Source organism: Tubulanus polymorphus, chromosome 5 (assembly GCF_964204645.1).
Source record: "Tubulanus polymorphus chromosome 5, tnTubPoly1.2, whole genome shotgun sequence".
NCBI lineage: Eukaryota > Metazoa > Nemertea > Palaeonemertea > Tubulaniformes > Tubulanidae > Tubulanus > Tubulanus polymorphus.
The window spans coordinates 8,860,303-9,004,481 of NC_134029.1; the positions used below are offsets into that span (position 1 = coordinate 8,860,303).

Below are 144,179 nucleotides of genomic sequence, written 5' to 3' on the forward strand. Positions count from 1 at the left end.
ATTAGGACCAGTAGGATTTAGAATGCCGACGAATCATCGGCACATTAATGCATGAACAGTCGTCTCAAAATCTAAAATTCTAGCTCGAATTCTCGAATATATACGTGATAATATCGGGGGATCGGTTCTAGCTCAGATGTCATGTAATAACTACAACTATAACAGCACGATACGTCTTTTTTCGATGAATGCCTACATGTGAGAGTGAGAAAATGAGTACAGGCTAGGCACTGATAAAGACACGGTCAGTCCGGCACTGATAAAGGTCAAGTACCTTTTACAGACTGTCCAGTGTACTTAAATATGAAATTAATCAACCTAGAATGAATATGAATATTGTTAATTATAAAGTTACTTAGTGATTAATTCTATATATATTGAAGTTATTAAAATCAATTACTATTTATTTCATTTATGTGTATCATAATTTATTAACGACCTCAGAATTATAAAGTAACTAAGTTATTCTAAATATGTTAAAGTTATTAAATCAATTACGATCTATTTCATTCCTGTGTTTCATAAGTTATTAACCGCCTGAGAATGTTAAATGAGATTATGTTAGCATTTACACGTATTGAACGGATTTGATAATGTGATAGGTCAAAATGAATCGCCATCAAAATCTGTACCATGAATTGTGGCGGGGTATCGTACAGACGACGGTTTCCGCTGTGGTCATTCGTGCTGATGGAGACATTTTGGCTAATCTTTCGTTGTGGAACGGGGCAGGGGGTGATTTGCGCAGACCATTCTAGTGATTTATAACGCGTCTCAATCACTGCGAATACGGCGAACTAAGATAATCACGTCTTAGCGCCAAAACCCATAATATGTACGTATAGAACGGCCAGAGTGTAGAACGGTGGCGTGATGTGATTTAACAAATAACCAACACAGATCAACAGGCGACGAAAACGAAAAGAAAAACGCTTTTTCTGTTCTTGAAGTGTATTAGGATTGATGTCCATGATTTGTGATTATTCGGAACATTGAGTGGTACCGACAAGAAGTCAACCAGCGAATGGGGTACCCGTACCGTTATTGTGGCTATCGAGGATTCCGAACGTGCGGAAGCCGAGGACCCACCAGGTGTCGCTAGTAGTTACTCGGTCTTTCGCATCCGATGTCCTCTACATTTCAATAATAACTGGATGAATTTTTTTCTTAAATCAGTTATTAATGAAAACTATACCGATATCTGAGTATGAAAATGAATTTATTGTATACTTGGTGGGTGATGTGATAATATATGGATTCGGGAGTCTAAAAATCCAGTTTAAAGTTCATTGCAAATGAATTAATTTTGACAACATAATTTACCTTCATTGACTTTAACACTCAATACTTCGATAATGTTTTTGGTATGAAAATGCGCGCGCAGGACTAGATCCCATGAGCAAATGGCCCTGAACACGACTCCATAGGATTAAATTGGATGATTGATATAAACCCTTTCACGAATAGACAGTTGGGGACATTTCCCAACAACTTGTGTGCGTATTATACATATTTTATGATATCTACTCCTTGTTCGTATTTTTTTCATGTTGTTAGTACATTCGGGGCTCGAGAACTTATGTGGCTGTTGTATATGGTATATTAATTATGAAAAGAAGAAAAAAAAATAAATACGAAAAGACGATTAGGTGTATTGGCCCATTTAGTACTTCTTTTAGAAATTAGATTAATTTTGATTTTAGTTAAATAATTCTTACGCGCGTCAATTAAAGGATGAATTAGGGGATAAGGTAGAGATATTCTAATTTTTCTAACTATCTTTCGAAACACGCTTGTCTTTTGGCATGTCCTCCTTTTTTGGTGGAAAGTATATTAGAGGCGCGCTATCATACAGGACGCATCTTGCGAAAATGTTCAGACATGACTACAGTTTATCAGAATGCAGCCGTTTTTTACTGGCAAACCAAAAATATATTTCGGAAAGTCAATGTCTCAAGATTGTCTACGTATATCTGTACGTATGTTTGTTTCGCTTATTCTATAGATTAAATGTCAATATTTTTGATACATGATGCAGACACCATGATGCGCGAGGGAACGGCTAAGTGAATATGCAGTTTAAAAACATCTTCCCCTAAGTCTGCTTCTTAGGGTTAATATTGCATTACGTATATATGATAGGATTTGCCTCATCAAAGACGTCTTGAGTACGAAATACTCAAATCCTGGAAAATCCTGGAAAACATTATTAATTTCATGTGATGAAATGTCCGTCATTGGTTGTTTCCCAGTCCTATTTCCAGTTCAAGGACAGCTAAAATCTTTCCGACTAACTGCAGTAGGCATTTTTTTGAGAAAACCAAAAGCTTCGAATTCTCGCGCGAGAAAACCAAAAAACTGGCCAAAGTGAAAATTTTTTTATCGTTGCTCCAGCCATACAGAAAATTTTTTTAGTATGGCCCGAATCAGCCACCATACATTTTAACTCGCCCACCTTCATTGAAGTAGCGTTGGTTGCTGAAAACTATCTTTTGAAATTCACTCGCCGTCGTAGGCCTGTACTAGACAGAGTGGAATGTTATCTTACAGGAAAATGGCTATTCATTATTTTAAAAGGATTTGTATTACGCGTGGGAAATGACGACTTAATTATTAACTGAGAAATCTCGGTAAAATGCCACATGCCGACGCGTGTCGTAGGATTCGTCGTCGTGTTTCATACGACTGTCGCGTATAAAATGTTATCATCCATACGCATAAAACCTACCACGGTTTCAGGATTCGTTATGGTATAGTTCGTTTTTTTGAACAGTCCATTAAGCTACTTCAGAATGTATTTTTTTCGAATCGTATTAGCTTCCTCGCCGTCGTGTATATCAACTTGAATCACGTATTGGGTAATTCAGTTTATCATGCTATGCGACACTCATCAGTTATGCAATCAGTGGCGAATAAAAACCGATGTAAATTGCGTATATGTCAAAAGTTGGAATGATAATTTACTACTGTAATGACTTATGGTATCGCGACTTCCTCGGGAGCAGGCGCAGGGTAACCCTGTTAGCGCTAACCATGGTTAGTAAACTGTGGTTAGGCGCAGGCTTGGGCGTAGGAATATGCTGTCATAGCTAACCACAGTTTGTGTGGCCTCTCATCTTGAGCTGGTTAGCCTAAGTGTAATGTTACACTTCCCTGGCCTAACCGTGGATAAGCCACTAACATTTTAGGTTTTAACTTATTAGGCTAAAGTTTAAACTAAATTAGGCTTTTAATAAATAGGCTTGGTCTAATTATAAATCTTCTAACTAATTACGTTTTGCTGATTGTTAATAGGCTATATATATACTTTAGAATAGTGAAGTTTCCAGTTTCTAGGTGCCATTTTGTGGCGGTCCCTCGAGGGCCCATCTTTTTGAGACAAAAGTTTCGATTGAATAATGACAATATGACGTTAAGAAACTCGATTCGCGATAACATATACGGTACACATTTTTGAATGATCAGTAATTGAATGTAGGGCTCGAATCCCAATTAGGTGTCGTCAACCGATTATATTGACAATGAAGGAGTTATGTACTATCGACCTTGTTATTCTATTTGGAGATTTGTCAGCAATACTTGCGAATCAAAACTAACTGTCACAACTTACAGATAGCGAAGACGTTTTGCAGATGAGGTGATCAGACTGGCTTGTTGTGCGTGGGACGGTGTGTCGGCGGCGGTATTGAGCACGAACCGAGTCAATCGCAATCGGGGATTATTCGAAACGAAGATAACGCGAATATTTCCTCCAGCGCATCACGCGAAACAACTCTTAACAAGCAGGGACTGTATTGGTCGGGATGGTTGTTCAGGAAATCGAAGCTGTCTCGGCAAAATCAGCGAATATCGAAATTTAGAAAAAATAGTTTTGCTTTTTGCCGAAGCCCGACTGAACGTTGCAGACAACATTATCGCATCCACTGAGTATGCGAAGTATTCGCACTTCGTTTCCGACCTCCGGCGGTGCATTTGTGAAATTTGCTCGATTACAAAAATGCGTAAAGCATTTCATTAATCGGTAATGGTCGACTGGCTGATTGTGCGCGGCGCGATGAAATGAAGATAGATCCATGTGAAATAAAAGAAAAGGAGCCGCTAATGTGGTATCGATGGTTGTTAATACAAGGGGATGTGCGAAGAGGACATCGAGCGGTACCAATGAGCCATTGTAAGTTCTGAAAGAACCACTTGCTACTGTTAATCACCGGGATCGTTTACAGCTCTTCTCCGTTCCGAGCGCAACGTGCGAAAAACGACAGTTTTCGCGCGCATTCCTTTTGTAGACTGAAACACTTGTATGCGCAGAACAACGGCGAGATGAACGTCGGTATTTATCATTAAAGGGGTCGGTACACCGACAAAACAGATAGCTTTAAGGTTGTCGAACACGCACAAACTCCAATCAGCTTAGGTTTTTCGGGTTCTGTTTTCAAGCGATCGATGCAACTGCATCCGAACGATCGACGGAGATTAAGGGTGACGAAATGTGTGTGACGTTGGTTCGTTTGAAAATGCGAGCGACGGGCGGAGGAGAGATACGTTTTAAGTGAGTGGGAACCGAGCATGTGCCGGCGCTCATTTCCGCGGTAAAACACTTACGTTTAAGAGACATTCGTCAATACTAATACGGTAAAGTTTATCAATCGGTTTACGTTATATGTGTGCCAATCCGTTTATACTATACCTTCCGTTCGCAGCCGCTGGCAATTAACCTCCCGTTAAACATTTATTCTGAACGCATGTGAAGAACGCGTCTAGGCGTTGCGGTTGTTGCGAATTTCTCCAAATTTACCCGCTACGATACGTCTGTGTAATTGTACACGCTCGATTATGTAAACCCGCAAATACCAATCACTTTGATACATACAAAGTATTTATATGTACGGATATCACGTGCATTGCCTCGCAACTTTCGCAAATGTACGTTTCAAAGCATTGTTTAATGTTTAGGCTTATTCCTGGTTACGAAGACACAAATATGTAAATACCCGAGTTATATAGAATGCTCTGCATAACAGAATTAGGATTAGTTTATTTGCTCAACAAAATATATTTGCTTAGGAAGTACAGAAAACAATGTATGGATAAATATTGAATGTGTGTAGCATGCCGTATAAATTGTAATATAAGTCAGGCGCGATTTAACTAAAACAATAGTTCGATTAAATTTTTTATAAAACAGGCCAGTTCTTTTTTGGGTTTTTTCATTACAATTAACGAGGATATACCCAATTTACTAATCGCAGGCGAGATGCATAAAAATAGATTCCTGTATATACGCGCCTTGGCTTTTCCAAATATGGGCATACAAGTATATATATAAAGTGTATATCTCATCTCCGATTACGTTATGATTGCGTTTAATACGTCTCAGTCGTTGATCTTCAGGGTCCAGTTCCACAGTTCCGAGTTAAGATTTAACTCCGAGTTAACTCATTGAAAATGAACTAGCTTTAACTCAGAGTTAACTCTAACTCACAACTGTGGAACTGGGTCCTGGTGTATGGAGGTATCTCCTTGATTCCGCTGGCAATAATTTCATTGTTACAGCAACACTATCTGCTCATTAGATCCATGGGTAACCGCTGAAGATAATTTTCAAATTCAAATTGGATACACATGTATATAAGTAGATGCTGCACATAAGAACGCAGGGCTGACATCCGATTTTGTACTGATCTCGCATTTGATACTTTAGAGCCCGGGCGAAGGCTGGGTTTTCAAATATGCGATTATACCACTAATGCCCAAAACAGTTTGTTTCGAATAAGGTTTAAACAAAATCATTTATGACACACGAAAACCGCTTGCACGATACCTACTCTCAATTTATATGAATTTGTGTAGCCAATTTATTATAATTCAACGATATTATTGGCCAGTAACCAACCATACTTGAGGCTACCGTGATATAAAGAGGACACCTGCCTGTTACTCCGTGGGCGAAAGAATTAGCAGCGTGTAAGTTAGGTGGTATATCATTGGTGTATATAATACGGTCGTGTTTCTTTATCTATGCTATATTAAGAATAAACTTCTGTGTCGGAATTGATTTTTCATCAATTCTTTATTTGAATTTCGTCAGATCGATATCGGTTGATGGGCATAGATAATGCACCATCTTGTTCGCTGTAGTGACTTTGAAATGAAAGGAAAATGCAGCATACATTTCACCTTTGAAATCCGGTTTCAGATATGCAATGTCACAATATAGCAAAAACGGACTAGGCGAATACATGTATGACGATTCAGGGAAATTCATTTGTCTGAAAAAGAAAAAAACTTCGACCAAAATATCACGCGTATCACAAAACAATTACTGAGCTTCAGCCATCCAGCCAATCGCATATATTGCACTCAAATCACGTTACACGGATAGCATGAAAAAAGAAATGGCCGAACAGTCCATTTCTCGATATGACGAGGAGAAGCCAACAATAAGCCGAAAATCAAATAAACCGCACCGCTAACGTCATATCTTCGCCAATTCTGATGAATGAGTTACTGAATTACTTGTAAATCGAGTTTGGCCGGTTCGTATATTCCACTTCCGTTGCCGCAACGTGGGAAATCGGATTTTTCGCATTTTTATTTTCGTCTGTTGCCACAGGTCTCAGAATGTCAGAATGATGCCAGTAATTTTCGACTCGTATTCCACCGACGCTATTCTATACGCATACGGGGCGCTTCGTGGGCTAATGCGTAACTTTTCTCGTAAAAGCTGATCTATATGACAGTAACCGAGACGCTAACCGATATCCAGCCGCCACTCCTAGGCGACTCGTTCTCTGGCTGGCAACTGTTAGTCTCTCGACGGAATGTAAAGCTCGGAGATTCGTTAAAAATCAGCACGAAGACGTTCACGCGCAATAATCGGAATAACACCTGACCGATGATCTCTAGTGAGAGTTTTCAACGCCGTGTATTTTCATTTAGATTCTTGATGAATAAAATTCGATAATCTTTTATAAGATTCTGTATGAAGTGGGGTTTAAAGTTATTATCTGGTCTCCACGTCAGAGTGTGGCTATTCTACCGTCAATAAGAGAATTTATAGATTATTGTTTGTCCTAGCTATGCGTGGTTGTTTGAATACTGCGACACTACGCCCATCACGAGGCAAAAGTCATAATTATCAAACAATCAGACTACAAATATAACATGGAATTCAAATTAACGACATTAATCACCGTCACGTCTGGTAACAACGGTAGTATCGCCAGTTACGACATATTTTAGCGTAATTGTCGCTTACAATTTGCGTAAACGTAAATTACAGAGCACTTACGTGCTGTTGAAGTGTCTCGTGTTTTTTAAGTTTGGCAAATAACCAGTTACGTTAATGGAAAGAGGTTGTCATAATCGGCATAGATTTGAGAAAAAGGTTCTATACACATTCTTCGAATGACACGCGAATTCAAGCTTAGATTGTATTACGGACGTCAACGACAGATTGAAACATTGTACATTAGATTAGAGGCGATTTCAGGAAAATTAGAAGACCGGGGTCCAGAAATAAAGGAAAGGCATTAATCGGATAAAGCAGCCATGTCCAAGGCCACAAGCTCGGGCCCCCCTCGATGTTTAGATGTCTTTGAAGAAATAAGTACATCTTAAAAGATGAAAATTCCTAGGATGAGTAACAAGTTTGCAGGTTTTAACTATTCTGCCTTGACGAATAAGGCAACCTCAATGGGAAGGTAGGAGTTCAGACCCCGTTTCCATCGGCTGATCATCGGAACGTTTTTTAGATTTTCTGCGCAAAAATCTGTTTGTAATTTTTATCAAATAGCATTTAGATTTTCTGGCAAAGGTTTTTTATCTCGAAATTACATATCGATAACATTGACACCATCTCGCAAGTCGTTCCATAGCACAATACGCTGGCTATATTTCTAACGAACATAAATCTCTGTATCTCAATGAGCTTCGAATTGTTTCCCGAATAAGTCGCCTTTTAACAAAACATATGATTTTCAGTATAGATAAAGAAAAAACAGCATTCATTTCTTATTTGGTGTTTTATGCCAGTTTAAGCAAACGCACGCGGACGCGTGGCGCAGAGACTGATACGATTAGTTTTAAACGATCGCTTATCGCGCGGAGACTAATAGGCCATAAATTGGTTCTTAAACACCCAGCGCAGCTTGATTGATTTTATGTGTAATACATGATCTAACAGAGTTGCGCATTTTGTAATTTCCATATGATTTACTTCTTTGCAATGTACGCATGTCGTCTGCCTATTAAATCGGCTAACAATTTCAAGCGCGTGGGCCCGTTTCACAGAAATATCTAAAGCCTGGCTAACCATATCGACCTGCGACGCGACGCCTACCGACGCAACCTGAGAGCAACTGCGATCGCAGCCCAGCTCATGTCGACTGCGCTCCGATGTCCAGCAACTGCACCCAACTAGCGTGATGAGATTGTAATTGATATTTTGGAACGCCAATATTGATGACGTAGCACACACCCTTAACGCTTCCTAGTTATCAACGTATGTAAACAATACGGTAACGGTCAATACGGCGTCAAAAAACGTTTACTATTCTCGCGAGTTTAAACAATTTTTAAAAGGTTTTTTCTTTCTCGCGCGAGAATTCAGAAAGTTCTGATTTCTCACGCGAGAAAACAAAAAATTTGACCCTATACAAAAAGTTTTCATATTGCGTCTAGTCGAACAGAAAATCTTTCAGTATGGCCCGAATCGACCACCTTGTTTCTCAAATAATTCCATCTCTTGAAATCATTGGCGATTTTTCGTTTGTTAAGTAAAGTTTGAGTTGCGTACGCCTGACCGTTTGTCTATGCGGACGCGTCAAGAGACCGTTTTGATAAAATCACTTAATTAATCGATAACTCGGTATTACACGCGCGCGCGCTGTCCATCACCTACGTTACTTGACCTAATATATCAAACGACCAGGATAACGACTAAATGTAATATTTGCGTAAATTTGTGCCGGTCAATCGAGTACTTAGAGCGTATAATAGATCGGGAATATATGGAACGGAGTGTAATAGAATATCCGATCCGTTGAATCACTTGCAGCTGTGACTGCCCGATCCTGAATCGGCGCGATTAATTCAACCTTGTCTAATCTTCGGGCATCGATTCGCGTCTTCACGGCTTGTTGTATGAATAACGGTATAGTCGGGATCCAGGCGTTTACTGAGGTGGAATGAGAATTCGGATTAACAACTACCGCGACATGAGCATTTAGCAAATACGCGTGTTTAAAATGTATGATATGTGTGTGTATTTAACTGCTCGACGCAAACACATCGAAGGACAGATATCGTCACCTGTCGCGCCGATAGTTTATCCGTTGCTTCTTGAATATCATTCGAATCTGAACAGTTTAAGTGTCATTTGGGAAGTTAGAGAAATGGGAAATATTCGTATATTCATTCCCGTCCGTTAAAACATAACATTTTATGTAAAGATATGTGTCCGATTTTAAGGAAAATGTCCGATACAGATAGAACATGTTCGAGGCGATCTAAACCATCGTATGCAATCGGGGTTCGAACCCCTACCGCGGGAGAGGATGTAGCTAGAATATATGTAGTGTTTAGTCACCGGAGACAAAATTCAGACAGTAGCGCCGCAGGCACGTGTTACCGTCGCGAAAATCTTGTGCCCTTTTTTCAGGCACACTTTTACAAGACGATGTAGATGATTTTAAACAAAGAGTACACAATTATTCAAGATTTCGTCTATATTGGTTGGAAATTAGACATCAATGCAGTTAATTGGGTAGAGAGCACGTTGCGCCAGGACTTTAATTCCTTGGAAATTGCAAAAAGCAGATTTTCAAAATTTCAGAATGCCTTTTTATTTCAAAATGCCCATTTTATATGTTGCGCTACCCTCGACAGTGTCCCTGGATCCTCCCCTGAGAGAAGCTGGTGAACAGCCACGTGGATCTAGAAACAACTAGGATCTGTCACGAAAATCATTCTTGTGTTTGTTGAAGAGTAGGGATTAGAGACATAGCTTTTCCATGGACCGGTCCCCCAGATTGAAGTTGCCCATCGCATACCTGCGAGAACGCCTCAAAATGGCGCCTGCTAACTGGAAACTTCCATATACACAAGATTCCTACGTACTATTTCTTCAATAATTGACCGAATGACCGCTTATTTGATTTCTCACTGGTCCAGACAGTGACGTCCATTCGAATCCCCGATGCGTTATGTTGCTGTCTTCGCGAACTAGTAGACACACAAACACTGATTAGTCGGAGCAATTGATTCAATCGCAATTAGTTCCAATTAAGATGCGAACGTGATATCATCCATATCGATCATTTAACCGAAGGCCAATAATCGCATCTCGTATGACTCTGCGTTCCCTTATGTCATGTTGAATATGAAGTGTGTCATTTACCGTACGTTAATTACATATATGGAGACGTGCCTTTTTTGAGTCGAGAGGAAAACACACTATCCGTGTGAGATGAAGCCTGATGATGGCTAATAGTCTTTAGCCGAAACGTTGCGCAAATATGTACTCTTCTATTCAGGTTTCTCGTTTTGGCTGTATTTATTGTGGGATTTCTCGCGTGCCTTTCTTTCGTAAACGATATTCGAACCGAATAGGTAACAGAAGGCTCGATTCGTGATCGTTATTTCTATTTCTCATTAACCTCAGGGCTGTAGCAAAATGATTAGAACACTAAACAATTTGGATTCCTTGGTGGTCAAATGTAAACTATTGTATATATTATGTAACAGTATCTGAAATTAAGGATGAACGTAGCCTATACGGTCTATTTGGGATCCGAAGAAATAAACTGAACTACATGTTCATACATTTCGCGATTTTACTATTCACTTATAGAATATCCCAGTTGCACTGAGGAATTTCACTATGTAGTGTCTATTACTCCTCAGTCAGATGCATCTTGAAACCTTTTTTGGCGAAGTTTCTTTGTGGTGCTGCCGTCGTTTGAGAGAGCGAATTCTCGGTGTGTCGTTTGTTTGTTGCATCGGTCAACCCAGCTATGGCCGAGCGACCGGCTCTGTGGCGCAGTTCGTGCGGCCAATGGGAGCTACCAGGGCGACTGTGGCAATCGAAGATTCCACTTATGGCAAGTGGCGATTCGCCAGGTTCGCTAGTAGTTACTCGATCTTCTGCGTTCAATTCTTTCTACATTTCAGTTGAAATTGAAGGATTTTTTTCCTCTTAAGTCAATAAATCATTAATGACAACCACACCAATCGCAGAAAAGAAAAAAGAATTAAATTTGGTGGGTCCTGTGATAATAAAGAAGTTTCCAGTTTCTAGGCGCCATTTTGTGGCGGTCCCTCGAGGTCCCCATTGTTGCGATAATTTGCGCTCATTTTTAAAACATAAGTTTAGATTGAATATCATATAGTTCTGCAGTCCCTTGCTCGACGAAATTAATTTATACACCATTTGAAAGGAAATGAAATGCAGATATTTTCTTTATTGATTCGGAAGCCTGGAAATTCAGTTCAGAAAGTTGATAGAAAACTAATTTTGATGAGGTAAGAATGAATGCTCGTCCTGCCATTTGGCGGGATATATATATAAACTGGTGTCGCAGCCCCTAATTCAATATCAACCAGTATGCTACCATCCATAACTTGAGAAAACTAATAATAGTAGGGAGTATTCCGTACGTGGGAGTCATACTGGGTGCAGCCATATCGATTTTGACGGGACTTTTTTCGATTGTGATGACGGACTATTGTCAGCCCAGGAAAAATCGGGCCAACCACGAATGCGCGGTACATATTTTATTCTTTTTTTGCGATGGCGCAAGGTGTGAACCAGTAATAACATCGCACCGCCTGTGCTGGCGCTCACAGCGGTCAACTCGTAGAATCGCCGATTTATTGTCTCGTTAATCTAGACCCGTAAGCACCAACTACAACGAAGATTAATCCACCAGGAGTAATCTATACTCGCAGTTAATTCCACTGCTCGCGCATCAACGACGCTATAACAGGACCGCGGTTTAATTCGACCAATCAATGAGACGGATTATGTCCTTGTGATCGTCGAGAACAATATGGCCGATAAACGTATCGTTACCGTATCGATGCAACGACTCTCTACTGTCTCACCCATAAAACTGTCGTATCTCAGAGAAGGAAAGTATATTGTCGTCATCGGGTCTAAAGTTTAATCGCTTCATCACCATAAACGAGTAACTTGATTGTTGTCTATATTTCCGGGTTTACAAGAAAAGATTGGTTTAGATTAAGGAACATTTTCATTGAGAATTCTAATGAATTCGCCGAGTTCAATTCTCACAATACAGCTCACGCGATACTATTTCTGGGAACATTTTCGGATATTGTTCGGTTCATTGGGAATGTATCTAATCAGATTGACATTCTACGGCATTGTCTGACTGTATAAACGTATTGTTACAGAGAACTACGTCTGGGGATTCGTAGTGAAGTCGTATCGGTAATGTGTCAGCGCTTCTCGAAAAGACGGGAGTTCTCGAATGCAAATTCAGAAATAAATATATAAAAAAGACGCATTCTAAAAAATGTCATATTTTGAATCGATTATTATTATTATCATCATTACTATCAGTATTATTCTTTATTTGCGAATTAAATTACATTAGAAAATAACAGATGATTATATGGTAATGCAATATAAGATTATTGGAATTAAAATTGAGATGTGGTCACCGTAGTATCAAGACAGGTAATCCGATATCGAATTTCATGTATCTACACAACTGCATTTAAAAAAGGCCAGTTTGAAATACCATCAGACATAAACCTGATTGCTATTCTGTCGAGCTACTACAATATTTGCATTTCGTTCACGTTTTTCAATAAGAATATAATATGTATGAATTCATTTTGTAAATAGAATTTACAATCGAGTGACAGGGACGTTAGACACAAATTATGTATCATGTATTACTTTGTATTTTCATACATATCCATATACAGATTTGAGCATATGAGAATCATATACTTGAGCATTTGAGAATCAATCTCAAGCCAAAGTGTGCAGTATTTCCTATGAATCGTGTGAAATATCTGTGTCTCGAGTTGTTCGGATAATGATAAGGAATCTCTTATAGCGTTTGTTCTTTGAAAAGCATTCCGATTCTCATCTTTATCAATAGAAAATGTGATGATCAAACAAACAACGTTGGCCAACAACGATATGAAACAATTTGACGGATAGAAATATCTAAAATCTATCGCTCAATATATTTGATGATTATTCAATCTTCATCTACACGGAAGGCAATGCTTTGTTTATATCATTACGGCTAATGTTAAAAAAATTACTTAATGAAACCTAATTTTTACGCCATCTTTCTACGATTTTATCAATACTATCGACTAGAGATCAATCCGTCGTTTTAGAACACGCTGCCATTATTACGGAGACCATCAAACAAAGTCTCTCTATGTGATTTAACTCATCTTAAACAGCCTTAACAAAAAAAAAGAATAAGCAACAAGTTAGAACAGAAAGATTACACTAAGAAATTTTATCACTAACTACAATATGAAAGTGACAGTTGGCCTAAGATATGACCTTGGCTTTAAAATATGACCGAGGATTAAAAGGCGTAACGCGATGGTAGATTACAACGAAGAAAAACATCGAAAAACATTCACCCCTCGAGATCCCGAACATCATTCAAACTTCACAGTTTCCATGCATATTTAAACTTTCCACGCAGCCACAACCTTTAAGCATCGACTCGAGGAGCAACCGCTATTGAATTATTGAGAGCTTTCCTGTAAACATTGTAAACGAGTTTCGTTGAAAGGACGCATTACGAGAATCCATTCATCTTGTCATTGAGTAAATCACTTCCCATCTTCTCTCAAAGATTTGACATTTGTCAATCTGTGGTTGTAAGTCCTCATTTCGGGCATATTTCTTCATAGGTGTCGCGCGAAATACATTATCAGCTATTATGGGTAAAACATATTGGCTGGACAGAGGTATATAAAAACATAACCACCCGGGGTAACTTACCAATGAGAGCCTCAATGGGGTACCGGTACCGCTACTGTGGCAATCGAGGGTTTCTCTCATGGCAGGCGATCGGTTCACGGTTAGGCCTACTCGGTTATCGCAGTTCAATTTTTTCTACATTTCAATTATATTCGAATCTACTTTTCTAATCGGCAAATCTTTTTTTCGTAAAACTATACCATATGCCCATCAGGGACGCTAAGCTTATATATATATATTTGATGACTTGTTTGACAAAATTTCCTTTTGGGAGCCTTAAAATCCAGTTCGAAGTTCTTTGAAAACTAACTTTCACTATCTGTAACCGAGTGCGTTGTTGCGCCATCTGGTATGTGTCGGTACCCCATTAGAGTTATGCACTTATTGCTTAAACCATGGACTTTTCCTTTTAGACTCCGGGTTCGAACCCATCATCTTGGTCATACGGCATTGACTTACTCCCCGCCCGACTAGATCTCGTCATATTGCTATAGTAGTAACTCGTGCGGTACGATATCCTAAAGAATTCATTTAACTGCTCACATCCAATATGACGCGCTGTATATACGACACATACCGTATTATCTATTAACTCAGTTGTCAAAGTATTCTCAATGCTTACTATGAATATTGTGTTACATAACGTTATTACATTACGGTTGCCGGTGAGTGTGAAAAAAGAAAATACACTTTCGCATAAATCAAACGTAACTTCGAGCCCAGAACTAATTTGAATTCTCGCTGATATCTAGGAGACTGGTTTAGTTTAATTATGACGTATTGGAATGTTGCTGCCTCGGCTACGGCTTTGAGCCGGCATGAATACCGCGCAAATTAACGGTGGCTTACACGCAATAGGAAAAGCATCGGGAGATCAAAAAATGAGAAAAAATCTCTCGTTGCAGTCAGTGTTATAGTCGCCTGTTTCTGGTTGATGTCACCCGTCGACGCACAACAATGAAACGCACTGAAAAGGAATGAAAATTATGTAAGCGCCTTGGGGACAATTTTTGTGGAAAATGATCGAGGTTTTTTTCGAGTTACTGACCCGGAATGAACTAATTTTCTCAGTTAAAAATAATTTTCGAGGTTGATTTCGGGTTTGCTTCGCCAAAATATAGATTAGTTTCTCAGTTAAGAGTGATTTTGTATGTATGTTCTGAGTTAGCTAAATTTGGAATAAACATATCAAACATATTATATTCGGTAAAATTACTTTTCACTAAGAAAACTACGTAGTTTATTCATAGTTGCTAACTCGGAATTAAGCCCGGAAACTACTTTTAATTGAGAAAACTAGTTTATTCCGAGTTAGTCAATCGGCACAGATCTAAAAAACAGATCTGGATTTCATTTCCTTTAAAATGATGTATAAATTATCAAGTTAGGGACAGCAGAGCTTATTGATATTCTATCAGAACTTAAATTTCAAAAAACGAGCGGAAATTATCGCAACAATGGGGACCTCGAGGGAGCGCCACATAATGACGCCTAGAAACTGGAAACTCCTTTGTTCTACTAATACGATGGTGACAAATATATTTTTCTGAGAGCGTGTTAGCGGAAAACTTCTCAAACAAGAGCACTAGTACCAATGCAAGCATATAAATGAATCTGAAGAGAAATGTTGTTGTGTTATTTTTATACGTGGTCCGTGCAGTCCTATCGATTTGTATCGATCCGTTTGATGGAAAATATAATAAATACACTATAACAATAACGGTTATAGCTGCTAATTGCGTAGCGCTTGTTATTCGACAGGTGTTCGCTTCTCAGGATGCCGCAATGTAACCGCGCGCTTAAAAACACCTGTCACCGTCTTAACGCATAAAAAAGAAATCGAAAATAAGAGAACAATAGGAAACCGGCAACGCCGTAGCGATGTTAGATCGAGTTCGTGTTGAGTCAGTCTTTCGTGCGTAGTTTCTTCGCACAAATTTCAATCTAAAATCTTTTTCCTGACAATCAACGCGTAATTACGTAGTTCGATTTTGTTTGGATTTTCACCCGCCCAATGTCTTTGAGATTCTTCGGCAGACACAACTTACACGAGAGTTCCTCCTGTGCCGAATGGTCACTCGTGTATTATTTCCCGTTGTTCGTATCATCCCCCCACATCAGGGATTCAAACCTGGTGGCACCTGGACTCGCCCCATTAGCCCGAGTACGCGGCTACATGCGCAGCTTAGATGATGTGATTATCAACCAATCAGATATCCCGTTTTATTCTAGCCCGGGTTTTTTCCATTTATAGTTTTGCGTGAAATTTGCCTTATACAATGGGCAATCTGTTTGGTGTCGCAAGTATTCGCGCGGCAAACCTGCGCACCAGGTCTAGTGTAGCAGGGTTTCGTGCCGTGGCTGAGTCTAGCGATGCCATCAGGTTCGAATCCCTGTCGCGGAAGGATATAGATTTAACAGTATGATACTGAAAGAACAACTATTAGATTATGCGATATTATCAAATCTAGTTAACCGGGCAAAAACTGACGCAGTTTCTGAGTTAACCTGTCGACTGAATTAAGAATCCAATTAGGCCTACACATCCTTTGAGACAAGCATAGATAGTGCTGTCATTGCGTGAAAAATAAGCACGGATTAACGATCATCTCCTGACAATCTTACATCACTAAGATCTTGTAAATACATGGTCAATCGTATAGATGATTATCCTCGAATGAAAAAATCGCATTGCATACTGATTACGAGCCCCGGAGGTGACATGGTGAAGAAATTTTTTCGTGGGAACTAGGTAATCTTTTCGTTCGAACGAAATAATTTTTCCGTGGTCACGAAAATGCGTTACATGGAGACATGGTGAAAAGTATTGTTTTTTCTTTAATTCACTGTGGGTCAGGGTTAAATTAGATTATTTCGTTCCTGCGAAAAAGGTTTCGTTCCTACGAAAAAGGTTTCGTTCACATGAAATGATTATCTCCTTCCCACGAAAGGAAAGAAACATTTTTCACCTATTCACCTCTGGGCGTTGTACCGAGTGGCCTTTTTCTATGCTAGTAACACGAAGCTATGCTACCTTAATTTCGATTGTAACCGATACCACAACGGTCGTTAGCACTGTGTTTTACGTTTAATTAAGACCGGCGGCTGAAGTTCATCAGCCATTTATTGAGTTTTAATGAAAGACTGTTACAAAACCCTGTTTTACGAATTGAAGTCGCATTTAAACGAAAGCGTGTTTACTAAAACTCCCTCGCACAGGGGTCAAGGTTTTCAACACGGATACAGGACAGGAAGAATATGTTTATACCAATTCTATAACGTCACTGCAGGAATTAAATAATAGCTGATAGATTTATATTGTGGGCTTTTTGCAACCAATACCAATTATATATTTTAATTCGTTTTGGCACGGATTTTAAACGTTTTAAGGTCCACGAGTTTGATACACCCACCAATAAATCTCATTTGATTTAAATTTCGCCCTTACGTACTTACCGAAAATTCACTATACGATAGTTTCCGTTTTCAAACACATCCAGCGCATTTAGTCAAATATAAGACTTCTAAACGGGCTTATAATGATATGTGCTTGTGTTCTCTTTTTGCAGACACCCGAAACAGAACAAGAACCGCCCAATAAACGCCACTCAACAACTGATTATCAAAAACGTATCGAACATATTAACTAGTCTAATGAAAGGATACCAGAAAACACTAAGACCAGGATACGGAGGTACTGTTGTTATCAATTTCATTATCATTTCTTTTTTGAAATAGTTGGCAGACACGTTCCGAAGTTTTGAATTCAAATTTATCTTTACGGTCAAAATGATCAGAAATGAGCTTTGATCCCAGGGTGAAATCAACCCACGCAATACAGTTGTAAGAATAGGTTCCGTGCACGTTAGGGGTGTAGCATTTTATCACGTACTTTTGTCCAAAAGCACTTATCTAAAAAGCTCTAATCACAAGATACAAAATTGAGGTTTTCCAATATGACAGCCAATAAATATCACGATCTGTCAGAGGAAAATACGGCAGTTGTATTATTGGTTTGCGATTTTTTCCCTGTCAATACCGCGCAGACGGCTAAGCCACTGTCCTCGTGACACACTTCGTTTTTCGTCTCGCACCGTGTACACCACGCCGAGATTGTCCATTCATTCCGTATTTTCTGGTTAAGTGGTAGTCGGTGTTCGTCGGCTTGTCGTGTGTTGAAACAGAATCTCGACGGCGCGCGTCTGCTCCCCCTAATCCTGTTTCCTGCGAACATCAACGGTTTTTACATAAATCCGACGACAGATATAACGTTAATATTCTGCACATGCCGTTCACAATTCCTCCGCGTATCCGACACGGAATCGTAAGATAGGAAGTGGCGTAAGTGGGCTGGTCCTGGAACCAAGGCTTGATAGGATTGTTATCAAATCCCTCAAAGTTGCCGATCTTTAAGTTTTATCTCTTCAATACTATGGAACTTTCTTCCAAAAATATATTTGGGAGAGTGGGTACTTCCAAAATATATTCGGGAGAGTGGGTCAGTTCAAATATTGAAGAAAACAAGGAGTCATCGTGAGATTTAGGAATGAATTTAAGTATTTTTATTACTACGAAATATTTTTGATGGGTATGATTTTTTCTCACTCGCAGTGCAGTGAATACAACAGTAATACAACTGCCGATATTTTTACCGCATCTGTGCCCCCATCATCCGCACCCGGGACCGTATTCACTAAGCACGCCTTAGCCCACGTGTCACGTATGTGCGCCCGTGTTAGTTCCCAAGTCACGTAGAAGAGTCTCAATCACGAGGAACCAGTAACTTACGGCGTTTCACGAAGGTAACGGGCGCTTTAGTTTTATCTCTTCAATACTATGGAACTTTCTTCCAAAAATATATTTGGGAGAGTGGGTACTTCCAAAATATATTCGGGAGAGTGGGTCAGTTCAAATATTGAAGAAAACAAGGAGTCATCGTGAGATTTAGGAATGAATTTAAGTATTTTTATTACTACGAAATATTTTTGATGGGTATGATTTTTTCTCACTCGCAGTGCAGTGAATACAACAGTAATACAACTGCCGATATTTTTACCGCATCTGTGCCCCCATCATCCGCACCCGGGACCGTATTCACTAAGCACGCCTTAGCCCACGTGTCACGTATGTGCGCCCGTGTTAGTTCCCAAGTCACGTAGAAGAGTCTCAATCACGAGGAACCAGTAACTTACGGCGTTTCACGAAGGTAACGGGCGCTTCGTGAATACAGTTCGCGCCCCGCGCCAGCGACCCTGCGCCTGCGCCCGCCTGGTGGAAAACCAGCCTGAACCTCGGTTTCAGCCGTAGGGAAATTACACTACAATCTCTAGGCTCTGCCATCCTTTTTAAGATAGTAATTTATATATAATAAAAGTTCTTGTTACCATACTTCGCGTGCCCACCTTGCCGACTGTTAGGATTTGACACCCTTTTTCTTAAGTCCACGTTTCTTCGCTAAAATATATTGAAATGGCGATTTCAAGGCAAGTGAACAAAAGTTTCAAAGATGAGAGATGATGTACGGTTAATTCAAAACTCTGTCGCGTCGTGAATCTAAGGAAGTATCCTGGAAACAAAAGATATATCAAAATAACTTCTAGGCTTCGTTGTATTGTTTACTTGACAATGCACAATTCTGTGCGTTCTAAACCAATAAACCATTGACGCGGTAGACGTTCAAGGTTCCCGATAGCGGAAACCATTACATCGGTTAATACCGTAAAATAGACCGGGACGTATGTAAACGAGATTAACCGCGTTTACAGTAAATCCGGTTCTCTAGTACGAATGTATAAATCCCGATAAATCGTGATATAGTCTAATCCCCAACTGGCTTAGTAAATCATTTATATCCATTTAACGGTAATCCTCGCACGGGACCGCTGGGCTTCGTGTTAACGTATCAGTTAAATATTGGCATATCGCAGACTATCATTCTAATGGTATTATTCAACGGGTGTCGAACGCAACGAGCAGAGGTGAAATGTTGCTACGAAGGTCGAGAGCAAAAAAAAACGACAACACAGGAACACAATTGATAAAACACTATATCCGTGTTGTTGCGATAATGTAGCGAGGATCACACAATAACAACAAATACATTCCGAAAATATTACTGGAACTAGCAGTTTATTCGACGTTTCGACGATATTCTAATACGTAGTCACATTCGACTATATTCTAATAGTTACTACGGAATTTATTTCTGGATTAGATTTCATAATTTCTGTTGTAATTCAGTTTTCCTGAAGATGACTATTAGACGAAGCGTTGAGTAAACTCCTATAGCTCCAGTAAGATCTTCGGACTGTTTTTCGTTATTACTATGGGATTCTCTCTACAATAACAGAGGATGTCTTATTCATGTCGGTTTCGCAGTCGTCGGAGAGGGAATTTTGGCCTATGACTACCTCGGTGTTTCACTCTTAAAGTTTGAGTTGCGGTGTTTGAAATTACTGTCTACATGTATTTGACGTAACACGATGGTTAAGCAACAAATCGAACTTAACTAACACCTTTGAGTGAAAGATGAATTACTCCAAGTGAAAACATAAACATTGATTAGACTCCGCTCAATCCGATTAATTAAAGTTTATTAAAAATTATAATCCAGCCAAATCGTACTCTCTTAACTCGTCTTCAAATATATCTAATGAATCTTTTATCGACACCTTATTAAATGGAACCTCATTAGTATGATATTCGGTCGGAAAAACCATCGTACTAACCAAATTTCGAAGTAACCATTTGCATAATTACCTCAACGGACACACCATATAGAGAGGTATTTTATTGTATTGTGGTCATACAGCGCCACCACACGAGATTTGTTTAAGGATATATACTTAAGCCTAAAGACATAATTAAGAGAGATCGTATTCATTAAAACATCATTCTAATTTTGCCCTTTCGCAATTTAACAATCTATTCAAACGTCATAATGCAAGTTCCATGATGGGTTTTTAAATGTCATTATTGGCCGTCGTACTTAGCGTGTTTATTTACTAAAGAAATAGGAGATCGTTGAATTTTACGTCATATCTAACGGTAATTTCGTGATCGTACCAAGCAAACACTTTTGTGCTCAGGAAAATGCTATAAGTAAAGCCGGGAGTATTCAAATTTATCGTATTACTGAGGTTTTGTAAGCCGAATCGTACTAACGAGGTTCGAATGACGTATCTCGGTACATGGACTAAAACCATCGCTATAGAAATAAGTTACGTCGGTTGATAGCTATACGTACGCTCGACTGGCTGTGAGTGGGTGTACGGGGCCGGAACCTTGTCGGCAATGATGAACGAGAACACCAATCGCTGACCAGCGCAGATGGTGTGCTTTAGTGTTATTACATTATCAACTGTCTCTACTTTGTCAAGGTTTTATTGCTTGTTTACCCGAGCTGGTTAGTTCGTCGTGCGCGCTTCATTCTGTAACCGCCGGCAATGAGATGTTATATTGCCCGACACGCTGGCTTGATGTTCGCCGCGGCGGCTGAGATTAAAAAATGTGCCCGGTTTGCCTTGGCTTCCCTCTCTCCTCGCACCGTGTATATACGTATATACGAACTGATGCTTTTTTAACCTCCGATGGGATACCGGTATCACCGGATGGCGCGACAAAACACTGGGTTATTCGTAGTGGAAATCAGTTCATTTTCAATGAAATGTGAAATTGGCTATTAGGCTGTCAAATACGAAAATTGTCAAACAAGTCGTTGCATAGATATAAAATACACTTTCTCACTCAGTTTTCAAAGAAAATTGATTTTCTAATGAGAAAAATAGATGAGAATGTAATGTAGAAGGACATTGAAGCTCCGTTTTACGAATTATGAATTTCGAATTATGAATTTATTCACACTCAAACCATTTCCATGATATATGGAGGAAAAGAGCATTTACATGATTACAAAAAAGAAAATTATAGAAGCTCAGTGCAACTAGCGATCCTGGCGGGTTATCGCTGAATCCTCGCTTCCCTCAGTAGCGTTGCCAGTATCCCATCGGAAAATAAATATTTCAAAGCACATAATTGTGATGATGTCTATTCACAAAACAAAACATGATCAGTTTGTGCGAATAGGTTCAGACGGAAAAGCGAAAGATATATTTCTATTCTTCTGAGTGAATATCATCAAAGGATGGTTCGATTAGTCTTTCGCCCCTATACTTAAGTTCGACGACCGATTTTCATGTCAGAATCGCTACGAACCTCCACCAGAGTTTTCTCTTGCTTCGTCTGGTTCGAATGTACTCGTCCTGTTTGCATTAACCCCAGACGTTCATTCATTCATTTGTTTTTTTTTTCAAATTGCTAACTGTCCTGTAGAAGAATGTGCACCTATCCATTTCAGGGCCACCAGTGATAATCAAATCCGACATTAACATCAGAAGCATGGGTCCCATTTCCGAGGCAGATATGGTGAGTATCACTTCGTCACTCGGGGACGGAAAATAGAATTTCAGTCGATGTCAAAGTGTCAGCCAGCGTGTTTCACCGTTTGTGGTTCACGTCTAGTAGAATTCAATCGGTAAACGGTAAACTCAAGTGAAAAAAGGGAAAAAAACATTAGCCTGTCAAACACGCGTCTAGCTCACGGGTGTAATGAAAAACTTAGTGAATTCCCACAAGATCGTCTTCTAAAGAGTCAATAATCTAGGTTTTTAAACTGAATAACCTCTGAGGAGTTCGGCGCGTCTAATCGCTACGATGGCGGTGACACTCAGGAAAAAGCGCGACTCTACCAGTATAACCGCTCTGCGGTAACAACATTCGTATACATGAAACACGTCACGTGAAACGAAATGTATGCGACAAAAACACGATATATATCGCCATATTAAAGTGTGATGGATTCTCTCAATGGTCCCATGTAAATTTTCCAGGCGTTGACTTGAAATATTTTCCACGTCTGGGGAGTAAGTGCTGTTCGCAGATAAGCACGGAGCGGAATCAATTGTAAAGCCATTTCCAGTCCCCGGTGACGCACGCCAGTAGCGATTTACTCCCCTTTAAAGGCTATCATTGCGATATAGTGTAGTTTTACAATGACGTATAAATTACCGGCTTCATAATAAGTGTGTTCCACCAAATGAGTTATCCGTCTTGCCTTGTCCGTCGAAACTGAATTCGCCATAAATAAAGAGTCAAAAAGGGAGCATGAAAAATTTTGAATCTACCAGCGCTGACTCATTCGAAAATTTATACCAGTGAAACCCAATTCCTAAAGGTACATTCACAACCGACGATCAATAAGATTAGTAGTATAAATAATCATATTCACATCAGAATACACAGTGACGAACACCATCCAACTTTTCGGTAAGCTTACTCGATGTAAAACTCCATCACAGTTTCGAGTTAGATTCTAGAGCCGCGATCACACGATTTGGCTCGGGCCAAATCGGCATGGATCAGGCCCGAGTCAAATTCAGCCCGTGCCTAATTAGAGAGCGCGTTCACACGTAAACCACTCATTCGATGCTCAACAATGCTTAAACGAATTGAACTACTTCCGAAACCAGTTGCAATTCACACGCAATTATTTGACCCCTGCTAAAATTCAGCCACGATCACACGAGCACACGAGCGTTTTTCGCTCGACCAAAAATTTCGGACCAGGCTTGAGCCAAATTTTATCACGGGACAAAATTTGGCAAAACTGGTTCCGGACATGACTCACTTCGCTTTGTTTAAGTATTGGTTAGACAAGTATCGAGTGTGTGCTTTACATGTGAGCCCGCTCTCTAATTAGACACGGGCTAAATTTTGCAAGGGCCTGATCCGTGCCAGTTTGGCCCGAGCCAAAACGTCTCCGCGCGATCGTGACTTATGGCTCGGGCCTGGTACGACGTTTATAGTGGGGCCAAATAGGTACGGGCCAGTGAGAACAGTGGCACCAGTGAGAACAGTGTTCCGGTCAAAAAATGCTTGACGTGTGGTCGCGACTTAGAAGCCTAGAATCAATCATTTTGGACTCTCTATATAACTATGAAACTGATAACTATTTGAATCTTATCACCTGCTACCATTGTATATTGATAATTAAAATGGATTCAAGGCATAGATTATTATTGACGAAAATCCCGTTTGCAGGCTTATTCGATGGACTGTTATTTCCGACAAACGTGGGAGGACGATCGGCTGCGATTCCGAGGACCGATGCCGATGTTGTCAGTGCACAACGTTATTTTAGAGAAAATCTGGAAACCCGACACATATTTCACGAACGGGCGAGGGGCGTACGTACACACGATAACAACTCCTAACAAACTACTGCGAATCTATCAAAATGGTACTGTACTTTACTCGATGAGGTAAGCTTGCACGAGATAAAAACCGCCCGTAGTCACTCCTCTCCCATCCTCCCTCTGCAGGGACTCGAACCTGATGGCATCGCTACACTCAGCCACGGCACGAACCCCTGCATCAGTAGACCGGTTGCGCAGGTACATGCGCAGCTTTCCGAACGAAAACTGGCGGCACCAATCAGATTGCTCGTTGTATAATCGTTGAGGCAAATTTCAAGGAAGAACTAAAAATGGGAAAACCCGGGCTAAAATAAAACGGGATTTCTGATTGGCTAAAAATTACATCATCTGAACTGCGCATGTATCTGCGCACACGGTCGATTATGGCAGGGTTTCGTGCCGTGGCAATCTCGATGCCATCAGGTTCGAATCCCTGCCGGGGGAGGATGCTCCTCTCCGTGTTGTTGGGTCTTTATACGTGTATAATAAATAATTGAAGACGACACTGCCCCGCCTTATCACGCGAAAATGATCCCCGTCGAAGTGATTACGATACGCGATATACGTACTGAAGTTCAAAAGATATCAGGATGATGAAAGGCCAAGGAAACGGCTATAATTTGACGTATGGGATACTGTAGAAACAGTAACAACTGAACAATTCGCTAGTAATCTGAGCATGATATTGTCCCTCTAATTATGCACGCGGCATTTCCCTCTGGGTATATATGAATTCAAGGAAATATCCATGATATCAGTATACAGGTATCCATGATCTTTTTCAGGTTAACGATAAAAGCTAGCTGTCCGATGTATTTACAATTTTTCCCTATAGACGAACAACTATGTCCTCTAGTATTCAGAAGCTGTAAGTATATATAACAGAGAGAAATTGACAGACGGTATACGTACTCTAAATCGTCATTTCTACGGGGTTCGCACAGTCGTCGAATCACCTTCGGTCTTATTCGGTTACAATAAAAGTCTCCCAAGCACCATCACGAAAACCTTTCATCTTTCACGATGAGTGAAAATTATCAAAGTCGAATAATTTCAAAAATGAATATCGATGCAATTGACATTGAATCGACCTCTTTGAAGCATAAATCTCGGGTAAACAATATAGCCTGTTTTAAGTCAGTATCATAAGGTAACGCACAGTACATTATTAAAATTCATTTTCAAATAGGCCTATACGTTATCTCTCAAAAATTTCAACTTGACACTCTATGGAAGTTAGTTCTGATTTCACCTTTAAATGTATTGTTTCCATACTCCCACAACCGTTGAGTATCGGATTTTCCGGATTTTGTAACCCGGGGGAGGAGTGATTGTCTGTGATACGCTGTTTATGTTTTTCTAAGATTACAAAAGCGAATATGGTTTTGTGAAGGTCATTGGGTTATCACCAGTCATTTACAAAAGTATATTTAACAAATCCTAATCAGTCATTTAATTTTTTCCACTATAAATTTAGATCTAGAAAAATATAAAATCAAAAGTTACGCGATAGTGACAATTTCAACTTAGCGAGTAATTTCAAAATCTTCCTTTCCAAACGCCTTTTCGGAAAAAATGAATGACTATTTATGAATAACTATAGATACCATAATAGTTATGATCGGATTAGTTATGAACGACATTCCCGGGTCACGTTCTTCGCTAACTGTCAAAGACATGATAATCGTATTCGCTATACCCCAAAATACGATTACCGCATTCTTTCACCCGAGATTGTCCTGGGCGAATTGTCGAAAATCGCTGTCCTCGATCTAGCCCGGATCACTCCATCGTGAGCTAAGCAGGTGGGTTAAGTGGATTATTCACCGAACAATATGAAGTATAAAACACCCGATATGCGGAGATTCCCTGGTCGGGGTCAAGAAGTGCAACAGCGAATCGAGGCGACTGAGGCAATGCTAGGGCAAAATAACATAACAACGCTAGATTGATTGATAAATTGATTCGGCAAGACTGAATGAAGATCTTGGATTCAGTTTTACGATCGTCTGCGATCGTTTGTGTAGTAATCATGTGGCGTTTACGCTCGTATCGCCGGAGGGAATTGATGAAGAGTTTTTGCAAAATATCGAATATTGAGAAATGAATATTCGGTTTGTCTTCGGGTTGAATAGAAAATCTGACATTCTGGACATTTCAGCCTCTGGTTCATCGCCCAATAATGTACTCAATTCGTTTTTTAAAGCTTTTAGTGGAACAAATATCGAGCTTGGAGCCGGTTCACAGAAGACTTACTATATCATATTCCATTGACATGTCATGAATATTGTGTTATTATGAATGAATGAGTCATTCGGTAAAACAGCATCGTTTTAAACCTGTAGCCATCTTACTGGTGCGATTTCGGCGATCCTCTTTCAGGTAGTCAGGAGTGGATCCACAGGGACCACTGTTGAGGGTAGCACAAGGGCACGATCCAGGAAAACGAGGGGGAAATTCTGAAGAATTTGAAGATGCTTTTTGGTGCAATTTCCAAGCAATGAATGAAGACCTGGTGCAAAGCGCTTCTTAGAAAATTTACTGCATTGAGATGTAGTTTCCAGGCAATTGAGACAAAATCCTGAAGAGATGAATTCCTTTATGTTGAAAATTCCCTGCCTCGTCTTATAAAATGTACTTTTAAAATTCATAGGGACAACATGGCATCGCGTTTTTACATCCAGTTCCAAACTGTTCTTGTCCACTGCGCACTGCAAATCCCGGTAGGATTCGAACCAAAAGTCCGATCTACTTTCAAATATATCTACCCCTAGACTTTTTACCTATTTAGATTTGTTGAGTTCTAAAACTCGTCTTCATTACTGTTAATTCCGACTTCCATCATCGGAAGCATTTATTCGAAAAAGTGAACGTATTCTACTCAGATCTATTCTGTATTCACGTCTCACATTTTTATGATATTAGTTCATTTCGCAATTCGCTTGAAAATACTTTTAACTGCGCTGCAATTCTTCATTACAATCACATAATCTCCTACATAACATACGCTTGGAGGTCATCATCGGGATTGTCACATATGACGTGTATAAGTACACTTGGGTGAACTGTTGGTTCGAATCGGTGGTGCAGTGTGACACAGTTAAAAAAAGTTTTCGACGCTCTGCTGCATCGATTGGCCTACAAAAACTCGTAGCAATCCAATAAATCCTAAAAAATCCTATCTGCTGTAAAAGCAGCCTTCTCGCTCTAAAGCCGGACAAGACATACTTTAGTGGTCAGAGTACTGTGAGAGTTGAAAGCCTAGCCGGAGATTTACTCCAAACGTTTCAGATATAAGTCTAAAATCTGTGAATTTAGAAATAAACGATTTCCAAGAAAACTCGTGGCAGTAGGGCAAACCCTACCCCCCTTGCTTTTTAAATTTAATTTTGTGTCCTTTACGACAAATCAATATCAATTTTGGATATATTTCCACATTGACATGGTTTTTGGGGATGGGTCAAATTTGACCCCAGGCTGCTTCACTATTAGTTAAGATTACCTAAATATACATTTACAGCGAAACTTCATAATCTGAAAAAGTGCATCCTTAATGCCCAGTATTCTATATATGACCCTAGGTTGTTGAAAACGTACACGCTACGTTCTGGCCATGGGTCATAAATTATATGACCCCTTGGGTCGAAGAAGTAAATTTCAATTTCATGTAAAGCCACCTGGTGGTTTTTCTACTAGCCAACAAGGGTTATATGTGGAACTTGGGCTTTTACGGTTGCACAGTCTTTCTCCCACCATCAACAGTTCTTAAATCTATCAGTGCAGGAGGAGTAAATAATTGACCCGGTTCTCTGGGGCAATTAGAAGTCACGCTGACGTCTTGTCTGTTTGTTTGTTTGTTTCATTCAGCTGTTTATAATCAAACACTTACCTTAGTTCAATTGATTGAAAAATTTCGCAACTCAGACGTGCAAGTGCTGGCTCTTACAAGTCATGACGGTGTTCAACAATATTGGTTATTCAATTTCGTGAAATTGCAAAATGTATCACAAGCACTGTATTTCCATTCGCCGCATTCACTTTTTTAACGGCCGTGGTATTAGTTGTGTCTTCATAAAAAAAACAATGCACAAATGGTTTCATCAAGAAGTCCCTAGAATACTCTTTTCAAAGGTGTCTAAAGCTAAACGAAGTATTTTGTTTAACTTACATTTCTAATCTTCTTTCAGATGCATATACTAAAGAGGATATAGCGTATTTATGGAAATACGGACCAAATAAGTCAGTGAAAATATCTGACGACATGCGACTATCGCAGTTTGACTTAAGTGGATTTCCTCAGGATAATTTCACTGAACTCAGAATGACAGGTAAAAGAATCTTAGGGTTTTTCCATTAGTCTTTGGAACTAAACGTGCATCGCTATTGAGAGTGTGAAGGACTATTGGCCACATGCTGCTTTAAGTGACAACTTTCATCGTGGAGTCTTTTGGAATTGAAAAATTTGAAAATGGTTTAATAACAGCCAGAGTGGGCCAGAGCCATCACCCAGAATTAGGTCGGTTGCTTGCTACATCGCAGATTTCGATTTTAATGCCAATTTGAAATGTTTCCATTATTTTTTAGTAAGATTGTTGCATTCCGTGAGATGTGTTTGCCTGATCTGCTAGTCACGTCTGTCAGTTCAACTTCAACGATTTATTAAAATTATTACGAAATTAAATTTGAAGTTTTGGAAAAATAGGCTCTCCCCTTAGGGAAATATTTCCGTGCGAATACAAATTAGTTTACCTGTCCAATTAAGTTCGAGACACGTGATCGGCATTCTTCATCGCGTGGTTTATTTAAAAAACCAAAAAATACTATAATTACATCTTTAATTCTATATACTTTCAAGAGATGCCCTTTTTCGAATGCACCACATTAGGCCTACGTGATTAACAATCGATTAGCGTTTTTGCGACCTACCTATTTGCTTATCGATCGGATCAATCAATGCATTTTTATGAAGTCACGGTGATATTCTAGGCTAGTGACATCTCTCCTGGAAGGTTCGCTATAAAGCTAGGGTAAATACAAAACTAAATTCAACTTATACGTGGCTCGATTAACTGAGAACCGGCTCTGTTCCTGACAGGTTTTAGTCGGTTGTATTATTTTCATCAGCGCTGCTGCTAGGATCGTTCGCGTTCTTGCTGATAATTGCGGAAAATCCTGCCGACGGTGTCGGGTATATGCAGCACCGCGGCGAATGATTCATTTCAAAAGGACGAGTCGGGAATTGTTTGCATTCGCTAGCTGTGCAAATTAAACTCATTCGTCCCGAGACTTGAATTCATATCGAACGATCATATGACTCCTGTCCGGGGAAATAAGACAGAACCTGCTCGACAGACTTATCTATCATCTATACGCATGGCATTTGACAACCTATGATGCTGCGGTCACCGCTTGTTTAATGACCGACCACAAGACCTAAACCAATAGAATCACCGTAGCGAGTAAATTAGTGTGCACAGTCTGTGCGTGGAGTCACTTCGTCTTTGATAAATCAGCACGATATCAACGTAAACTCAAACATATGTAAATACTTAACAAGTCCCAGCCGTGCATACAACGAGTAACGAACGAGAAAACTAACTTGAAGTTTATTGACGCCTTGAAAATAACACATCGTTTGATATTGTCGACAATTAATACCGGTAATATGAATACGGGATATCGACAAATTCATATTCTTGAATTACTCGTTTGATGGCGCTAGTCAGAACCGGAAATTTGAACCTAAAACCGCCATGTTCTAGTTCATTTGCAATAAAAATCTCTCGCTTCAAGTTTTTAGTTAGCGATATTTTACTTACTATACAACGGCACGCATAATCCTTTGAGTATGATATCCTGACAATGTGTTGAATTCGATAAAACACCACTTCAAACGCTAAAGATTACTAGAAATGTAAAAAAACTACCAAATTTAGCGATGACGCTCGAAGCAGCTAACGGAAGTAATGACTGGTGCCGGGTGTCATCACTTTGTTGTTGAGTTCAAGACTCTTAACATAAATTTATTGCAGGCTACACTGATAAATATAAAATAATATTATGAAATAAAATTGATTTTAGAAGGACTAAACTCGTAGATTCATAATAAAAATATGAAAAGTACCAGGACTCGAACCAACAATCAAAACTGGGCCGTCAAGTGCTGCCACCATGTGACACCTGGCAACCAGTCTTTGCATCGTCAGCAGTTGCAAAATATTTTTTGATAATTTTTAATTTTAGGACATTTATAGTGATTTCTAGCCTTTGCAGTGAGGTTTCATCATATCCAACGTAGCGATAGGATATTTAAAGGATTATGCGTGACGATATATAGTAAGTCAAATATCGCTCATTGAAAACTTAGAGCGAGAGATTTTCATTGCAAATGAACTAGAGCATGGCGGATTTAGGTTCCAATTTCCGGTTCTGACTAGCGCCATCCAACGAGTAATTCAAGAACTTGAATTTGTCGATATCCCGTATTATATTATGTTACGGATCAATAGAATCATTTTCGATTTGAATATATCAATAATCGATCGGCAACCAGTCTAGCCCCGGTATGGTGGTGACGTAGTGCACATCCTTTTAAAATGATTATCGAACTATTGACGTGAGCCAAATGTATTTCATGACAAAATAAATGCCAAAATTCTCAAATTGTTATTTTGAATGCCAATATTGATGACGTAGTGCACGTCGACTCACAAAGACCCCAGTATCAATGTATATAAACATTATTGTAACGGTTTTCACGACGTCAAAAAACTGCACGCATAAACTAGTAAAAAGCATAACATTTCACCATCACCTCGGAGCTGAAGACCAAGCGCGTCTAATGGATACTACTCATTAACGGAGCAATAAATGGGTTCTTTCGCGAGTAGTTAAACGCTTGTGCTCAAGTCTCCACGACCTTGATTCGCCTCTCAATATTGACTGATTAGATGGATAGAGCGTTGACAGAGTGAATAAGGCAGACGGAACCCGAGGAAATGAGGAAAATTAATTATATGGCTGGTGATCTCCGACGAAGAACAAAGTGATTTTATTCAAGCTGTCCTTTTTGCGTGTTCTCTTCATGAACAGCTCCTCGAAAAAGTTTGTCTTGTAATAAAAGTGCTCGATATTGTATGCGATATCATCCATAATGCGATTGTCAAACGATCGTTGTAAGCATTCGAATCGGAATTCTGAAATGTTTCTAGGAAATCAAATCAAATCAACCAGCGTAAACTACTTTCCACCATTCCGACTTAGGATACATCTTTCGACGCTCAATGTTCGACTGCGGACTAGCTTCGAATCTCCGCGTCTCAGCAAATTCATTGGAATGACGTAAATTCTTTCTCGTATAGAACCCTTCTGCAAAGAGCAATAACCGCTTGTGCGACAGCGATGAAGTATCGACCTTTATTGACCGTAAGGCACCATTGCCGATATAAAATTGCATAAAAGGATTTGCAAAGTTGATACGAGTAATGTTGTTTGCAGATTAACACCATCTGTTGTCGGCCATTTTGTTCTCATATCTGTCGCGAAACAATATGTGCAATCTGGTCATTGCGCCGACATAACGACCCGTTAATGGCTATTAGGCTCGTGTTTTGGGATTATCGGTAATCGTTGCCCGATAGAACGGAATGCGCTGTTGCAAAAGGAAGTCGGAGTAGGTTTATGGACAGTAAAGGCACCTCGTTTCACGGGGACGTGACCGCTAAAAATCGCTAGGCCACCGCCGTAGTTAGTCGGCTTAGCAAATTCACCGTTATCGATCGGACAAGTACTAAATTTGGCATAAAGGTTTCCTGATTTTCCATCTTCCAAGATTACGGCAAAATTCACGATGGCCGCCTGGAATATAAGGTTGCACATGGAATATATAGGTTGTGGAATAATTTCTGTTTTATTGGTTGCCATCTTTGAAATGAAGGTGACATGTCAAGTATCTGTACCAGCAAAACAAGAAACCTCTGAATCTTATTTTGTTCATTTCCTATTTTCACAGCCAGACGAAATTCTCGAATTGTAATGGCATCCATTTTGAAATTTGGCCACCATCTTGGAAATGGTTGACCTTAGCAAAATTTCATGATAGCAGCAACTGCCCCAGTGCCCCTGGACATCCCCGAATCGATGCCTTGTTTGTTAATTTTGTTCACAACCAGATATTTGAACTTCTTTTTTCAGACGGATTCTAGCCGCCATCTTGGAAATTTGAATCCGATCAAAGATTGACTTCAAAGATGAGGATAAATATCTTATGACCTTTTTTCCCGACTTTTCACGCGACGGATTATCCATATTCAGTTCTATTAAAATGCCAATCAATGGGATACCCACGTCGGGTTTTTAAATTGGTACTGCAATCATCTCAGTCCGGCGTTACGGGTTTCATGCGTTCATGGGAATCCGGCTGCGGGATTTCTTCGTCAAAGGCAGGGGCTAAGCCAAGATTTTCTGAATTTTCGAAGGTTCATTTCGGGGGAAATGAAAACTGGAATAGGGGTAATCGAAATATTTTTTTTTCTGGGCGAAAGTTCGCGTCTGGAAGGACCTACGTACCTCGACGTCTCCCTCGCTCGTGGCACTCGGCAACTTTTGGGGATTAAAAAGAAAAAAGACAGAAAGAAAGTAAGAGACCTGACTTGATGCGTCTGATTTAGATTCGTTCTGACGAAAAATTCGTGAGCGTACTGGCTGATATTTAATATCCGTAATGTGTTTTGCAGACACCTCGTGTAGATCCAGTCAGTATGTTCTTGTTTGCACTTTCCTTTCGATAAACCGAAGGCCATTATGAAATGTATCTGATCGCATCGCGCATTAAATCAACAACCGGCGGTCAATGTTACTCGGCAGAAGCTACTGTCGTATATTAGCCGAGATTTACTTGACTTGCGACACACGACTTTCGACACTCTCCTCACTCGATTCGGCCGGGTGATTATTTGCATTCGGTCTCGCAATCTCGTCACTGAAGTTTATTGCTCTCCCACGATATGAATCTTCAAAGCATCTTCTCGATAAATGTTATGAATTGTCACCTTTCCGATCGTTTACCGGCTGCTCCTGGTAACAGGATCACAACTCGCCGACCGGGTCACGATCTAAGTACATCGTGTCTTTAATTGATCAGTTTTCCCGTATTTAATTTGAGGGATTGTCGGTACGGTGAATTTCAAAGGGTATTTGACAATGAAGAAGACAAAAAGTTTCCAGTTTTTGGGCCTAGCCATGCTGTGGTGGTCCCTCGAAAAGCATCACAGCAATAGGGACATCGAGGGACTGCCACAACACAGTGCCCACTGGAAACATCTTTATTTTGTCTAAGTCTTTCATAGCAGTCATTCTTAGAAATTCATTTTTTGCATAAAACAGAATTGCACAGAAAATGATTTTCATTCATGTTTCTATCATTTTTGTCGACGGCGGTCATTTTTCTGCGTTAATAAATCACTCATGAAAATAATCGATTTTTTTTCATATTTCGTTATTTTTTTCTTAAGGTTGAGGTTGATCCTCAATATCAGAATTTACATTATCGCTGCATCATCGTCATCGTTTGTCTTTTTTTCTTTATTATAGGTGAATATTCGTCGCTCAGAGTTCAGTTTCAACTGCAACGACATATGGGATATTTTCTCATTCAAGTGTATGTGCCTTGTACGTTAATAGTGGTGCTTTCCTGGGTTTCTTTTTGGCTCAATCGGGAGGCGACTGCTGATCGAATAGGATTAGGTAAGGGTTGATGATAATACGACCACACAACCGTAAAAAAGATGTATTCAATTTTGTCGAACCTTCACAGCTTATACACGATGCTGAGGATAGCGGCGAGACGCTGCAAAGTACGAAAAACCTATATGAAAGGACCCGTACTAGGGCAACGTTTCGAATTCCCGCGCGTACAATGTTGAACTATCTATGGTAATGTCATTGTCTATGTATAAACTTCTAAATTGAATCGGTTAGCCCTAAGAATATTTCGATCGCACGATCAAACATTTCGTTCCTACGAAAAGATTTTCGTTCGAACGAAAATATTAATTCGTTTGAATGAAAAGATTATTTCTTTAGATTAGAATAGATTATTTCGTTCCCACGTAAAACTTTTACGAAAAACATTTCGTTCTAACGAAAATAAATTATTTTTCACCATGTCACCGCCGGGGCTCTGTACTAGCTTGTAGTATTGTTAATGATAATCATACATGCTAGAGTAATACTAATGGTGGAAACCACGCGTGATTCTTTTAGCTTAGAACTCGATTTATTGGCTATGGAATTTAGTCAGACCATTAAAAAATTATGCATGTCCATACCTGTGGAGACCATGTGAACTTTGATAACCCGTACCCGTGGAGACCGGGAACCATCGGAGGTTAACAATGTATGTAGCAACGCGTGACTCGAACTTCTGCTCTACTAAGTGATAACATGTACGGTACTTTATTGTAAAATTGTTTTGATACAGTTATAGTAAATAATTAGAATTCTTATTAATTGGCCGAAATTTTCTATTTGCCTCCGTTTAGCCTCCCCTACGAGTATTTTCACACCCGTTCATAGCCGTTGCATTAGTTCACATACCATGATTGACTACCACGCGAAATTTGAAGTCCAATTCTTCTCCGCGGCGACAGTATTTGGTACAAAGTGTCGTATCAATAAATTGATTGAAAACCAGGGAAAAAATAAAAAATGTCATTTTCCCCAGTGGAACACTGGGCTTTTTCAATGTGTAGATTGCGATTACAGTCACTCGGGATGTCAGTAGTGTGCTAAATGTATTTCGTAAAAGAGGATCGTGTCGTAATTAGTGAATTTCCGCGTAGTGACCTTCTATTTTGTTCGAGATGTCAAGTCGGGTCTCGTCGGACTGGCGAAAGAGAGTAATTGCACGCGAACGTCGCTGAAACTTTAGCAATTCGTCATCAGGCTCTGTGACGTTTCTCATCATATGCAATGTATACGTTTGAAACCCGCAAAGTGTTCCCACAATGCCGCCACTGGTATTCGCATTAGTTCGATGATAGCTAATTTAAAAACCGATGTAAATCGCATTTACATTCGTCTAGATAACAGGGGATTTTTACGTTGTTGGGATCTTGCTCGATCGCACGCGAATTCCGCTTCATCGCACGAATTCTATTCGGATGTCATTTATCTTCTTTAAATCATCCAACAACTGATAATGCATTTATCAGCCAAACATGCCTACTATCTAAAGTATAGAAAATGCGGCTGATATTTGCCCGGATTACTTAAAACAATTCGAAAATTTAAGCTCCAAATAACGCTTAAATGACGCAGTTTCCTACGCAGTTGCCCTCTATATAGCAGGATACAGATTTTCTGAGAAAAAAGTTCTTCAATCTTCGGTATTCCAGCATTGTCGAAAGCCCAACGTAATACGCATGCACATACCGGTATGCTTCTTGATGCGGGAGTTTCTATAACAAAAAAATCACAATTTTTATGGTGGTTGATCCGGTCAGAAATAAATTTCTTTTGTTTTCTCGTGGTGAGAAAGCAGAAACAGAGTATCTTCTTTCGCGAGAAAAGTAAATTTCTTTCAAAAAACTACCAGCCCGTTAGGCCAGTAGTTTTTAACCAATTGTTTTCGCTGCCTGAACTTTTTTGGCTCAAGAGTTTTGTTTGCTTGTATTCGATTTATTCTCCTATTCGCGTTCGACCTCAATTCGTTTCTGCATCGTTTCAGGAATAACGACTGTGCTAACGTTGACAACGTTGTCGATGGATAGCCGCGAAAATCTGCCCAAAGTGAAATACGCCACTGCGCTGGACTGGTTCATAATCATGTGCTTTTCGTACATAATCGCCACAATGCTCGAATTCGCTGCTGTCCACTATTTCACGAAGATCGGCTACGGCGAGGTACAACACGAGTCGGACAGCTCCGACGACAGCTCCGACGACGAGACGGACGATGACGACGAAGTCACAAGAGCCGACGTGGTATGCAATAATGACGTAATATCGGTATGTTTGTCTTCCCTCCCGCTTTTTGTGTCTGAGAAACCGCTCGTGAAAATGCGCGCTGTAAAAACCGCAGAAGATCGGGAAACTTAGGCTTTACAACATTGTATTCATTTTCACAGAACTGTGGTCACTTGAGGTGGATCTAGGGGGTGAACTCGGGGCGGAGCGCGTCCGGACCACTGAGGTTGTCCTCTTCATCAATACGCAGATACTTAAAACTTGCACATTTGACACACTCGTTCTCTCGAAGTTTGCATCTATAAGGATATCTATAAAAATATATCTACACCGAGGTTTGGCCCCCGCTAGTGGGCTTTTGTGTGTAAAAAAATTCATACTAGCAACAAAAATTCATACTGGCTTCCTGAGCTGAGAAATTCCTTTTTGTTTCAAGCCGAAATGAAAATTTGTGTCATTTTGAGTTTTCCTAACGAAATTGAGCAGTATTGTCTAAGTGACTGACGCTTAATTTATCCGACACTGATGTTTCACGCAACTTAACCGTAAACTTAGCATTTCCCTCGTGTCGACGTATGCCACACGACCCAGTTTCTTATATTAGCTAACATATCTTCTTATCAATCTTTAGGATTTAGCCCTCGTTCAATCTCCAATTTTGTACTTTTATGACATAACATTAAATGGCCGTAAAACATGTTAATGTAACAACTGTCAATGAACCGTCCCGAGTATTATTTCGCCTTTACGGTGTTCTTTACAAAAACAGCTTTCCACGGGTTTTCGCCAATTTCGGGAAAACGCTTTAAATAGTCGCGTTCGCTTGTTGTGACGACATAATTATCATCCCATGATGTGCTTTCCTTTCGCTTTTGTTATACAACTTAGTCGTTGGGAAACGGCCTCGCGGCTATGATGTATATATGCGGGTTACCTGGAAAAGAACATGCGATTTTGCTTTCCACTTGATTATACAGTCGTGTCACTTGTTTCTAATCCGATGACCGTTTGTCGATATCGTCCATGTCCTTGTTGATTCTGTTAGCGATCGACCTTTACATGTATATGTATGTATATGTATATCCCCGCGCTTCTTACGTGTGAATACATGTATATCAATATGAACGCACAAAACTATGACTTTAAGAGATGTTGTAAGTGCAATTTGTGTATAACATCACTTTTGATAAAGGAAAAACCAAACTCATTGGAATCTAATCAAATATATGCGTATCGAAGTGACAAGAAAATAATTAACAAGATATTCCTTGATAGATTATTCCGTAAAGGATAAGGCATCGACATCTTCTGGTTGATATACGTATGTGTTCCAAAACTTGTGTCAAAAGTTGTCAGTTAACTGTTAACTCTCTGAGTCAAAATCAATTTATTTTCAATGAGTTAACTCAGAGTCAAATTAAACTCAGAACTGTAGAACCGGATCCAGGATGAAAAGTTACAGAAACAATCTGCTAAGCTGGATCTTTGGTCTGTAAAATACAAACTGTATATAAGCCTTTGTGTAAAAAATGAAAAGTTTGCGAAATGGAATGAAATGTTCTACATCACGATTGATAAGACAAATCGTGTTGCGACGAAAGCATTCAGAGAATCCCACAAATAATGATGAAAAATAAAGTCCGAAAATGTTTCTCTGAGCTGGTAGTTTATTCAACGTTTCGACTTTATTCTAATAGCGCACACCAGGAATAGTGAAGGAAACGTTTTCGGACTTAATTTGTCTTCGTTATTGTGGTATTCTTGTTATACTAATATTCTACGTGCTATTTATGTTATATGAAAGCACCGCCGATAAAGAAATCTGGTCCTGGATCAAGTTCCGCAGTCGTGAGTTAGTGTTAACTCGGAGTTAGGATTGGTTCATTTCCGATGAGTTAATTCCGAGTCAAATTTTAATTCACAACTGTGGAACTGGGTCCAGAGCGTTATTTTTGCGTCTTTTACGATTATTGAGGTTTCTATACCGAACTAAACGCGTTGTCTTTCTTCTCTTCATTGCAGCGTAATTTGGTGTATAACTACACGACGCCTCGCGCCAACCACCAGTCATCGAACAATATAGTGCGCGGATACGGAACGAATAATTCGGCGGCCGTCATACACGCGGTCGATACGGAAGAACGGAAATTCTCTAAACGCTCGTTGTGGTGCGACATTCTCCACTGCCTGAAAGGAAGCGCCCGTTATAAGAACCTGATCGTCAAGCAGCGCACTCGCCAGGGGGCGGTGAACAGCGTCAGCACCGTGGATAAAGTCGCTCGAATTCTATTTCCGTTGTCTTTCGCCGCGTTGAACATCGCCTACTGGATAGCGTACACGAAATCAGATGCCATGACGTTACAGCGGAAATTAGACAAATACGTCAGATAGTTCGTTCGTGATTATTCTACACCCGAAATTGTTTCTTACCAGTACTAGTTCGTTTTTCTACACAGATGGCGCTGTTATTCTCTTGCGACAGAAGCGCTATCTTTATACATAGTTCAGTGGAATGATTAAAACCGATGTATGTCTAACCGAGTTTGAAAAAACGGGGTCGCTATATGTCAATCGCTGTTTAATCTGGATCAGTTTAATTCTCAATTAGATCTGACCCATATATTATTTAAACACGTAATGCATTCAAACTTTAATCGGATAGTTTTTCTTATCTGGATACCGGTATTTCATAAACTCGATCAATACATCCAGAATAAGATGGTTTTTTAATAGAAATTATCCATTTTATCTAATTCGTGTTGATTTAGCTGCAGCGCAGGCTGCACAGAACTGGTAAAGAAGTTAACGTTATTCTATCACAAAACGAATTGCAGCGAAGCCCAAACTAAAAGAATTGATATCTATTTTGATCGACTGGACATATAAAACCCGAATGGGGCGATGCCCCGGCGGGTTTATGCGTTCACTTTTCGTCAGCGGTCCGTCCGTTTGTCGACAGGATCTAGATATTCTCGGGATTTTCAACCCACTTAGTACGGCCTTCATATTTGGATTAGCTTTGTATTTCTCTTCTTTAGACGCATCTGCCATCTAAGCATGGCTCGATTAGAATCAGGATGGCCGATTTGTGGCCTTTGTTGGACTGCGAAATCAGCACTTTCGCACATAAAATGTATCGATGTTTTCATGGGAAATTAGAAGTCGCTTTATAGATTGTCTTGAAGTTTGGATTGTGTATGCACATATCTCCGTACGCCCTATCCTCGGAGATGCTATGGCCGTTTTGTGCTTTGTCATACTAGATCGAAACTTGAGAGGGGTATACTTTTGGGAAGGAAAGACTTGAACAGACTGGTTTTTTGGATCAGTCAATTCAAATGCAGTCAGTGGCTATCTTAGTTTCACCAGTTCTCGGTCATATCTGGGTTTTCGAAGAAATTATCAACAGCTTTTAACTTATAGCCTTGATATCTGATAACTGTTTGTACTGGCAGAACACCAAGGGAGTTGAATATTGAAATATGTTAAATATTTCCATCTATGTAAGTATGCATATTTTGTTATCAAAATCAATAGCAAAGTTTTAATGTTCTATAATTGTAGTGATTTTCAAGGTCGTTAATTTTTGTATATGTCCACCAGGGAGCATTGGAATTTGTAATTACATCATATTTCCATTCATATTGGGGTCTGTGCATGTTTTGTTACCAGGTTCAATTGTCAAGTTGTAGCTTACGATATGTTCTACGATTGTGACGAGTTATGAGATCATTGGTTTCTGTATATGTTCGCCAGGGGGCATTGAATATTGAAATTGTCGCAGTGAGCATTTCAGACCACTTAGCAAGTGGGTATGGTGTCTCTGGATCCCTAAATGATTGATAGACTTATTATAAGCAGCCATCTTATACACGTTTGCTTATATCATAATATCATCGATATCATCTAATTCATTATGACTGCAGTTTTGTTGTGCGCGGAAAGATACGTAACAACGCTGCTAGGAGACTCACATTACGTCCTTATTTTCTTCAATCAAATTAACCTTTTGAAATGTGCAAACTTTGCGGAATTTTGTAAGAATAACTGTGAAAGCAATGGAATTCTGGAGTCACATATAATTGAAGTCCAAACCCGGCATGCGTCATTTTTAGGCGCAGTGCTAATGTTACCAAGACGTGATATTTTGTGTCTAGCCCTGATTGTCTTCTTAACCGATATAATTTTTATCTATGGTGCATGCAAATGAATGTCATCTATAAAATCTGGTTCTTCTGAAAAGGTTACGGGTGCTTTGAACGATATTAAGCCGAATGTTGTTATACAAATGGATATATATATATATATATACATACACATCTATAATTTATTGTCGAATGATTTTCTTAGAATTGTAAATCAGAGTTACCTGTTTGATTAAATGATTTTTGAATGAATAAAAATCGTCGTTTGTTTTTTGTTAGTAAGAGACATTCCAACCCAGAAAGATAAAAACGTAGACGCGATTGTCACCTTTCCTGCTTACCCAATGCCAAAATGTTAGCCATGAATTTCAACCTCTCGGTTGTCGATAATTGTTTACTCTTTCACGCGAGGAATCATTAAGTTTTGAATGACATTTACTCAAATCATTTACACAGCAATAGGGGACAAGATTTTTTTTTCATTCCTGATTAAATGAATTGAAAAAAATTATGAATAGGCTTTTACCGAATGTGAGAAGTCCGGATAGCGTACACAAAAAGAGCAAGCGAATTTCTGAATCTAGATTTTAAGCATTCGACATACGTAGATCATGTCAGTTTCGTCTTCAATTCGTCATTTTAATCGATTTTGAGGAATTAAGAATAGGTATTAACTGAATCTAAGAATTCCGGACGGTGTACACGACGATAGGACAAGTGACAATCACGCGTCTAGACAAACTGTCACACTCGTCTTAAATTTGTTATTAAATGAATTTAGAATTATATCAGGAATAGGTTTTAATCGAATCTTAGAAGGTGCGGCATAGTTTTTTTTTGCGTACAGTCGTCACTTGGTGGACGCTCGCTTGCCAGAAGTGAATCCTCGATAGCCACAGCACGCCTCGGACTGTGTTCTTCGGAGGCTCTATAGACCAAGTGTGCAAGGCGGCATTTTGGTCTTCGTCCACGTTTTCCTCATTTTATCTGAGGGATGTTTCAGGACAGTTGGGTAGCATCTCTTTCCTGGGCCTGGTGGTTTGAGCTCAAGGGCTGAGATATCCCCCGAAACGGTTGGATTATGCGGTTCCCAGGGATCCTTTTTTGCCGGGTGCTGGGAAGTGAAACACAGTCGTGGTCTTGTTTCCCCGAGACGTATTGCGAGACTAGTTTTATTTCGTGAAAATAATATGGAACCAAATTTGAAAAAAAGAAAAGATCGAATAAACTAGTGACCCTTTAGTCACACCCTCATTTGCCATTGTAGGGTCCTACTACTTCTTCTAATATAGGAAAGGAAATCACAATATTCTATACGATTGTAGATAATACATAAGTTACTTTTTTGATAGCGCTCGCTATTCCGACAAATTCGACTTTCAAACTCGATATTTCACGTCGTATTGCTAAGACTAAGATCCTGTTTTATTCAAACAATCGAGGCTAAAAATCATTTCCGAAACGCCCTATCCACTTATCGCCGCATGACAAGTAAATATAGTCACATGAAATGATCAGGACAAGTTGATCATAAGGCTGGATTACGTGAATAATAGAGACATCATGAAACCAAATTATGTCTGTCAAATATATTTAGTTAGGAAGAAATGAGAGCACATAAGACAAATTCTACGTGACGTTTAGGTTTGTACGTAGGTATACATTTGGGCAGTATTTCTAACACATTTCACAATTGAATCAATTTCCACATGCACTATATCATATAAAGTAATCTTTATTGATTATCGATATGGGCATGCACGACACACTTCATTTTAATCTCCCTATTTCTCCAAGGCGTCGATGAACATTCAAGTTTGTTTTTTTTTCATAAGTTTGAGGCGACATATTTTAGTAAATGACTTTAGGGAATATAGAGCCTAACCCCATTCGAAGCCCGGCACCGCGCAAATACCTGATAATGAATAAAAGGCAAATCAGTCGAAACGTTGCAGTTTATAGATAATTCAAAATCTTATTTCGTAAATTTCCACTATGAGATTTTCTATCTTACTGCCAGTACGATCAGTGACATCACGAAACTAATCATTATGCACCAATCATCTGCAAAGTTTTTTAAAGAAATGATTAATTCATGTTCGTTAAATAGAGACATTTTTAAAAATGTTTGCTATATATATATCGGCGATTATCTAGCGAACGTCGCTATGAATTTCATACCGACCTAGTAACCGTGGAGACGGAGCGAATAAACAGACGGCGGGAAAATTTATAACGTTAACCGCTCATACAGTGCGGCAGTCACTCCGTCCTCGCAGCATACGACAATCGCCGCAAGACAATCCGTGGGATTCCGCATTATAATCCACAAAAAAAGGAACCAAAACACCGATTCAAAAGATTCATAGAAAATACATGTACAAGCATATAAATAACGCAGACGGTATTTTATCGAACCAGGATTTTAACGGTTTTCGAATGAATAACGAAATGACAATTCGTGAGAGAAGGACGTCGTCGACACTTTTACTCGTTTTTCGTTTGCTTTTCGCTTTATCGAGCGAACAAACCTTCCTATCATTTTAGACAGCCGACCGGGCATTCAGACCGTGCGCGTACGGTCACAATCGCGCGGAGACCTGCAGGCGGTGAATGTGCATAACGAGAGGAGTTTTTACTGAAACGTATATTCGCAAAACAAACGGTAAGCTTAATAGCGGGGTGCCTTTGAATTTCTTAGATTAAGTTTTCATCACTTTTAGAGTATAAACCCAACTTTATTTTCAAATCGGGGAAGAGTTTTCAATAGGTTTATCGCTCAACCGCTTTATCGCTTTTATTCAATTGAGTTGAGAAACAAAAACCGGATCATTCTATGAATCTTTGGAGTAATCATTTGAGTAATCATCTGAGTCATCAAACGATTATACGGAGATGAAATTGAAATCGAAGTATTACTGAATGATCCACAATCAACTGATTAATTTTGCGTCAGTAGTTTATAATACATAATTCGTATATCATGATGGTTAATTTTACAATATGCGCGGTAAACTAGACAACGATATTTGCGTTCGTTCGGAAAGAACATCTGGGCATAAAGTCTATCGCTGCCGTTTCCAGGCGGCAGTAAACAAAGCTTTTGTTTGCTCGGTTTATATAATGTATCGCGCAGGGATCTGACTACTACTAGGGTAACTACCGGAAAAATGCGCTATCACATTAGCGAGAATAACCGTGTATCATAGAAACAGTGCCATATTTACTATAATCTACCGTGTCCGATAATCGGAGATCCTGCATGAATACACAAATTAATAGTTGATGGGATATCGACGAAATCTGATATTTCTATCCGCGTTATCGATAACCTTATTTCCCAGCGCTATAGGATCGTGAGGGCTTGGTATTCGGATATGTTGTTTTTTGACGTACTGAAAAGTGGCCTACGAAATGATCAATCATTTTGGAATGTCAACACAAACGTTAACTTTATATACGCGACGCTATCGATATAAAATCGCATTAATTGATAACAAATATTTGTATTTCAGATAACCTCACTACTACTTCACAGATCGAGTGAAATAGAAAAATCAGTCGGCTACCGTTGCCTTATTTGATCGCCGTGTGTCGGCGGCGGCGAGCTCGCTTTCTGTGTTTCTATTTCGCTTTACCGCGATTGAGGAAGGAAGTCGTTTAAAATAAAGCGAAACGTACATAATGGATGACATGTCACAATTGGCATGGCGACAGTAAAAACTAACTCGATGCGGCTTATACGGCAGATGAAACGACGTGCTACCTGTGATATCTAGGATACCGAAGCTAATCTAGTGCGTATCTAGGCGGAGTATAGCCAAATCTGCATAGATTTTAGATGATTAGGACGCAGTTAATGTCCGGGTGATAAGACGAAAGGCTATACAGGTATATTAATACAGGTATCGATTTTGCTCACTTAAAAACGACGGGTATCGGGTTGTCAAAATGAAACGCCAACCGTTGCAAAAACTCCCCGTTTTGCGGAACGGAAATGACGTCATCACGCCGCCCGTCAATACCCCGACGAGCGACCGTGAATTCGTGTATCCGCCTAGTAGCCAATCACGACGCCTCCGCTCTGACTCTCGCTCCAGCATGGGGACATCGGCGTCGTTCCGCAGCGGTCGAAGCTCCGTATGCGACGATTCGAGCGATCAAGAATCACGCCGACAACCGTCCCGATCGGACTCGAGGGCCAGTCTCGCGACTCGTAAAATATCGATGATCGAAACTTCGCGCTCCCAAGCAACCGTCAAAGCGAAAACGAGCGTTCCGAATTTCGCGTCATTCTCCAAAAAAGTGATGCACATGATGAGCTTCAAACGCCAGCTCGGATTCGGGAAAAGGGATCCGTATGAAAACGACCCGTTCGGTCCCATTCGAGAATTGCCCCGAATGCCGCGATTTAGCGCTACTTTGTCCGCCGAAGCACAGTACGCCATGATGAAAGGCTACGAAGACCTATTGGTCGGTTATTTGAAACAATACTACCCCGAAAACGCGCTCTTTCTCCCGCGCACGAAAACTCCTCCGACCAAAAACATGAAAGTAGTTACCGTAGATATTCTGGACAACGAAAGCGTCCGCGAAATCGAGAAAGAGTCCGAAATTACCGAAACTGGTCGCACCGGGCAGATCGTACCTCACATGGTCCAGAGAGCGAACACCGAACCGGCTCGAAAGCAACTCGTAGTAACCTACCGCTTCCAGAATGCCATGGACATACTGGATGCCGTGAAAAAAGAGAAGGGCTACCATGTCACGTCTCCGAGGCCCTTGAAAAGAGACATCACCCCGGTTATGTATTATAAATCGTGGGCGAATCACTGGGGAGATGAATTTAAATTCATGAGGAATAAATAAAATGGCGACGAAAAACGACCAACGGGCAGCATGTTTGTTCGAATGATCTGCGATACTGTATTAGAAAGCAATTGACGGATCACTTTTACATATGATAAAATTTCCAATCGACTTGGCCAAAATACGATGCGTTGCAAGAAAAGTAATCGTGCTCTGAACGAAAGAACATCGATCAGTTCAGTAATCTTATAACAAAGGGTTTGTGGCATACTGCGTTTTTCTTGGAATTTCAACTGTAATTAGCGTTAACCGAAAAAACTCTAGGAGCTCACGCTGGGGACACTTTCCCCGAACCGCAAATAACTAAAATACCATAAAATTACCTCGCTAGCCGGGTGAAGTGAACGACTTCATTTTAATGTTAAACTGCATGACGTATTGGTTTTCGAGTAAGAAATTTTCTTTTTTTCATTCAGACGATTATACTTTAAAAAAAATCAAACTGCGTCGAGATTTATTTTTGTAGTATTTATTCAGATGGTTCATTTTCCAAACAGGAAACAACACAAGAATACTCATTGACGATGATGAAGGGGGGGGGGTGGTCGATGAATGATGAGCGTATGTATAATTGAATGGTATTTTACGTCTCTTATAAAGCGAATGTATAAAATTGGGAAAACTTTGTTACGGAGCGATACTACATGTTTCAACTACATTTATTCAACAAAAAATGATGTCAAATAATGATTCAAAGTTCTGGAGTATATAATGACTAATTCTACATAATAACTAAGCAATTTTTGCATAATAATACCTTATGTTGCTATCGTATTATGTATATATCATGTTTGCCTCGCTATTTTTCCATTTTAACCAATGGCTCAGTCGTAAGTATATGGAGCGTATATATATGTATGTGACGTTTAATTCATATGTTAGACTTCTATTTTCGACGTACTCGAATCTATATATTTAATAAACAAATTATTCGACAAAAGCATTTCATTTCGCGTAGAAAGTGGAATTTTCTTGCTCGGCGTGTGTGGACGGTATTCAAAGCGTGAAGTGGCCGGGATTTTGCGCTTAAGTGGTCTATAATTAGCGATGAATCGAACGCAATGACAGTCGCTTTCTCGACGATAAGCTCGACAAACAAAATTCATATTTGCCCGGTAAATAAGCGCACAAAACACGCTCAAATTAGCCCGTTTTATAGATTCAAACACTCCAATTTACTACGAATCACATATGGTCAACAGTGCTCTTTTGTCGGTTCGTGGTTGAGTCACAGTGATGAGAAAAACCTCGAAAATATGTGACCGGAATATAAGACATATTCGATGTTCCCGACATCGGTAGCACGTGTCCGCGTAATATGCAAATTCCAGAAAACCTACAATTAGAAAGTAAATCTCTGCGAGTAACGACGTTTCGACTTGATATTATATTTCATTTCCGAAAACGGCTTTTGAAAATGACTCGTATAATTGAGTCGAAATGTCACTACTAAAAAACCTCACGTCATATGCATTAAAAATAATTTTCCTATGGCACGCTGATAAAATTCTATATTCGATATCATAATTTGAATTATATATCATGTTTTGCCAGCAGGGGTTTACGCAGGCGTTCTGGGATATGAGACAAAAATATTTCGGAATTAAGTCTGACATAATCATATTTCGGAACAGGATCGTCAACTTTTTCAATTTGATCGAATTTCATTCGAATTTCTTTTTCCGCGATAATACGCTAGAATCAATTCCTATTTATTTCTAATCGACGGAAATTCCCACTACCTGCTGTCCTTCCTGGGGACATTTCCATTCGAAGTTAAACGTTCACTCAACGCATTCACTCCGAGATAATAACTCGCTATAGAATATTTTACATCGAATAAAAAGATTTTCCGAATTTATTCTGGGACTGATATTGCCCATATATTTCAAGCGGTGTGAAATGGCTTTCATTGGCCGTGTGAATATTTCGTCTCAAGTATGTCGTCCGTCGAAATAGTTCCCACGAAGTGCTGTTATACATTACAACATATTAAGTACATGGAAATATTCTACCCGTCGCGTGCGTGTGGATGGCCATAAAAAGCCACGAGCTAATTAATCTTATATGCCCGACTCACGGGGAACATTAGACCGTTTTCATGTACGTTTTGTTATCAAAATAAAAGGCAACTCGCACATTTTATAGACCGCCATCGCTTTGCCAGGGTTTGATTGCCTCCCGCCGAAGCTCACGCCAAAACAAACCCTGATAGCAAACCTTTCATTGGAAGGTCTGTAGCTCAAGATTTCTCGGGCAGATGTTGCCGCTAAGCGGCCACAATGTATTAAGCCAATCTGATTCATTGTTTTTCACTTGGCAAGACATTTAGACAGGCTCAGCGGCAATCGTCCACCCAAGAAATCTTTGGCAATGTAGCAGACCAATAATGAGTTTGTGGGTTTTGTGTTGGCTGGAGGCAATCACACCCTGAGAAGCTAGGATGATTATAGACGTATAAGTCCTTACATGTACATATGGAAGGACTTATACGTATACGTACATATATGGATTATCTTCCTCGTGATTTTGGTTTAAGTTATATTCGCTACAGAGATTATAGGGTTAGTTTTATTTTTCAAAACTTAAACAGATTTAATTTGAACCCGCCTCTGGCAACGTATTTTCATATCGTAATTGGTCATCGCACAACGGCCATTAAAGTATGCATCAACGAACATCGCTAGCTGAACGCCAATCGCTATATCAAACATTATAAACGATTAGGTCTATTGATAATTGATGCAGAAGGATTTTACTGTACAAAAGTATTTGATAATGTACAATCAGCAATTTCTGCTCAGCTAGTGGTGTTCTAATATTCATCATCAATACAGATCCATATGCTGAAACAGAGAAAGTACTTGAGAGTAACAGAGATACAATTACGATGCTTAATATAACATGTTATCTAAACCGCCACTTGTCACCTAATTACTGGGTCCGCACAGCTTTACGAACTCTTTGTCCGTAAGGGGGCGCCAGTTTTCACCAAAAATCTTCGATACCTCCTCTTGCATGCGTTCGTACGATCGCGAATTCGTTTTCAACCAGTTGTAAAATTCCGGCGACCAGTTCGGCTCTCTCGGCCAGTCCATGCGTTTGATGACGGCGTTCAAACGCACGTAGAACGTCTGCAGTTGCCGGCATTCCCTGGCGATGAGCAGCACCGTGGCCGTCGAGACGCGATCTCTTACGACGAGCGTTTGCAATTTCGAACAGCTTCTGACGAGTAACAGTAACGACGAGTCGGCTCGTTCGTTAAACGAGCGGCCGTTATGAGTTCTGGGCAGACATTTATGGCCGTAGAACTGCAGAGTGTCGCCGTACAAATCAGCGGTGGTTATTACCGACGACGCAGAAATAAGAGTATACGGGGTTTCATAGACGACGGCGTTGACCGGGGCTCCGATTTGGTGCAATATGTCTTCGCGTGACTGTCCGATTACCTGTAGTTTGACTCGCATACGGGAGCAGATCTTTCGAGCTTCGTACCAAGCCTCTGGACTGACGGGAATAAGGGTTTTCGGGGTGTATTGGTCCTGCGTGATGACTAACTCGGGCAGGCCGTTTTGAGATAGCATGATGATTATTTCATCGTTCAAATTGTGCGGGCTTATGGTCAACGTTTGTAACACGTGAAACATGGGTACGTGAAATTGAGGACAGTTATCCTGCGAAGAATTTAGCATTTCCAACGTGACCACAGTATCGGCGCAATTCCTCGTCAAGTCTGCTAATAACACCTGCGCATCGGCGTTGCCTAACAACAACTGGTTCAGTTTGAGGTACTTAATGCCGCGTAGGTTCGCGAGAAACTTCCTAAACTCGGCGAAAATCTGACCACCGGTTCCGTAGACGAACGTGCCCGATTGGCCGCGACTTTCGCACGAGAACGTGAAGTGAAACGCGTCCAGCAAAGGCATCGGGTATTCGTCGAAAAACTCCTGAAACGCGACTAGAACGTGTAGTATTTCGTACAGATTGTAAAAATCTGAAATCGGTGTGAAAACGATACTGCTGAACAAATGTCCAACTCTTCCGAGACATCGTTGTATTCGTTTGTGTTCGAGCTCTCGTGAATAGCCCTTGTACATGGTAAACTTGCGTCGGGTAAAAGACCGATCGGTGATGATCATAGTGCGCCAGACACTTCGCGAGAACACGCTCTCCTGCCACGATTTGCATACCAGTGAACAACTGTATCTATCTTTCATCGGCAACAGAGAAAAAATCTCTTCGAGCAATAGCGATGGCAGGTACTCCCAATCCATTCCTCTTCAATTGCCTACAAGAAGATTATAGTGACAATGCCGAATCGATGTTTCATATTTTTCCGATATATGCTGATGCCATTATTGAATGTAAACGTTCGGGTTATTCTATACAACGGAACATCAATATCGCATGCATCTTGTAGGGCCGGTCCTTACAAAGTCGACCTTGTATAGCCGTCTGAATGTCTTCCACCGAAAGATTAAATTGTTTCGACTTACTTCTCAAAGTTACGTATACATCACTAGGTTCTGGTGGTAAAACCTCCCATTCTGTTGCTGTACGTAGAACATACGCACTTCTTATTGCATATACTTTTCATAGTAACCCATCGCGTTCTGAGGTACTGCATACGGCCCCTATTTATAGTTCCCTGTTTAATCTTGCAGTCTACAGTTGCTGGGAATAGATATCAGTGTAACTGCTTTATTCCGCCAGAGAGCACATAGAGACGACAGTGAAAGGCAAAATGGTTCGACGCGGAAGTTTCATATAGAACTGTTGTTTCTACGATTCGTCCGTATGAAGGACAAAAAGATACAACCGGCCAAAATAGCTTAAACTTTTTCATGAAACTGGACCCTGGGGCCATTCGCATATGGTTTAGATTTATGACCCAGTCTTTGACCAACTTTATTTCTGTAGCCAATCCTACAACTTGAGACCAATCTAAAGATTAAATACCACTTTTTGGCTGTGCAACTAAAAAAATTGGCAATTTGTGGCAACAATGCAGGTTTGATCTTCACTTTTTTCATTCACAGGTTAATTTTGACAAACTTTTGAGCAACTATAGCTAGGTTCGTTAGTAGTTTTGTCACGCTGCGTTTCTAAAAAAAATTAAGTGATAAGATTGAAGGAACATTTTCTCCTGTAAAAGTTCTCATACTTTTTCTTAAGTAAATCAATGATCAATGATATCAATATCAAACACCAGGGTCCTTATTCACTAACGTTACGCAAGTTTGCGTTGCGGCACCATTTGCGACGAAAATCAGTTTGCGTTGCGTGGTATTCACTAAACTCCTCGCAAAAAGTGATTCGCAATTTAACAAGCAAAGGGAACCAGTCTAATTGTAGAACCTCATTGCAGATTGATATATTGCGTCAATATCTTCTTTTACCGCCTCCATAGCTTCTTGCGGTGACCTCATTGAAAACAATTTTTTTTATTTGATTTGATTTAACACCAAAGGAACAATCATCATATCTGAATTAACATAACATTTCAAATATTCATCATCCATAATGGGGAATGGACGTACCTTTCTTGATCGATTTTATGATTTTGGTATTTGAGAATACATAAATATTTAATTCATTCTTAAAGGTCTTTTCTTGATAAGATAATTTTGTATAAGTGATATAACGATGAGGTTTGCCCACACCATAGGGCAAATATATTGGTGAATAGAGTCTTAACTAACAATCAATCCCATGTTGGGCCCTGGAAAAAGTTAGTTGGGTACCGGTCTATAAAACCGTACCTTGAAAAATATCAATCATTTACGTAATCTGACTTTGAAATGCCACGAAAGTATCGTTTAAGTGGAAAATGAGAGTTAAGGGGTGCCCCTTAGTTCAAGCAGATTTGTGGGAAAAATTGATGAATTTGCGAGGAAAATATTTGCGTGGATTTTAGTGAATACGGAGATATTCGCAAATTTGGAGTTACAGGAGGATTTGCGATGAGAAATGGGTTGCGTGGCGTTTGTGAATAAGGTCCCAGCTTGGAGTAATCATTTGTCAAAAGATTACTCTTAGGTCCCAGGTACGTAAGAAGAAGGTCAAGTCCATATGGATTTTTGGTGGCTCAAGTTCAAACCTGATTGAAATATCACGCCTTTCGACTGCGTAAAATGAGGGAAATAGTCGATCGGACGGTGTCGCAATTGTATTTGCGTGACGAGGGACTGAGGACCGTACGCTGGCGCCATCTATCCCTAAGACTTAACGTGGTCATCGTGGATGTTCCGTAGCCGAATTTGTCCGATCATCGCATATAGGCCTATCTGCCTTTGCCCCAGTCCCTGGTTACGTAAATGGCTGTTTTATACCTAGAAATGCTTTCTGGTGGTTAGCGGGCGGTACCTCATTCCAGATGCTCAAGTCTTAGCCAATTTATTTTTTTTCTTATTTTTAAAAGAAATTATGTATGACTAATTATGTAAGTTTTCCATACTATGATCGTCATTCGAAACAAAAACAACCCAAATTTATCAAATTTGAGCTGCTGAAGCTTAAAGTGGTTAAGTTTGAATCATTGGTCTCATTGAAAACACGAAGTTACCTACAGCAGATTTAAAACCAAAAATCGTAGTTAAACCTTCTTGTAGACTTATCAATCACCATAAAAGCGCTATCCTCGAATGCCACAGTAGCGTTTGGTCGTTTGGTAATGTCACTAAGGGAAACAACAATCCTGATCGTTCACGTGGAGAAACGGGATGAAATACGATATGGCATTATTCATGAAGTTTGCTGACGCAGTTTATGATTTAAATAATTATACTGTAAGTGATGGGCATACGAACAAAACCGTTGAATTTGTGACACCTGCAGTTGGCATCGCAATTGCTGTTTTCATCATCTCGATCACGGTTTTCTGTTTTGTCGTTGCAATTTGCATATGCATCAACATGGCCGATTAGAAAGCATATGACAACCCTTAAATTCTGACTCAATTTATAAATGATGAAGGTAATATGGAACAGTTGCTGGGCTGAAGGGCTTATATTTAGTCTGGTAGCGATCGCCTGGTTTGTATCTGGAACCACGGACATGAATAGCAGGGAACTGCAAATGGTATCCGATCATTTGTCGCCAAAAGAATGTCGAAAATTGGCAGAAGCACTGCGCGTTAAATCATGGAGAATAACGAAAAATCTAACCGGGCACTCCATTCATGATGTCCCGTGCTTCGATTTGCTCAAACAATGGGACGAAGGAATTGCGAAAAACGAAACATTCCACGTACTCGCGCAGCGATTACAACAATTAGGTCACACTGAACTCGCGTCAAAACTCTCCAAAACGGTTTATCACGAAAAAGCTTCGACTCTTAAGCGATTATTTAAGAAATTGGAGAACGATGTCCGCGAAGACTCCAATGGGAGTCCTCTTATGGGCGCAGCTCGACCGGATATTAAGGAAACGCCGTCAGATGACGTCAGAGATGAAGCCGACGAGTTCAAGCCAGGTTGGTCGGCGTTAGAGGTCGCTAGTATCGCTCTCTCGTCGGTGTCAATTACGCTGCTTTCGTGTTTAGTTTTATGCGTATGTTGTCAAAGAGACGGACCGAACTGCGGCCGCCGGATTCCTGGATACGAACGTTTACGTCGTAGTTTTTATCAACAGATTATCGGTAAACCGGAACCGCCAGACGAAAACCTGTTTCTGCTATTGTAGGCACAACTGCGCACTTTCTACGTAAAGATATGCTGAGTACAGTAGTGTGCTTGTTCATTATTTGTAAAAAGAGTATGGTCAGTTTGTCCAGTGGGTCGAGGGTCCATGGAGTAGGGAAATTCCGTTTTAAGCTCTGAACTTTGAAACTGTGGTTACAGAAGTATTGGAAGAACAATTTACATTACATCTATTTAGTCTAATCGTATTTAAAGCAATCTTCGCTGTCTCTATTGCATAACAAATTGAACCTGGCTTTTCACGGTTATACAGACTAATCATTTCATGACCGATGGGGTTCATTCGTGACCTCTACACGCAGTTGATACTAAAATCCAAACAAACGACTAAATGAAACACTTAATCGACAACCAGCGTCGATTTTTTGTTTATCAAGATTTATTTTTCATAATATATTTATAATGATTGGTAAAATCTTTTTACACGTCTTTTCATAGGTCATCATATAAAACGTATGCATGTACGTTACACGGGATTCCGTGTCTCATTTTCTATTGTTAATCATATTGAATTATACACGTAATAAACTATACATTTCGAATAGCTCGATTTTTGTCTAAACTCTTCACCCGATCAAACAATAACAGACTATAATATTCCCGTAAGGTATATTTCCTAGATTATCAGTCTATGTACACCCGTTCGACTTATCACTGGTTACGAAGACGAATTTGTCAAGGCACTGGTTCCAGAGACGGTTACTACTCAATGTGATTGTGCTAATAAAGTACTCGGGACTCGTTGACAGAAAATTGACTATGGAGGCAAACTCACAACTGCGGAATTGAATCCCGAAGCCGGTGCCACAGTCGTAAAGTCGACTTAAGAATTGAAATGTTTTCATTTCAAATCTCTCTTGCCCAGAGTCGAAATTTCACCGAACAAACCTAGAGAAAATGAGTCCGGTAGTTTTATATTACAATCACTTGATAGCGCATTCAGATTAGAAACATATTTCATTTTCGATCTCTCCTTAACAAACCGCCGGCATAAAAAAAAAGAAGAAATCACATGTCATATTAATTTTCTCGTTCATTTAAGGCAACACAAAACAACGGATAAAGTAATACAAAACCAACCAACTAGACGGGCACCAAGAACTAACTTTTTTGGCACTTCCGTTCAATACAGATACCGTATGGACAAAATGTGAAAGTTTTGAACCTTGGCTTCACGAAATCGATATTCGTTTCCATGGAAATTGTTCCACCAGGTTCCACGAAAGCGGATATCGATTCCCTGAAGCCAAGATACAAAGCTTTCGAATGGTACCACTTGGTTATATGGTATCTCTGTTGAACGGAAGTTAATTTCTAGACTACTTTTTGTACTTTGGTGCCCGTCTATATCACAGAGATGGTCTCACTGTTTGATTGATTTGAATACGACCATAAAGTATTTCCCGGATCAAAAAACGAATCGTCATATGCCTTAAAACTGAAGGTATAGGAATTACCAACCTTCAATTAAGTACTAAGAATGCGTACAATTATAGAACACCGGTAAACAAGAGCAGTCCTCAGTTGTGTCAGAGAAAGAATTTTAACCCACACTGTCGAACTGGTTATTCAGATAACATAACGGACATTACAGGCATTTTGAAGATACCTCGAAGTTTTTCTACGGGTTGGATATCACCCATCTACTCCGACCGAGCAGTCGAATGGTTCAGTATAGTATGATTGAAATTTGATTCCACAAATCAAGTTTACTTTTCAATCATGGAAGATACAGATGTGAAGATAAAAAGGGCGACTGATATAGGCAAAGTATGGCGGATTTCTTTCTGCGTTAGATATAACACGGACCAAGCCATATTAGGAGTTTCGAGAGTTCGTTTCAGACATTTCATGGACTGGGGACTGGGCCAAAATATCTTTCTTTCCAGATTCTAACAATTATAGTGCATGTGAAACAGGTTACAGTCGATGCCATATTCAAATGATACATAAGAAGTCTTTGAGTCTGCAGTCAGATTAGATTGAAAATGATTCCCTTCATCGGAGCTGTTCCCTACATTAACTAAAGCATTCAAATTCAAAAAACTCTACTACGATTTGGAAGGCAGATTCTGTCACATGCGAGGCACAATCACCGTAATTGTATCAAATTTAGATGCTATTTTTGATAGAATAGATTTCAACTTTGCCGATTCAGCAACATCATTTTGATGATCCTGGGTTTGGGATCATTTAGGCCAGCCATTACAGGTTATTCATATCGCCGATGACCTATAGCCGTGGCTGCTTCAGATGTCATAGAGAAACCACTTAAGTTATAACCTAATAATAATGAAAGACAGTCAATCAACAAAACAAGACACGTTGTTTCAATGCTAATGATAATTCCAAAGAACGATACAGATTAGGATTAGCATTAGGATCATGTTAGGGTCCCAGTTGCACAGTCGTGACCTAAGTCAAAAAGTCTCGACTCTGTGCAACTGGCCCCGGTATTGGTATGCTAGTCCCCCGACCTACGAGGGCCTACGTCCAATGCATTATGACCGCTAATGTTATGCACGATGGGCCTAAACACACCGTTTTAATTGTTTACAGCAAAACATTTCCAACTGACTACTTATATATACATCGGCCGAATCTACCTCGGGCAAGATTCTGGCAACGAGATTTTTTTTCGAAATTTATTAGAAAAACTAAAATCACCACAGCATCATGTGTTACAGAACCAAAAATAGATAATCATATACACTCGATCGACTAGCACAGGGTTGGAAGAAGATGAATGCAACATTTTCAAATTTTCGAAAAAATATCGATAAAAATAAAAACGATAAAATCATCGAAAATGACAACACAATATTGATATGAAGAAAATCCTGTATCAGTCGTATGGTGCATACGTTTACATCTAACATTTACAAATCAAATCACTGTCGCAGAAAAAAAAAACTATACCGCAAACACCACCAAAGCCCGGAAATAAATCATACATAAGTACCGCTTAAATGATCATAATATCTTCAGGTAGAGAACCCAATAGAACAGATTGAATAGAAAAAATGCTAACGGGAACATGAGTCTGGCTAGTTTGTCTATTTTGCTGACGCTGTTGACACCTTTTTTACTATTGCGCATTTTCATGTCCCTGTATTTTGCACTGCCGGTCAGACAGTTGAAAAACCGGGTAAAACAGTTCTCGTTGAAGTTGTAGTCGGTCGTATCGTAGGCAATGGCTACAGGTGCGTCGCCGTTCAGCTTCTGTCCGTTTCCACTAGTCTCGCCGTCTCGCGTGTGGTATTGATTGTAGTAACTAATTGGCTCGTCCTGCAATTCGTAAAGAAAAAACCATGTAATTATTTTCCGAGTGGGAAAAAACTGGCAACAATGCGCCAGAGGCCAGTTTAACAACCCCTAACGAACTAATGGGGAGCGTGTGCGTCTCATCCACAATCACTTCAAATCAACAATTCGAGAACTTATTTTCCAGAAACCGTGTCTGACATTTATACGCGGTTGGCATTTTGCTTGGATCATTAAGGAGAGTGGAGCGCGTGTCGTGTTTTCGGAAATGTGTATTTACTCAACGAAACGTGAGGGCTGATTGGTAGTAACGAAATTACGATGTTTACACACCTCTTCTTCGTCTTCGGGGTCCAGCAACATCAAATGCAGCTCACCGCTGCCGTGTTTAGTGAAATAATGCACTCCAGCGAATTGTATAATTGTGGCTAAAACAAATGCGAAGCACGTCGCTAAATACCAGTCCAGCGCTGTGGAATAAGACACCTTGGGCAGACTTGTCCGGTTGTCGATTCCAAGAAAAGCCATTGTCAGTACAGTCATCACACCTTTAGAAAAAAAGACATTCTTAAATTTGTAAAGTTTACGGTTAGAGGCAATTTACGTCATCTTTTGTTGGCAACGCATTGATATCTATAATTCTAAATTACTAGCAATGCATATTTTCGGAAATAAAGCGTTTTCGATATTCACGTGTGTAGAAGTCGAAAACAGAAAGCTTGAACATATTATTAAAAGTGGAACGTCAGTGGCGAGGAAACATTCTCTTGGTAGACCACGACCTCTTTTAAGTTAACGTGACATCACTGCACAGAGGTATAGGGGAGTAGTTACTTGGAACTGCAGACTCCTTTACCCCCAGTTGATCAGACCTACGAGCAATCATCTCAAGTTGAGATGATTTCCCGTAGATCAGACATAACAATGCGTCCTCTGACCACCAAGCACAAGCAGCTACTCAATGATGGAAGCAATCATAGTTCACTGTCATTTTCACAGTCAATGATGACACCGGTGAAAAATAGCTCGATAGTTTATCAACAAATCTAAGAGTGACCTGAGTAAACCACTGAACTGAAGATCAATATGTGTTTAGAGGCCTATTACCTAAGGCAATTCTATCCGCGGTCGCCTCTCGGTTTATCCAAAAAGCCACCCATGAAAGCACCACCAGTAGACTACACGGGAAGTAGACCTGTATGAGGAAGAATCCCATGTGGCGTTGTAACGTGAACGTTATATGCAGGGACGAGTATGTTGCCTGGAACGTACCTAGCAAAACACGAAAAGAAAGAATTATCAGTGACTGAAAGTTTTCGAAATTTTGGCAGTTTGTAGATTATTCGCAGTATTTTCTCGCTATAACCCGGCTACTAAAAGAATGTTAATCGATTATAATTTTCTGTTTAACATCGTTTCATTAATAGAAACAGTTTCTAAATACTCTGAGCGCAATAGAGACCAGTGGAAAGAGTAATGTATATGCATATCTATAGCGTTTTACCAGATTTCAAAGTAAAGGTTTCGTTGCCAGCCGGGTGACCTATGAGATCAAACTGTGATAATTTCATGTCCGGGCTGATTTTGATCGATTCTTCCGGACCGAATACCCATCTATAAGAAACGTCTCGAGTACTGTATCCATCTTTAAAAAAAGAAAAGAAATAATTAATTCCAACATTCACGATCCCCGAGCTAACAAAGCGAGTTAGTCGGTGGTTAATCAGTCCCCAGCTTTTTTCCTATTTCGATCGAAATCGAAGTAACATTCTCTTGAACAAATCCACGACGAAAGAATACCAAACTGTGGAAGTCAATATTATATCTTTGTAATTGCTCGTTCGATCACGAGGCATGTAATGTCAAATTGGTGTCGAACGCTTTCCATTGCATATTTCGATTGGAGCATTTTGTTGAAATAAACTGATTTTGGCTGCCAAACTGACTCGTTAATCATGCCATCTGATTGACTAGCTGTTTCTCATTCTACATGACACCTTTCGATTCGAACTAAGTGTCATCTGATTCGTTTGGTAAATAACCACAAAACAACAAAAACGTTAAGAAATTCAAAATCATTGACCGAGTCAAACAGCCTAGAATTAGGAAAATCACAGGCCAAATCACGTGATTCGAATATAACATGTCGACTAGTGTCCAAAAAATAAATCTTATGTCTTCGATAAACTTACGTACATCAACTGCACTTCAACTTACGCCCGCAGGAACTATCATGTGATATTGTAGTATTATATATTTTCCAGGTTTTGACAAGAGATATTAGACAATGCCTTTGCCAAATTTTGGCATTTCTCTCGCGTGAAACGTACTCAGACGGTTTCTGGAAATATCTATTTCCACGGTTTCCGTTTCGTATTCCAGTTTTCACATTCCTCGCGTTTTTATGCAGTGCCTTTTTACCCCTATTTTCATGCATCCGGCCCACGCAGCACCTATATATAAGTGTGTCATCTGGGAAAATTGCCTAATCACGCTCTCTAGGTTCCCTCTGCGGAATAATGACCGGCTGACGAAGAACGTCTCATTTTCTCTTTTTTATGTCTAAATGACCGCTAGCATTTGGTATAATCATGATATATCGAGTGTCGGATGCCGCCTGCCAGATATATGTGATTATCTCATAATATACGTACAAAGTATTTACGGACTGTTATGTATTAAATGGTTTCTCCCCCCGAAGAGCTTTCGCCGTAGATAAAATCACAGCGTTGCCGTCCCCAATCGTGCGATCGACGAACTTGATCATTTACCGTAAAGTGCACCGCTCGTTCAAATCATTAGGATTTAATTCGGCTGTGACATGTCGAGAAATCCGTCATAATATCGCCGATGGGTGCAATGCTCGCATACGTATTCGCAGACGATGATGGCGCATTTTCATAATTAATACCCTTTTATTCCACGTGCAATTCAGAGAACGATGTCGATGACCAGTCGGTGGTTGGTTTGTGCTATCGAATCGGTGTCAGGATTTTAGTGTATTTTTTCATGAGCGTCGGTAACAGGCACGGTGCGTAGTCGAAATCGATAGGACATTTTTTTCAAAACATAACATAAATCCAAAAAATTTATAGTCACAAGGATAAAAATTGGGTTTTCTGCCAAACGGACAAAACCCTAATAAACTATGGAACTGGTGCATCGGGTTTTAATCATTGTGATTCTCCTAGTCTCCCCACAAACATATACTTACAACTGCCAATTTGGAAGGGACAATTTTGCATATCCATTGGAAATTTTTCTAAGTGCATAGGACAGGTAGCTTTGATTGTCAATCTGAAAGCAGATAAAAGTTAATTTCGTATTACTGGACCTGAGTACCGCTGGCTGTATAAAACTGAATACAGTTGTTTCCTCCATCATTCGGAACGACGTTTAACATTTTCAAAATTTCCTCTTCAGAACTCGTATATAGAAATCAATTTCAATGGCTCCATTTATTAGGCAATAAACCGATTATTATCTGCTAAATCGTCGACGCACACAGAAGCGTCGTTTATCTTGTTGACAATCGAGGAGGATGGCGAAATGATAAAAGATGTAACAATCTACTAAATGGAGCTCAATATTGCAATTTGCTAAAGAGTTTATCGACGAACTGACGTATTAATACTACGTAAAAGCGACGACACGACGGAAATAATGGAGAGAATTCCGTTTTAAAAATGACGATCGACAAAAGTGAACTGACACGAGAAAAGCTGATATCGCTAAGCACTCGGGACGAAGTATCGACCAGGGAAAAAAGGGTTCTTCAGGAATACCGTGCCTAGGAGGACTAAATGCATGGTACGTCAGAGATGTCCTATTTTATTGAGTACCGTAGTATAGTGTCCCCTTATCTGATGGGTGTATCTATATAAGTTGAGATAAGATTGTTAATGTAGCAATTAGTCTTGTCAATCATTTTTGGGAAATAGCACGAATAGTGTTAACGATGGTCAGTGTTTATGGTTTATGACGGCCCAAAACTGCTGCTAAATTGCTGAAATGCATATGATGAGGATTTTAAGACATCAAACGCCAAAGCGATGAAAAAAGCCGAATTTTTTCATCAATCCATGTTTTGGCACGGTTGGCCAAAATGAAAATTGATTTAGTCATGGTTTGTCAGCTATTTCAAGATTGTACCTAACGAATATTACGCGGTCAGCCCCGTTTGAAATACAATCGTTGGTTATTTGCAAATTCAATTGTAAATCGTATTTGTAAATGCATATGTACACAATCCATGATTATGCCGCACTGACCTCATTGAGTATAAAATGTCTCCATCTCTGGTGAGTCTAAGAAGTATATTAGGCCCTGTGATCCTGTGTAGGTACGAGCCCTTGCCGTTCAGTATATATGTATCCGGCTTCCAGATTTTCTCGAGCATTTTCACGTTCAGTTGCAGCTTAGGAAGCGGTCCTTCGAACTTAAGTCTGGTATCCGTCCACATTTGACGGAAATAACAATCCATTGAATACATCTGCAAGTAAAAACAAATCGTCGGTCGTAGAAAAAAGGCTTCGATTCAGTGTTAAACGAAGGCCCCTGTAGTCGATGTTCTAACAATTGCAGTAAGCGTAAATAGTACATTATTCTAGAGAAAATCCCCTATAATGGAATACTCTCCCAGAAACAATTGGATTATTGCAGCAAAGCGAAACTGCCTTCAGGCGTATTTACATTGAATCATTAAACAATTTTGTAGATTTATTCTATATAGACCTATGCTAATGTATAATGATAAAATGTGTAAGATGTAAACATTTTCTATTTCCATTCGTCAAATGTGTGCAAGATGTGTGAGTGGTGATGAATGTGGTGCGGATGCTTCAGGGTGATAGGGCTAAGATAGACTGTTTAAGTCTCTCCGTGTAGCCCCATGATTTTGTTACATTTTCTTCCGTACCTATTTTGTTATGACGTCCAATAATGTACGATTTCAATGAAAATTAGATTTTTAATTTTAAATGAATCCCCTCTGTTTCGTTCTTCATATACTCTTATGATTCCCGATTAGCATTTTAGTCGAACGCCATTCGCACTCAGCGGGCACTCATTTACCCGTCAATTTTCCGGATGAAAATTCGAATGACTGGAAACCGAACTGCCGCCTTTGAAAAACTGGAGGAACAAATTATCCTTGAACCAACACCATAAAGACGATTTAGGGTTATGACAGGTGCATTAAAGTGTTTGATTTTGATACCCGTGTTTCATTTCCGGTGACAGTTTTTATTCCCAGTTGTCTTAACACCGGGGTATGTCATACATTCAGCAACAGTCTTGACACGTAATATATGAAATTGTGACAACGGGATTTCTGACAAGAAAAATCCTCTGGGTGGCATACTGTTTCCATGTTTGGTCGTTCACACGGCGGAGTAGTGCTTTTTTGAATAAAAAATGAAGAGGTTTCACGGTAACTCTCGGTTACCGATGTCAACAGGTGCAGTCATCACTTCAGGCCCGTGGTGATACCCGCGGTGTGGCCAGCAAACCTTTTCGAACGAATCATTCTCACATTATGACATCACTTATAAATTCAAAAGAATTACCTTTTAAATTCAAAAGAATGACGTTATTATTCAGAGTTGTCGTTCAAGGAAATTGCCTTGAAACAAACAGGCCTGTGCCGAGTGGGAGTTCGGATTTTTTTCGTAAAATGAAAAGGAATCCATTTTTTGAAATGATTTGTTCAGGTGCCGGGGCACTTCATATTTTTAGATGTGCCCTTTTTCAATAGGGAAGTGGCCCTTTTCACGGAAAAAGTGCCCCCTTTCTCGAAACAGAACTGCCCCTCAAAAAAGCTCGACACGGGCCTGTCAGAGTAATGTAATGTACTGATTCATGGCCTTCTTACTAGTCTCGGGTGTCTCAACAAGTTGTCTTAACAAGTGACCAGCTCAATATTCTGGCTATATTTCCACTTACCATATTTCGTTCAGAGACTGGCCCCATACTTCTGATATTCATTGACACGTTAACAACCGTGGCATTTCCTGAAAAGGGAATTCAAAAGTGACTTTGATCCTAACATCTCTGTTCTGGTGATTAAAAGGCCTTAGGTATGTTCTTCCAAAATCAACGTCCGTGAAACAAGTTGAAACAGACATTAGGTATCATATATAGGATGGAACACCGCGAGTGCATTTGATACGAATAGAGTTTACAGGTCATTTCTTGAAAAAAAGTAGGGGACTCTACATCTAAGGCAATGAAGACCCACAATCAAGATTAAGTAAGTATTAATAGGCTTCTAACAACACACACCCAACCCTATTCAGGGAACTGCAATCAGGATCGAAGTAAAAGTACACTCTGCTGACTATTTAGCAAAACTACTGAAAATGTATGATTTCTGCTGTATCTCTTTGTTCAATTGCTACTTTCAATATAGTAGATAAGTAGCAAAGCTTCGTCCCTCGTTGCGCGTAGGAAAACGCATCGCCCTAGGTATTATCACCGTTAACGTAGTCACCGTGAGAAAATACGGGCTGTCATGCTGGAGATCATTTCCGGAATGGATTTATCGTACGGTTCATATTCCCCTTATTATACCGGCGGTACTTAACAGGCCAAAATACACTCACAAAAATAGCAAATAACAGCGAAAAGAGATGAACGTAGTCTAATGGTGGATGTCTGTACGCGCAGGGGTATGTTTCACAAACTGCCTTATAAAGTTATGAAACACAATACTAATGGAACTTTATGGAAGCCCGTGGAACTTGTCTCCTAAGGAATGACGCATTGTAACTGCAGATTCCGATACATTCTTATTCCCCCGTGGGTGTGTTACAGCCGACATGCCCTACGTATATCTGATGTATATAAGATGTGTAAGCAAATAAATGCAGCGTAAAATGATCTCCACTTCACGTTAAAATCAGTACTTTGAAAGCGTAGACACAAAATAAGACTCAATTTTGATTCTTGATTTCTATTTTCCTTTTGTCGGATACCGAGAATTTTTTCATACGTATGATGTTTTTCAATAAACCTGGGCGAAATAATTAAAAAGGGAAAAACTATTCCAAACTTAGCCTGTTTTTTGTATATTTTTCTTGGCGGCAATGGCGTGACTGAGGATTCAGCGATAATTCGCCAGGATCACTAGTGGCACTTGATTACCGCGCATCAATTTCTTCTAGATTTCAAATGAAATTCGAATCAATTGTTTTTATTAATAAATCAATTGTCAGCGATTCTATACAATGCACTGATATGAGTGAGAAATGTAACTATTCGATGATTCGTTTTTAATTTTCGAATTTGGAAGCGTTCAAGTCAAGTTCAAATTTCATAGAAAATGAACTGGTTTTCACTACGAATGACCCAGTGTTTTGTTGCGCCATCTGGTGGTGCCAGTATCCCACTATCCTAAAAACTGTTCAAATGAAAATTCACGAAGTTACGAATCGATGTTAGTCCGACGGGTTTTTCTGCCATACGTATATCGGTACGTCGAATGTATGACTTTACATCAATCACGAGGTTGGTCCGGTGTCAGTTGGCTCAGAGTATTTTTTACGTCGCACAATATACAAAATGGACTCTTGTTATATCAGTGTCACGTATCAGATGTAACCATCGTATTTCGATTTGTTCAAGTTATCCCTAGATTACGCGCAACTGACCGTAAGATATTAGTCACGTCGGTGATTTACGACCGAGACTTTGATGTTCCGAGGCAAATTCGTTTCGATCCTCTAACGCCGATCTTCCAGCCTGACAGGCCTAATAACCCGGATAAAACACACGCGATATGGTATATAGGTACCAAATTGTTAGGCTATAACCGAACGGACCCTTTCTCTTTATGTGCCGCTTTTTAAACGCGTTCATCCTCGAAGCGATATCGTCTAGTTCTCTGATTAGATTCCATAACTAAGATTTGATGGGGTACCCGTACCGCTACTGTGACAGACGAAGATTCCACTGATGGCAGGCGAGGATCCGCCACGTTCGCTAGTGGTAATTTCAACTTGTTCTCACTAGTAAATCAATTTCCAGTTAAACTTAACCATACACTAATAATTGGGAAAATCAATCGTATATGTGATGACTTGTTTGAGAGCTAGTGGCGCTGAGTTACCATCAAATTCGAGTCAACTGTCTCATAAGTAAATCAAATTTTAGTGGGAGCTTGACCATACACTGAGGGAGAAAGCAAATCTTTTATCCATTCGGACTCGTTTGATAGTTGGAAGTCAAGGTTCAAATTGCACTGAATATGAACTGATTTTCACCAATACGAATGACCCAGTGTTTTGTCGCGCCATCTGGTGAGTGGTGAGTGCCGGTACCTTTGCCACAGAAGTTTAGCCCGTACCCCATTATAGAAGTTAGATCAAAGTCAAAACAGGTTTATATTTTTGGCAATGTAACGAATCTATAAATCATTTAAATCACGGTTTCTTACCTCCGAATCCTGGACGTATCCTTTTATCATAGTTATCGAGTAAGCGGTTGAGAATATTTGTGATATTCTTAAGACCCGTTTCCGAAAGACCCTGCCGACTACTGACCAATCTGAAAACATGAACAAAAGGACTATCATCGATTTGTCTCATTGTTAAAGAATGGAACAATCTAATTTCATCAGAACGAGTACAAAGGCGTCCTCCCTTGGCGGGGATTCGAACCTGATAGCATCGCTTAACATGTTTATCGCGCGAAAACTTGTGGCACCAATCAGATTGCTCGTTATATAATCGCTACGGCAAATTTCCCGGAAGAATTATATATGGGAAAACCCGGGCTAAAATGAAACGGGATTGTTGATTGGTTAATAATTACATCATCTGACATCATCATCTAGCGTTTCGTACTAAGACGAATCTCGTTGCCATCAGGTTCGAATCCCTGCCGGGTAGGATGGTACGAAGAATGGGGTAAAAAAGAACAACGATTGGAGATGCGTCTATGATAATGATCGCATCGCCAGTCTTTTAATCCAATGTTTGATTAATCCAACACTCAGGCACGGATTCAGACGGTAGAACAGGCACGTGTTACCGTCGTGAAAATCAACCACCCTTTTCTGTTTTTCCATCCCCAAAGTAAAACTGGCACATCGAGTCGTCCCTATCAATTCCAAAGGTAGAATAAGGCACATTTTTTGCAAGATGAGGTAGATAGTTTTCTACAAAAAGGTACAACATTCTTCAGGACTTCTTCTATATTGCCTTAAAACTACATCTCAATGCAGTAGATTTTCTAGAAAGCATTTTACATCAGGAGTTCATTGCTTTGAAATTGCACCAAAAAGTGGTGAAGTTTCGAAATTCTAAGTTTCCGTGGATTATCCCTTTTTCATAAGTTGTGCCTACTCTCGACAGTGGTCCCCGGATCCACCCCTGCCAAGCTTGGGACATATTGATTGTTGAACGTCCCTTTAAAAACCAGTCCAAACGAAAGCCGAGTTTAAACAAAATACGATGAAATGCTCAAATTCATTGGTGGAAACTTTCATACTACAAAGTTTCAAAGTTTATTTGCTCCATATCTTACAAAAAGACTTGAGCACAGATACTTCTGTAATACGATACTCATTATATATATATTACATGTTACGAGGTTGTCTGAGAATGGCTAAACGGTCAGAAATGATTTCGCAGGAGTTTTTTGGAAGTACATTGTATAGCTCAGGTACAATTACGCTTTTAATAATTACGCATAAATCGATAAAGGAAAAAGAGAAATACAAGAGGAAGTAGTAAGTCCTTGTTAGAACTTTGCGCTAAATGTACATCTATACATATGTTTACCAATGAATGGTGATTTGTTATTCTAGTGAAAATAAGAATTGCCTTCGTTTTAGGTGGATAAAAATAGTGCTTATAAAAATAATGCTTTTGGTGTTCCCCGTGAAACGTGTACACCAAAACAACCACATCCTTTGAAATATAATAAGTATCGTTCTTCATCATAAAAAGGGAAACGAGATTGTTTTGATCTCATTGTTTTGATTCTTCTAAGACGTGACGTCGCATTTGTATAGCCCACAACTCAGCGAATTATACACAAATATACGACCAGCTGAAATGGAGGGTTGTGTGTAGGTCTCATAAGAGTTGCGCACCCTTTCTGCAGAATCTTCAATGATTATTCAAATATTATGCTATCAAAACTCTCGAAACTTGATTCTAAGAATTTTTTAGCTTGTTCTTCTACACACCTTACTTCGTGGAATTGTCAGGATGTTTGCAGCTCCTTGAGTGTCACAAAATGGTATCTTGGAATTTCTTTATTTTAGTTCCTCCATTAGGGGGCATTTAGCATCCGATAATGACAATAATAACATTGACAATAATAATGAAACTAATCTTGATAGTAACATAAATAATGATTTGAAAAATTTCATTGCGCCTGTTTCGTTCACAAATATGTTCAAAAGCGTTTTTGAGGTTAGTGAAAACTGCATTCCACACGCTTTACAGAAAATAAGCAAGTGTTTCAGACAATGTCTGAATGTGTTCAGATCATCCATTTTCCGAATCTCTGTATCCGAAGCGTTCCACAAAGATGAGCCAATAGACCGGAAGCAACGTCCACCAAATATTTTGAGACAGTAGGGTACATTCGCTTTTTTTTAGAGGTGCAACGCTGTGCGAGATATAATCTTATTTTTGAGATTTCACCTTGACGTCAGCGGGGAAGTTATAGCTGAAGTTTATTTTTTGTCCGTGGTGGCACCTTATGAGGAACAACCCTTTTAGTAAAATGTACCTGCCTGTATCTTGGTCATATTGTTTGGTAACTCAACAACCAAAGTTGGTATCTAGATTTATCTATTCTACACAAGCTATTCAGATAATTGGAGGACATGATAACTGCAGTCAATTTGCAGACTAACGTTGTCGCTGCTTTTGTTGGAAATGTCGGATCCGTTCGACAATTTTCATTTGAATCAGTTATCGGTGTCTTTTAACACTTGAAAAACTGCCATTATAAGTTTTGATCGCTGATGCTTCGCCAAAGCTCGTCACTACACTGCAGGCGTTCAATGTAACGGCGAACGCCCGAAACTTTATACTCGAACGCAAATTCAACGTTATTCCCTTACAATAAATCGCGTTCGGCGCCTTGAGCGGGTTGTTTTGAAAACGGTTTTTTGTTCTAATGAATATTTCAGTGTTCGGCACCGCTAGAGTTTATGAGATATTTTATGCCGTATTCGGTTACACGGCGCCACAGCGCACCGCTATTGCTGTCTGTATATATGTTGCGAACGACTTCGAACAATAATCGAAACAATATCGCATCGCTTTTGCTTGTGTTGGAATCATTTATTCAACCATTCATGTAGATATAAAACAATATGTTGAACAAAAACAACATATATATATATATAAGTAAACTATTGAAAATAAAGTTCTACCGGAGAGAACGGGCAATTCGATAATTTCATACGCGGATTTATGAATACAGTCATCCTTACCGGGTGGATACCTCGATTCCGCTTTGCGATAATTCATACCATCAAAGATATTCGATTTACGAGACCGTAGTGAGTTTATTTGCTTGATTTGCATGAACAGTAATGAAAATAAGATATAAATCACCGATAGTTCTATGGCTGGCGTCTCTTCACTGAATCTAAAGTCAAATAATTTAGTAACCTTGGCGGTATAGTTCGTGCAAACATCGTTCGCTTTATAGCGGGGCTGTTAATCTTGAAGAAACGTCATCCAAACGACGACCGACTGTCGCCTCTCGAGCTTCGAAATTGACGAATAATAGCGAATGGTCTGGCGTCAAAACCGGTTAACGATTGCATATTCCCTGCCAAAGAAGACCATCTCCTTATCGGGAGTGGGATTTTCGGCGAGGTTTCGGAGTTTTGTTTATTCTCCGGGTCTACTCGTTTGATCGTCGCGTTCTGCGCGTTATCGGTTATATCGGCGACGGTGTCGGTTAATTCGAGGCCGTCGGACACAGCGCGGGTGCGCGCCGGTCGAATCAATCTCTAGATACAAAGCGAATAAAAAGTTTTACCGATTTATCATTTCGCTGCCGGCGGCGGCTATTTTGCGTGCGATGGATCATTATCGGTATAGAAAAGAATCGCAGGATGCAATCAACGATGGCCATTTGTTTGCCTGATTATCGATTCTTTATTCGGCGATGAATAAAATGCGAATGAAGACGAAGTTTTCCCATATCGTGTCAACGGGAAGGATTCTCTTTATTTCCGTTAATTCGCAGTTGATTATTCGGTTAATGACGAAACGCGAAGAAAGACGATGACTGTCCTCGGTGAACTTTGCAGCGGCGAAGACGCTCGAGCTGTTTATAAGTATTTCACGTAGAACAAAACCGATATCTCCTTTCGAAGAAAAGAAACATCTAGACAAAACAAGTTCGAGATGTTGAGGATGTCTGTTTTACATGCGCGTGATGAGTATTATTCATAGAGCATAGGACATCATCTTGTTGGCCGCGAGGAGTTGATAAAAAAGGTATCCCCGACTATCAAGCGTTTTTCTATCCGCTAAGCGTTACGACGGCTTGTCGTTGATATTGACTAGGCGTCGCTATTAACCATGTCGTCTGCGAATTCATCGTTGCCTTTCACGAGAGAGTGGCGTAAAAAACGGTAGAAATCCCACAATGAATGTTTTTGAATAAATGCCCCCGTACTTAGCCTGATGATGGCTTTTAGTTTATAGCCAAGACGTTGCTCAAAATATATGCACTTATTTGTCTCTTGTCGAATTCTTTGTGGGATTTATATCGTGTTCATCGATTACGGATATCCTGTTTTAATTGTATCGAGTATACGTACAGAATTGAACAAAATTGAAAACATCGACAAGATGAAAATGGAATGTTAAAGCCGCTTCATCTCGTCTGAGCTGGACGTTTCATTTTTGAACAATGATTCAAATTTGGCTGTATCGTTTTTTCATGCTTTAACACTATCATTGGGGAATCATTTCAAATTATCCCTTCCAAATGATTTTCTATAGCGGCAAAATGGTCATCCCGGATCTTCATGGTACATTTCGCTCCAATATTCATTATACACAGACTTTGTAGCGTGCGTATTTTTTAGACTTTTTTGTCACCGGCAAAGTGGTTTACCTTTTTAGTAGCTAGATGAATGATAATAACATTTTTTTTTACCATTTTGAATTATAATAATTGAACAGAGGTGATATTAATACAAAAGTTCAAGATGGAGGGACGGATGAAGAAACCTGTCTAACAAACAAGGTTTATAAGATTTCCATGCCACCCTGAATGTAAAAATTTGTTTTGACAGTTTTCAGATGCATGCTATTAGAGTTTAGGTTTAAAATTTACCAGAAAACTCTAAGGGCTCTGGAAAGCATACCACATAATTTGATATTTGCTGCATTTTTGCAATCATTTGTATTTCGCAAATAAAAAAGCAGCCAAAACAGTCCTAAAATTCCTATATTTTACCACCTCACTTTCTCCCTGATCACCACGCTAGCTACGTTATTTTGGCATTGTATATATAGGCTTTAGATTGTGTTTACTGCTCTATTCAATCGTGCCAGCTTCAAACGGCCTCTTTAAAACCGATGAGAATACTCATCAGAAGGTGACAGGAGATAATTTATTGAATAACGTATTGAACTTGCCATATAAAATCATTTTATAACAAATCGATATTAAATATTAGAAGCTAAGAAAAAGGCCGTTAAATGACTAGTAGAACGCATGGTATGTACCAATGGACCGGTATATAAATAAACATTATTGTTACCGTTTTTCATTTTTTCTCATTTCTCATCTCTCTTTTTCTAAATACTCACGACACATTGAAACGCTCGAATACGTCATGTTTCTGTCTCATGTGTCGGTGCTTCTGCGTCGTGATGTGCGTTGGGCTTAAGAAATTCTCGAGATCATATATTCTATCTATTTATAACATATCTCAATGCAACTTTCACCCCGAAGGATTACAGTATTTTCTTGTATTCATAAACATCTGATGAGTTTTCAATTTCAAATTTTAATTACTCTTCGAATGAACGAATACGTTGTTTTGTAATAAAATTCCGACATCATTCAATATATTATGACCGTGCCGATTTCACAAAAAACGCGTTATTTTGTATCAGTACAAAGATGTTAAAATTGGCAACACCTTGATAATTCATTTAGTTTTTTTTCAATTTTCTAAACAAGTAATGTTCGCATCTTGACTCCATTGCCAACCTGACAAATTTAAAGTTGACCTAAGATTCAAGACAACTTTCTGACATAAGTTGCAACTGTAGCACTGGTCGCATCGGTAAGATAAGGTCTGATAAACTAACGCTTACCCGAGGAATGCTGTGAAGACGAATGTGGTTAATGTTATAATCCAACTGGACCAGGTCATCGCTGTCAATCACTGTCCAATATCACCATGCTGCAGCCGTAGGCTCCCTCACCACACTGTAAAACATAAACAAACACGTCGTCCTTTAGTCCGTACGTGATAAATGCGTCACCACAATCCAGCCGACCTTTATGTTGTCGTTATGTTATAGAAAATTGTCCACGATTTTCTATCGTGTTAAACATTCCCTCGATAGATAATACAGTGTACCACCGACTGAGAATGTATCAAAACATTTGGGAATGCATTTTGAAAATATTCGTACAGCGAACTGATTTCAGTCGATAATTACGATTTCGGCAATTACGGGCGAAGCGGCATTTAAAATCACTTGGTCCGACCTGTGTCGGAGTCGCGTCTTCGAACCGAACCGTAGCAAGTCCAGCGATGTAATTGATTAGGCCTAGTATAGATGATAAAAGCTTGAGTTCACTTGACGAACGATCGTTTCGGTGACCCGCGAAATTGAGATACATTTCTATCGAGTGTACTTCCTGACCTCATCCGAACGACGACGTTCTTCAAGTATATGGGTTGCTTAAACAGTCATAAAACATGGAGTCGAATCATTGCGGATAAAATCGGATTATCACATACAAGATACGTTACTGGTTGATTGGTTATTAGGCACTGCGATCACGCGATCGTCGACTGAATCTAAGTTTACGCTCGAAAATAGATCCGATGTGACAGTCCACGTGCGGATTAATCGAATCCACTCGGCACCGCCGCACACGCGTGTGCGTGCGAGTATGCCCTTATATTTTGCCGATATAATTTTCACGGCGATAGTTTTTCCAATATATGTGTATATTTCCATCTGATAGTTTACCCTCCTCAACTGTGTCAATTGCACTTACGATTGGCTTTCCATTTCGCTAATGGGATAGAATATTAAATTCAGGTAATGGAACGTTTAAATATACGTAATCGTCGTAAAAAAAGAATCGTTTTAACGAGAAATGAAATTCTAAATGGTACCGGACCATATGTTACAGTCATGAAATATAATCTCCACAACATTTTGTAAGTTGTTGATACACAGCGCACTGTAAGGGGCTGTCCGTAATCACCATCGATAAAAACTTATATTAGTGATGTGACGATAATATAGAGATAGAATCCCACTATAAAAACGAAAAGACAAAGTCCGAAAATGTTTTCTAGAGTTAGTAGTTTATTCGACGTTTCGACTATATTCTTATAGTCATCTCCAGGAATACTAGCTCTTAGAAACATTTTCGGACTTAGTCTTTTTGTTGTCATTGTGGGATTCTCTCTATATTGCTGTCTATAAAAGACGTCCGCAGAAAATTGCATTACTTTCACCCCTCCCCTTGTGCATCCGACAAAAAGAAGTTTAAGAGATCGGATATCCAGCCTTGCAAAATAATGTTTATTTTTTCATTCACTTTATCATTTATGATATGCTCTGGACTACAATTCGTTATTCCACACATTAGCTTGACAACATGCATGTGAACTAGTTCTCCTTTCTAATTTGAAGTAATCATCCATGCTATGCATTAAATGATTTGTTATGACTTAGAGAAATTAAGTAGGAAGAAGAAGAAGGATGTCCACATTCAAACCCCATCCCCCTTGTCCACGAAATTCCAAACTTCACAACCCCAACCCCCACCCCTCGACCTTGGACGTCTTTTATGTACAGCCTCTTGGTAAAAAAAGTTTCATCAAAAGCATATCGTTTCTTTGTTGGTAGCTCCCGATGATGAACTACAATGGGAGTGCGAATGGTTGAATGGTATCTACAGATGAACTGGCATTTTACTGTTCAGATCTATTGCCCAGTGGGAAATCTCGGAACTCGGCAACCAAAAACTCCCGACTGTCTTCCCTGCGTTAATATCGACAATGCACGACACAGCTGCGACTTGATTACTGACGTGTCGTCTCCAGGACTATTCACCGCTCTTCAGACGCTTAGAAAAATAAGGCTTAATGCGTTAAAGTTTCTCGCCACAGGCTAGCTCCCGAGCAACGGGTAGCCGGGTAGCCGGCCAAGTCATGATACGTACAAATATACGTATCCGATGAACCAAAACCCTTTTCAATCGTAAAGTTGTTGGTTGGGAGTTTGTCTAGCGATAGCGTCTTTTGTAAGAACGTATCTCCCACGCCCAATGCATTCCCATAGTAAATAAAGTAGCGCGTTAATTCTTATGATCAATTGGGAAAGAACCTATTCGTCCATGCGATGTACAAGGAATCTGAATCTTTGTCCCTCGAAATAACTCTTAGGCAACATGGAAATAATGACTTTCCAGCTCACGGAATGTAGGGGGTGTCTCACCAAAAAACGTCGTTCCCCTGCCGATTTCAACACTAATATCATCGACATCGACAAACGTTTTGAAAAATCTGTACGGGACGGACTACGCGCTGTCATTCATTTCACCCCCTTTAAAGCTGTGATAATGCTAGGTGTCAGCGTGAACAAGATGGATAGGCTGAATATCAGTACGCTATTACCGGTCATTCACATATTTCCACGATGTTGCGGATTCATCGCCGACGGCGTATTTTCAGTAGAATAAGAGGCACAACACAATCGATATGTAGTTCAAGTTGAAGTTCATTCCATGGAAAGTAAAATATAAGATCTAAAGATTTGAAAAATATACAATGAAATTTTAACTTTAAGATCCACCAGGTTCGCTAGTAGTCACTCGGTCTTCCGCATTCAATTTCTTCTACATTTTAGTTAAAAACTGAATGAACTTTTTCTTTAGAAAAATGAATTATTAATGAAAACTATACTGATTTATTGAGTAGAAAAATGAACCCGATGTATATTCGGTGGGTCCTAGTTGAAGTATTACAACGGTGATTGTTATTATTGTAGACGGAGGGTTGATCTAACATTACGTTTTGAATCTAAAAGGAAACACTGCTTTAAGCAAGCATATATATAGTCTGATAAACATCGGTATCGGGGAATCGGTATCTTTGTATCGGGGAGAACGTTTTTACAGATGCCTATAACGCCCACTTGATCATGATGAGTTTAATGCATTGTTGAGTTTTGGTGGCATACGCTACAAGGAGTAGGGATTAATTGTTTTTCGCGAAGTTCGGGAAAAGTTTTTTCTTTATCGAATCAGTTACCCGCGGAGATGTCCGAGTTGCTTTTTATAGCAACCGTTCGTTCACCGAGGCGTGCGAGTTTTTACATCGGCGGATACCGACGTGTGGCCGCCAGCTATATAGTGCAAAAATGAATTGATCTTTCCGTATAGACACGTCTTCGCCGGAATGATTGCACGCGGATATGACATTACGAGTAATTTCGTATGCACAAATCCTGTTATCCTATAAGTAAAATAACATTAAGACTACATGAAGAACGAGTGTCATCGCCGTCGAGTTCGTCAAACGAGAGAGTTGATGGAGCCATCACCCGCCAATCAACCCGGCTGATTGCCCATATTGATGCCGTCGATTCTGGCGGTAAAATCCGAAAACAGTTTCATTTCTCGTGTACACACGTATACGAATACCAGTCACGCACGTAAATAGCGAATTAATTGATGAGATTTTGAATGTTTGCCTGCATGGATAAATAGATAAACACTTAACGTATTATCGAGGCAATGATTTGCCGATTCAATCAATCAGGAAGGCAATGGCGAAGTGACCGAAAATATCCAATGACATTTAGAGGATGTATGTTTATGAAATGCTAAATACAGACTCGGCTAATGATATAGACAAACGCCGTATAATGTGACGAACTGGCGAATTCTTCTGCACATGACGATACTCCTTTCTCTAAAAGAAACCAACGGAGTTAGAAAAGGGGGCGCTTCATCAAGTCGAAACTCGAAAGAGGATTTCGCCTTTAAGCATTAACCAGTAAAATGTTTTTGCAAAGGAAATTTCAAATGCCATTTTGCAGGCGTGCAGCCTTGCAAATGCCATTTTGCAACTTTTTCCGCAATTCGAGATTCATTTTTGTTAAAACAGACATATCTTATTGATATAAAATGATATCATATATCACATATTATATATCGTATATCATATATCACAAGAAAATGATATCGTATATCGTATGTCTTATATCGTATGTCTTATATCGTATATCGTGTAATCGTATATCGTTTATCATATAGTATGTCGTATAATCGTATATCATTTATCATATCGCATATCGTATATCAAATATCATCGTATATCATATGATATATGAAACCACCACATTAGCCGAGACTACTGCAAAATGCCATCAATGCGACTTATTCGGCGTTAGGACCCCCAATCGTAAACATAGTCGACAGAAGCGCGAAACAAGTTTTTTGTCAAGGTATATGGGGGCAGAATTGAATTTAGCCGTTATTCGCAGAGCAACGGCGACCTAAACGCGAAACTAATCTAGCAAAATACGATCTATATTTCGTTATGATTGATGAACATTTGAAAACGGTCATTATCCAAATTAAGTTCATTAGGTAAATTGTTTCCCGTCTATAAAAACGTTAAATTGCCATCGAGTGAACCGACGAAACATTGTGTGCGGGAACGTATCGGCGACGAATGAAGCGAAACGTCGGGTATAAGTCTCGGCGGGAATCCTGGGGGACCCGTCATCACTCTTCGGGTCTGCGAGAAATGAAGTGTAGACGTTACCGTGAACAAAGCAAAAATGCTCGTCGAATAACGACTGGGAAATCTTTTTTGATGAAGAAGAAATGAAGCAGCATTAAAATGCCGCTTCGTGCAGGTTCTCCAGATGATGTTACGATAAATCCTTTAACGATCTAATAGTATAATTGATTTCGAAAGCCTATTTATTAATTATGTTAGCCATTGCTTGGGGCCCTGTTCCACAGTAGTTCAATGAGTTTCAATGAGTTTACTCAGAGTCAAATCTTAACTCAGAACTGTGGAACTGGACCTTGGTTCGTACCAATTTCCTCGTCTACTTAGCAGGCTCGACTGTCGGCCAGAAAGCGGGGCCCTGTATCCTGGATGAGCCTGAGACGAGCGGCGGTAAGGGTATCTGAGAATTTGCACCAACTGATTAGGTGTTTCAATGAGATAATCTTTATGGTAGCCATAAATTGCTCCGATATCGCACACGTAGTAAGTCCCAATAGGCATTACAGTTTACACGTTCTTTCTAAATAAACGACCGATCCGTAGCAAAAAAAAAATGTTTTTATCCAATTTCCTGAAGACAATCCATCTTCCCAGCGCTTTTTGCGCGAAGAGACACACACACAATGGTACTGAATCAATGGGGCGATTTTCTTTCCGCGATTATTTCATAAGGATGATGGCGATTACATTCGTCGCAATGCTTTCGCGACGCAATCGTCACGGCATTAAGTCGTTTATTTTCACGAGCGCGGCGACGGTAAAACAGAGTGACATACACATACTATCCTGTGCGTGCAGTTAGTTGAATTACGTTTTTGTGGAAAACGCCCGGCGAGTAAAGCTGCAAGCGATTGAAATGATCGATTGTACGGATCAGATTTCGTTAGTTCTTTGTCGTACACGGAACAGCATCGGATTTGCATGAAACTGGTTATTGTAACTGTGTAACCATGATTACAACACTGAGTGGAAAATTTAACAATCGACCTAGACATATGATACGTATTTTGTGGTAAACCGGACTCGGACCCGAAATGACGTCTTAAAGCTGGAACTGGACGAAATTTTTCGGACCACGGTTTTGTTGTACTTTCGAGCCTTCGCCCGTTAGCACGCGTAAAGGGGCCTAATGATGTAGGCTTAGTACATTTTGATGGGTTTTTTAGCATTGTTTTAATGATCCGGAATGAATATTCGCTAGGGAAAAATGAATAAAATTCCGTTGGTGTTCTCAGGGCTGGACGCTGAGAATTATAGGGATTTCAAAACAAATTAATTTTCTGCAATAGAAAATAAAGGAAAATGACCTATGACATAATTCTAATACCGGTACATGAAGTAAATTAAGTTTAAGAATTTAAGGTATGGAAAACGAATTTCTATTTATCGATTTCTACTTTTAAAATTCCGTACATAGAGGGTTTTTAACTTATCTTCTGTCCTCCAAGTCAGAGTGTGGCTATTCTACCACGTGGAAAAATAATCTTCTATTGAATAATCGCTTTTGCTTCCAAAAAGGAAAGGCCAACCCATATGATAAAATGTTTTTTTTTCGAATTATCGTGCGTCGGGACCGTACGTTTTGTGCTGCGTGTGTACGTGGCGCGTGTAACCAGCAGCTGTTCGTGGTGCTGGTCCGCGCTGGCGCACGTTTCTTGGCGATTCTGACGAATCAAAGTGTGATGAAATAAACTTATTGCCGTGCTGTTGTGGCCTTTCTGATACCGCTCACATTCTGAGGCGATATTCTCCGGGTTTCTACTGAACATTCAACGACCTTCCTAGTCTCTTTGAAAATCGCTCTTTAGTCTCGTAGCCTCGTGATTGGTTATACGCCGGACTAACGAAATGTCAAACCTATAAGATCTTCTTTTATTAAGGATATAGATGTGCATCAACAGACATTATATCTTTTGAAAATAGCCTTAGATGTTTGTCTTCCGTGTCTGTGAGTTGGAGGCGAATAAAAAGCATGTCAGTTTTCTGGCACGTTTGAGGCACCTTTGATTCTAGATGTGTTTGCGATATGATTGGCTTCAGTTAGAATACGGTTTTAATTTTTGTGTCATGTACTTCGACAGGACTCCATAAAGACTGCCTCAATATAAAATCACAATCGCTTCTGTTTCAAGCTACATTCTCTCCGTCGATTCGAAGTACAGTAGAGTACGGATAAGTCGTTTACGCAGAACTCGGATATACGCATATGTCGGTCAATTTCTGAAGTCCTGGTCTATTATTGGCAATAAGAGGGTACAAAGTATACGATCAAAAGTCGGATTTCGTATAAAATTCAAAAATTTGAATTAAAATTATATCGAATAAGTCGGACTGGAATAAGATATCTTGGTCCAATTGAGAAATTGTGTTAGTTCATATTCGTACGGATCAAAAAGTTTAAGTACTAACTGAATAGTACACTTGCCTGACGCATAGGCGGCGCATCTTCCTTAATCATTAGTGTTCGTAAAACATAAAACCGACAAGTTACCGTATATCATACTGATTTGATTCATATCCAAGTTTTTGCCAAGAGACTTGGTTTTTGTTTCCTCATACGCAAATTAGCAAATGTTTCGAATACGTGTAACTCGGAATACGCGTAAGTCGGACCAAAAATGACGGTCTCAAGTGATCCGAAGAACTTTATCATACTCTACTGGTAGCCGTGAGCGAGCGAGTGTGGGAACCTTTTGAGTGATGACATGGAGCGTGTTTAGAGATGAATAAACTGATAAAAATGAAGAATGCAACCTCCCATTGTGTGTGGGCGTGTGATTGGATGACCACTGACTTTTAGGTCACACGCATACGTACGCTCGCACGCACGCACACACGTACACGATTTTCCGTCGAAGAATCGAACAGGCGAGCACAAATATTTTGAAGTGAGTCATGTGTTTAAATGAAAAAGTTGCTTATAGATTTTCCTCGACACAACTCGACTCTCGACTAGTTGAGAGAAATAGAACATGACGTTTTACTTCTCTCGACTGTCGAGGACTCGAGAGAAACCTAGCCAATCGATTTGAACTGCGAATAAATTCAAAATATGAAAAAAAATCCTTGTGTTTACATTGTTTATTTAACCGCTATCAGGTTCCGATATTAACAATTGGCCGTTTATGATCAGTATCTGATTCAGTGGATGCGACAAAAGCAACACGGGATGAAACGGCTTCGTATTTGCCTGTGACCGGAGTTCAATTGATTTTTCTAAAAAAAACCTCAGTCAAGCCTAAGACAATCATACTACTAAGGAAAACGTTCATTTCTGAATAGGCGTAGGAAAACCATGATATTTACTTTGATTGACAGCTTACCAGCGCTCGGACGTAGCTGCGCGTGGTATTTTTGTCATATCTTAAATTTATTTGCAGTTCAAATTTAGCGCCATTCTCGCGATATTATCAACAACCCGGAAGTAAAATTCAAGCCCTGTGAGCGCAACCTTTGTTTTGGACGGGACATATTTTACAATCATTGACATGACGTGATCTGAGAGTGTAGGACGCGTGTAGATGGTGAACTAAGGCTCAATATGTCATCATCAGTTATCATTATAGGAGTATCATTTATCAATTTTACCGATCAACAGCAACCCCGTTCAACAAATAAATGTCATCAGATCTTCAGAGTACATAAGTAACTTTTCACTATTGATTAAGAATCGTTTTCGTGAATTTTTATACGAGTGACCACACTCTCACGTGATCGAAATTTAACTCGCGGACTATAAAATCGATATCACTGTACCAGTATTAGTACCCAAAAGGCAGAAGGGTATAGTAAATTGAATTTATTGTGTAATTCATTTATATTTCATTTATTCAACACCAAAGTCATACAAACTTTTATGGTGGATATACATCCACGTACAAATGAATATAATATACATATGACATCGATGCTTCTTTTTCCATAACCCTCGATTGACGAGATCAGTGACCGGCGGCTTAAAACACTCGCCCATTGCATCTCCGTTTCGTTTCATAGTCTATTGTTTTACTATACGCGACCGGCGCACAGCAGCTTATCGAGGTAATGGGTATGTACGTATCATTCTCTGTATATACTATTACGTTAAGTATCCAATATAATCCTTGTGACAGCACAATGAGCTCATCATTAATAATGTAAGACTTTTTTCAAATACTTCTCGACGCGGAGTCGAGACGGATCCTTGTACGCATGGAAACATCGATACAACTATAGAATCATATGTCTCGCATATCATCGAATATTTTCTAACGACGAAGTCCCGGAAACAAAAGGTCGATTCGGGCAAATTATACAGAACGCTCTAATGACTTACGAAAAGATGTCGACGATGGAATAAATTGCATGTTGTCGTTATAGAAAGAATTACTTCTAGAATATTCAATACTAAAAGTCATTGAATGCTTAAGATCCACTGTTTCACGGTGCATCACCTGTCATGAGTATGGCTCTTCACAAAACCAGAACAGCGGAAATAGCCGAAACGTATACGAAAAGAGAATATCGTGACAAATAAATTCTCCATCGTTCATCACAAAACGTACACGGATCGAGATTCTTTTTTTTTCGATCGCCGTATAGAATAGAACAGATCTCTGAAAACTGTGTTAAGGCGCCTATCTCGCGATTCCAGTTCAAGTGTTGAAAAGATGACAAACTGAGATCAGAAAATACGCCGTCACGTATCGCACGACGTCACCGGCTCAATTAAAGCGTGTCGCGCACGGCTTTGTGCAGCGGGAGAGGATTTCTTTAACGAGCTAATACATATTCAATGAGAGTTTCAATGTCGTTAAATCGACAGCCGATTGTCGCGCTTTATGGTCGTTTAGCGAACGGTGACAGGTTTTTATTTGATTCCTGGTGCAGACGATAGCTCGTAAAATATCGACGGTAGCGGTTCTTATTTCAAAAATGTTCGGCGGATAATTACGTATGAATACAAACATGTTCATTCATATAGAACGCTTCGGAAAAAAGAGTAGCGTGCAAATGGAGAACTGCACGACCTACTGTGGCAACCTATGATTCCACTTATGGCAGGCGAGGATCCACCCGGTTCGCTAGTAGTTACTCGGACTTCAGCGTTCGATTTTTTTCTATCCGCTTTCAATTAGAATTTTTAATGGTAACTATTCTGATATCCGAGTAGAAGAATGATAGTATGAATATTGTATATTTGGTGGGTCCTGTGATAATATATGTATTCGGGAGTCTAAAAATTCTGATCAAAGTTTATTGAAATGCATTTATTTTGACAACGTAAGACTGACTGCTCGTCACGCCATCTGGTGGAGTAGCTGGTGCCGCGGTTCCTCATTTAGCGGATCCCCACTTGCCACATATTAAACCGCCGCAGTAGCATTGCCAGTATATGCATTCAGTTGTAAACAGAAAATAGCTATAATGGACGAGGTGGGAATTAGTACATAAACACTCATTTTCATGATTGACGAAGCCAGATAAAAACTTCAAAAAGTAAGGAAACCCGACGCCTCTTCAAGCACCGATATTCCATAAATTCAGGCGAAATGTACATTCATTACGGACCAATTAGCAACCATTAGTTCACTACGAATCCTGCTGTGTAAGCCGTATTAGATGTTTTAATGTCGGTACGAATATTCGTTAACGAAGTTAAAAGTTAGTTTACTCGTCTTCTCGTAACCTGCGCAATCGTTGTGTACTTCGTGGTAAAACGATCTCCCCAATCAAGTAAAACACGCCGAGGGCTAAAGGTTGCGAGGATAAAGAGTTGTACTAACATTACTCCGTTTCTCAGTTTGAGATCGGGTTTGAGATACGTACGTAGCAACTCTCAGACAGCTATCGTAAATTGTTATACTACGATGCGGTTCATTGGCATGCGTCGATTTCCCTTGTTTTCTTTTCAATATGTATCGGTAACCCAACACGTTATAACGCCTGGAAGGTATCTAGCCAATCTACCTAAGACCAAATGTATTGTTATTCTATATATAAGTCCAAAAAGATTTATCAATCCTATTTTTTCTTTACTGTGGTTATTGTCTTCCGAGCTGATGGGCAATAGGTTTGCACAACGCCAGGATAGGTGAGAAATCCGCAATAACCGTCCATTTCATAATCTGTCATAGCTGGTAGTTGTGATTGCGTTCGGAGCTTCGTCTGCCAAAACCTGAACAACATAGAACAAAACTCTACATGCAGCGACGAAAGGGAACACAGAGGTCAATGTTAATGTCGCCACTGGCTGGACGTGGCGTTGCCAGTCTTAGTCAAATCTTATGGTTTGAATGAAATTATATCGTTCATTTTCATGTCAGATGGATATATTGGATGCCCAATGATCTTCAACAATCGTGCCTGACGAACTATTTGTGTCGGCCGACCCAAAAATCAGTGACGGATTCAGATGCGAGGTCCCAATCCCCTAAAAGTCATACCAAAACATCTTTTGGTGGCCGATTCAAAAAATCATCCTCACTAATTTTCATTTTTGTTTATACAAGATGGGGGACATATTACAAAGCTAGAAAATCACAATGGTTATAAATAGTCGCCAATGTTTGGCCATTAGATGTCCCATTTGACTTTACGATGATATCTGCAACGAGCAACTGGATATTACGTAGTTCTGTCATCGGAAAATATAACGTTCATTAACCTATTTGTCTTCCTTAGAAGATTTGAAGAAAGCGCAGTTCGATTACGTTTCGTTTTTTATCATCAATGTTCCGTTGAAACCAGTTATCGTTGCTATTCAGCAATAGATTCATATTTCATATTTGTCATTCATTAACAATGGAAAATTCAAATTGAAACCTAATCATTTTCAAATTATCTTACAGTATTTGCGGGGCTGCATCTCGTTTCCAACTGTCCCTGGGTATAAATTCGTGAAGTTTGGTTAGACTCCGGTTGTACGCGGTTGGCCTAACATTATGTAATTAATCATCAGCTGATTAGGCTGGTTGTGGTTGCTGACTGGTGTACTAACATCCGCTTAGCTAATGCGAGACATTTTCAGGGATCTGTCTTTTAAAGTTTTGTTACCACCCATGAGACCGCCGTTTGAGTCCAGAACATACGTGTATCGTGCCGAACAAACTCATTTTTAGCTATCGTATATACGTGGACAAACTTCATGAAATGAATGTGAACGATGTAAGGAAAATGACACATTAACATCGCTGACGAACTAGTCGTTGTATTTTTAGGTTTAACATTACAAGCACGCGAGCAATTATTTTCGGTTTTAATCGAAACATGAATCGGACATTACCGCTCGAGCCGCCATCAGAGTTGTGGCAAACGACCGTCTGGTACACGTATAATTGCATAGTTTATCTCATTTGGATTATCGGTAGTATCGGCAACATTCTTACGCTAGTTTTCCTTATTCGATTGCGCAATGAACTAGATGGCCCGAGCTCTCAATACTTGTTCTCGTTGGCTACATCAGATCTAATACATTTAAACACAATGTCATTGAAATGGCTGGAGATGACCAGTATCGCATCGGGCACCGGTTTCGGCGTCTATGTATTCTACATATCCTCTGAGTTCGTCTGTAAGTTCTTACTAGTAACAGTGAATATCTCGGTAAAACTGTCTACATGGACTTTGTGTATTTTTGCGATTGAAAGATCACTGGCAGTTTCTATGCCTTTTAAAGTTGCTGACGCCTTTACCAAAGTTCGACGGCGAAATCTGATCGTGTGTCAATGGACCATTGCCATCGTCGTAGAGAGCTCTTTTGCCGACGTATACGGTATTCACACTTACTTCGACGGACGTCAAAACTGCATGGTATTTCCCAATTATAGATCGGGTGAAAATGCTGGTCTTAGAATCGCTTTTACGGTGTACGTTCGGGTAACCCACTTCATTGTACCTTACATCATAAACGCCTCGTGTATAGTCATAATCGCTATGAAACTGACTGCAAGACCGACAAAAGCATCGAAACAAAATATTTCTAAACAAGACAGGACATGCATCAAAAACCTCGTAACGATAACCTCATTATATCTCATTTTATCGCTGCCTAATACTTTAGTAAATTCTTTTTTTTACGCGGACCCGTCCATTTTGGATTGGCCCGGCAAACCTCACCTCTCTTACTTCGTCACATTGGTAACAGCAACAATCGAAACTTCAAACAACGCCATTAATTTCTTCATATATTTCATCAGCTTTAGAAAGTTTCGAATTGAAATGATAAGTTTTTTCATGAGGATTATCCGCTGAGATATGCTTTTGGGACATTGCCATATATATTATGTTATTATATATATATATATATATATTCACGAATAACACTTTTTTGTTGATCCATCGTTTGATTAGATTTGGGGCCACCGAACGAAGCGATGGCGTCGAACGTTGTGAAATAAACGAAAATATCTTATCTTGACCTCGCACATCTTTTTTCGCCGAAAAATATCACGGCGACTTTTTGTCTGGCCAGTACCATGGCGGATGCCGAACTTTTCAGCTGTACACATCTCGTGATTCTTTGCCGAGGATTCGCTTGCGAAATCCACTATGAATTTCTCCGTCCTCCTGTGTAAAATCATTGACAATTTTTGTGGGTAGAAAAACTAAAACCCTTCAAGAAAACCTCAATCACAAATTATCCTGCATCAATCGCTAGGCTACTACTTACGTACAGCAGACCTATATCCCTAATCCATAGTCTCATCAAAAAGATGCCCTTTATTGATGTCCCACTTTTCATAAGTTTAAAAGAAAAATAAGATCCGCAAATGATATTTTCAATATTCATGTTTCATATAGAAAAGAATACATTATTCGTCTTTCTAAAATACCCAAAGCTTATTTCTTAGTACTTTAAATTAATGTGCTGATTCGGACCTCACTTTCCATTTGGAAATTTAACTCCATTAAACTCCATGCATGTTAAACAGAACGGTATGATGTTCCTTGAAACCCGCCAAAAGTGAATGCGTTCTCCAAATAAAGCTCAATGCGTAGAAGAAGCTCTTTCTTGCCAGAGCTCCATACTTAAGTCCGAGAAAATGTTTAACTCTATACGTATATCGGGGATGTGCACGTCCGCATTTCACCTATCAACTGATAATCCTGGTGAAAAAGTCTCGAAACTTTCAAAAGCTGGCGAAATAGATTAAAAAGTTCGCGACATTGTTTGATGTTTCGATTGTCACTGAAGTAATGAAATAAGTGATATGAGGTTGACGAGTCCAAGTCAACTCGGACGTTTTCGCATAGAAATTAGAATTTACTATATTATTAGGTAGAGAAAGTAACAAATACAAAGAAGCTATCGCTACGATGCATGTTCTGTCTTGATTAGATGCATTCTGTACATTTTTCGAAGATTTATTCGGTCTCGCAGTTAGTACCTTAGCGATTACGATTACGCACGAGGTGTTTATGGCGTGAGTTAATCGAACATACATGGAAAACGTTGTTCTACGTACAACATTCCCATCAGCGTAATTAGGAAATAACATACAGTTTCGACGTCCGTCTAAGTAAGCACGAATTCCGTATAAGTTGTTAAAAAGCTCTCTACGACGATGGCGATGGTCCACTGACATACGATCAGATATCGCCGTCTAACTTTGGTAAAGTCGTCAGCAACTTTAAGAGGCATAGAAATTGCGAGTGATCTTATAATAGCAAAAATACACAGGGTCCATGTAGACAGTTTTACCGAGATAATCACTGTTACTATTAAGAACTTACAGGCGATCTCAGAGGATGTTAAAAATAAGTACACGTCCAAACTGGTGCCCGATGCCAGTCTGGTCTTCTCCAGCCATTTCAATGACATTGTGTTTAAATAAATCAAATCTGATGTAGCCAACGAGAACAAGTATTGAGAGCTCGGGCCATCCAGTTCATTGCGCAATCGCGTGAGTAATACTAGCGTCGGGATGCTGCCGATACTACCGACAATCCAAATGAGATAAACTATAACATTGTACGTGTACCAGACGGTCGTTTGCCACAACTCCGATGGCGGCTGCAGCAATGGTCGGTTCATGTTTGAGAAAGAAAAACGAAAATAATTGCTCAAGCGCTTGTAATATTATTCCTTGCAGTTAAAACGACTTAGTCATTAGTAATGTATCATCTACAAGTCACATAACTTCACGGATCGTAAATATTTAAATATATAAGGCCGACGGTCGCTTGCCACGAGACGACGGAGGTAGTGTCCTATCTATGGTTTCGATAGAAACGGTGAATCCGAAATGATTCGAATTGAAATAGTTGTGGCGATTTGGTGATTATGTATCGGTGTCAAGTAATAAAACTTCATACATTAGTACATATTTCTTATCTATCTATTCAAAAGGCTTTCCCGCGTTTTTAAGGATACATGGGCACGTTCCCTGTTCTAATACATTTAACGAATAATTTGACATCATGACTCAAATTATTTTCTGAAGATATTAGCTTATTACATACGTCAAAACGTTTTAAAATTTCGACTACATAACAAAATGGCTGTCATTTCACAGCCGAAGCCCTGGGTTCGCGCTATCGACTTTTTCAATTGAAGCAAAAGTCAACCAAAGTTCCGATTCACACAAAGCTGTCGAATTTTGAAATACAGTGACTCGTGTACGGCTAACGAGATTTTTTCAACGAAAAATCGATCGACTCCGATTCGCATGTGATTTGCTTCAAAAGTCAATGAACCCATCATAAGCTAGACCCCCGCTATGATGATTGTTGATCAGTCTTCGCAAATTAAAAGTATACGAGATGTTATATTCATCTTTTCGGAAACGTGGACCTTAAGTGGCGCGTAGAAAAAAACAACACTACTCGCTGCGAGTGATTGTGCAACTGATTTCCAAGCATTGCCGTTAAAACAACTAATAATAGACGCAAATCGTGCCTATTTGCGCAGCTTTTGAGAACATAAGTGGCTTAGGTAAATAAAGAGCAAGGGAGACAGGGCCGCGAGTAAGACACGACCAAAGCATCATGCGTGCATCGATTTATGGGAATTTGACGCTGTTTTCTTGTCTCTGCACCGGACAGATCGTGTTACCGAAAAGCAGCGACTGGCAACGAAGGGAAAGTAATCCGACGCCGCGCTGGCAAACGACTGAACAAGGAAAAATCGAGTTCCCTTTCAACGAACGGCGATAAAATAACCTGCCCATATCCGAGGAAGAGAAAACGCATTATTTTTTTCCAATCGCTCGATTAATAGATAAACAGGATAAACAGGATCACGCGCGAGCTTCGGAGATGACATTAAATTCATTTCCTTCGATGAATAATATGAACCCTTTTAAAATGAATATATCTTTGATGAGTCGACATTTTGAAGTTTAATATCCGATTACCTACAGTTAACTTACTATACATGCGAGTATTAAGTAACCTGAGTTTGCTTTTTTGATCGTATTTTCATCTGGTGGGGCTTTTATTATTTCGAACGATCAACGTTACTTAATGATATTCATATGCATTCTACTCTGCATTATTTAAGGGGTTCAGTGTGAGTCGATGTGCACTACGTCATCAATATTGGCGTTTCAAAATAGCAAATAAAATTGTGAACTTTGGCGTTCATTTTGTAATTGAATATATTTCATAACTCTTATCTTATGAATTTAAGATATCATTTTCCGAGAGGATGTGGACTACGTCATCAATATATTTTCGAGGCTGGACTGGTTGCCGGTCAATTCAATTCAATTTTCGATATATTCGAATTTAATGATAATTTATTTTTTAATTTAACAAAGAGAATAATGACAATAGTGATAATGTATATAGTAAATGAAGGTAACCGCGTGAGCCTAAGGCTGTACAGGTCACTGCACTTAAACAAAAAAATTTTTAAGAAATAATAACGAATGAACTTTATTGTTAACCTTAATGTTATATTATTTCATATTAAATAATTGTCGACTAGGCAATAAATGGTTTTTTCAAGGCGCCAAATGACAGTGAGGTTAGTGTTTTTGTTCCAATAGGCCTGCTATTACAAGGCGACTCAAGTTCATGTACAATCAACTCAAATGTTATACATGTATCCACTGTTTTCCTTACGCGGTGTAATTTTGATACCTCGGTTACTTCCCGATAACTGTACCGTATAACGATTGCAATGTTGAATTGCAATGTGATAGCATCTAAAACCAAGAAGTACTAAAACAAATACCATACACAGCACGAGTATAATGAGGACTGTACGTTCGACTGTGGCAATCGAGGATTCCATTTATGGCAAGCGAGGATTCACCACGTTCGGTAGTGTGCATTCAGACAACAACTCCCGGATTTCTTCTCAGATTCATTTTAAAATCTAGCAATAATTTTTTATATTCTGCATATAGTGGTAAGTATAAAGTCCACCCTCTATATGAACCTTAAGGTCATCTGAGATGATCAAGAGGAGGAATTTCTGATGAGGGAGGCTAAAAATCTAGATGAAAGTTCATTGCAAATGAACTAGATTTTGACAGGGTTGTCGCACTGATACGCACGCCATCTAGTGGGATACCTGGTGGCACAGAGTCGTCATGGATCGAACTTACATATATATTACGGTATATTACGTTCGGGAGGAAGCCTATGAACACGCATATCGACTGCGTTGATAGCTAAAACAATTTACGTACTCAATACAAAAGCTTCCAATAGAAGTTTTGACAACGTTAGCATAACGAATCAAGATTGAAAATAGTTTAACATTAAACGCGATAAACAATTTCATTTTTGTATGGCACTTTAAGCCACACATCGAAACGAAATTTATTTACCAAGGCTGTAAGCCGTATATGGTGGCTGATTCGGGCCACATAAAAAACATGCATGAAGCTGGATCTCCACCAGTTATCTCTTTAAAAATTTTGTTCTTTTCGTTTTAATGCTTCGTTAAAACCAATTTCAACCAATTTTTGGTTTTAACGGGTCTTTTTCGTTTCAACGCCTCGACCACACTTTTCGGTTTTAACGCGGTCCTTTAACGCCACGTTTAAACTAGCTTTTCGACTAAACCAACTGAAACGTGGCGTTAAAACGAACAGTGAAAAATGTAAGAAAGATGGTGGAGCTTGAATGTCAGATTCGTTTTCTTAATATGGCCCGAGTCGGCCGCCACCATCAAGTACGAATAAATAAGCTTTGAGTATTTTGTCATCAAAAAAGACGAACGATGTGTAACTTTCTATATGAAACCTAAATATTGAAGATATATATTATTTGCGGACCGTGTTTTAACCGATTTGAATACTTTTTGCCAATGTTGCCCAATTATATCAAAGCTCAAAGATATATGTCAACATAACAATCGCTTGATGCAGCCAGGGCGAACTTCGTGGTTATCGGAGTTAGTCGACTAATAGTAGAACTAAGTGAAACCGGATGTCAGATAGTCGGAATTATAGTCCAGAAATGGTCAACCATGGGATTGAGCGCGGTCGCTGTATATAGTTCGGACCGGTTAAAAAATGGCCGATGCTGTGAAAAGACAGAGCTGCTCCAAACGCCAGCCCCTAGCTACGAACACCGAAGTTCCCTCACAAGGACACGCATGCCGCTCAATATCAGGAGAACAAAGGCTAAGCACGCGTTCTCACTGGACTTTGTCAGCAATAGGCCTAAATAAAAACTTTTTTGACTTACTTATAAATCATATTCGCGATGTAACTCTGCATAGACCTCGGAACATTTCCCAAGTATTGTCTGTTTCCGAACGTTTAAATGCTTAATATCACTATAACAGTTGATATCGGATGTGTGCATAATGGTAGACACAGCTGACGAAATTTCACTCTCTTAACTGCTTCACTCGATCTCCCGATAATCAATCGACAGCTGCTTCGCATAGACAGTGTCGAATTATGCTTCCAGGGCCCCGTCAGTGAAAGATCACGTCTGTTGCCCTCGGTAATACGATCGTATTGTTGCATAGGTCTACAAGCAAAAACACACGCGCCGCTCCTTAAAAGAATTGTCTGTCATCCCCTGGCGTTTGTTACAATTATGAGCATTATAAAGTGTATTAAATGTAGCGTTACTTCTTATACGTCTTATGGGAAGTAAAGTTCAAGCAGTCTGCGGGAAGTTCACATTGACAGACCAACTGACAGCTAGGCTGCTCTCTTACAATCGCGTCCGAATTCTACATATTTCAACGATTCGTGAAATCGACGAGAAACGCTTAATTAAGATATTGCTTGTTTGTTGCACCGACCAGAGCAGAAGTTGCGCAGCGATCGACAAATAGATTGATAAATACTGATAAACATTGAACGCTTTATTAACCGAGGCTACGGCTCGTTGGCATCTGTTACAACCTGTTAAAACATCGGCCGACATCGATGACGTATAAGCGCCCCAAACATTATCAGACATACCACGTCTCAACCAAATCTGAACAAATACCGATTTCGTTCGACATTACGTTTGCTAACAATTATAACTTAAATTGCGATATACATGTATAAGTAAGATGCAACTCAGATGTTGTGGCACATCCATGATGTTGTAATTAAAAGCCACGTTTGTTCAAACATAATTTCTCGATTGATACAAAACAATGTGGAGAAAATGTCATTGAAGCAGCAAGCGAACGATGATATGCATATAGTTTTTCTAGATAAATGGGATACGTCATTATACACCGACGGGATTTCCGAGACAACACTGACATTTCCTATTCGGTAGAGTGGATCCACCACTGTCCAAAGTCGCCATGGTCAAACAGTTCAACCGCCAAATAACGAGCTAAAGGTCCGAGCTCTTATTTTGAATTTATTAAAACAATTTGATAATCTATTGATGAACTAATTACGGTACACGAGTCTTACATTTCGCAACGAGTTGGTTTTCTTGCTCCGTAAATCGGCATCTGCGGTTGTCCCTTAGTGCAGTTCGCCACTTCCCGTTAGTCTTCTAGCATTCCCAGGTAATTAGACCCACTTGTCTCAAACGTGTTGACGGAAAACGTCGCGTACTGACACAATATGGTCCTAATTGACTCGGAGTAGTTGAGTAAAGTACGTGTTCTGGCTACACTCGAGCGTATAACGTTGTCAACTAACCAGTGCTTTACGTCGTGCGGGCTTGTCACTCCATCATATACATTTTGCCTTGGCGGACATCGCGGCAACCAAAGAAACCGTTACATTTTTACAAATATAACAGACGTCGTGCGCATAGAAGGAATGCCAGCGGAGAATTAATAATGGCGAATTCATACTAATTTTCTTCCAGCTCAATGACAATGAAATCAGTGTTAAGAGCAGTATACGTCGAATTAAAAATATTCAAATAGGTTCCGTGCAGCGATAAAGGGTTTTCTGCACAGCCACGCTGTGAAAATATAGCAATGGCGGGATCCGAACCTGGTGCGGTAACTGTGCTGACGTAAACGTATGATTAGATATGATCCTGAAAATAACTGGTTAAAGCCCAACGCACACGGCACCGAAAAAACGTTTCTCGTGAAAAAACGTGTTCGCTGTTTTTTGTTATGCCGTGTGCGGGGGAGGCAAAACACAAAACCCCGAACTGAATAACGTTTCACACGAGCAAAAAACGTTTTCTGAAAAACTTGTTTTCTGTTTCGGCGAAACAAATGTTTTGCCGTGTGCGTTGGGCTTAAGAGATTGCCTAAGATGCCCACGTGTGGAGCGCTCCTATTGTATGCCATCGTACTGAGGAGCTACGTTGAATCGGTGTTGAATTACACCGGATAATAACTAAATATCACAATTACGGAGACAGGAGATACTCGTAAATTCTTGATTTGTAGTTTCATTTGAATCTTGGGAATTTGTTTTGTCGAATAATCAAACGAAATTGCCGATTTGCATTCCTGAGTCACCCTCGCACGCAGCGCGCAGGTACAATACGATAAGCATGTTAAGTCGAGATGATACATAATATCCGCGTAAGACTAAGACAAGAGAAATCCCACAATAATTCAGGCAAAAATTATTAATTTCTTGAGTGAAAGAGAAAATATTTGAGCGACGTTGTGGCTAAACACTATAAGCCATCATCACAGGCGTATTGACAATGGCTATATAATAGTCCTTACACAAAGCTACGCTCAAATATATACCTTATCACTCAAGAAATTTACATCTTAGGCTGAATCATAGTGGGATTTCTCTCGAATATCCAAGTGTAAAACACACATCCTTTTGGCGAATTGATTTGATTTGGTACCGGCAGCCGGTCTCTCTATCATAATATCACATCGAGTTAGGTCGAGAAAATAAAATAATTTGTTTCCTCGCGCTGAATATTTGTTTTCTCGGGTCAATATTTGTTTCCTTTCTGTCATATTTGTTTTTAGATTTTTCGTGCTCGAAAAATCTCAGCCCGGCCAAAATCAGCCACCACAGGTTTCTGCTGATATTCGACTCGAATCCGAAATCGACTGAAATCTTAAGGTTCTCTCATCTAATCCTGTTAGAAAAACAAGCAAACGGTTCTACTCGTCATGCTAGTAGGCAGTTCATATAGTTATTATCATTGTTCCGTATTTGCAGTGCCTAAACTTTTTAAATATAAGTATAATCATAGTAACAATAGGGCTTTCAACGAAAGTGGTAGAAAACCCCAATTAGACATAACTACCGGTTCATTAAACAAAACGACGCAATAAGTCGGATAGTTTTCGTGTAATTTAAGCAAATTATCAGATAATCTGGTTTGTTTCGTGTCGCATTGTTAAAGCCACGAAATCTAAGCGGTGCCGACACATCAGAATACGTAGGTAAGGAATTTCGGTATTCAGTTAGCGTTGGCTAATTCAATTTATCCCAGGTCACGTTCTACTGATAAAACTTTGCATGTTTAGATTGGAACAATTCTTCGATTTTGCTACATCGAGTTCGGTGGTTTATCGGCGGATTAACATTGCTAATGAATTTGATTCAATTTTAATGAAGACTCAAATTGCTGTTAGCGTGTAGTAGTGCCAAGTACTACGAGTCAGCAGTCAATGCTATTGAGTTGGAAACTGAAGTAGGGGTTTCTATCAATATTTGCTATCGTACTTCAATTAGGTACATTCCAGCGAATGTCGGTACTTAATAAAACCCTCTAGATGTAGTATTTGATTGTATCCGATATCTGTGTCTATTAATATTATATATTTGTGCCGAGGAATGAAACACAGGGACTTGCTCATTGAGGATAAGGCCCAGCGTACACGACACATGTTGTGTTGCGTTAGAACAGGTTTTTCAGAAAATGTTTGAAGTGTGACCGTAAACGAAGGAATAATCGCCGCGCACCGAATTAATTGAACCGAAGAAAGCCACTAAAAGAAAATCTGAAGACAGCGGCGCCGGTGAATTCAAAAAAAAATCTAAGCCTGCTGCTATCAAATATAGATATGGTGTCGTCTGTCCTGACTTTATCGTATATTAATTGAATCGAGGAGAGCCACTGAAAGAAAATCTGAAGACAGAGGTGCCGAAACGGCGAATTTTAAAAAAAACCTAAATATGCTGCCCCAACCAATATAGATATGGAATCGGCTGTCCTGACTTGTCTACCTCTGTAAGTCAACTGAATAATGATACAATGGTTCGCTGCTGAATAATTATTCCAGCTGATGCTGATGAAGCGTAAGTGGGTGATTTCATTTTTCTCGCCAATTTAGCTTTCACAAAATAAGTTTATGTGATATTATGTGATATGGTGTAAATGTTCACACAATTCGTGAGAATTGGTCATTCTTTCGCGCATTTCGAAACTTTGACGGAGAAGTCCACCGATGTGTTTGACGATTATCTTTTCGGACAAAGTCAACAGATTTTTTTTCTAACTTCATGTTGAAAAAAACTGAACATAATAGAGCACATGTTAGAGCACTGTTGAAGGAAGTTCAAATTCACGTTTAATGCACGAATGGATGCGGTATTGCCATTGTTTGTTGCTTTTTTCGAAGAAACACTTTTGGATATCACCAGGGTCTACGTTGTAAGTAAAAATCTTGTTGAACTTCGTTGATGTTATCACATCCTCCATCGGCAGGGAGGCGAACCTGATGGCATCGCTACACGCAGCCACGGCACGAATCCCTGCCACAGTGGACCGGTTGAGCAGATTTTGCTCGTTGTATAATCGCTGACGCAAATTTCACGGTAGAACTATAAATGGGAAAACCCGGGCTGAAATGAAACTGGATTTCTGGTTTGCTAATACTCACATAATCTAAGCTGTGCATGTAGCTGCGCACTCGGTCTAGTGTGGCAGGGTTTCGTACCGTGGCAATCCCTGCAGAGGAGGATGATGTTATCAGGGTCGTTTAAGGCAGGGCAAGATGGCAAATTTTGGAAAAGTGCCCTCTTTGCAAATATTATTGTTATATCTTATAGAACTGTCCATTTGTTGTAGGTTACTTTAAAAGATACATTTAAAAACCCTCCAACAAAAAACTTGTTTTGTATAGTACAAGCATGGATGTGGTCCATTAATGATTCCCAGAAGGAAAGTATGTTTGGGATCGTTCGAGATGTTATAACTTCCGAAGCTAGGGGGATCTAATGATTTGTGGAGAAATCTGCTAACGCGAACGTTAGAACAAATATCTTCAAAATCCTCTTTAATTGTTGCCCATAACGCTATCATATTTTTTCGAGTCCATACATAATTTATCATTAAATACCACTCCGACCTATCACGGTGTCATGTGTGCCACTTACAGGTTACGTTATGTATTCCAGCGGATTATTCTACGTGATTGGGGACGGGATGATAACTACTTATTTAAAACATTACTAAACTAAAACCTGTTTTATATAGAACAAGCACGTGTGTGTATATATTAATGATTCCGAGAAGGAAAATATGTTCGATATCGTTCGAGATACTATAAATTCCGAGTGGCGCAGTGGCTAAATGGTCATTGGTCTCATCAATCCAGGGTTTATGGGTTCGAACCCTGGTGGCGAGTTTCTTGGTCAAAGGCTCTTTGGTCTCTCCCTATTTGGGAAAAAGAAATATGGAACCCGCTAATAATGGCCTGCGTGGCGCTAAAAAAAACCCGAAGCTAGGGGATCCAATTATTTGTGCAGAAATAGCTCTTGCAAAATCCTCTTTAGATTTTGGCCAGGTTGTAATTATGTCATTTACAGGTGACAGCATGTATTCCAGTGGATCATTCTACTTGGTTGTTGACGGGCTCGTAGTGACTTATCACATCGACAAGGTGTCGCCTGAAAAACTAATGTGCGTAATACCAACGATTCATAAAAGTTTTATGTTACGATATGTATGTATATATTCCTGTTTATGATAACGTTGGTAATACGCTCAATATAGAATAACCACGCACAATCAGTGAAGCGTCAGAGTTGGTACTGGGCTACGTTTAGAAGATTCAACCAGACAATACCACGCAACCAAGGGAGAGCTCAGTGACTGAGCTTTAAAGTTATCGCTGAATGAATGTGTTGTAACATTCTGTGAGTAAGTAAGTCATATTGATATTAGTAATTTCATTGAACTCCAATCCAATAAGAAATTATAATATCATTAAATGGTCGAAGGTTTGGTGACTATAGAGCCTGTGATTTTTTTCAAACATTGTGGACTGGAGTATAATACGCAGGCCTAGCAATGATACGAACCACGAGTATTTTTCACCTGTTTTTATCATTTTTGTAAACAGTGCTTTGATTGATTGTACTTGAAACTTCGTACATATGTTATTTCGAAAAAAACCAATTATCATTTGTTCTGACTGCAAGGCTGGATGCCAAACCCTGTTAATAATATGGTTGTTTTTTTGTTTTTTTTTTTCTTCTATAGATAATTTGGTTTATATACTTTGGGCAGTCAACTTGACTAAAAAGTCAACGTTACTAAAAAGGTAAAATCAACAAAATTCATCAGCTTTAGTCATCTACATATTAATTGCTAAATCAACTACTGGTATTTCAACAACAAAAAATCTGAAGGTGTCTTCTCAAATAAAGATTTAAGTAAATTTCAATGAGATCCAAAGGTGTCTCGCCGGAAGAAAAACATTTAGTAAGTAAATGCTGATGGATAAACTGTCTCGGTTGTTCGTAGAGAGCGTAGACTACCTTTTGAGTGAACAAAACCGCGTTTTGGTTTGAACGTGGCAACAAATTGGACTCGAATATGTTAGTAAATTTATCATGATTATTTGGTTCAATGTTTAGTGAAAGTTTTTCCAAATATTAGTGTACTTTCATACCGGATACTTTGACAAATCCCTGGTATAGTAACAAGACCGCTTGCTTTAGATATGTCACTGGAAGGAAATAGTATTTACATTCAACCAAAAGTATATAGTACCAATAGTATCTTTACTAAAATCTTTTGTTCATCTTTGCTGCCAATATTCTTTTGGTAAATCTTCCAATACATATCTTACAGTGTGTTCCATTCTGAAACCTGGCAATGGATGAAGCTATTGAACGGACATTAAACCAACTGTGGAGGGGCAGTAAAAAGTGGCATTTACTAGCCTATCAGTTTTGGGTAGTACCTGCTAATATCGTGCTCGCACTTTTTACCATGTCGGCTGTTTTTATAGGTAAGTCAGTTTTTAAACTAAAATGTGTATAGGTATTTGCTTTACAAAAATAATATGGACGCGTATAAGGTCCAGTCCCCCAAGAGATCCCTAACTACCCTTGGGTAAAAAACATTAGTTTTTGAAGCGTATTGAAAATATAGATTCAACTGTCGACTTAATCGTCGTTCAATCATTGAGATTTCCACAGGCCTCGCAAAATAATCGCTTGTTTCTCATCAGTTTCGTTTTCCGCGCGCGTCAAAAGAAGTTCGTCAGTAAAAAATAAAAATAGAAAAGCGCATCCCGCGTGCAGAAATCGGTGTATGTTTCTTTTGTTTTTAGAGTAAAACACTCCCGCACTCATCCCGATAAACTATCTAATCACATATCTTTATTTCATGTTTTTCTTCACGGTCGCTCCCCAAGATTGTTACTGTGGCAGGTGAGTATTTAGGTAACGAAGTGCTTTCCATCCTGATTCAAGGTCGATAACGCCTAAATCTCCCCCATCATACAATGAAAAATAGTTTAGAAGAGTTTTACGTCCCAACTGCCAGTAACAGTGTAACCCTAGTGAGTCTTAAGAGACGGCCAGAGCCTTTTTATAGGTTGGTATGGCTCAGAACCTGACTTAGTTAGCATAGCTTAGTCCGTGTATGTGTCTCGAATTTCGAACTATATAGGGACCTCTTGGTGCCCAGTCCTCCACTCAACCAACTGAGCTAACTGCACAGGACTCGTCACTTTCGGAACTTTGAATAAGGCTTTTTCCAATCTTTTTTTTTAAAGGGAAATAAAAATAAAAACCTGCCATCCTCGTCATTTTTCCAAAAAAGGGCTGATGAGAAACAAGGGTAATTTTGCGTGGCCTTATTTATGAGTTATAACGAGGTGTTGAACATGATTGCAGCCGCTGTACCGGATCACCACTGTACAGTTCCTGAAAATACATCGTTACCGCGAAAAAAGAACGGGGAGCCAGAATCCTGTCTCATCTACAGTAGTAATCTAACCTCCGTTAATAAAACAGAAAAATGTTCGCATTGGACCTATCTTGATACAGATTACGGAATAACAATCGTAACCGAGGTAAGGGCCATCTGGAACCCGATCAATGGATATTTCACTCGATCCAGATGTCGTTTAATATTCTTTTTTGTTTAACAGTGGGATTTGGTTTGTGATCACGACTACCTCGGTGAACTTTCGCAGTCATTTTTTGTAATGGGTTCGATATTTGCTACCGTATTTGTATCACCGCTTGCTGATAACTACGGAAGGAAACGGGTCTACTTGATAATAAATTGTATCCAAGTTATATGTGGCGTCGCGACCGCCTACGCCGTCAACTACGCCATGTTCACAGTATTCAGAATATTAAGCGGTGTAGTCGGCTACGTAAGCTATTTCACTCCTTTAAAGTCCCTCTTTTATTAGAGAATTCCTCAGGATTCCACCAAGGTTCAATTTTAGTATTTTACATTTAAATTTCATTCCCACAAATTTCAACAAGAATCACATTGGTCACAAAATTACATAGCAGTGAGTTCGAATATTACATAATGGTGATAATAATAACACAAATAATAATAATAACACTAATAATAATAATAATAATGATAACGATAACGATAACGATAACGATAACGATAACGATAACGATAACGATAACGATAACGATAATAATAATAATAATAATAATAATAATAATAATAATAATAATAATAATAATAATAATAATAATAATAATAATAATAATAATAATAATAATAATAATAATAATAATAATAATAATAATAATAATAATAATAATAATAATAATAATAATAATAATAATAATAATAATAATAATAATAATAATAATAATAATAATAATAATAATAATAATAATAATAATAATAATAATAATAATAATAATAATAGTAATAATTATAGTAATAATAATAATAATGATAATAATAATAATAATAATAATAATAATAATAATGATAAAAAATAATACAGCAATGTTCACAATCTGAATGCGCAGTAGATTCTAAGTTCTGCTAGAAGCCACAGCTCGTCGAGCAATAAAGATAAACATATGAACCACAAAATGACGGTGCTTAGAGGTTTATACTACAATTTATTGTGATTTTTTAGTATAAATTTTGCAACAGTCAGTAAAAGCCAAGGTTCGATACGCAATTAGAGAATAGCGATCGGTTGACAATACGATCATTTGTTATTGATATGTCCTGTTTTCTTGTAATTTTCTTGTATTACGCTCTAATTGTCATGTAAATGACCTGAGTTTATCGTAAATAAAGTAAAGTAAAGTAAAGTATAAATGGAAATAAGCTGTATAATGATTAACATTAATTAACATTAGGTTGATTGCAGGCTTGTTTGTTGATAGCTATTGTCGCAACCGTTGAACTGTTTCCGAAAAAACAACGAGCTTTTGCTGGTCAGATAATGTTTGTATGGTGGAGTCTTGGGATGATGTTACTAGATTTGATGGCGTATTTTATCAGAAATTGGCGTCATTTACAGCTCGCAGTCGCTTGTGTACCAATTGTGACAATTATTGATATTTGGTTAGTTTATATTTTAACATATTCATAAATTCTGTGGCATAAATCATGAGCTTATACGCACTATGCGTGTATATATGTATTGTATCGTCGAAGGTTGATACCAGAATCTGTGCCGTGGCTGTTGTCGAAAGGAAAGGTGGAACAAGCTGAAGAAATCGTTAGAAAGGCGGCCGCTTCGAATAAGATAACGCTTCCAGAACATCCGTTCAAAGTAGAAGCCGAAGCTCAACAAGAAAATGAACTTGGTCGAATGACATTAATCCGCGTTCCAATTCTTAGAACAATAACGTTTATACTATCTATTGTATGGTAATGTTTAAGCGGGGACTTCTAATTATCACTTCGAAATGAAAAGGGAAAATTTAAAACGTAGTCTCTTGGCACTGTGTCTGTCTTTGAGAAAGTTCTTACAACAAGCCTAGTGACAGCTGTTTTCATCAACATTACAGCTGTTTTCACCTTGAGATGTTTCACTTCCAGTGACTACTGACTCAGCTTATGTTTCTATTTGTCAGGTTTGTCAACAGTCTAGTTTACTACAGTTTATCGCTGTCCGCAGCTGTATTGGCCGGCGACCGATATCTGAATTTTTTTCTAATGGCATTAGTTGAAATACCTGCTACTGTTTGCACCATGTTTTCAATGGAAAGGTGTGGATATAAACGAAATCTGAAAACATTTATACATGTAAATCTATTTTTATTTCGATTTAAATGCATTGTTCGGCTTATATTTCATATTTATTTCAGTCGAGCTGGGAGACGTATATCGTTATCTACTTTTCATATATTAGCCGGTATTTTACTGATCCCGCTCGTATTCATTCCGCCTGTTACAGGTAGGTTAAACTTTGCCAAACATGCTCACGAACCATCATAATATTTGAGAGGAAATAGAAAAGTTTCTCCCTTTTTAGAACAATCGTAACAAGATGGCTGGAACGCATGAAGAATATCGATCTTTCCAGTTTGTTGGAAAGTGTTAGTATTTTATACTCATGGTATATTAACGGTGTTATTTATATTTCAGAGAGTGGTACAGATTTAACACCTTTATCAATTTTTTTTACCTTAGTTGGTAAATTCAGTATCACGGCTTCCTTTAGTATAGTCACCCAGTATACTTTAGAGTTGTATCCTACGTGCATCAGGTGAGTAGGTAACCTTTGGAACCTAAACAAGCTCCAAGGCACTGGACATCGTAAGAAATGACAGAGAATCCTTAAATTGCGTTCAATATTCATTTTGTTCAATTGATTCAAGGAATACTGGACTTGGAATAGCATCGTTTAGTAGTCCGGTTGCTGGTACCATAGCGCCATTCTCTGTTTATTTGGTAAGTTCTATCAGAAATTAAACATTTTTTTTTCTAACATAAAACTGTATCCTATTGATTACTCAGAGCCGATGTTTGTCATTTCAGGCGCGTCTGGTGCCGTGGGCTCCCGGAGTTATTTTCGGTGGGATGTCGTTGCTTGTCGGAATGCTGGTGTTGTTGTTACCAGAAACGAGAGGACGGCCATTACCACAGACTGTGGAGGACATGAAACAGTGGCAACTACACAGTTTAACGTGTGGTTTATTGAACAGAAGAAAGAATAAATCTTTAAATGTTGACGCCAATGAAGAAAAGGAGCAAGCAGAAACTTTTCTTTGATAAATAGTTTCGTACTTCATTAGATTTTCTGCTACTTCACCGAAACCCTATACTATTGCTATTCTGCAGCTAATCATTGTTATATTCTCATCATTATTATTATCATCATTCCCCCTTCACACTTACTGAAATGGTATGACTAAGCATACTTTACTCCTTAGTTCGTTGAAATCATGCCTACGGTGCGTTGACAATATTGGTGCGTTGTATATTCAATTCATCAGACCCTGTACTCACTTCCAGGCTCTAAACATCGAAAATTAACGCGTAGTCAAACAGCATCCATAAACGTGTCTGACGTGAAAACTAACGTCACCCACGAACATACGAAACGCGCATTTGTTTTCGAGCATCCGTGCGTATGACCTAGTTAGATGTTTTTTAGTTTGGTCTCAGCCAAATCAGTCTTCAAGTCAACGTTCAGTTTATCCGTTTACATGGCGATCATTTGTTGTTTTGGCGTATAAATATATAGTATATATTTTAGTTATACATTTCATATTTGTATATCTCTTTATGACATGTTGTAATTTTATTGTGGAAATAAATTTATTTATTATTTATTTATTTACCATCATCGGGTTGCATGGTAATGAGTACATCAACATTTAATTCCTTGTCATTGGAGTTAGGTCAAACAGCTGGGCCGTTTGACCTAGTATTAAGCTTATTGTAAACATTACGAATTTGTAATCTAATAATAAACGTCAAGCAGCAGGGGCGCTTGTCCTTTTTTCAATCTAAACCAGCTTATTGTTCTTTCTTGTTGCGAAAAGAGTATTCCGGTTAAATTGCACCTGCGAAAGTTCCGGAATCGATAGAGACCAATTGAGACCTACCCTAGAAACGATCAAATAAACAAAGCCGTGCTCGTTTCGCATTAAAAGTATTTCCTACTTCGCGTTGCTGTTTTTGTCCCCGCACGGGCTTTGAACTACTATTGAATTTATCACGTTGCCTGTGGACCGTATACTTAGAAAAAGCGACTATTAAGAAGTTTCCAGTTTCAAGGCGCCATGTTGTGGCGGTGTCATTCGAGGTCCCCATTGTCTCAATAATTTTCTATCTCTTTTGAAACAAATGTGTTGATTGAATATCAATTAGCTCTGCATTCCCTTGCATGATAAACAGAATTGATCCAACATTCTAGAGGAAATGAAATACAGATTACTGCTGGCGATCCTCGAGTGTTTTACTCGCAACTTATTGAGAGCGATTGTGTGAAAATTGGTGAATATTCGCGAAGTCCAAAATAAGGGTCCTTGAAACTGGAAATTTCTTTATAGGATATGACTTTGATAAATGTGGGAAATAGTGCCTACGGAAAAAATTGCCACCGGAAGAAATACCACCGGAAAAACACCACCGGTAAAAATGACAGTAGGAAAAATACCGATACTTTTTTTAGACAGTTTTAACGAAGGATGATGATAAAATTCTGTTTAAGTTTATTTTCACACTTCTATCCTGGTTATATGGACGCCCGAAGAGGCAATAGACGCCGCCTTCCCGATTTAGTAATTAGATTTTGACCGTTGACTAACTATATACTTAGAGTATTCACAAATAAAGGAGCACAGTGTATGTATTCGGACGATTAAATGTTCACTACTGAACGAGAATGTGTAACTTCTTTGCCTTAGAGAAAATTCTCAAACACAAATTCTTCTACGCGATTAAGATTATCAACAATTATTGTTCTGTAGCATAGACCTGTGGTATTCAACCGGACTCGTGAGCGGGGTATCGACGACCCTGCGGTCGTTTGCGTTTCAGAATTGTTAACATTCAACTTGCGCGATCGCACACGGAGCCCGATATACAATCGGCCCATTCTGCGTAAACACGCGGAGAAACTTGTAATCAACATTGCGTTAGCGATCGTGCGATCATCTCGAGAGCGACTTAACTAAACAATAAACCACTAAATCTAAACTCCAACCTTACCTTCATTATAGATTTGAAATTCGTCTCCGATCCTTTGCAACATAGGCCCGGATTATAATTCGTAAAAATCTCCTTACTCCTGGCGCGCAGGCCTGAGCAATTTAAAACTGAAGAACACGTTGCATCAGAGATGTTTGAGTTGATAGAGTTGTTTCAGAGATGCCCCTTGTTCCTCGGCGCTTATCGATATAGTTTATTGACTTCGACGCGGGGATTTTACCGCACGTTCTCAGCCGTACAGTTATCGTATCGTTTTACAAACTGAAAAGCTGAAATCTTCCCGCGCACACTATTGTGTATAATCGAATAATCCGAATCAGCTAAAACTGACCGTTATAAGTTTCGCGATGCTTATAACGTTCATTCTAAGGAATGGTTCGAATGGTTAGTAGATGGCGCTTTGTCGTCATAGGATCGAATGCGTTGTTGAAGTTGTTTTGTTGGGAGAACGCGCAGATATTGGTGTATACGTATAGCGCATTATTGACCGAACGATGCGACAAGAGAACGTATAAGGCATCCATTTTCATTTACAATATAAGTTAACCGGGTACACGAGCCCTCAATGAGATACGCGCGCATGAGTGTTATCAATATTTAATAAGTCCTCGACGGCTCTTTAGATCTACAGTTGCGCCGTACTGCTTTGACCCGATGTTTTCATAATTTGTCGAAATTCGCGATTATTGCCTTGGAACCTATTCGAAATATTGCGGACACTATCATATTCTGAATCTAACACCTGTCGTTAATAAAAATAATGATAATGAAAAAATTAATGATTGCTTGTATAGCACTTTTCCGTATGAAGTATGCTCAAAGCGCTTAATTCTCCAATAGGTGCCGGGATAAAAGCCAAAAACTGTCCAGGAATGGAGACATTTTGATTGGTGTTGGTAACATAGTTTCGGACCGGAAACAGAAATGATGCAATCACTCATAATTGATTTAGTGTGTGTTTTAGTTTAGTTTACGTACTAAATTGTTAGAAATATCTGAAGCATTTTTGAAAAAAAAAGTTTTGCCTAATAGTTCGTAATAACCAGGTCATAAAAAAGACCAAGCCGAATCCGGCCGTTATAATCACTAAGTAAAAATTCATCGACGAAGCTTTTTGGAATACCGTCACAGCCTTTTCCAATGAAACCTTCTCGTGGTGAATAAAATCTCGAGTGTATATAGAAATAACCACAGTTTGAATAGGCACAAAGAAAACCACCGTTGACGAAAACTTTTTTTGTGCTCTCATAAACTCAATTTACTCGACGTATTTCCATAACCCGCTCGCATTCAACGAAGCATTTTGATTGCGCCCCGCAGTGGCTTTTTCCACAACCTGTGAATCCAATTTGGTCGGAAATTAAATTAGAATCGACGTTAAGTCAATAACAGAGCCTGCTGGCTATTTAATTAATAAACAACAAATACACTGCCGATGGAGACATTCTTAGAGAAATAGTGCAAGAAAAGAGGAGGAAATAAAAAGAATTGTCACGCTTAGTCGGCGTATAGTGTTCCTATAAATTGAAGTTATCGGAATACGTTGAAATAAGATTACTTAACGCCGTTGGCTACCGTTCCGTATAGTTAACTATACTTCCCATCGCAGCCGACGAAAAAGGCACTTGCGAAGCCTTTTGTTCCTAACAATCGACGGCCTTTGTATTGCGAGCCGGAGTAAGAAATTTAATCACTAACAAACGTGTGGGTTTGCGAGGAGCGCTTTCATGTGCAGCGACCGTGCTTTGCGTGACGTAATCAAGTCGAGCAACGCGCGCAGAAAAAAAATGAGGCAAGCGCAGAATCCGAAGTACACAGCACGTTCCAAAGCCAATCGAGAATGTACAAGTTGGAATCCAGGTGCGGAGAGGTTTCGGTGGACATCTTTCCAATATCACTTCGAAAAAAACGTCCTTTCTGTGTTAGGACGATAATCCGATTGGGCGAAGTGACTTAAGAAATCTTCTTTGCAAATCTACAAATCGGTTGAGCTAGAACGCCAAAACATTAAGAATTAGCGTTTCTTTTTAGATTTTCTGAATCTGCTTTTGTTAAATTTTTTGTTCTGGCGCACCAAAACTGATAAGAAAACTCCGCCATTTTTGCTTACGGGTCGAAGTGGGTGGTGGAATTCCTGTTTTAGCGCTCTAAAACGAATCTTTTGAGAAAGATAGAGAATTCGGCCATTCTGGTATACCCACATTTCCGTCTTATTACCCTAATCAACAACTACAGTTATACAGGGTCGTGGTCCAAAAACGCAACCTTATACTTTCACCTATCGAAACAAATCACCATGAGATTTTGGGTTCACTTTCCTTCTAAATGAATTTCTTAACCATCCATTTGAATATTGAAGAATTCTGATAAGTAGAAGTATATGAGCTCGCATTTTTGGACTGCCCCGTAGACCGGTACCTTAGATATACGGTATCTCGGTACTGACAGCCGCGGTTTCGTGCCGAATGAAAATCAAAAGAGAACAGCTGTCGGCGTTTACATCTCAATATTGCAATGTTCGTCGTACGTATCGGAAGCTGTCTGTTGACGAGGCCGAACTTGCGTGTATATACATATACATACGTATATAAAATTTCAGTTTGTCAAATTGCGTGACAAGCGCGCTGTCGCATATGCCAAATTATTAATAATGGTTTTGCCGGGATGGAGACCCGTACAGTTAAATATCGATGAAACCAAGTTTCAATAGAACAATGGATGATCAGATGTTTTATTTTTAATATTTGATACTAATGGCAGTGCAAATAGAATTTGAATTTGAGGATGGGTATTTGCGATAAATATTAATCAAGCACGCACAATACGCGCGGCAAGTCATTCATTCACGATGCCAAGAATGAAACGATCGATTCCAGCAGCACGAATAACACAATATTCCGATAAGCCACCAGCCGATCCGTAGCGAAACACTTCGGGTTTCAGAAACAATCAGAATTAAAATGATGTCTGAGATGAAATTGAATTTCAAAGATCTAATTCGAACAAACCATCGGATATTTCTTGATCTACAAATTTGCCAGTTTTAGTATTTGCTAGCGGGCAGCTCGCATTTTATGGTCATGAAACGAAAGATAAATCCGTCAAGTATTTGCCTTGGAAATCACACGTATCTTCGTCAAAAGTATTTTTCTGTCGAATTCTGCAACTTCTCGTTCCATTTATGTTCCTTGCGGTTTGCCAAGTGTCTCGAAGTCTGAAAACTGGTGGTTGTTCAAGTATCCAAGCGAAGTGATAATGCACGCACTTACTTAGCGTGGATAATCTTCAAAGGGCAGGAGACGGTGCAAAAATACACAGTGTATTTTTTGCGTAAAAAAGCAGTTCGAAACGGTTCATTTCGAGTTTTAACGAAACACTAGGTCGTTTGGCTACTAATTCGGCAACGGAGAGACTTCTTAGAACATTGGGATAATCGAATTGATTATCGGGCTGACGGATTTCAGCCAAGGTATCACGCTGAAGATATAGCGCTCTATTAGACAAACGCCACGATATCGCAGCTGCGTTAAATACTGGTCTGAGATGCCTGGTCTCGTCTCTACGAGTGGTTTGCTTCATTTACGTAATTGAAGTAAATAACGTATAGCGTCTACCGAGCAGCGTACGAGCAGATAGATGAAATTTGCGATTATTAGATTGGCCAGTTTGCTAGTTGTAATGCTGCCCGTTCTCATTAATAGGATTATCTAGAAGCCATCAACGACATGCGGTTAGATTTAATTAATGTCGCACAGTCTACGAGCTATACACCGCGCTCGAATATCGCGAATCGGTAACGTACCGACACTAGACTCACATAGCCGACGGGTGAAACACGGTTCAACCGTCAATCTCAAATATATACACTCTTAATCAAGGCGGATATCCAATTAAATGCTTCGGATCCGCGTCCAGATCACCGATCAACGTCGCAATGAATTTGAAAATGGAAAAGACGACCAGTTAAAAAGATCGTTTCGCAATATTCGGCGAGTTGCGGTATAGCTTTCACTGCATATACGTATACTGCTTGTATTGCAAGATCTCGCGGTTTGGTCTTAGAAGCAAAAAACAGGTACTTATTATGACTCCATGGGACCAGTTTCACAGTCAATGTTCGGATTGTGGAATTAAGACCAGTCGTAGCCCATCTTTAGTGCTAGCCTTTCTTTGCAGCCGTGCACCTGGCCCCGTGGTGTTCTCAACCTCAATCGATGAGCGAGTTCACGGTTAACAATCGGGTAAGAAACCAGGTCCACTGAGTTCTGAGTTAAGTTCCACTCGTTTATTTTTATTGAAGTTGACAATGGAGTTAGTATTTACCCCGACTTCTCATTAAAGTACCAAATCATCGGCCTACTAAGACAGCGGAGAAATCTGTAATCGGCAACGTTTAGATTATACATCGCTTTTGAAATACGCGAAATGAAATATCATCAAAAGCGATTAAACGCTTATAAAAAACAAAAGAAATGGATTTTCAAACGGACAACAAAGTGAAAGTTAAATTAGAATAGCTAGAACGGGCCGAGATATCGACTATGAAGTTTCGATAAGCGCAATGCACGAATGAACGAACTTATACGAATTGTGCGCTCGCAATCGTTCGCTCTAAAGATAGTATCAAATTATAGAAAGTGTCGCACATGTTTGACGTTCGACGATGTTTGATAGAAACACCAAACAAAATGTTTACACACTTAAGTGCTTCCAATATTTGCGCCACAGATGCGGAATTCGAGGAGGGGATATAAACAAAGAATTGTCGTCCGTTTGAACTGTGGTCGATGAAAACGCAGCGAATCGATGGCACTTCGACGAGCGATCGACCGCCTGGTTGAAAAGGGCAAGGGAACGAAACTGAGCTTACACCAGTCTTAATAATCCGTCTGTTCACTAGTTAAGTCATTTTCAAACCGAAAAGTGCATTACTTATATTATTTCCATTTTATTCAAATAATAAATCGCTTTGAAAAACAACACGATGCCAAAGTCAAAATTCCTTGATGTTCAAACTACAGGGGTGGATCCAAGAGGGGTCTCGACCTCCTGCTCTGCGTTCGATTTTCTTATAGTGTTATCAATCATGTTAATGATGAAACCACAATTTAAAACTTTTTCGATTGCTGTTTTGCTTTCTGCTAGATTATAACTGTAGGTAATGCACTAATTCATATGAATGCATCTTTTCATTGAAATATTTTTAAAAAGTATACCTGGGAAAACCCTGCGCTTGACACCTCATAAAAATCCAGTATGCGCCCTGGACTATTGTAGATGATATCGTACGTACACTATACAACTTTTCATGGGAAAATCAGTTAATATTCATGGGGTGCTTGTTTTAGAGAATGTGTATTTATGCCTGTTTGATCAGAAGAAAGCGACTTAACTGCATCGGAATTTCGCTCGTTTTTGAAATCAACCAGAAACGATACAGATCAGCCGATAAATTGATGTTGACGCATTCATTTGTCAAACGATGGACCAATCAGTTTCTCATAGTTACTCGCAAGCATTGACTGCATGGGTGCTGTACGATCATTCATGTCAGGAAAAGGAAGGAAATGTCGTTGTTATCTTCGATTGTTAAGTTTCTTTTTCGGTTAAGAAATTATCAATTGCTCGCTCGAAATATCTTTCGGTATCAAATTATCGCTCTGCTAATCCCGCAGGTATACACCAGTCACACAAGGCGTTGCGATATTTCGAATGGCTTTGGAGCAATCGATTAACGTCGGCCCAACATAGACGTCGAGCTAAGCGGCGAAAGCGTCGACCAAGCAGAAAATTCCAGTTATTCTTGAGAGGATGTTTCTTTGCGGAAAAAAGCACGCGAACGAGCGATTCGTGCGCGGCTGTCGAGTGTCCATCGCTATGCTGAAGTTGCTACAGGGCACTAGCGCGCGTGTGGTAAATCTTATTAACGAAGAATATTCATTCACAGATATTTCGAGAATTCCCAGTTTGCCGTTTTAATCATTGCCACAACTTAATCGACGAAGATATTTTTCAACGACGCTGCGAGGAATTTTCTACGAGAACCTGAAAAATGTCTCCCCGCACTATCAACAAACGGGGGAAACGAATATCTTCTGAAATCGTATTGGAATTTTCGCCGCGTAACGATTGATATCGATTGTGTCCATTTTTCTTAGCTAGGCAAAGAAACGATAGTCCTATTATCGCAAAACAGCTGCCGCTGAAGATATACCGATAAAAAAGGATATCATCTCGATGATGATAGGTAAATGATATCAGTTCTCGGATCGTAATTGTTTGAAATGCCAGTTTTCGATTACCAAGGGGAATAGGTTACGTCTGGAATACGACTATCTAATTCTTTTATCTCAGCGGTCATAAATCTATAGTACAGGAGAGCGACGATCTCGTTTACATTTCTCGCGATGAACTGAAGTTCGATTATTTTCATGAAACGCGTGTCACGGTGCAATGTTTCGATTTATCGGCGTGGCGCGCGCGAACATTTTGATGATATAAGACGGACTGTTTAATTCTTCGGTGTGCATCGCGGATTAGTTTATTGTTTTATGACTTCGGGTTCATTCGGTGAAAATAGATTATCTTTTATACGGCGTGTATCGGGCAACGATCGTATACCGATAGCGACCGTGAAAGTGTTGTCCAACAATTCTAACGCTTTTCGATATAAAGTTGTCTAAACAAGCCCGATACATTTATGTGCGAAAATACATCTTTGTAAGAAAATGAGACTGCCAATGTTAGCCGGGTCGACAGTTTAATTCGAATAAACATCGCAATTACACCTGCTGAACCAAACAGGTGGCATTTCCCCGAGGTAAATTGCCACCCTTAGAGAGCCAAACTGTACGGTTTGATCTGACCATCGCTCGCTTGGAACTTGCGGCATTTCGCATATAGCGTGACGAATGTCGAATGACTTGGCAATTAAACCAGATATAGACAACTACGTATCTGCGTAAGTCTGATACAATTAAGGATTTATGATTACTATTGATTTAATGTTCAAATTACATTCGGAGAAATGAAACGTTAATATAGATAAGTATCTTATCAGTATCATGCGCGATAGATCAAATATTACTAGAATCAAAATCTATGTAATATACTCGTATCGGATGTGTATCACAAGGAAGCGTATTGAAAATAAGGAGCGGGTTAGAATTTCATTCGGGCTAGTTCTCCCAAAGCCCTCGCAAATCATTGGTTGGTCCAACAAGACGGCGTTCTCAATTAATTTTAACCGCATTTTGAGAAAATCATAGATATTTTCACGAATACACATCAGACTCGGAATCCAAATCCATAACAATTATTTGTTATCAAATGCACCAACCCGCATTCGGTTGGAAATTTCAATAACTATTACTAACCCCAACTATTTTTTTTTCTAAATCGTTTTCCTATCTACCAGTCTACAGAAAATCGTCTATTCAGGTAGTCGAGATATTCTATCTTCATATTCAGCAAGTCGATTATATAAGCATATGATATGATTAACCTCGCAATGAGAATAAATGATTTCCTTAAATTGAAACGGCGTTTTCCCCTCCATAGTTATACATCGAAAAATTACATCAAACAGTAGCGAGATTATAAATGTAGACAACGACCATATCGACATATATATAAATCAAAATTTCGATATTTTTTGCAAAATGTATTCATATTATGTCGTCATGTGAATACGTAAGGCAAATTCTAGATACACCTAGGATTAATGTGTTCCTGCTATATCATCTATCATATATACTTCAATTCAACTTCTAAATGAATACGTATCAATCATATCGTGTGTACATTTTAATATGAAAGTTTCGAAGCTGTTTTTTCCTACCTTGTTTCTGCGCAAGTATAAATCTCGCGGACGCAACTTTCCTTTATAGGCGTTAGGTCTCACTCTTCTCGTGCGTTGCGGTGCGGAGGCCCGGACCTAGACTTAGTGAAATCGTCGGGTTTCAGTTTATTCGACGAATGCTTAGATTTGCGTTGTTTTATTTGGTTATCATAAATATAATAGACCTCCTCGAATTCTAATTTGATTGCCCCCAATAAATGCAGACGCGGGTGAATCAAGGGGCGTGGATCCCTAAACAATAACAGTCCAATTTGTGTAAGACAGTTACATATGAATAAGGCAATTTGTTGCCCCGTTTAAACGTACGAACCGTTTGAGACCGCGACAAGTTCATTTGTTAGCACTCAGGTTTTCAGACAGGCTTTTGGTGAGGTTTTGTTTCCGTTAGAATTTCATTTCAACATTCATCGGACTTACTTGCGAACAGTCGAAGAGGTAATAAAATAGTTGGCGATGATTTACGAAAAATAACGCCCAAACATGGCGTTATATTTCAATTAGATTCACCGTGGTCCGCTAAATCATACACAGTGTCTTGATTAGGAAACTTGAAACGAACGCCGCCAACGAGAAGATGTTTTGCAGTAATCAGTCACGTGATCGAGCGAAATGTGCAGCAGGCGGCGGCTTGTCTTTTGAAAATCGATCGGCAAAAGTATTTTTATCTCCCCAGCGGTCAGACAAAGATTATCGTTGATCGAATAATCTCGTTGAACATGTGGTCTGCGTCGGTCTTACTGAAAAGACGGTTATATACGATTGATAAAGCTACTGTTGATTGAGTACAAGCTCCTCTGGTAATTCCAGACAAATCCCAGCCGACCGTGTTGTACATATGGAAATCTGATCTACAAAATCTTCCCTTTTTCGTAATGTGCAGATTTCGTTTAAGGCCGAAAGTTTCAGCGAGATGCGGAGAAACGTATCGGACGTGCAAAACAGGGGCGGATTTAGAGGGGGTCCATGGGGGTCCGGACCCCCCTCAATTTGACGGTCCCCAAAAGAAATCCTTAGAAATACTAAGTGACAATTTTTCAATTAAGGTGAATATAAAATAAACAGAAGTGGCGTTTTCTCATGCAAAATGATGAATATACAATGGTATTGTGATTGTGGTTGAGTTATTTTGTATTTTGTGATTTATGTCATTGATTTCATGATTCAACTTCATGGAAATCTCACCAAATTCTTTTCAAAATTTCCAAACAGTACCATCGTCGAGTACCCCCTCACGGTCGTTGGCCATATTTTCATCTATGCCGTTATGCGTCTTGCATCGTCATTACAGTAAAATTTCACATGGTCCCTGTTTACTTCCCTGGACCCCAACCGTATCCTAGACCCGCCCCTGCAAAATGTCATGAATTGAAAATTGACATTCAAAACGAATACAATTAGAATACAGCTAAATAAATTCTATTTTCTTTTTTGTTTTCACGGGAAATAAGTACATATATACTACATGCTCTAGCGTTTACGAAACACGTAATCGTTTTCGGAAGTGACGATCGCCGCCATATTTTTCGCGACATCTGAGAGGAAGAGTAAATATGCTTATGCCCGACACGATCGTCGACATGGCCGAGATATACGTTGCAAAAAGGTCAGATTCTCGGAAAACGTTGCGGAATATTGCGTTTTTTATGGAAGTCGGCGTCTAATAACGAGTTGCCTACGCGGACTGGGAGGGTTTGGTGTATCTCTGTGTCAATAGTCTGCTGCTGGCCAAATATACGCACGCCGCATAGATTTATATGAGGCAAAACTTACACCACTCGCAGTGGTAAAAATCGTTCTACTTCCAGTGGTTGACGATCTTTTTTATAAATGAATATACGGCAGGGTTTGGTGTCTATGTCTGTGTCAACAGTCTGTTGCTGGCCAAATATACACATGACACGTATATTTGTATGAGGCAAAACTTACCACTCGCAGTGGTAAGTTCTACTCCTATATCGGTTGACGATCGTTCTTCTTCTCTAGTGGTTATCATTTTTATCGATACGCGAAACTGCTGATTTCTCGTCTGAATATAAGACCGATGTTCAAGTTGGACCAACTACCCGACGAAAAATCGACGAGCCTTTAGATTCAAAAAACGCATTTTAGACCTATTTCTAGCACATAAGGCCGGAGTCAAACGGTAGATGAGATATAGTCAAACATCTGGGACCCGGTTTTAGACTGGTGTTATCTTGAACCTGGGGATTAACTCAATCCAAAATTAATTGAGCTAATCCCTGAGTTAAATATTAATGCCGGTCTATTAAACCATGGACGTATAAACTATAGCTTATATACGGCAATGATTAAACCGACCCCTGATTTTAAATGCTGGTGTGGGCATTCTGCGTTTTGCTAAAAATAGCGCACTTGAAAAGCTTTAGGATTCAGAGATGATGGATTTTGGATTTAACATGAAATGATTTTCCACACGATTCTAAACCAATCAATCAATCAATCAATCAATTTATTCTATGTTGCTGCTTAAGCGATACAACATCAGCTTCCATACTATGAAATCGTACACGGAAGAAATAGACAAACAGTACAAACACATACCGGTATATTAAGTTTAGCACATGGATATGTGACCACTAAGAGCTTAAGAGGGATGAATTGAAATATTGTGCCAATGTTCGCTGATCGTTTCAAAATACCGTGACAAAGATTCTCATTAAAAGCACAGACTTCGGTTGATTAGATTTCACGAATGCCAACACGCCCACGTATATGTATTGATACGATAATCTGGTAAGATAATGAACCAAATCGAGATTGTCAAGCAAAGTATCAAAATCTCGATAGAATTGTGTCTCGTTTATCCTGTCGAAGTAGTTCTTCGCGACATGTATGACGAAATGCGATCGCACGAGATCAAGACACGATTTTCTTTTTTCCTACAAAACGATTTGTATCTTGATTAGAAAAAAAGGATCTCGTTACGGGGACTGATATCGATATCTAAAAAAGTCATTTGAGGAGCATTTTTTCTACCACAGAAATTGACTCAAATTTAAACGTTACCATATCATAAACCCGTGCGCACTAAACAGGAAGGTACGGTATCATCGTGACCGATGGAACCTCATTTTCTCGCGCCTGGCTTGAAATAACAGCGTTTGTTTGCCGTAAACTACAAAAGCCTAATCAAATGGAGGCAAAGTGCGCACATTTTGTTGATTGATTCGCTGACCGCTGTAGTCGAACCGGAGATCTATTGACCGCACTCCTATGAATCATTGCCGGCATTGGCGTTTTCGAAACGCGCCTCTACGTAACGTATTGCAAACCGCGCCAGCCTCGTGTATCGCCTGCGCTTAGATGTAATTACCAATAGGCCTGCATTAAAGATACCCTTGTGGCCTTAACACTCCTCATTATCATTATTCATATTGACCCAAATCTTATCAGGTCAACGACGCCTGTACCCAAGGGTAAAATATAGCAATCAAACAAACTAATACGACGTGACGAGTCTGATACGTTCACCGTCTCCTGGGTAGATTCCTATTTGAAATATGGTAATAAGCCGTGATTTCAAAGGCATTAATTTCGACACTTATTTATTTACGCACGCACCACTAGCGATTTGACAGAAAACGTACAGCGTTCGGTGACGTCAACGCCGCGGTAACATCCTGATAATAATTATTCCTACTTTCAACCACCGCGCAACGTAACGTAACGACGTACACATCAATGTGCGTGTATATAGGATTCAATCCAATTCAATTCAATGTATATACATCATAAAATCGTACACGATTGTGGATGATATAAAACATTGTACACAAAAAAGATGATGGATTATGTGTGTGCATAGAATAACAATCAAAGAGAGAATTAACAACAATGTAGCCAGTTTAATATTTACTCGGGGAAGGTGGATATGGAATTAGGTAAACCCTCGGTCTAAATATTAGCCAGCATTTTTGACTTACAAATGGGAAGATGTCGAGGTTTCTAATGAGGAATATTTTGCTCATATCGTCGAAGAGTTCATCCCGCTTCTCATGTCCGTATTTAGAGGGAGGTTCGGGGAGGGTGGGGGTTCCAACGAATCCATTGACGAAGTTCCATTCATATATGCTTTAACTAAGAAAATTTGAGCATCGATTTCAAAAGATTCACCCATTGGTAAAACTTTTTCATTTTTTTTTTCGTTCAAATTATGCAAATGCTTCCAAACTTGCTTGAGTTTAGGCCAATTTGAAAAAGATAGAAAATCTAAAAATTGTGATAATCGTCGGTTTAACGGGCGACCGTAACAGAGTGACTCTATCCTCGAGCCATGTATCGTTCCGTTACAATAATCTACGGACCTGTCATCCTGAGCACGCCAATACAAAATGAAACTCGATTCGTGTGATGTATATAAAACCCCGGATGACAAGACGTTTGACGTCGACTCAAACGACACGAATATTAGAACATTTTTAATTGAAACGTGTTTCGATGAAGTCACCAGTCAATTTTGCTCGGTTTTCTTCGTGGCAAACATCAGATTTCACGCGCAACGATACCGATCACTAGATAAACCACACAAAACGTGTCGACGTCAATCAGACTTAAACGAAGTTGACATGCCTCGATAATCACAATTAAAAGTCGATTGTTAACGTTTTTTGCTGGCACGAAATATGACAAACGAACGAGTCGCATATAATGACATTATCGTCACATCGAGATGGTCGGGACCTGAACAGGTATCATTCTGCTACCACCCGTACGTGTCAAATCAAGATGATCATCTGATAATCTGGCGATGGAACAACTGTCAAGTATTCTAGCTAATATACCGTCAAGGCAAGGCCCTGAGCACAAGAGCAAAGTCTGGACCATCATTGTACATCGTCCGCATTCGATTTTTTCTACATTTCAATTCAATCTAAATGAACTTTTCTCTTAAATTGATCAACATCATTCAAGAAAACTATACCGATATCCGAGTAGAAGAATGAAAGTATTGTATATGTTGTGGGTGCCGTGATAATATATCGATTGGGGAGTCTGAAAATCCAGTTCAAAGTAAAAAATGAACTAATTTTGACAACGGTCGACCTACTGCTCGTCACGCCACCTGGCGGGATTGCTCGTGTTGCGGGTACCGCATTATAAGATTGGGTCCATACTACGTTTTGCGTGTATTTGAACATTTCGTTTTCTATAGACTGATAGCAGACATAGTTATCTTATCCCATATCGCACGTGTAAGCCGAGGTCCAAGGAAGAAAATCTATACGAAGCTCTCAAAACATCAAAAGTGACTTCGATCATTAAACCAGGGAGGTATTTCCCACCTCCCCGGCTAAACGTATTCGTGTACGAAGATTATTCATACAAAATCCGAAAAAACCTACTCAACAATCTAGAGTGATACCTTCTCCGCTGTGAGAATTATAATTGGTTTCATTATGCGTCTATTCGATTATATGGCATCAATGGAAGCCTTTCCGATGCGCAGTAGCTGTAATGTTATTTTTTTCGAGAAAAAAAAATTTAATATCGAAGCTCTCCGCTTCTCCCAGTTTACGGTAAATACCAGTAATCCTCTTATATTCATAGCGATTTAGCCTTTAATATGGTTTTACGAGTACAACTCGAGCTGTCTTATCTGATCGGCAACTTGTACTTCGGTTAGATCCCTCCGACTGTTTCGTGATCGCCGATTGAAATCTCGGCTACACTGGTTCACCGGTTTAAAGTTACGTAACTGAACAGAACGAAATCTCGTCCGCTTCGTAAATCTCAAATTAGATTTTCTAGACAAATCAAGATATCAAGAACGAACGACCCCGCGCTGAAGAGAAATCTATTTCCGCGCTAAATGAAGTGGAAAGATTTTATATGGCTGATTTACGGTGACAGCGGATCATGAACAGTAAAAACGTTTATTAGCGAGAAGAGTTTTAATATACTTTTCAAGGACAACTAACGTTTTGTGGCAAACCCAAAAACGTACTGATACAACAGCTGAGGGTCCGACCAGACTGTGTCGTCATAATGTCAATCGAAATTAGTTGATTTTCGATAAGATTAACCCTGATCAGGATCATCGGTTTTTCAGTTCCAGAAATGAAGCAAATCACGCATGGTTGAAATTCGATTAATCTTTTTATGTCCGTATGACAAGATTTTATTCATTGTATTCGGAATCTCAGAGGAAACCCAGCAATTTCTGACGAGCCAAGCTGGCGTATCCTTTATTATCTCAAAATAGGGATTGTCCCTGATATTCATTTGAATGGTAGATTTCGTTTGATTTGTTTCGAATTCGTGTCCAAACCCGCTACACCTGCCGGGAGCGAAACAGTAAGTTTGATTTTGAAATCGGAAATCGAATTACAGATATAATTTACTGATCGGCGGTCGAATTAAAAGAACTTTTTTTTCAAATCGAAGTACATAATTGAAAATTTCGTTTCCGGTGCGTTAAAACAATCTTCCAACCTGCCAGAACCGGCCAGCGGCTGATTGGGAATATCTCAGTGGATAGTCACCTTCGCAACAATAGCGTTGTACTTTATTGGATAATCCTCATTTCTGGGGCCCAGTTTCACAAAAAAGTTTCACGATTAAGGCCTAAATCGATATACTTAAGATAAAATGAATTAATGAAAAATTAAATCGACTGAAGAGTTAAATCTTTTTGTGATACTGGGCCCAGAACTACGATATCCCTGCCCCGGCGACAAGGAGTCTGGAGCACCTATCCTCTATCGACTTCTCGTGTGGTGTCGCATATAGTGTGCGTATAGAATATTTCATTCTGATTACGGGAGTCAATTATTTCTACTAACTACGGTTGGTTGGGTCGAATTATCGGAAACCGTAAATTTCTGTGAAATGATGATTTATGACATAGCGTTTCGCGAGGAACATCCGCTGCATGTAACGTAGCGTGCGATTTCCGGATGTGCAGTAGGCGTGCATCTTCAACGATCGCGACCGTCGGTATTACGAAGCGACAAAAGTATAACCGATGTTCTATAAAAAGGGGACTTCGGCATCTAATACAGGATACCCCGGACATCCAGGGTCGTGTTTTTAAATCTTAAAAATAGGGATTTACCCTGTTATTTGATTCATTTGATTTTACTTCGGTCCATGGGCCCCAGAAATGTACTTTTCCCTTGAGCGGAAAGACACATTCGTGATTGATTTCTATTACCAGGATCCAATAACAGGGATTTGAACCCGATGGCATCGAGATTCGCCACGGTACGAAACCCTGCCACACCAGCCTCTGCGCAGCTTAAATTATGTCATTATTAGCCGACTAGAAATCCTGTTTTATCCTTCTTGCCCGGGTTTTTCCATTTATAGTTTATCTATGAAATTTGCCTCAGCGACTATATACAACGAGCAATCTGATCGGTGCCGCAAGCTTTCGTGCGGCAAATCTGCACATGTACCTGTTGCACCCGGTCTCATGTGACAGGGTTCGTGTCGTGGCCGAGTCTAGCGACGTCGTCAGAATCCCTACCGCAGGAGGATGCGTAAATACATGTGCGTTGTTATGATAGCTCTATTCTGTCTGTTCCCCAATTCAGCTTGCCCGGTAACCTGCTGTAAACAAAGGCACCAAGAAAAAGATCCAATCGCATTTTAATCGACGATTATTAGAGAGAGCCGTGATAATCAAAAAAGAAACATGATTTAGAAAAAGCTATTATTGTCTATAGAAAGACGATATCTATAGATGAATAGATAATGCTTTCGTATTTTGCTGACAAAACCTGACACATCCTCGATCGGATTTTTAAGTTATTCAGGCTCGGATCCAGACGGTGACACCAGAGGCACGTGCTACCGTCGTGAAAGTTTCTTGCCCTTGGCCTTGCTTAAAAAATTGCACAAAAAGGCAATATTTTCAATAACTTTTGGAGTCGTCGTGGATCATGATCTTAGATTAAAGTGCTACAGTTGATCCTGGATCCGCCCCTGTTATTGATCGTGATATACATTTATATATCCATCGTTGATAAAGCAAAATACTTTTTTCATCTTCCGCCTGCTCAATGACGACAGCAGATTGCTTAACAAGAGCACACCGGTTCATTATTCACAAACAAATCGACGAACAAAAGAAAGTCGATACTTAAGCATGTACGAAAGTAAAATTGAGAATCGATCAAGGGATACGGTATATTTTTATACAGCTAACAGAAGGATAAGAGTTAATATTAGATTCTAATTCATTGAGCGTTGAATAGACGACAAAAGATGTCGTTTGTCATAAAGGATTCACGGCACGTTGACAGCTCGATGTAATAATGCTACTATCAGTTATTCGATGCTCAGGCCTGGTGTTCATTTCGCGTGAAATCGTGTCATTTCGTCGCATAACGTGTGGAAAACATATAAGAGCCATCACACTATCGATTTCGATTTGCGAGATACAAGAATTTCGTAATAACCGAACGGTTTTTTAATCTCTCCGTTGGTCGATACAAAAAATCAAATTAGGCATCCGTTGAATATTCCGTGTTATCCTGAAGTCCAATCGTGTAACCTCTATAGCCGGTATAGCCGATTCTGAAATAAATAGTAATGTTTCACGCCGGGGAAATATTAAGTGGCGGTCGTAGAATCGTTCGTTTTAGTTAGTTCGTGATAGACTAGAAACCTGTCATTGATAAAAGACAAAGTTGTGCCGTCGTGAACTTGTAGCGTGTTTATTTGATCAATCACACGATCATAATAGACAGTACACGTGTTGCATATGGCTGCTTATTGTCAAACGAAGTCAGCCCTAGTTCATTGTATTGGTAACGTGTCATCCTCCCTCTGCAGGGACTCGAACCTGATGGCATCGCTACACTCAGCCACGGCACGAAACCCTGCTACAGTAGACCGGGTGCGCAGGTACATGCGCAGCTTTCCGAACGAAAACTGGCGGCACCAATCAGATTGCTCGTTGTATAATCGTTGAGGCAAATTTCAAGGAAGAACTATAAATGGGAAAATCCGGGCTAAAATAAAACGGGATTTCTGATTGGCTAAAAATCACATCATCTGAACTGTGCATGTATCTGCGCACACGGTCGATTATGGCAGGGTTTCGTGCCGTGGCAATTTCGATGCCATCAGGTTCGAATCCCTGCCGGGGGAGGATGGTAACGTGTATGGAAGCAGGGCATTGACATCAGAAAAAGCAGAAAATGTATCAATTGAATGGTGAAATAAATGTAAGATAGATATTTGTGGAGATAATCATCAGATCATCAATGAGTTGTAATCGATAGTAGAATACACTATGATGCGAAGAACAGATAAAAAGATAGAAACCAACTATAGATATACAGATTTAACTGGCTCTATCGGGCCACTATCGTTTCGAACTCTCGCTGAAATCCAAATATACGAATATGATTACGACTATCGACCATAATCTTGACCGTCGTCGTAAACGTACGGTTGAAAAACCTCTCTATTACGGGGCACTACACGATCTCCAGTCTCCAGGGGCAGATCCAGGAATTTGAGCAGAGGAATCAAGATGTAATTCGTTTTCATATTACAATGAAAAAAATACATTCCCCTGGAATTTGACGATACAATGTTTAAAAAAAGTGTGCATTACCGACTGTAATTTCCGGCAGATGTCGATGACATTTTGAATTGTATTTGTTAGTTTTATCATTAATATGATATGATATCACTGTCAGAAAATTTTCGACCACGGAAACCACCTAAACCTCCCTACTTGGATCCGCCCTTGATCTCGCATGCATTTCGGATGCTATTCGTGCAGTAACATCCAAGCCGATCTTTCTGAAACTGAACCATTGGTATTTACGGCACGGGCCGTTTCGGTCTATACAACGAGTACTTAGAATTGTGCTTTCGACTCCATTAGACGCATCCGATGCATACAAATCAATTCGAAACAAAGAGATATGCGGTTTCGACGACAATATCACTAGATATATCAAATAGACCCGTTACCACACTAATTAACGAAATGATCTTGAGTAGATGTATTTGGCCGTTTAGGGATTAATGAATCTTGACGTAGGGGACCCGTTCGTCGTTGCCTAGAGCAAAAACATATTCGCTTCAAATTCTATAATCGAATGTGTTTCGGAAAACGGAACTAAGGCATATTCAACGACGTTGTGTAGTCACAAAATATCGATCGATTTTATTCGCATCGGTTTTCATTGTTTCTTCTACGCTGATACACTTCGACGGGAATTATAAGCAAGGCCCGAAGGCAGGGAAGTGAAACTGGCTCTATCGGTAAGCCAGCTACTCAACTGGATTCCGAAACTAGTTTATTGTCTCGCATACGCAAAAGGCTGGCGCTTTAGCGTCAGTCCGCGTGCAGTGGCTTAAGCGGGGCTTTTGAACCGCACGCGATCGATTGGTAGAATCGCACGACGTTTCTGTCTGGACTTTTTTTTCAAGCGATAGATACAGAAGCGAAAGCTCGCGTTTATATACATGGGCGAAGAATTATGAAATTCCAGAGACTTTGCCCTGCTAATCAATATGATAACAATAGTAAGATAACAAGTAACAATGATACGATAAAAAGCACTACAGATTTAAAAGTTTTAAAATTAAGAATTTATCCAATCAAAAATCAAAATAACACAAGTTTTCGAACTCTCACTAGAGATCATCGTCAGGATCTCTAGGTTTCTTTTTTGTTGCAAGAATCCAAAATATGTTTACGATCGCGATTCAGAAAACGATCACGATGGTTCGGCGATACGGTCGGGGTTCAAGGCAGATATTTGAGATTATGACGGGAATATGACTCAGAAAGTCTTGCGTAAAGAATTCGAGTTCCAACGGAGGTGATGATTTCACTTTTGTGAGAGCGATAGCTGCGGATGATCTGCTGCGGGAAATTTGTTTATAAATAATGGTAGAAACTCCGGGGAAGTACCAGACCCGCAGAGGCGCGAGATATCGATTCGATTTTTAGTTGTGCGCGCCTATACTATGAATTCATCTCGCTCGCCAATCGCGACTATGGATCCGAATGGTTTGAGAACTGCGCGTTGTTGACACAGTCGAAAGTGTTCTCGTTGACCCGTTGATTATAGCTGGATACATCGTACGTATGACTGAAGCGACTTAACTGCTTCTTACATTAACCCTGGAGTAATCATTCTCTGAATGGCAAGCAGATAGCTCTAGAACGCGTGGGTCAATGTATGGCCCTTTGCTAAAACAAAGCCGAATCCATCCATATGCATCTGATGGTTTTCGATAGACGGAGTAACATGCTATAGATCGATCCGATAGCCATAGGCCTAACACTTTGGTACTAACTTGCTTTACGAAACATGAAACACTCAGGATTCGGTTCGGCAGTTTAGATTTGACTCTAGAGTTAAAATCTAGAAGAATAGAGGAATCTCTATTATCATTTTACTCTTACTCACAGATGTATAGAAGTGTGTTCAAGATAAATGTAGATCATCCGTAAAAATCGCAGGCCGTTAGGACTTATAATCAACAAAAGTTGGTTGAGGTTGACCAGCGGATAGCCTGAATACTATGATAGCATACACCTTTGGTTGTTAGGCGAAAAAGATGATACCTTGCTCCTCCTTATCGGCCGGGTCATTATCAAACCAAAATAAAATGTGTTATCCGTTCATTTCTATATGCATTGTAGCTGCTGGGTCTGTTATGGTTTGCTTGATCATGATGTTTTAAAAAGGTATGTTCAGGGTAGATAGGTGGCCGGCCCAGTCGACTATTTAGTTCAGTAGAACGGAGAAACAATCAAGGTATCAATAGTACAATAACCACACTCAAACGTGGTGAACGCATAATAAGATGAAACCCACTAAGTACAAATCAAAAGAATTTTAAAATCGAGAATTAATTAATTCAAAAAATCTGAAATACAAAATACACGACGTTTCGATCTCAACCTGACGATGATCTCTAGGGTGAGATCGAAACGTCGTGTATTTTATATTTTAGATTTCCTGAATTAATAAATTCTCGATTTTCAAATTCTTTTAACATGTACATATAGTATGTTTTTATCTTATAATCATGGCATCATGATAACCATCGAACTGTCGGCCCTATATAGTCCGCTGAATTCCGGACAAAATTATATGCATTTATTATTGGTCCATATTAAGTTAAAAACCTCGTAGATTGCAAATCGACCGAGAACACAAACTTGTTCGAAATCCGGCGATATTCGAATATCAATTATTTTCAAAGCAAACTCTCTCGTATCTACATATATATGACTGGTGTGCGTCTAGTCACGTTAATTACATGACGTGCGTTATATATACAGTCGATCAGACGAGCTCGCTTGGAAGGAAGGCTAATTTCCGCCGGCTCGGTTTGCGGTCTCTGTTATTTCGGCTCCTAACGATTTCTTTTTCCATGGGTTCCACTGAATCCACTATGTACCGAAGAAGCAAATCAATTGATGGTGTCTGTTGTGATGCATGTTACTAGCAACTTGGTCTGTATCAAATCGTCTGTTCGTACGTTTTTGAGACACGAAAGTAAAAGGCGACTGGATGTATATATAGAATGGCGAAATGATCAAACTGTTCACCTTACTTATACGAAAACACTTGCGATGCCCGAACTGATATCAAATTCTTTATCGATGATAAAAGAAATCGGCCACAACTCAAAAATAGCTTGTTATAATACAATATGATATAATTTATTTTCATCGTTATGCCATACAAGATTATTTAACAGATATGTATACTCATTGTTTTAACATACATGTATCTATTTGTATTGCACCTTGCACATTATGCACGTGGGCACAGTGCCTTATTAATTATAAGAACAGCCCTAGGCTTGCACTGTGTCCCTCATTTCATGTACGTAAAAACAATGTGTATTCCTATCTATATTAGAATTAATCTTGAATGACATAACGATGAAAATAAATCAGATTATGTTTCCTCTGTAAAACCTTTATAAGCACCGAACTGGTCCCGACTGAGACATCACGTCTGGCTGCATGGGGAACCTTCAAACAGCACGATCCGTGTAAACAGTTTCAAGCTCAGCAAGTTAAAGTTTAAGGATTGTTGAAATATCTCCGGTAATAGTCAGACGGCTGTTATTTAAAGCCTTCGTACATTCCGCAACGTCCGAATCAATCGAATCCAATTAAACATTTCATCCATTAAGCGTGAGATTTGTTATCATGGAATATACGTATCACATTTAGAAATGGACGTGCCTCCTCTGGTTCGTCGGTTTGATGCTGCATTATATGTACACCATTACGTCTTACGTGCGATGATACTCTTTGAGCAAAATATATCGTGCAAAATTACCATATTAGGTCGACGGTTTCGTGTGAAAATACAATCCGCGCAAAACTCTACTATATGTGACTGATAACGTAACAGGTATCTTTTCCCAATTATTACATGATTATAACATTCGTCGAAACCAAGTCTATAATGAGAGGCTTCTGCTGTTTCAATTCTCTAGAGACCAGTATGCGCGCATAGAGCGAGAAAAACTTCGAAACAAGAAACCATTTTTTACGCATTTCTATGTTTATGCATTCGCCCGCTTTCGTACTCAAAAAAAAACAAGAAACATATCGAAACAAGCCTTTACGGCACCAAATTGTGAGAAAAGTAAAGTAGTTTCTTGTTTAGCAACTCTCGCATCGCACGCAGCGATCAAAAACGATGTTTCTTAAACGACGTCTTCGCTTTTTGGAAACAATCGCTCATTGTTTAACTTACCTAGCCGCGCATGCTCATGCTGGGATCCGCTCGTTCTGGCGTAGAGAGCTGTAATAAAGGAAATGGCAGAAAAATATGATTAGACGAATTGATCAGGAGAAGAAGTAACGATACACCTTGGATTATTTCAAATAAATGAACAACTTGGAATTAATCCCCGCAAGATTACGCCGAGTTTCTTTCATGATCGAGATTAGACTCGGATGAAAGTGGATACCCGCAGAGTGGATATAAGCTGGATAATTTGTGAGGATACCTTTTCATTTTTGGGGGATGCTTGAAAAAACTGCTAACTATACGCGTGTCTCTTCTAAGCATCGCCGGAATTCTATACAGTGTGAATTTTATACGCAATAGAAAGTCTATTGAACTATTCGATATTGAATATCAATTACATATGAAGTTACTCTCATCGCCGAGGCGTATTATCCCTCTCCAGAAATAATTGAAAATTTGAAAGTTTCTACTTATCAGGGATGGATCCAAGGGGGTGTTTAGGGGGACTCAACAAACCCCACTCGCTTCGTGTTCGAATATTGTTCTGATAGTGATTTCACTCATATAAACGATGAAACTATAACCGTAATTCATCTTTATCCATTGCTGTTTCGGCGTCTGCCAGAAATTACTGTTAAGGTAATGCACAAATTTTTATGAATGCATCTTTCATTACAATTTTAAAAATTAATTAATATCTGGGAAAACACTGCACCCCTCAAATTTCTGGATCCACCCCTGCTATGAAGTACGTAAGATAGTTATTTATCAACTCCCGCATCTCCAAGTAATTCATCCCTTTTGAGCAAAAACATCCAATATTGTCTATAATCGATACTCTACGAGGATATTACTTATTCTTCTTGCTAATTGCTCTAGAATGTTTCGAATACAACTGCGCCTAGTTTAGCTCACCGCCGTTATAGGCTAAACGATTAACGGACGAAAACCCCGAAATTATAGAACAAGCTATGATATTAAGCAACACTGCACAAACTTGCCCGATCGTATCGAAATGAGTGATCTTATGACAACGACACATCACGTATAAGTCCACGATAATCAATCAAAACAATTTAATGATACAGCTATACTCTTTATTAGGTTTTTATCACATTTTTTATTAGAACATTGATATGACCGTATTCAATGATAAAAAACGATACTACGAAGAATTGTCTTTTCTTAATGACGATGTTTTTTTGGTGATAGATCGTCACACTTAATACGAGTAGAATATGTTTATAGATAATGCAATAAAGAAATGCGAATATATCATATAAGATCCGTGGCGAATGACGCATAGATTACAAATGACTCAGAATGCCACTATTGAAATTGATTACTCGTTTTATTACTGCAAAAAGTGGATATACATTTATATTTCGGTTGCAAACTATACTGCGTCGATTGCGACCATATGATTTTTTTTAATAACCCGATGTTTCGCAATGATCTTCCGTATAAGTTAGATCATATATCGTTTCTGTATTGTTTTGTTTCTATACGCTATTCATTCCTTCTCGTCTACGTACTTTTATTCATATTCATTGGATTTGATGGCGGCGCAAACTTGCATACGAAACGAAACGTTGCAGTTTCGACTAATGATATATTTCTTAAATCTGTTTTTTTCTTAATTTCAATTAATTTCGACCGCGTGACGTAACGGTTCAATTTCGGCTGCAATATGATCTTTTAGCATGAGCGCCGAGGGAAAGTGCGTATGGAGATCGGATTGAGAAAGTTTCTCGTAAATTCCATGGGTACTGACTGATAGTGATGACCGGGCGAACTTGAGAACGCAGCTCTACGACCATTAAGGTGGGCGTTGGTCGGCCTGTTTAAGCATGAGCGCTGATGTGTTGTATCTATGATAATTGATATTATTGATAATTTTTTTTCTTCATATAGCGCAATATCTACAAAGTAATCTTTACACTTTACGTAAGATAAGAAAATGGAAAATCAAGAATGCAATTCTCGATGAAATACATATACGTAACATTAAGATTACTAAAGTTGTTCAAAATATCAAGATGGGTTCTTTTAAAAAGATGTTTTCAGGTTTGATTTAAAAGTTTCGACTGTAGATCTGATACGACAAAGCAGAACATTCCAATGTGCAGGAGCAACAAATTTAATAGCTCTCTCAGTAAAATCTCTATCTACCATAGGTTTCATTAGTTGATTAAATCCTGATTGGAACTGACCCTATACACCAGGAGTCAGTTTTATAGACTGGTATTAACTTTAACCCAGGGTTAACTCAATTCAGTTAACCCAATCGGTTTAACCCCGGGTTAAAGTAGATACCAGTCAATCAAACTGGGCCCAGAGTGAGACCCTGACCAAACTTCAACGCATTCGAATATTCCAGTTGTGGTAACATGGAAAAACCGCCTGAATGACGCCGTGAACAGCCCGTCCACAGAACGTAGCGTGTCTTCGTTTGGTGAAGACACGCTATGTATATACGGAATGATAATTGATTACCACTTTAAAAGTGAACCGTATTAAAAGTACGTCGACTATTCGATAATGGATGCTGGTTACACAGCAGGGGATAAAACGAATTCATATCATCTCGGGTTATTTTCCATCCGGTCTTTGCGAATATCGACCGTATTTGAGCACAGCGTTTTTTCTAAGAAGCGAATGGATTGTGTTTTTGCGAAGCAAACTGGATAGTAAACTAGATGTACATAACTGAGTTCCGCTGCAGAAGTTTATTTTTGGGAGCGAAATATTTAGAAAGAAAGGCCTAAATCACTAGATAAACCCGGATGACAAAAGAGGCAGTTTTCGATTGGCATTTGAGTGTCAAACGGTGTAATTCGATGACAACTTGAAGCACTTCCATCAGTCGCGAAATTTAAGACTGCGTAATAAAGTTTGAACTGCAAACAAACTTCCGTACAATGAAGAGGGTGACGATATATTCCGTGCAGGGTCGAAATCAAGCAGAGTTACCAGTCGTAGCTGCATCGTCAGCCTGCGTCAAAATAATTTCATCGACGCTTTGCAATTACAGTTTAAACGGCCAGGCGTCAAGATGAAGGGTTCTCTGGAGCTCAAATTAAAATGGTAGATTCTGTGTTTGCTGGATGTATTCAGTCTCTTCGGAGAAACATGTAGCACTACATGGTGAATATTCACCGACAATTTAATTAAAGAATTTTCTCGACCTTGACCGTGATGTTTACGCTTATAGTTTACCACATACTAACGTCATCAAAATGTGCTGATGTGATGTCTACTAAATCAATTGAATAACAACTCGTCCAGTTTTAACGAATTCTTAAACGAAAAATTATCATCTCAATTACATCGTTTAATCTCCAAGATTTCAACTAGAGGTTTTTCTGAAAGTAATTGCTACGTATATGTCTGATTTTCTTTTGATTTGGCCCGCATTTTGAGTCAGCGCCACAATTTAAGCCACTAGTTCAACGTGCGAGGACCACTCCTCTAACACGATAGAGTGAAATTGGTATGAGCCAGTGACAGGAGACAGGATTTTCATCAAGAGCTAGAATCATCCGAGGTATCCCGATTGCTCTCGGTACGGTCTTGCTTCTGCAAATTAGCCGCATATGAAGCTAATTTGCTATCAATTCATATCGAGATGTATTTTGTGGATTCTATGGTAGTTACGTGCGAATAAGAGACAAATTAATACCTAACAGAAAAAGATTAGTATTTCAGTCACCAAGTGCGCTAGTTACAAGGCGTTTTGATCGTTTAAGAACGTGAACATGAAACAACTGACCTAATTTCCTGCCATTCTAATCTTAGAAACCGTTGTTTGCGTATTTGTGTTTTGAGATAACTGTACTTTAGAATCGGGTTACGGCTTCCGCTGGTATTGAAATCATTAAAAATGTTCAATGATCAAAGTGATGATTTTATGTATTTTCTTGAAACAGGATTCTCGACTCAGCATTCAGTCCCTCCACCCAACAGGATCACACCTGGAAAAGTTTCTTGCAGTGTTGAACTTCTTATATATACATGTATATACCTTTGTTCATTTGTGTCCTCGGGACACATTAAATCGTTTTGCTATATTACCCACCGAGTAATGATGATGTGCGTTTTTCAGAAATTGCCATCATCGAAAGAACTCAAGCAAGAAGCGTGCCGCTGTTCCGTCGGACCTCGGTTGCCTAACAAACAAAATCGACGACCATCGAGTATAATTTCATTCATTAGATGCACACGGCAATAATCGAAGCCACGAAAGGGGACGGAAACTCGCCGTCCTTCGAGAACGTCGTAACGATGTCGCTTCACCAAAATATGTGGCTTGAGAATTAATTCGAATTAATTGGTCATTTCTGTCGAAGTGTGCGAGAACAAAAAGCCTATTGAGCGGCGTTTCAGTGCATTAGCAGTAGGGTTCGGTTACAAATCCTAATCCTTATATCTAAAACCCCCCGAGGACACGCGTTCTATGGCAGTTGGCGTTAAGTAATATGGACAGCAAGCGGATATACCGGGATGTCATCCCGCATCACACGGAGCACCATACACCGTCTAATAGATCCAGTTACCGTTGCGATCAAGTGAATTATTTATTAGTGAGTTGAGACCAATGATGGGTACCTAATTGTCCATATTATCGTGTTTTCTGACTATCGCAGTCGTCCGTTTACAATATGAATTCACGAGGGGCTGTGCGCGAAGAAGTGATTTTATCTCGAAAATCGAGGGATGTATAAAATGTATACGGACAAAGAAAGACAATTCGTGCACATGACGTCACAAAACCTCATCTTGTCCAACTAAAAAGCCCAATTCTGTTCTATGGCTAATACGGCTAATTCTTAAAGCTTTTTTTAACATAATGCATGCATATATATTGCATTGATATGATTGTTCAACTGGGCCCAGTGGTACCCCAATTTGTCACTTGCCGGCTCAGACTGGTTGAAATATTGTTTGAATGAACTGGAATCGAGTTTCCCAATTGTGTACTTCAATTTAAACAATCATCCGTAAATTCGACCGCTGATCACACAACTATTATGTGTACTTCAATTTCCGATTTCAAAATCAAACCCCCTGTTTCGCTCCCGGCAGAATTGGCGGGTTTATAAGTGACACTAAATCAAACAAAATCTACCAATCAAATAATAAACAGGGTCAATCCATATTTTCAGGATCAATTCAAAAGAAAATTTAAAAAGAGAAATAGGATGTTGATAGCGAATCTATCTAAAGAACATGTCCTACTCCCATTTTATGAATGATTTATATAAAGATTTATGCTATAAAGATTTTAGAGCATTTTCTTCTCATTTTCTTGCAACTGAAAATGATTAATCTTAATAACAGATTTGCTTATGAAGTGAAGTTCCTAGCTTTATATAGTTACCAGGGAATTTTAATTCAGAACTTCTAAAACGCATTTATGGACCCATAAAGTCTGGGTGTATTTCAGCTCAGCGAACTACTCTATACGGGAGTATTTTTTGTCTGAATTGATTTCGTCACGAATGGGATACAAGTACCCTTTAACTGTGATATATTTAACCTATTCCGTTACGACAACGATGAACAAATACCTTTTTAAAGGACGCAAATATTGGCTGGATCGACAAACCTGTCACATTTTACCTTGCACTTCTTTCGTCGGGTGTTATTTCCAATGAAAAATGATGCGCTAATCGGCTGAAAACCACCGAGACAAAGAAAAAATATCAGTTACAACGGAAAACGATCTTACCCGGTTGTCAGCCAATGTCATTTCCCCATTAGTCAGCTTATATAGAGCTTTACAGGGGGAAACTAAAACGATTCTGGTGAAACTTTTGCACGTCAACGGTGTAGTTCCTCGCTCTGCCGTTGGGGCATTTATGCGTTTCTGGTTATACGTGACGAGATGGAACATATCTACATTCATATTTTTACGTTTTAGTACCGTTCAGCGTTAGACTGGCTGGTTGGATTACGCGCAAATGGTGCCCTGAATCAAAGTCTAACTTGCGCTTTGCAAAAGCTACGTCTCAAAGGGCACATCACAGGCTAACTGATGTTTAGACAGATTTATCGTGTTTGCGAACAGCATTAATGGCCGTTATGGGTTCCACAACATCGGCAAAACCAAAGCCGCAAGGTGAAAATTCGAGAAATCCCAGAGCCAGTTTTATTAGCTATTAGCATAAGAACGCCTCATTTAGATTCAAATCCAGGATCAAAGAAAGCGTTATGTTTTCGTTTTTTTAAATGATTACAACCTATTCACGTCATCTTTAGTGTCACCAAGCAGACTTAAGTAGAAGAGGAGCGTTTTTATCGGGGAAGTCACAGTTTTCATCAAAGACAGTGTGTCGACTATTCTAAATAAACCTTCACCGGGTAAAACATAAAGACAAAATCGATGATGCTAAACGCTCACCGTCCGTATAAACAAGAGAAAGTCAATTACGACGACGAATTACAGAAAAGAAACCCAGACAATCGCGTTTAAGTATCTGAAGGTCAAGGTCGAGTAATGCGGTGACCGAGAGAAATTACGTGTCAAGAAGCTGTGACTTCAAAAATGAAAACATGTTTGTCATTTTCGTCGGCCTTAATGGCGATGCCAACCAACTGTTGCCAGTACTGGATTTAAAAAAAAAATATATATATATAGTCATTATTGGACGGGTGAATGCTCGACAGTCGGTCGCCGCTACGGTCGATAAGAGGATAACCAATTTACGCGAATGTTCGCCAAATCCTATAATGACGGTAATAAACGCTTTTTCAATGAACTGTTCTTATACACACGGGCTGGGATTGATAAATCCAGAAAAAACTAACGTGTGACTTAGACGTGGAAATGAGTTGCATATTCACGTAGTGTTGCGTTCATATTGAAAATCGATAATTAAAGGTTATGTTTAAAGGCACGGAATAACTCTGATTAACTTTCGCTCGAACGCACCCAACCAGAGCAACATAATATAGCGCGAATATGATACAATAACATATATTGAAAATTTATACATACGTCCATGTATTCACTTGTAGAATGTGTGTGGCTGACATTGATCTTGTTATATGTGATTGAGCATCCATCAATTAGCCAGACTTGGAGGTATATCGGTTTAAGACACATCCAGCGCCAGTAACAAGAGATCAATTGGATTATGGATTCTTTTCAAATAGATATCAATTCAAATAATGCTTGTACGTAAGTGAAGAAATTATGCGTGTTTAACAGTACCTGTTACCTACGCTAACGGGAATAAATCGTCGTGTTAGCAATACAAAGGTTTAAATCTTTGACATACGTATACACACGGTTCATCTTGCGTTACAACTTGTATCTTTAGTTCGGATCCTGGAAGCATGGATGATCGAAATGCCCTCGTAATGAACGGCTTGAACTCTATGTCTATGTCAACTTGGCTTTTGACGTAGCCTTTGATTACATGCCAGGTTACCTCTAATAATTCCCCCACGATGGGTCATTGGAAGGGAAGAAATTGTCATATCGATTCGAACGAAATTTGATAACATACCTACGTACGCTAGTAAACATGGCGCACGTGGCCGGGTCAGACGTGTCTAGTTGGCCCTAACATCATTACAAGTAACAATCGTAGAATTTGATTATCGTACGCGGTGGTCGAATCGACGTTGTTAATCAATCCTAAACGTGTAAAGCGTAAACATTTCTATATGATGCTTTTATTGTTACAAAACTTCATATACTATGATAATCCTGTAATGCCATGGTATATTTTGTAAATATCATTCTCTACACCTCGACCCGAAAGGGTGTATTTAGTACAATAAAGAGGTTACCGAATTCAACTGTATTAAATTTAATGGGATATCGGCAACGCTACAGTGGCAAGCGATGATCCGCCAAGATCGCTTGCGTCACTGGGTCACCGCACTTCTATTTCCTTCTACATTTCGAATCAACTTTTCTCATGAGTAAACCATCAATTCTCAGTAAATTCTTTGTCATAAACTGAGTGAGAAAGCGGATCTATTCGATGACTCGTTTGATGATAATTTTCGGATTTGGAAGCCAGAATTCAAATTTCATCGAAAATGAACTGATTTTTACTACGAATTACCCAGTGCTTTGTTGCGCCAACTGGTGAATGCCGGTGTCCTTTTATATAGCTTTAATGTTCTAGTATTTTCCGTCCGTATTTTGTAATATACGTGTATAAGCGGAATATAAGCAATTAATCAATTTGCAATAACGTGCGCATTTTATAAGTACAATGCTACTATTCCCATATATTCACACACATCGAACGTTCAATATACGCCACGAATCTTCTCTTTATTCAATACTTGGATTGAACACAACAACAAAAAGCCTCTTATCGCTGGCGATGTGTGTGTATTCATGTCGTATATTGCAGTTTTTCTGGCGCCTTGAAACCAAAAAGAAACGGAATTAACTAAAAAAAAGATGAACGATCGATATCGATATTCAAACGAAACGCTGAAGCTACATAGAAATCCAATTACAATTTAAAGCATTTTGAAGCAAAATAAAGATAATGAGATGATCCTTGGGCACCCACAGTAACCATTGCCGATACCCTAACCAAGGAGGTCGTGGTTAGACTAACCAACACACTAGCCACGGCTTCCAGCGGCCTCTTATCTGAAGCCTACTATACGGATAAGCCACTAGCCACGGTTAGGCTTAACGGAGCTTTCCTGCAGAGAATGCTGATTTTTCCATCTAAATCGAAATACAACGAAAGAGCAATGATTTTGTTAAAAACCGCGTAACTCATCGCTTTGAAAAGTTTCTCAATTTATCATACGTATCGGAATCAACATGGTTTAAGATTTAGTTTGAAATAGTACTTTCTTTCGGCCTACAGAATCAGTTTAAAAACGTATTATGATTTAGAATAGCCTCATCGTTAACTATTCAAGATTTTTTCCCAGAAATGTGGCAACGGATTCCGCTTGTTTGTGTGGACGAAATGAGTTTATGTTGATAAATGACGATCGAAATCTATATCAATTGCTAACCATATACTAGTAATGAAATGTGATTTCACAATGTATACACAAAAGCTTTCGATCTGTATACATGGATTGAACCAATACTTATCCTTTCCAATTTGCCTAGAACTGGGGTGCTATTGGTGTTTGTTAGATGATGAAGGGTTGTGGTCGAGTGGACAGATCTAAGAGCAGGCAGCTGGTATGTGAAGTGCTATTCCGTTTACAACGGTGTTTGATACGCGTTTGATTCACAGTTCCGTGGATATTTAACGTCGGAACCAATTGTTTCGAAAATAAAGGATGCACTGCATGATTTTCTCAAGAGCGTGTCTGAAATACAGTTGTTTGCAAATGTAGTTCATATACTACATGATATACATTTGATATATTTTACTAGGTTAAAATCTGAAAATATCTATAAGACTTAAACCAGCTGATAATCTATAGCTAGTTTATAGTTAAAGTATACTTATTACTGTGTACCACGCCTATTATCACGGTTTGATGCGATATTAATCGACTCTAAAACACTAAACGACTCGTCCGTGAATTTCACTGAAAAACCTAGCCCAAAACAAAATCCAGGGAACCTATTTGTAAACAGTGTTAACTTTGAGTCCTGGATTCATAGTCTAATCAACGATGAGTGATTGAGTTCAATATGTTCCGTCAAACGGGACTCCGAGAAAGGGGTTGCATTGGTGTAGCTCACGCGTGGTGGGTACAGTTTTAAGGCGAGCATAGGTTGGCCTTCCGACCCACTGCGACGACCAGCGACGATCGCGTCTCGTCGCAATCCCGACCTACGCCCGGCTTTCGGCGGATAGCAGCGGTGCTATTTTGAGCCCGGCTACCATCTCCATATTGAAACGTTGATTAGACATATTCCCCATTTTGGTGATGAACGTTTTCATTAATCTCGCCGTTTTTTTTTTCGTAGATATTTCCACAACGCTGACGTTTTGCTCATCTAAAAGCGATCAAAATTCCGAGGAGAGGTGCGCTTAACGAAGGATATATAAACACATAGCCAAACGCAAACCGTTCCAAGATGTCTGTGATATTTGAACTATCATCTATATTCTATTTTTCAATCAGTTCTAGTCTCGCGATTACATTGCCGAGCAAATAGTTCTCGATTACGCGCAGATGATTAATGATCGGTATCTTCGGAATGGCAGAATTTCCTCGAAATCACCCGGTATCCATATTTAACAAAGCTAAGAAATAGACATTCAAAAGAGGTCATTCAGTATGAAGTTTGTGAATCATTTTTCGCGAACCTCAGTTGGATATTTAGCCGTTATATAAGTGTGCAATTAGAGACCGTCCACCAGTTGAAAATAGAGATCTTGTAAACGACTTCATTGTCTGTTCGACCACTTTCCAACAAAACAAAATATGTATAACGTGGACCGTATTTCCAAATTTCGGGGATCTGTCATAATCTCACATTGACTATAGTCGGACTAAGGGAAACCAAATGTCAGTTAGTCAGACCTATCGTCCGGAAATGGTCGATTGATCACGGGATTGAGCACGGTCGCTGTTGTTCGGGCCTATTTCCAAGATGGCCGACACTATGACATACCGTACGACCAAACTATCGTGCGTTTGGTCAGTCCCGACCTCGAGTCGACCAGCTACGAAAACTGGAGTTCGCCCAGTATGACGCCCGTCACGTAATAAAAGCACACGCACTATCTCAAATAGATATTCAAACTTCTGAGACTCGATCTGGTTATTTTGATTGATGTCAGTTTGGTTTGACTGGTTTTAAAACCAGAATAGGTGAATTGGGTGTTGGGAATTGGTGTCTAGTTATTCACATAGTTACTGTATTCATGTCAGCGATTGTTAAGTGCGCGACGGTTTGATCCAGCACACTTGGATAATTGATTTACACACCATCCGCCATTTATCACACTTATTCCAGTGAACAAAATACTACACCCCAAAAGGACGCAAGTCGATAGATTTTGTTCGTACTAGCTACACGATTTGAACTTCATTCGGGCTCAGAAGGAGATTCTAAACCAGCAATTCTGCAAGGCCGTAAATGCAAACGAACTCACAACCCAATGCACAATTACCAATTAAAATGAATGTCGTCCAAGGTTTTGACCGATTAGTTTCGGTTACGAGTGCGAGTTACTCAAAATTGAAATAGCATTTCGCCTCGAATGGGTTAATAGTAACTGTAATTCATTCGATACTCGATACGACGCGATATCTGTAAGGATTCGGGATTTGCGTCTATGGGCGTTCGTGGTATATAATACCATCAGAAGACGACGGCTTCGTCTAGCACATGCCTTGAGACAAACTTATTGACTGCAGAATGGAAATCGAAACAGCGAACAACATTGATTTACAACCGTCTGTGATGCACGCGTATGGATACACATAATCCGTAAAATTATAAAATGTGCATAAAATTTATCGAATCATTCAGCGCTTGAATTTTGATTTCACTGATGAAACATATTTTCGATTTTTTGCTGCAACCCAAATGCTATGCTCTTCAGCACTTAAACTACTTTATTCATTTGGGTTTGTCTATATCATAAGACCTTCACGGTTTGTAAAATCGTATGCAACCAAATGAACTGAGTATCAATAGAATTAGCGCGGACCCGTCTCAAATCATAGTTACTACGTAAACGATGGAATTCGAGCACCGTCTCCGATTACAGCCTATAGCGTGGTATCGCGCACAGAGACAACCGCACGGAAAGACCGTTATCGATGCTCTGCATTTATCTTCGGCGGTTAATCGGCCATCAGAATAATTCGTGACGAAAATATTTTCCTCCACGAAAATTGTATTTGTCACGAAATATTTCGATGGCCCTTTGTCAATCACAATATTGATCTCAAAATGAATAGGGAAGTTTCCAGTTTCCAGACGCCATTTTGAGGCGGTCCATCAGAAAATTGAAATTGTCACCTTACTAACAATAACTACAATAAACTATCGGACTATATACAAGTAGAAAACGACAAAAAATATAAAAAAGGACAAAATGATCTTCAGCCTTGTAATATAGCTATTTCCAAAATTTCGATTTATTAAATCAAGCAGCCAGAAAAATTTACACCAATCAGTCGCTTGCCGGTTTAGGCTGAATGGAAGATTGTTTGAATGAACCGGAACCAATTTTCCCAATTATGTACTTCGAATGAAACAAGATATTCTGTAAACTCGACCGCCAATCACACAACTATATCTGTAATTCGATTTCCGATTTCAAATCAAACCCCGCTTCGCTTCCTGCAGGTGTGGTGGGTCTGTAAGGGACACTCAGTCAAAAAACCAAACGAAATTTAGCAACCAAATAGATAACAGGGACAATTTCTATTTCAAGATCAAACAATACATAACTTGATTTTTGTAGCGATAGGGGTATGGACGACAATAAATCGCGCTAAAAGTTACTCGAAATCTGTCCAACAATACGAGACCTTTGGGAGCGCCTCAAAATGGCCTCACTTATTAATTATCTGTGTAATCTTTTATAACGTGCCACATTACTTTATCTGCAATTGTCTATGTATATTATGTATATTTGGTTTGTTTGGTAAACTAGGAGTGAATGTGAATTGGTGTATATGTCTGTGTGTATGTGAGAGTGTATGGACGAGGGATTAGGACTAGATTAAACCAACTTTGGCTTCTCCTAATTCCTCGCATAATTTATTGGTACATTGTTTTCCATATATTGTGTATTCATTTGTAAACTCTGTAACAATCTTTTATGCAAATAAATCATATCATATCATATCATGGCGTTTACCGAAAGATTCCCTATTGATACCTGCCAGGAACGTTAATTCGGGAAAAAGAAAACAGTTAAAAATGGATAATTGCTGAAAAGTTTTTTTTAGTTGTTGAAGGGAGTTTGTAGTTGAATGAGTATCGTTACGCGCTCAATGATTAAATACGTGGTATGTGGTATCGAAGTCCTTTAAGCGCGCATGATAAACACGCAGCACGAATTACGGAACAATTTCCTGCATCGGTTTGTTTCAAAGAGCTTGCAGTTTCGGTCGCTCGTTTATCTTTGAAAATAAACCGACGATTACGCAGACATCTGCCGGGCTACAGCTCGAACTGCTGACGTACCCACGCTTTTTGAATGAGCGTTTTGTAAAACAAAAAAGTCCAACCCGATTGCCTCCATCAAAATGCAGACGAATCGTATAGAATTGTAATGATTCTTCTTCGCCGCGTGATCATCTACGCAGCTCAATTTGCACCGGTAGCGACGGCAACAGTTGAAGTATGACATCGTAATTAGAAGGCTTGTCGGTAATGTCGACGGAATCCTACGTCGTCTTCCTTACGGGCTTCATCTTACAATTTCACGCATCCGCTGTTTAATTCATTACTAGGATTTCATAATTGAGCATCTTTTTCTAGATATACGAGATTCGCCCGCCGATGAGGTGTATTTTTCGCAAATCCGGTTAATTGCTACATTTCCGCGGACTCGTCTGGTAGAAGAACGCCGCGACGTTTTGAACACTCCCCGTCGGTCATTTTGCACCGACAATTACGATGGAAAGGGAACTAAAATCAACGAAACGTTTTGAATTTCTAGCACTGGTGACGTCATTAATTGGACCTGATATCGGGTTTGAACGTTTTCGACGTGGCAATACGGGGTTCTGAGAGGGCTTTTCTTTTTATTTCAAACACCGATAGAATATCGGTTTCAATCGTTTTCAAGGCTCCTGTAGGTTAGATGATGAAATTACTAATTAAGAGAGTGATCACTGTAGAAATCTATAGCGTATCGTTTTCCTAACAAAAACGTCTGAAAAACACGTGTTCTGTGTTGATTTTGGCTTTTATTTCTTAATGTACTTTTCGACGGGAAAAATCTTACGCACCATACATCTGTGAATACAGATACCAACGGCCGGCGATTGTTTTGCAAACAAACCGCCTTTCTTTACATTAAACACGCAACACGAGCCGTCGAAATTTATACTCCAGATTTTTTCTCTTCATTGATACTATAAGTATAAACGTTACGACACGATAACGCGATATGTTATGCTAAGTAATCAGCGTAAATTGCTCAAAAACGCGGATAGAATTTTGTTATGTTCGTCTACACAGCCAATCGCAAAACCGTTTGAAATTCGAAGAGGGTATCACCGACGACCTTGGCACACCTAAAGAATTAAAAACGGCGAACCGAATGTCGGACGAGAAAAATGAAATTAAAACGCAATCTCCTTTCAGAATCAACACGCATAATATTTCTTTCACCACCGGGAGATTAGTCTGAAGGAGGAATTGGGTTGCTCGCCGGTTCGTATTGAAATTAATCGCTTCAATCTCTTTATCATTCCCATCATTTTCTTATCCGTTGAACGAAGCTGAAATAGCTCAGACGTATAGCGCCCCCTCCCACTTCACTTATCGTGTACTAAAGAATGGAAAGGTTATGCAAAATATGTATATATTACAATGCATTGTGCGTATTATACAAATTGAAAAGTTTTAAAGCGATTTTGCGTGTGTGTGTGTGTGTCAGGCCAATCTTCGTTTTAAAACTCAATATTCCCAGGATTTCGGCTTCTTAAGTTTCATGGTTCATATACGGTTTTTTTTCATATGCCTCATATTCACATGGCAGCGTCCGATTGTATACTATTGCGTGTACATAATTTACTTCATTATAGTTTTAAGGCGCCCGCACACGAGCCTAAAAATGCACTCAGCACATAGAACTGTGTCAAAGTTTGCATGCGTCATCAAACCATGACCCAAATCCACAATTGTGAGTTAAGATTTAACTCAGCGTAAACCCATTGAAAATGAACTATTTCTAATCCGGAGTTTACTCTAACTCAGAACTGTGGAACTGGGTCCATATCTACTACATATGCACCGTCTAAAGCGGCTTTTCATCATCTTTGTCAAATATGTTTAGATGTAAAGAAAGTGACCTGTTCCTTTTAAAAATACGTATGTACGTCAAGAGTGAGCTTGGAAGGGAAAACTATGATTTTATTAATTCAAGTAATCGCATCTCGTGCAGATATTGATAGTCATATAATCAACGATTGCATATTCTGAAATTGATATACTAGCTGCTAACAATCGTTTTTTTTAGTAATGACGCATGCGCATCGGCGACAAAATAAGCTGGAAAAATCAGCCGCACACGAGCCGAAAACTGCGCTGCGCATTTTGCGTCCGCATTATTCGGCTCGTCTGCGGGGGCCTTTACCGACTTTGTGGATAAAATGCGCCGTGTCACGCAGAATCATACGCCGACAGATGCCGCAGATGCGACTATTGATCGCGGATGACGAGAGCCTACCGATGAAAAATCGTCTCCGACTTGTACTCTGTATATCATGCAAAGTATACCGAATATACATACAAACAAAACCGAAACGGAAAACGGGATTTCCATTAGACTAATAGAATTCGCCTTTCCCCTTGAAACTGCGCGGAGATGTTTCGGTATTCGGGGCACGCGAAATGCGGAATTTCATTCACTCCATCGCGACACCCATTACGGGGAATATCTGCGGCACATATACGGGGCGTGCTGTCGAGTGTACGTTTGCGTGACAATGAAAAAGTCTAAAAACAAACGAAACGGAACGACGAAATCGACACTCGGTAATTTATCTTCGAGCTGTGAATGCAGCTATCTTCATTTCTCTCGAAACAATCCCGGCGTAACCTCAATTTAGATCCCGTTCCTACACGATGACGAATACTACGTGACTCGTAGACTAATGTTAATACGTAACAAACGACAGTTGACGATTAAGATATTCATTGTCTGACGGTTTCGGAGTTTGTTTTAAGTCCATCACCAGAGACACAAACATGACATGTCATTTTTGTTTCTCTGACGATGGAGTATAGATAAACTCCGAAATTGTCGGACAATGAATGTTTTTATCATTAAAACGGTGGTTTTTTAGATAGATACTACGTAAAAGGTTACAGGGTTTCAGTGCCTTAGATTTCTAAGTACAGCCTATTGGCTCACACTGTATCCATCGGAACCAACATCATGTATGAATATTTGAAAAAAAATTGCATCGATTATCATTTATATTGTACGTACGGTTTACGAAGAATAAATATCTATCTATCTATAGGTTATTCGGAAAAGGTAATTTCGAATGTATTCCCAATTGCCTATGGATTTGATTCCGAAAAGAACACTGCATTCACCGTGTAACTATGATACCAGATGATTAACAGACTACATTTCAAAAGTTGAGAAGCTCATTAGTTTGTATACAATATACCATTCTTTTAAACAGGACATCATGACATGTGGTCTATTTTCTACACCATCTCTTTACACTATGCGCGTATACTGTCAAGTATGAAATCAAAATTACCCTGACGGTCAGGAAACAAGGTTATTTAGGACGAATATAAAATCCACACCCAGAATTAAAGAATTCAGGTTATTGTTGCCACCATTGTTTTAAGGGTAACCGATTTCGTTGGTTCACGTTGGTCTGTTTTATTAAATCTTTAAAGTTTTAATGCGTGTTTTATCGAGATATACGTTTATACATTGGTCTTCTGTAATAAAGGATTGGATTTTTACAAGCCCGTCGGGTGACGCGCGCAAGTCCTAACCGCCACCATCTGTTAAATAAGAGATCAAGTTTGCGCAGATTCAAGTTGCATCATCCGAGTCACGAAACAAAACCACCCACTCTAGTAAATATTTGATTCAGCCAAGGAATATGTGAAATGTATATACAGCTTGAAAAAGAATTGAAAAACAAATTACCTGCCTGCGTATTTGAAAAAAACGACACCGCAAACATTTCCGTGAAGCAAACAAAGAGGACGTTTTAGTATGATAACCACACTCAAAAGTGGTGAACGGATGATAAGATAAAGAACCACTTCTTAAACAAATTAAAAGTTTAGAAAAAACTAGAATCTATTCAATCAAAAAATTAAAAGAACACGACATATCGATCTCACTCTAGATCATCGTCAGGTGTGAGGACTATTCTTAGGTAAAGTTACGTTGCATTTGGTCGATTGTAAAGATTTTGTTTTACCTGACAATAGGATAAGTGGAGGATTCTTCAGGAATATGATCTAAAACAAGTGTAGTGTAGTAGAGTGGGCAACCAATATACATGTTTACAAAAGTTTGGGTTTAAATGAGGCTACCAAAGCGTTACTGTGGTATCAATTCAAGCATTTCCTCGTTGTTGAAAACATTCTTCGCACGTCTTGTTTCAAGTATGCAACACACGATCGCGTGCTTTTCGAGACGCAAAAATTTCGCATTATAATTGATATCGAATCATCATCGAATCATGTAATTCGACATCAAACGAACCTTCTGACACTCGAAAACACTCGACTTGTCAGTCATCTTTTACAGAGAAGATACCTTAACATACCGAAAACTTTCCCGCTAAGCAGAGCGCAAGGTTTAAGAGCCGGTGTTTTGAAGATTCGCGTTGCGGCATTAGGCGTTCGCGGATCTGGTGGGATCGAGTTGAAAAAATTTATCGAAGTATAGAATGAAAATGTAAGGCGAGGCATTTGCGGGAAGTTGAAGAACGTACAAGAAAATATAAAAGTTCCATCGGCGAAAACATGAAACACCGCCGAAGCACCAATCCTATTTATTATAAGACGGCTTAATTTGCGGATATGCCAACAAATCAAGCATCAGTTCCTCGAGAATGAGCCGTTCCGACATTAAACAGTTTATGGAAGGCGTTCCCCCAATTAAGGAGAACAAGTAGCCGTGGATCGCGCGTACGTTGCGTATGAGTTGAGAAGGCTTTTACGAAACGAGGCGTTTTACAGCGTTTATTCTATCGCTAAATGATCAAAGGATTAGATATCATCAAAATGTCGGTATACATCGGCAGGCAGATTCTGACGGTAAGTGAACTTAATTGCGACATCTTCACATCCTTCCTCGGCAGGGATTCCAACCTGATAGCATCGCTCAACTTAAACCACGGCACGAGACCCTGCTACACTATAGACCTGGTGCGCTGGTATATACCACAGGGTTGCCGCAAGAAAACTTGCGGCAACAATGAGATTGCCCGTTGTATAATCACCGAGGCAAATTTCACGGATAAACTATAAATGGAAAATCGCGGGCTAAAATAAAGCTGGGTCTAAAATAAAGCGGCTGATAATGACATCATATAAGCTGCGTATCTAGCTGCGCTCTTGGTCTAGTGGGGCAGGATTTCGTAACGCAGCGAGTCTCGATGCCATCCGGTTCGAATCCCTGCCGGGGAGGATGCCGCTTAAGCGCGATGATCAAAACCGATTCTATACGAATTATCACGCCGATTCGGAGACACGGGTCAAAAACGGATAAAATGAATTCGCCATGAAAAATCGAAGAAGGCGGAAAACATCGTGAGATGAATACTAAACTATTTTTTTTCGGTTCGGAAACCATCATCAGTTAGCAACGGGATACGAAAAGAAATTATTCCTCAAATTAATCTCTCACCAGAATAAAGCGGACATATGGTACAATTCCCAGATCCCTCTCCCCTCGCATCCAACTTTCCCCATCTCTTTTCCCACGTATTGGCCTTTATATTCGCCTCATTACTTCGTACGGAAAAGTTTTTTGAGATATCCAGAAAAAAGGTGATCGCTAGTTTTCCGATACGACGAACACAAGGACGAAAGCGAACGTGCCTGGGCTCAATTCGACGTGAAACTCGTTTCCGTAAAGCGTTACCTCTTCCAAAAAAAGCTACAGTCCGGATTAGGTTGTTTAAAGGTTTACATTTGAATAGTTGAACAGAGACTTTCGAATTGAATATAGCAAAATTTAAACTGTGATTTGTGATAGAATGATTGGAAATGATTTAAAATATGTATCTTAGTAATTTCTGTACACTTATGTATCCGCGAGAAACTGGCGCTCCAATCACGGTTATTTCGTAAATAGCACAAGTAACGTGCCTCCCGAATAAACCCCCAAAATCTATTGGTGGGATATCCACGTAAAGACGTAACTGCTAGACTAACTGCGTGCGACGAAGCTACATTAGTGTATTTTGATGTTCGTTAGAAAATAATGTCCTTCTCGTTTGTACATTCAAAATTTCAACTCAAACGGTCAAAATACTCTTCGAATATATCCCCAGTTCCTTAAAGCTATGCACAAAAATGGATTAGCTCCACGGGTGCGTATGTACGGAAGAGCATAGCGGCCACATGACAATTTTAATTTTCTAAGTAAAAATTTCGACTTTAAAACTCGAAATTTCGACTTTGAAACTCGAATGAATTAGCATGCTCGACGTCCACCCCGTCAATTTTAGATTAGAACGACGTTATCGTGCTTGCTAAGGCAGTATCTAAACCTAACTTGAGGAGAGAACTATAAAACTGACCTCGTTGTACCATGGTGTTAATTTTACAACATAGCGCCCGCCCATGTGTTAAAAAGTCAAAATTTCGAGTTTCAAAGCTGAAATTTCGACTTAAAAAAACATTTTCATGTAGCCGCAATGCTCTTCCGTACGTATGTGATATTCCACTCTCTAACAGGAGAATTACGAACGGTTTTGCGGTTACTAGAAGCACGGGACACCCGAGTGAGTTCACACTTCTAACGAGGGGATTTGTTTTTATTATTTTTTCAATCCTCAGACGGTTTCATCTTTTTCAGCGTACAAGCCTAAATACTCAAGGTAAACATATCATATCAAGCTGTATCGGTTAAAACATTGCCCCTAAAAATGCATGCCCAATAAAATCTCTATTCCCCGGTTCCTAACATTTCCTTTCAGACGATAGTCTTAGTGCATATTTGAATTTCAATAAATTTAATAATACCTTTCCGTATTACAATTTCCATTCATTTCTCGTGATATCCTAAATTCTATTTCATAATTCAAATGATTGAAAATATTCTCGAGACATGAAATTTTGCTGCATGAAAAAAATCACAGATAAAACTCGCTTACCTTATTACGATGATGATATATATTTTACGTTGTCAACTTATGCGTTAATCTGTTCGGATAATCCGCATGTAAATCCTTACTCCGGTTCGTATTTCGGTTAACTGTACGGGGGGACTGTTCGCGTTGGCTCAGTACCGATGATGGTCGACCACGGTGCAGACTGCAAACTGAGATATATTCGAGCGCGCGAACCACTTTGCTTCCTCGCGTTCAACTAGTAGACAACGCAGTCGGCGCACTATCAATTCTCCTGCCATAACAACAACAATATCAGAAATCGGTCGTGAATTCGAAAGTCGATTTTTTCATTCAACGGATTTTGAGAATCGGGATGCGTACGACATTACCAGTAATATTCGAATTGACCTAATGGTTGCCCGAGGCCTAAAAACTTCTCGCAGCCTCACGCATATACCATCACAATACTGATCGTAATATCAGATTCGGTGTTCTGTCTATTGAGATTTCAAAATAGTTCTTTTCATTCGTTTATGGCTTTTTTTTGTTTCTCAGCTCGAATATCCTAACCGTAGAATTTAATTTCATTTGTTTGTCTAACAAAATGGAAATTACGGCAGAAAAGATAAACTTGTATTCATCACGATTGCATAGAAATATGATACAAAAGTACAAGCATATTCGATAGTTTAAAACCCATAGTTTAAAACCCACTATATACAGAATTTAAGAGATTAAAAACGAATTTAATTCATCAAGTATTAAAATCAAAATACACGACGTTTCGAACTCTCA

At 39.4% G+C, this 144,179-nt stretch overlaps 5 protein-coding genes across 8 annotated transcripts; 3 read left to right on the forward strand and 2 right to left on the reverse strand.

The window, feature by feature from the left end:
• Window positions 1–12,050: 12,050 nt before the first annotated feature.
• On the forward strand, window positions 12,051–38,598 carry LOC141906205 (gamma-aminobutyric acid receptor subunit alpha-6-like). Its single transcript, XM_074795446.1, has 9 exons — window positions 12,051–12,136; window positions 17,557–17,681; window positions 22,344–22,411; window positions 24,086–24,306; window positions 25,026–25,108; window positions 28,428–28,568; window positions 33,832–33,984; window positions 35,969–36,240; window positions 38,230–38,598. Exons 1-9 carry the CDS (start codon window positions 12,051–12,053, stop codon window positions 38,596–38,598), a joined length of 1,518 nt encoding a protein of 505 aa, XP_074651547.1.
• A 3,986-nt stretch (window positions 38,599–42,584) lies between these two features.
• On the forward strand, window positions 42,585–46,148 carry LOC141905651 (uncharacterized). The gene is made up of 2 exons (XM_074794614.1): window positions 42,585–43,017; window positions 43,868–46,148. The coding sequence occupies exon 2, from the start codon at window positions 44,304–44,306 to the stop codon at window positions 45,219–45,221; it is 918 nt and encodes a 305-aa protein (XP_074650715.1). The 5' UTR covers window positions 42,585–43,017; window positions 43,868–44,303; the 3' UTR covers window positions 45,222–46,148.
• Window positions 46,149–48,118: 1,970 nt separating this feature from the next.
• LOC141905649 (uncharacterized) lies at window positions 48,119–49,812 on the reverse strand. Its single transcript, XM_074794612.1, has 2 exons — window positions 49,718–49,812; window positions 48,119–49,509 (listed from the first exon to the last, which is right to left on the reverse strand). The coding sequence occupies exon 2, from the start codon at window positions 49,493–49,495 to the stop codon at window positions 48,152–48,154; it is 1,344 nt and encodes a 447-aa protein (XP_074650713.1). The 5' UTR covers window positions 49,496–49,509; window positions 49,718–49,812; the 3' UTR covers window positions 48,119–48,151.
• Window positions 49,813–55,887: 6,075 nt separating this feature from the next.
• Window positions 55,888–88,914, reverse strand: LOC141905650 (gamma-aminobutyric acid receptor subunit alpha-2-like). Its single transcript, XM_074794613.1, has 10 exons — window positions 88,809–88,914; window positions 70,501–70,615; window positions 64,620–64,729; window positions 62,129–62,196; window positions 60,457–60,677; window positions 59,400–59,482; window positions 57,690–57,830; window positions 57,293–57,457; window positions 56,519–56,733; window positions 55,888–56,209 (listed from the first exon to the last, which is right to left on the reverse strand). The coding sequence occupies exons 2-10, from the start codon at window positions 70,557–70,559 to the stop codon at window positions 55,895–55,897; spliced, it is 1,377 nt and encodes a 458-aa protein (XP_074650714.1). The 5' UTR covers window positions 70,560–70,615; window positions 88,809–88,914; the 3' UTR covers window positions 55,888–55,894.
• Window positions 88,915–93,113: 4,199 nt separating this feature from the next.
• On the forward strand, window positions 93,114–100,645 carry LOC141905754 (organic cation transporter protein-like). Of its 4 annotated transcripts, XM_074794759.1 has the most exons (14): window positions 93,114–93,128; window positions 94,286–94,379; window positions 94,473–94,623; window positions 94,962–95,022; window positions 95,556–95,715; window positions 96,608–96,786; window positions 96,865–97,095; window positions 98,080–98,276; window positions 98,370–98,585; window positions 98,792–98,926; window positions 99,026–99,114; window positions 99,306–99,426; window positions 99,539–99,611; window positions 99,699–100,645. In XM_074794759.1, exons 5-14 carry the CDS (start codon window positions 95,580–95,582, stop codon window positions 99,930–99,932), a joined length of 1,611 nt encoding a protein of 536 aa, XP_074650860.1. In that variant the 5' UTR covers window positions 93,114–93,128; window positions 94,286–94,379; window positions 94,473–94,623; window positions 94,962–95,022; window positions 95,556–95,579; the 3' UTR covers window positions 99,933–100,645. The 4 variants fall into 4 exon arrangements, with proteins under 4 accessions (XP_074650860.1, XP_074650859.1, XP_074650861.1 ...); XM_074794758.1 differs by lacking the exons at window positions 93,114–93,128; window positions 94,286–94,379 and having other exon boundaries at window positions 94,389–94,623; XM_074794760.1 differs by lacking the exons at window positions 93,114–93,128; window positions 94,286–94,379 and having other exon boundaries at window positions 94,389–94,619.
• Window positions 100,646–144,179: the final 43,534 nt, after the last annotated feature.

Excerpts from the sequence above, each read along its gene's own strand:
- LOC141906205 (XM_074795446.1), top strand. The coding sequence starts at position 12,051 with ATGGCCGATAAACGTATCGTTACCGTATCGATGCAACGACTCTCTACT. Across the intron at positions 24,307-25,025 it reads ACTGTACTTTACTCGATGAG|GTTAACGATAAAAGCTAGCT; the intron begins GTAAGCTTGCAC and ends GATCTTTTTCAG. Across the intron at positions 25,109-28,427 it reads TCCTCTAGTATTCAGAAGCT|ATGCATATACTAAAGAGGAT; the intron begins GTAAGTATATAT and ends ATCTTCTTTCAG.
- LOC141905651 (XM_074794614.1), top strand. The coding sequence starts at position 44,304 with ATGAAACGCCAACCGTTGCAAAAACTCCCCGTTTTGCGGAACGGAAAT.
- LOC141905649 (XM_074794612.1), bottom strand. The coding sequence starts at position 49,495 with ATGGATTGGGAGTACCTGCCATCGCTATTGCTCGAAGAGATTTTTTCT.
- LOC141905650 (XM_074794613.1), bottom strand. The coding sequence starts at position 70,559 with ATGACCTGGTCCAGTTGGATTATAACATTAACCACATTCGTCTTCACA. Across the intron at positions 64,730-70,500 it reads GTCTTCACAGCATTCCTCGG|ATTGGTCAGTAGTCGGCAGG; the intron begins GTAAGCGTTAGT and ends TCATGTTTTCAG. Across the intron at positions 57,831-59,399 it reads TCCCTTCCAAATTGGCAGTT|ATGGATACAGTACTCGAGAC; the intron begins GTAAGTATATGT and ends CTTTTTTTAAAG.
- LOC141905754 (XM_074794759.1), top strand. The coding sequence starts at position 95,580 with ATGGATGAAGCTATTGAACGGACATTAAACCAACTGTGGAGGGGCAGT. Across the intron at positions 97,096-98,079 it reads TAAGCGGTGTAGTCGGCTAC|GCTTGTTTGTTGATAGCTAT; the intron begins GTAAGCTATTTC and ends GGTTGATTGCAG. Across the intron at positions 98,927-99,025 it reads ACCATGTTTTCAATGGAAAG|TCGAGCTGGGAGACGTATAT; the intron begins GTGTGGATATAA and ends TATTTATTTCAG.